General features: G+C 47.0%; 3 protein-coding genes across 3 annotated transcripts; 1 reads left to right on the top strand and 2 right to left on the bottom strand.

Moving 5' to 3' along the window:
• Positions 1-11,960: 11,960 nt before the first annotated feature.
• Positions 11,961-17,971, bottom strand: LOC142018544 (G-protein coupled receptor 35-like). The gene is made up of 2 exons (XM_075004442.1): positions 17,816-17,971; positions 11,961-13,818 (listed from the first exon to the last, which is right to left on the bottom strand). The coding sequence occupies exon 2, from the start codon at positions 13,801-13,803 to the stop codon at positions 12,850-12,852; it is 954 nt and encodes a 317-aa protein (XP_074860543.1). The 5' UTR covers positions 13,804-13,818; positions 17,816-17,971; the 3' UTR covers positions 11,961-12,849.
• Positions 17,972-24,740: 6,769 nt separating this feature from the next.
• On the bottom strand, positions 24,741-26,001 carry LOC142018611 (G-protein coupled receptor 35-like). The gene has a single exon (XM_075004568.1). It carries the CDS (start codon positions 25,999-26,001, stop codon positions 25,081-25,083), a length of 921 nt encoding a protein of 306 aa, XP_074860669.1. The 3' UTR covers positions 24,741-25,080.
• A 51,269-nt stretch (positions 26,002-77,270) lies between these two features.
• Positions 77,271-136,137, top strand: LOC142018639 (vertebrate ancient opsin-like). The gene is made up of 5 exons (XM_075004598.1): positions 77,271-77,631; positions 100,541-100,869; positions 131,555-131,788; positions 135,874-135,928; positions 136,019-136,137. The coding sequence occupies exons 1-5, from the start codon at positions 77,271-77,273 to the stop codon at positions 136,135-136,137; spliced, it is 1,098 nt and encodes a 365-aa protein (XP_074860699.1).
• Positions 136,138-144,179: the final 8,042 nt, after the last annotated feature.

Here is a 144,179-nt window from a genome sequence, read left to right as displayed (position 1 = left end):
TTTCCCATTAGCATGGCCATTTCCAAGTTTTGGCCAAGTGTGGCTTCAGCCTTTGAGATATTCTTAGCCATATGTCTCTGAGGTGGGATGGAGAGCTGCTTTCATCATGGGCACAAGCCACTGGACAGCTGCATAAAATGTAATTGCAGAAGACCTGACTTGACTTAACACACTGCTGCCATCCTCAGCCGGGGCAAAGGGACAGCTGAGAAACAGTAACTGCCAGCGTGGGAATCATAAAAATGTAGCCCCGGAGGCACTGAGACCATGTGTGAGGGAGAGTGAGGTCTCTGCCCTGCTGCATTGCTTAAGTGCTGGTGGTATTGCTCAGGGCTGTAGCTTCCCTTGTTACAGGTTCAAGCCTGACTACCAGCAACCTGGCTATGATGCTGCTGCAAAAGCAATAGTATTGTTTCACATTCAACTGAGACTCCTCCCCCAGCTCTGCATGCTCTGTAAAATGTACAGGGGTTAGAGGAGCAGTCCCCTGGCCTCACTTGTTCACTCAGTCTTTGTCTCTTCACAAGTAAGACACTCTAGTACTTAGATGTATTGGTATTGCACATCACAGATGCTCATTCAGTGGCATGGTTTTGTCTGACTACCAGCATTTATTGTGAGCTGGAGTTAAAGTTCTTGCTCACTGCACAGAGGCTTGTAGCTTAGTTTTACTGGGCATGAGTAAACTTGCATGCAACTTGATCTGAGTGCTAGATTAAACTACAAATGAGGGTGCGGCAGCGTGTAGAGCTGACATTTTTGTTAGAAAAATAGGAACACCCTGAACAGACAAGCTTGCAATGTAGTTGGGGTGAGATGTAACCATTTGATGCTTATATGATCTGCAAAAACAAAGAGGCGACCTGTGGCACCTTAAAGACTAACAGATTTATGTGGGCTGTTTTCATGGGCGAAAACCCACTTTGGCAGATGCAGATACTGGAAATTACAAACGCAGCAATACGCCTACTAGCACATGAAAAGAAGAGCATCACTTTATCAAGTGGAAGATCAGTGCTAATGAGGCCAGCTCAGTCAGCGTGGATGTGGCCCACTCCAACAGTTGAGGGGGAGGTGTGAATACCAGGAGTAGAAAGATTGCTTTTGCAGTGATCTAGCCATTCCCAGACCTATTCACACCCACATCAAGAGTCTCAAATGAATTACAGCTCTGTAGTTTCTCTTTGAGGTTTGTTTTTAAAGTTTTATTTTTAAAGGATGGCCCCTTTTAAAGCCACTATTAGGTTGTCTCCGACTGGTTTTGGATGTTACAATGCTTGAGGCCTGACTTGTGCTCATTTATTCTTCTGCAGAGACTGTCCAGTCTGGTCAGTGTACAAGGCAGAGGGGCGTTGCTGGCGCAGGATGGTGCATATCACTTTAACAGACCCCTCCCTCTGATAAATGGTTGGCAAATCATTTGATCCTCACCTGAGCCAGACGATGTCCAAGCAATTCATTCAAATAGTGCCTGTGACTATCATGATTTCTACCTACTTGAATTGAAATGTTTTGGCATTTTGGTATCACTTTCTCCCTAGAGCCCTGCACTTGGCTGGGGCCAGTGTTGGCATAGAGGCTGAGCTGTTACATGCCTAATCAAGCAACCTGAGAGCTGAGCTGCAGGCACACAGAGTGGTTGGATGACATGTTTTCCACAAATCAGCTGAGGTGCTCTACATATGCTAAGTGGAGAAGGTCCCAGAGCCTGAGTAGCTCACCTTGCAATTTAAAATATCCACATATCCCATTTTTAAAGGCACAGTCCTGCATTCAAGCTCTCTTGACGGAGTCTCACTTTTTTTTTAAAAAAAGGGCAAATAGTCCCATAGTTACCTCTGGTGGGTCCTGCTGCTGGCTGGATCCCTGGTCACCAGCTGCCTCTCTCACCAGTGATGAGTGAGGAGCCCAGTGGCTGATGCAGAGGCTGGGTATGCAAGGCTGGTGGTGGGGCAAAGATACAGTGCATGGGGATGGTCTGGCACAGGCCCAGCATGTGCCTGCTCCCAGCCAGCAGCCCCCCAGTCCCATTTCTGGCTGGCATGGGCTGCAAGCTACAGTAGCTGGTGAGTGCAGGCGGGCATCAGCTGGTTGCTGCTTATATGACACCTTTACTTGAATTGCTTCCTCTCTTGAGCTATGTCTACACGTGAAGCCTACTTCGAAGTAGCTTATTTCGATGTAGCGACATCGAAATAGTCTATTTCGATGAATAACGTCTACACGTCCTCCAGGGCCGGCAACGTCGATGTTCAACTTCGACGTTGCGCAGCACCACATCGAAATAGGCGCAGTGAGGGAACGTCTACACGCCAAAGTAGCACACATCGAAATAGGGATGCCAGGCACAGCTGCAGACAGGGTCACAGGGCGGACTAGTGCTTCCAGGGCAACAGCTAGCCGCTCCCTTAAAGGGCCCCTCCCAGACACACTCAGCCTGCACAGCACACGGTCTGAAGAGCCATAGGCACACAGACCCCGGGCGACGCAGGCATGGACCCCCAGCAGCAGCAGCAGCAGCAGCAGCAGCAGCAGCCAGAGGTCCACCCAGCCCTCCTGGCAGGAGCAGGGCTCGCCCTGATCCCTGCCATGCGGGAGGCAGCTGAGCACCTCCTTGCCACACCGGAGGAGGAGCGGCCCCCAGGGGAGCAGGGCTCAACCCCCAACCCTGCAGCACCCCGACCCCCCCCGCCTCACACGCCGCCGCCTGTGAAGCTAACCCACCAGCACCGACTGGTGGGAGCGGCTGGTGCTTGAGGAGTGGGACGACGACCGCTGGCTCAGGAACTTCAGGATGAGCCGGCAGACATTTATGGAGCTGTGCCAGTGGCTCACCTCTGCACTCAGGCACCAGGACACTGCCATGCGGCGTGCCCTCCCTGTGGAGAAATGGGTCGGCATCTCTGTCTGGAAGCTGGCCACTCCCGACAGCTACCGATCCGTGGGACAGCAGTTTGGCGTCGGCAAGGCCACCGTCGGGGCTGTCCTCATGGAGGTAAGAGGACCCATGGGGGGGGGCAGTGGGGCCCTGTCAGGGGAGGGGAGGGCAGGGCAGGGCAGGGGAGGGCAGGGCAGGGCAGGGCAGAGCAGGGCAGGGGAGGGCAGGGCAGGGCAGGGCAGGGCAGGGGAGGGGAGGGCAGGGCAGGGCAGGGCCACGCACACCCTGCTCACCCCTCATTGGTGCTCTCCTATGTGCTTTCCCTGCAGGTCATGCGTGCCATCAACGCCATGCTCCTGCACAGGCTCGTGAAGCTGGGGGACCCAGATGCCACCATCACGGGCTTTGCCACGCTGGGCTTCCCCAATTGCTTCGGGGTTCTGGATGGGACTCACATCCCCATCCGCGCCCCGCAACACAGTGGAGGACGGTACATCAACCGCAAGGGCTACCACTCAGTGGTCCTCCAGGCCTTGGTGGACAGCCGGGGCCGTTTCCAGGACGTTTATGTGGGCTGGCATGGCAGCACCCACGACGACCGGGTTTTCCGGAATTTGGGCCTGTGCCGCCGGCTGGAGGCGGGGACCTACATCCCCCAGCGGGAGATCCCTGTGGGGGACACCACCATGCCCCTCTGCGTCATCGCAGTTGCGGCCTACCCCCTCCGGCCCTGGCTCACGCACCTGTACACGGGGCATCTCTCTGCCAGCCAGGAGCGCTTCAACCAGCGCCTGAACCACGCATGCCAGGTGGTGGAGCGCACATTTGGGCGCCTCAAAGGACGCTGGAGATATCTCCTGACCCGCCTGGATGCGGGCCCCAACAACATCCCCCAGATTGTGGGTGCCTGCTGCGCCCTGCACAATTTGGTGGAGAGCAAGGGGGAGGCCTTTTTTCAGGGCTGGGCTGTGGAGGCCGGCAGGGGCAACGTGCAGCCACCCGCTGCCCCCAGTTGCCAGGTGGACCCCGAAGGGACCCAGGTCCGGGAGGCCCTGCGGGCCCACTATGAGGAGGCCGCGGGGTGAACTCTGCCAGGCTCCCCCACTGTGCCCCCCCCGCTTCCTCCACAACACTCCCTGCCCCTATGTCCACACCACGGAGCTCCCAACAGCACACCCCCCGCCCCCAACTTCTCCTGTACAAATGACAGAACGCACTTGTGGCTAAAATTAAACTGGTTTTTCTTTTAGAACTGTTTTTTTGTAACTATAATTAAAACAAGAACAAACTATATACAAGACGTCTTTAACAAAAGTAATCTGTACAAATAAAATAATAATAATAAATAAGTTTGCATATAATAATATGGGTCTGTTGTTCAATAAAAAGAAAACCAGGGATGATAAGGAAGGGAAGAACTATTTACATGGGGGGGGGACGGGGCAAAGGGGGGCACAAATATAAATGAAACTGTCCATCATAGTCCTTTTCTGCAAAGTAACTATATACAAGGGGGGGGCCACATCTCGCCGCCTAACGTCGATTTCAACTTCGAAATAGCGCCCAACACATGTAGCCGTGACGGGTGCTATTTCGAAGTTAGTGCCGCTACTTCGAAGTAGCGTGCACGTGTAGACACGGCTTTGCTGTCCTCTCTTTGGTTTGCTCCTTTTCCCCTCGTAGCCCCACTTCTCCTCCATATAATCCCCCATAGGGCATCTTGGTCCCAGCATTGTGCACAAAACAAGCCTCTTGTTGGCCAGCACCCTGTGAAGGCCCAAACCCTCAGGCTCAGGATGCTGGCCAGGAGGAACCAAGCCCTGCATGCTAAAGCCATGCACAGCACTGGCATGGGGAAGCCTCAGCTGCAATCTAGACTAGCAGGGCAGAAAGGGGAAGCAACTGCCAGCCAGTCATTGCCCCAAACCTGTGAGCTCCACAGGAGCCCCTAAGTCAGGGGCTCAGCACTCTGTTCACCTGTGCTGCCCCACTTCCCTCCCTCCACTCAGGGCCTGTCACAGAGATTGCAGGGCTGCTCCATTACACAGGCACCCTCTTCTGCTGTGCATCTCTCCAGCTGGGTTTGCTGAAGCCTCTGAAGTCAGGCGACCTGGACTCTGGTACTCAGTGTATCCTCAGGGCTTAACCTCCTCCTGCCCACGCTGTGGCCAGCGCACAGGAGGCAGCTGGGTTACGTCATGGACCAGAAGTAGCCTGGAGGTGTTAGCTGTCTTTCCACATTGTGCAGGCAGGACTGGACCATTTGTTTCAGCTGTGCTGGGGGAGGACAGAAAGGGAGGAAAGGGAAGAGCTCAGCAAACGCACAGGCCAGGTCATCTCATCTCTTCCTCTCCCCTGCAGCTGAAAGCAGCTCCTGTCCCTTCGTGTGAAAAGATTGCTGCTGGTCACAGTTTGGTGTGACGCTGAGTATTGGGCTTGTGAATATGAACATGCATAACTCAAAGATGCTTTAACCCAAAAAACCTAATAAGAGCTGTGGTGCCTCGGATGCCTAATGGCTAGGTGTTCAGCTCAATGACTTGGAAACAGCCTTGTTTATCTTGTAAGCTTACACAGTGATTGGTGATCATACCACCTGGTACTGAAATCCATTTTGAACCCAGTAGTTTTCCTTGGAATGAGGAAAATGTGTTTAAGAAATGTGAAGCAATCTCGCCTTTGTCTTCAGCTGGCCTTGGAAACTGCCTGGCACGCAGTCAGAGAAAAAAGTGGTCTGGACACCCAAGTCAAAGAGCTTGTCTCGATTTTGCCCTTATGCCTGAAATAAGACCAGCTGTTTAAGGTCTGAATTTTCACGTATAGGTTAAACGTCTTTACTCCAGCACTCTCTGGCCCAGCAACATCCATTGTTGAGTACAATTTTAGTTAGCTAGATGTCCACTTATGATAGATGTGGCTGTAGTCAGGCATCTCTACTGGAATGGTGCTCGGATGTCCAGTCTGCTCCCTTTGATGTTAATCACTTTGGCCTCATGTGTGTGCTGTCTTTGGACAACAGTGTAGACTCTGTGGTTAGCCAGCACTGCAGACCTCGGAGAGTCCCCAAGAATCACAAATCAAGCGAGGTGCGTAGGCACTGGAGCCAGGTTTATTTTCGTTGACGTATGGTCTCCAAAACCCTCATGAGTCTCCAATATGACTCAACAGTTTACATTGGTACATGCATACACCGTGACAATGGACGCGACTCAGTTGATGGCAAGGGGGCTCCGTCATCCCCTAGGTTGCTTGACACAGCCCCTGTTACACATACTTTTATACACAAGTTACATATCCGGGTACAATCCCCTCATTGTAATACATTGACACCCACTAATGTAAGTAGATCTACTTGGGGGATGATGGTGGTACCATCAAAACAAAATTATCCATCATACTGTCATTGTGACCTGTTCCTGAACTTGTGTCAGACCATACCTGGTGCTAAGCTGTTAGCTATGGGGAGGGTATGGGTAACTCATGGTACTAGGCAGGATGTGTTTGTGTGCATCACTAAGTGCCTGGCTCTGGGTGCTTTTAGGTGTTTTTACGTGCTTTTAGGCCCTGTGACGTATTAGCTCTGTCTCTTGCTGCATTTCTGTGGGCAGAATCTACCTAGCACAGTTTTCGCTTTAACCTACTGTTGTTCAGGCTTGAGGCCTTTAGCTTTGCTGTATGTTAACAAAGCATTGACTGTTGTCCTCGGCCTTTAGCCTTACACCAAGCCTGTCATTACTACAGTGGCCAAGTTTCCCAGGGTCCCATAAAGCTTGTTTGCAGACACCAGGCCTGGCTTTCAGTGTTCTGTGCTGTTATTTTGTGACAAAGTGGGGTTTGTAGGGGTTTAATTCCCTTGGATAGGTTGCATTTGTTTCCTACTGTCCTGTAGTAACTCCAGCTGGGTGTTTCAGTTTCCCTAGGAATACCACCAATATTTAGTAACAGGGCCAGATGAATACCCAGAAATCAGCTACTCCAAGATAGGCCCAAAACAGCAAAGAACAGAACACCACTGGTCATCACCTACAACCCCCAACTCAAACCACTGCAATGTGTTATTAAAGACCTACAACCTATCCTTATTCAAGATGCCACACGCCAGAAGGCCCTAGGTGACAGGCCTGTTCTCTCCTACAGACAACCTCCCAACCTTATGAGGATTCTCTCCCACAACCACAGTCTATACCACAAGAACACCAGTCCTGGAACTTTTCCTTGCAACAAAGCCCGCCGCCAGCTTTGTCCACATATCTATTCTGGAGATACCATCACTGGACCTAACCAGGTTGCTCACAGAATCATGGGCACATTCTCATGTTCCTCAGCTAACATCATATATGCCATCATGTGCCAACAATGCCCAGATGCTTTGTATATTGGACAGACTTCAAACTCTCTTAGACAGAGAGTTAATGGGCAAAAAACAGACATCAAAACACTCCTGAGCCACAAACCAGTTAGCCAGCATTTTAATGGAGTGGGCCATTTTGTTAATGACTTAAAAGTTTGTGTCTTACTGAAGAGGAATTTTCACAACACTCTTGAAAGAGAGGCTGCTGAACTCTCTTTTATATTCAAATTCGACACATTAACACATGGTTTGAACCGGGATGTGAATTTTCTGGGTCATTAGAGGGGCTCTTTTGCATACTTGGCTTAATCTAATTCTTGACTCCCTCCCCGCCGCTTTTGCCCCTCTACTCTCTGATTTACTCACCTTGATAATTTTTTTCTGATTTGTCAACCTTGATTACTATTTTTGGTTCTCTGTGCCTTAAATATTGAGTCTGTTCTGATACAGCTATGGTCTGAAGAAGTGGGTCTGTCCCACAAAAGTTCATCACCTAATAAATTCGTTTGTTAGTCTTTAAAGTGCTACTTGACTGCTCTTTTGTTTTCATCGATATTTAGTTGAAGGTGTGAGTTTTGGTGGAGGACTTCACATGTGCACAATGATCCTCGATGTCCTTTGTAACCTAGGCAACCAGGTGACTCCTTTTGCTGGGAAAACCAGGACAAAGCCAGAAGGAGGGGCCTGGCTGGTTTGCATCTGAACTGGGTAGTGAGGAAGTGGAGCAATCTTGTCTGGCTGGAGCAAGTGGAAGGAGGACCAGGGCCTCTCTGAGTATCTTCTACCAAGATGGATTGTACTGAATGCTCCTGGTTTCTTTGCTGACAAATCTGCTCTACACTGTGTCCCTGTTGCCTAATACTCCTCCTTTTCTATGTGCTAAATGAGAGTCACATCTGACTGTGGATGGGATGTAGGGGCTAGTGACTCTCACTCTGTGACATATTTATCTCTGTTATCCCTACATGTCTTCTAAGAGCCCAGTAAGCAGTGGAAGTGCTGGTAGTGCTGCTATACAATATTGACTTCCTGTCATTCAGCAAATTCTCTCATTCAGCACCAGTCAGGCCCTGAGGGTGCTGAATTACAGATGTTCAATCTGTAACAATTTTTTTGTGAATTAGAAGTCACTATGTTTTTCCAATTCATTTTAATTTAGTAACTTACTTTGATCCATCTGTTTTCACTTGCAACCACTTAAATCCTATTTTTTGTACTTAATCAAAACACTTTTGTTTACTATCAGGCCCAGTGTAAATAATTATACGTGGGGGGGGAACAACCACTGTGCATATCTCTTTCACTGATAAAGGGAGCTCACCTGCTGAGCTTTCACTGTGTAAAACTTTTACACAGAGAAAGACAGATTTTTTTGGGGCTTTGATCTCTTTTGGGGATTGATTTCCAGGGTGCTGTGCCCTTGAACTGCAGCCACCCAGAACTGAAGTGACTCAGTATCTGCACTGCTCTGCTTTGCTCTGCAGGGGGCAGTAACCCCAATTCTGTGCTTTGTCCATGGGCAACCTGAGGGTGTGGTCCACGGGACAGTACCATGGAGTCTGGTGTCTGTGGTGCCGAAAGGAAGCACACCCAGTCCCCCAACTCCCAGATACAAGGAGGGAGAGCCAGGACTGGGTGAACTGTGCCACAGACTTAAGACGCTGAGAGACAGCAAGGGTTGAGAGTTAAGGATGGACCTGTACTGGTGGGCCCATGTGGCTCAGCTTCCCGAGAAGCACTTGGGGCTATTCTGGTTATTGCAGAGGTGGGCACATGGACTTCACTCTACACCCAGAACCGAGGGTAGAGAGGCCAGTGCAGAGGCCAAAAAGTTGCTACACCTGTGTGTGTAAGAGACACGTGAAAAGGGACTGCCCCAACCGAGATGGAGCACGGCGGCCACAACCACAGAATGAAAGCTGCAGGAGAGCACCCCTGTGAGGGCTGCGGGGGTGGGCCTCAACATGCTGGGCCTGGACACACAAAGAAGTGCCCCAATGGGATCTGCAAGGCCCAGACTAGCCCTGAGGAAAGGACTGAGCCAAGATCAGACTATGTGAGGGCTACAGCAAAGGGAAGACACTGGAGGTGCTTCCTTTGGCACAGCAAGGGCCATACGAAGAAGCATTGTTCCCAGAGAGAGGCCAGGGGGAGAGAGTTTGCCAGGGAAACATGCCCAGGCTGGGGCTGTCCCGAAGGTTGGTGGGAGGGGGGGCCAGGGTGTGAAGCCTGGAATCCAAGCAGAAAGTGAGGCTGGGGCAGTGGAGCAGCAGCAATTAAAGGGCAGCGAAGGGTGGAGAACCTGCAGGTGAGCAGTAACATACAGACCCCTGATTTCAAACCAGCAGACTTCGACTCCCTGTGGCTACTGATGGGCGGAATCCCCTGGGAAATGAAGATGAAGGGAAAGGGGGTTCAGGAGAACCGGCAATGATTTAAAGAATTCTTGCTGAAGGCACAGGAACAAAAAATCCTGCTGGATAGTGAGGAATGCAAATATGTCAGGCAACCAGATTGTCTTAACAGGGAAATCCTTGGTCAGCTCAAAACTCAAAAAGGATGTGCATATAAGAAGTGGAAACTTGAACAGACGGCTAAGGAGGAGTATAAATATATGGCTGGAAAGTGCCAGGCAGTAATCAGGACAGCAAAGGCACAATTGGAACTGAAACTGGGAAGGGATGTGAAGGGTAACAAGAAGGGTTTCTACAGGCATGTTAACAGTAAGGGGGTTATCATTGAAGGTGTGGGACCATTATTGGATGAGAGAGGTAACCTAGTGACAGATGATGTAAGAAAAGCTGAAGTACTCAATGTTTTTTTTTCTCCTCAGTTTCCACGGACGAGGACGGCTCCCACACTACCCTGCGAGATTATGCAGTATGGGAAGGTGAAGGGCAGCCTCTGGTGGGGAAGGAACGAGTTAAGAGCTGCTTAGAAAGACTAGATGTATACAAATCCACGGGTCTGCAAAGAGTTGGCAGACATCATTGCTGAGTGTTTGGCCATTATCTTTGAAGGCTCTTGGAGATGGGGAGAAATCCTGGATGACTGGAAAAAAGGCAAACGTAGTGCCCATCTTTAAAAAAGGAAAGAAGGATAATCCAGGGAACTATAGACCGGTCAGCCTTACCTCAGTACCTGGGAAAATAATGGAAGGGATCCTCAAGGAATCCATTTTGGAGCCCTTGGAAGAGGGGGAAGTAGTCAAAAGTAGTCAACACGGATTCACCAAGGGAAAGTCCTGCCTGACCAATCTGATTAACTTCTATGATGAGGTAACTGGCTCTGTGAACATGGGGGAGTCAATGAATGTGATATACCTTGACTTCAGTAAAGCTTTCGATACAGTCTCTTACAACTTTCTTGCCCATAAGTTAAGGATGTATGGATTGAATACATGAACTAAGATGGCTAGAAAGCTGGCTTGAAAGTCAGCCCCAATGGGTAATGGTCAATGGCTCAATATCTGGATGGTGGTCAGTTTCAAGTGGAGTGCCACAAGCCTTGATTCTGGGGCCAGTGTTGTTCAACATCTTTATTTAATGACCTGGATTAGGGATTGGATTGCACCCTCAGCAAGTTTGTGGATGACACCAAGCTAGGGGGAGAGGTAGATACGTTGGAGGATAGAGATAGGATCCAGATTGACCTGGACAAATTGGAGGATTGCACCAAAAGAAATCTGATGTGGCTCAGCAAGGAGAAGTGTAGAGTCTTGAAGCTGGGACAGAAGAATCCCAAGAATTGTTTTAGGCTGGGGACGGACTGACTGGCTAAGCAGCAGTACAGTGGAAAGTGACTTAGGGATTATAGTGGATGAGAGGTTTGATATGAGTAAACAATGTGCCCTTGTAGCCAAGAAGGCCAATGGCATATTGGGGGTGCATTAGGAGAAGCATTTTGAGCAGATTTAGAGAAGCTGGTTGTTCCCCTGTATTCAGCACTGGTGAGGCCACATCTGAATGCTGTGTCCAGCTCTGGGCCCCCCAGTATAGAAAGGATGTGGATGTGCTGGAGCGGGTTCAGCTGAGGGCAATAAAAATGATTAAGGGGCTGGAGCACATAACCTATGAGGAGAGGCTGAGGGATTTGGGCTTATTTAGTTTGTAAAAGGGAAGACTGAGGAGTGATTTAATAGCAGCCTTCAACTTCCTGAAGGGGAGCTCTAAAGAGGAGGGTGAGAAACTGCTCTCAGTCGTGTCAGATGGTAGAAAAAGGGGCAATGGTCTGAAGTTACCGAAGGAGAGGAGTTGGTTGGATATTAGGAAAATCTACTTCACCAGGAGGGTGGTAAGGCACTGGAATGGGTTGCTTAGGGGGGTGGTGGAACCTCCAGTGATGGAGATTTTTAAGTCCCAGTTTGACACAGTCATGGCTGGGATGACTTAGTTGGGGTTGATCCTGCTTGGGGCTGGACTCGATGACCTCTTGAGGTCCCTTCCAGCTCTGTGATTCTATGATTCTATGCAAACAGAAACACAGGACAAACTGCACTGAGAGCACATAAGCAGAGTTCACATGGCCTAGAATTAACTCCTTCCTTCCTTTCCTCCCTCCCTCCTCACTTTCAACTTCCTCTCACCACTCCATGACCACATGCCACTATACAGGGGTATGTAACTGAGGTTTAAGTACGGTGAGTCCTTCACTCAGACAGTATTAAATACAGTTCTGATGCCTTTTAATGATACAATAAGAGGAACAGTTCATTAACCTGACATACAAAAACTGACATGAATTCTAACCAAACATTATTCAAGGTAAATATTGGTATAGTGGACGCCTCTTCTGCAAATGAGGCAAGTGCTGATCCCAGGTCATGAGAAGATGGCAACAGAGAATTCCGTACTCTCACGCTGCAAGGCTACATTTGTAATGTTGTTATTAAACTCCACAGAAACTCATTTATTAAGATCACAGTCTCATTTCTTCACATTGCTATATTACATCACAGTATTTTCCATATCACAGAACACACATTACTTTTCACATCTCCCTCACTGAATAAAAGAAGGTTAGACCTTCCAATTATTCTTCCAAACGGGGGCCGGGGTGAGGAAGGAGACGGGGAGCCTCCAGAATGTAACAATTCTAACTGCGGAATGCACCAGGTGAACAGCAAGCTTCTGTCAAAGAAACTGAACTTTATTCCCCTGTGACCAGTATTTGATTCGAGTTGGTGATAAATCTTCCAGCTGAGATAAGCTGAATTCTGATGGCAACTTCAGTTTTCAAATGTTAGCTAGCTGAAAGCAGCAGGAACCCACGTATTATAAATTATGCAATCCCAGTATAATGTGACAGATACACATGCCAGTTTTACATTCTGATACTGAAACTAACCAATCCTTGTACTGATGCAAGAAAGTCTCCTGTAGTTAGTTGGTAATGTTGTATATATGGAAAGGAAACCATGGCAATAACAAATACACATGTACATATCTTCAAAGAGGGACACTGACTGAAATTGCTTGAGTTGGAATGGTGTAAGATGCATACGAGATCAGAATCAGAACTTGAGGAAGTTTTTGTGTCTTTCAGCAAGGATCATTATAGCCGCTATGGCAAGGCCATGGAACTATGACAATTCATACCATCTGTGGCCTCCACCCTTGCTTCATACATTATTTTGTGATGACGTATGTGTTTGTAGTTGTGACTCTTTGCTTTGATTTGATCTAGACTTCATAGCTTTAAAAGGAGGTAACTCAGAAGACGCTTCCTGAAATTCCTTGGCTACAAAATAATAACAAAGTGCATCCAAACAGCAGTTAGAATTTGCTATGCATGCAGCCACACGAATAAAACTGCTTGCATTTTGGCGTACAGAGCAGGCAGCTCCAACTACATCCACTGCATATCTAATAAGTAGTCCAAGATTAAAAGGCAAAAAGCATGTGATAAACACACAGAGGTTCATAGAGACAATCCAGAGAGCCTTCCGGATTGAGGTTTCCTCATGTGAACTTGTGTCCTTCTTCTTCTTCAGACACCAGATGACTTGAATAGAACAAAAACTCAGTATTACTAGTGGTATAAAAAAACCCCAAATAGTTGACAACAATGAAGTTGTTAGAGGTTCAGCAGACCTTTTCCGAAAGCAAACTTTTTCTTTTTCACTAAATCGCGGGTTGAGACTTGCATAAATGATGATTGTTATCCAAAGAAATCCACAGATAACAGCTGCCTTTAATGGGGACCTGAAACTCTTTGCTTTCAGGGGGTACTTTATTGCCACGAATCGATCAACTGCTATAAGGGTGATGATATAGATGCTTACAGGCATGTTTGTAAAATATATCGTCTGTATGACATAGCACAGCTTATTTGTGGGATAGGAAGTATTGTGAAAATAAATAATGAAAGGCAAGGTGAAGAGAAGAAAACAGTCTGCGATGACCAAGTTGATCATGTACACTCTGGTTTCAGTCCATTTTTTCAGCTTGTGGCAGAATACCCAGAAGGCAATGACATTAAATATGACCCCCAAAAAGAAAACTGGGATGTAAACAGTCAGTTGGAAAAGGTTAAGATAGCTTTGATTTGTGAAGCTGATGTTGCTGCAATCCATCCTGATGCGTAGCTACTGTAATAGAAGAATTAAGATCTATGTAATACAACCAAACACACTGTAATTAATTTATAACATTTACTCTTCTAATAGGCACCCACCCCCTGATTTCCCACCCCCAAAGCGCTACAATGTGGAGATTCAGTCTTCTGTTCTGTCATGCAAAAAGCATATTTGAAAGGATTTTTCATTTCCCAAGGACCAAAAATATAAAAAGTTCATCCAAGCAGTATCCGAATGTTCAAAGGTAACTTTCTGAACTTTCATAGTTCCAGGTGACATACAGCCCTCTAGCTCTAAGCTCTTTGAGAACTTCGTACAACTTTCTTCCTTTCTTTCGAACTCCTGAAACTTTCAGTATGCCCCCCCCTTTCCTCTCTTTGACAATATACTTCGTCAAACCCTGTCTTTTGGTGACATCCAGTCAACCCATAGCCTACCTCTAAGGAGCAGGTCTATGAATGACCCATTCACTTGTCTTCCACACTGCAGAATAGGGGAGGATCCTCACTGGCATTTAGATGCTTAGCAAACCATTTATGAGCCACTGACATTTTCAAAACTACTGTTCAACTCCTATCTAACCCAGTAGGCTTCTAAGGGATTTAGGCACCTAAATTTCTGCAACAAAGCTGCCTTGAGCCCTGATGCCCCTGCACGACTAACAAGCCGCTCAGAGGCCTTTCTCATGTCAAAGTCCCAGAGGCCTTGAAGGAGGACTTTCAGCAGAGGAATGTGCTGTCCATCTGCAAGGCCCGTTCCTGTAGATGTGCTCTGAACATGCTCGAGAGCTGACACCTGTCAGACACCACAGGAAGAGGGCCAGATGTAGGCTACCAATGGCTGTGGAGGGAGCAGAAAGCGCATAACACAGCAGTGGCACGAAACTCCAGCTGGGGCCACAGGGGCACAGCATGCGGAGGGTGAGAGAGGTAATGAGCAATACCTGGAGGCAGAGAGTGAGACATTTTCAGCTGCTAAGACCTGGCTTACTGACGACGCTGATCTGGCCTAGATGCCTAACTCCTAACGTGTAGCTAGTGAGAGTTGCCTGCCTCTGGCTTGTCTCTGCCTGTCTCTCTGCTCCTTTCCTCAGCATTTTGTGCCTGGTTGGTTTCGAAGGTTCCCTTTCTTAGTGCCTAGTTCTGCCATCCAGACATTATCTGGACAGCTTGGGCACCCAGCTTGCAGCAGCCTAAGGGTTCTGCGTTGCAATGCTGAGAGGAGCAGTGGTTTAGTACCTTTGAGGATGTGGGCCTTAATACATCCTGCATCAGACCACTGTGATTGAACAACCTCAGCACACACGAAACTGGACTGGCCAAGCCTGCTGTGCTCCTAGTACAAGGAAGTGATGCCCTCTGACCCTTCCAGAGCATTGCACAATCTGTGTGGGTGTTTCACACCAACAAAGGGATAACACAGAGGGCAGGTCATAGAGAGGAATAATGATGGAGTGAAACCAAGACAACTAGCTAGTGAGACTGCCTTCAAACCAACTGCATTGCTACACTATTCATGTGATTCCAGCACTTCAAAGACAGGTAATTGTGGCCTATAAAAATTATAGATCACAGTTCCTTACTAAATTTACATTCATTTCCCAGGTAAAATTCCTAATTAAAATCACCAGGCTTGACTCTCAGTTACACTGAAGCTCCTTTACAGTGTTCTGGCAATCTAACGGGTCCTTTACATTGTAATTTGGGCCCTTTACACTTTGAGAGTGGTAAATCACAGCCAGGTCACAAATATTTTTTTCTGCTGCAGTATCTGGTGGAAGCAAAGATGGCCTTGTCTTTATCTGTATGCCAATAAAGATGCTTTTACAAAACAAAACAGAAAAAAAATGGAACAACCTGCACCATGTTAACCAACTTCTTGGTCTCCATGCACGGTTTTGCCCATGGAAGCTTACACCCAAACAGGCTTCTTGGAACTGTTTGTACAGTGGCAGCGCTGACAGCCACTGAAGCAAACTTTAACCCTTCTATATATTAGAAACCACTACAAACTCCCCACATGCCAACTTCCAGCCCCTATGTACCCAGATAAATCTGTTAGTCTTTAAGGGGCCACAGGACTCCTTGTTTTTGCAGATACAGACCAACATGGCTGCTCTTCTGACAGAGACGGACTTCATGTGATCCAGTAAATCACTCTGCGTTTCAGACACCTGCTTCTCAGAGTGGTGGTGGTGATGTGAAATTTGGAAAAGCTCCCGCTTCAGAAAAATACCCAGAGGGCAGACAGCAAGAACCCAGGAGTGCAGGTCCCACCCAAGCGAGCGGGTAGGTCTCAGAGCCTGGACTCCAGCCTGAGTGAGGATGTCTGCACTTCTATTTTTAACCCTGCAACCTCCCAAGCTCAAGGTAATTGGCCTAAATTCTGACATTCAGTGCTGTGGGTCTTCTACTGCACTTCCGACATAACTTAAGAACATCACTACTTAAACTTTGCCTGAGCAGATTCTCAGTAAAGACACAGGGATGTGCCCCCAAGTATTCAAGGGCAAGTGTCTGCCACCAGGACTCACATCAAGGAGGAGCTGGCTCGGGGAATACTTCTCTTCAGTAGAAGCATCATGGAGGAAAGCCCTACTCAGTTTGAGGGGGACACAATGTGGCCCCATGCGCATACCCTTGTGAAGAGGTGGATTGTATAGTCGTCACGCACCACGGTAAGCATTTTCATTAACACGAGTGGCATTACTTAGATAAGGGCTCACTGATGAATAATTGTAAGAAGCTAGTCCCTACATGTCTTGGTAAAGAAAAGCAAACTGTTCCGAAAACATTATACAAACACTGGCTTGAGCTGAATTTTAAAAAGAGAGAGAAAAATCCTGAGTGCTAACAGAAAATAACCACTCATGACTTTAGCTGTCTGTAATATTATGTTAAGAGCATGGCAAAGGAGAAATTCCCATGTGAGCATTAGAACAGTTTATTATGGTCTTCAAACTATTAGCTTAATAGCTAGGCTAGCTCACATTATACATCAGACTCAATTTGTGGTCCATTAGAAAGTATTTACAGTAATTTAGGGAAAGAAAAATATCTGTCTTCCATATATTGGTCTATGTACATTATTTTGAAGCTAACAGCTGTTAAGCATGAAAAATTAAGCCATCTGACATTGGTTAGAGCAAAACAATTCTTAATGGCCCCACAGCCTCTGACATCAGTCCAGAGACTCCCATTGGCTTCAAACCACTGCGGGACCAAGCACCACATAAAGGTAATAATACAGAAATTTGTTAACATTTACAATCCCAAATCTTAACCATTCATGATATTCCTAAAAATCAGCATTTTTAGTATTTTAAAGTGGGATTTTCAAAGGAGCCAAAGGCAATCAGATGGCATCCACTGAAAGTCAATCAATTTTGTATGTTTAACTCCTTTAGCTCTTTGAAAACCCCAGCCTGCATGATTATTGCTCATTATTTTCCTTGGGGTAGCATTGAGAAACCACAGCCCCATAGAGTTTGGTACTAAACACACACAAAAAAAGAGGTCCCTTGTGAACTAACAATCTCTACCTACACTTCTCCATCTATAAACTAAGGGTAGTCATCCTTACTCATGTCACTGGGCACTGCAAGACTAAATTAATTTATGGTTTCAGAGTGCTTTAAAGTCTCAATTCAGAAGATGCTATCAAAGTACAAAGTATCACAAAATTATGATTAATACTGAGAATTATGTGCTTTGTCTCTTAGTACAAACCATGAAATACAACCAAAAGCAATGATTCAGTGCAGGGGGAAACAAGAATACAAAGTATTAAAAGTCTGAATAAAAGTAGGTTGAAACAAGACAACATAAAAGACAGCAGTATTGAAAACAGGGACGACCAAGGTGTATGAAAGAATTTTAGCAACCCTAAATATAAAATTTTAGCAACTGTAAAAAAAATAAAAATTATTAATAATTGAGAAACTCATTTTGGCCCAAGTCTACATTCAAATGGCACAAGAATGATGATGAAAGAATTATAAGTTACTTGCCTCTCCGTCGTTCCCTGTACAACTAATTTAATCCACAATTAAATTTGGTTCAGTGCTGATTAGTTTATCTGAATGCCGGGGAGAACGTTTAATAAATTTTGTTCCTCTTAATGCTGCTTATTGTTCAGGGCACAAGCCCGATGATTCTTTCATCAGTTGTTCTGAAGCGAATAGGCACAGTGCATGCGTCTCCTGTTCCAGATCATCGTGAAACTTGCCTTCTAGCCACAGATGTTGATGCAATTCATCTTGATTCCATTAGTTCAGTTCAACTCTCTGTGGTATGGGTTCCCCCAGCAAGCAACTGATACTGAATATTCAGCTATCTCAAAGGGAAGTGTAATTTGTGAAAGAAAAATTATAATGTTCATTTGTTGCAGCAGCTGCAGCAAGTCATTCACTGACAGAAGCGAAAGTCCTTTTATTTAGTCACAGAAGAATCAGCCAGTCAGCAAGCAATTAAATCTCCACGAACATTCCTGAGCTGGATTATTATTGGCTGGACGCTTCAGAAACCCTGCACCAAAGGCAGAAAAATGTGGTTCCACATGGGGGAAGCAATGTCCTGTTTATCCTTCTTTCTGTTGTCAGTATGGGTATCTGTGGTTGGGGCACAAAACTCACCACTGGTCCATTGCCACCGCCTGGTTGCGCTCATCAGATTGCTGCCCATTGCCATGGCGCGTGCTACCACTCTGTCTCTCGCTCTCTCTGGTCTACAGCCCCACTATGACTCCAGGAACCACAGCGTCCTCTTCTTGACCAGCCTTCTAGGCTGTGTCTACACGGGCACAAATCTTCAAAACAGCTGTATTTCGAAGGTTACTAATGAGGCGCTGAATGAATATTCAGTGTCTCATTAGCATTAGGATGCTTCCGGCCACGGCGCGGGGCTCGGTGCAGCTACACGGGCTCCTTTTTGAAAGGACCCCGCACCTTTCAAAATCTCCTTATGCCAGTTGAAGCACCGCGGCCGGAATATTCAATTCAGTGCCTCATTAGTAATCTTCGAAATACGGCTATTTCGAAAATTTGTGCCCGTGTAGACACAGCCTTAGGGTATATCACAGTCTTTCCTTCAGCTGTCCCGGACAATCTTCCCAATCAGTGCCTCAGGTACCACTCTGTCAGTGGCTGGTGGGGAAACCAGGTCCCTCCTCTACTCCGAGGTCTGGTTCAAGGACCCTCAACCCAGCAGTTTTTAACTCATCCACCCACACCCTCAGTGCTTCTTCCATCAACTGCTTCTTACTCCTCCCAGCTAACCTCCTTGCCCTGGGTGTACCTGCTCAAAACCCTCCTCCCTCTCCCCAGAGGTCTCTGGCGCCTCCAAACACGTTACTCTCTTCCCAGGGTGTGCCCGAACTTTCCCAGCAGCAGCCCTGGTCTGTTGCCAACTTCCTGGTTTAATTCACCCTATTCCTGCACAGCTTATATTGTAATCAGTTCCCTGCTCCCTGGCTCTTCATTCAGATGCAGTCTGTGGAATTACTAGGCCTCCCTGTCCCCTTAATCCCTTTCAGGCCTTTTCAGGATAGACTCCTTTTCAGCATCAATTATGATAATGCTACTCTCATATATACGAGCTTCCTCCAGGCCTGGGGGAGCTCAACCCCTCTGCACCTCAGGCCTGTTCCCACCCATTATGCCAATACACCTAGCCACTTTTTCCTGTCTCTGTCTTCCCCAATATTTCTGCTCCATCCCAGTGCCAATCCCTCTCTCTCAGTGCTTCCTGAATGCTGCAAAACAGCTGAGGCAGAAGGCACTGTTGGAAGAGGGGCGTGGGCTGCTGGTGGAGCACCCAGGTAGTCAGTGTCTATAGCTACTTCTCTGATAAATGAGCTGACACGACCAACTCTGTCCACAAAGGACACTGAAAAGCTAACAGACAGAATGTTATGGTCGCTACCCATCTGAGGTGGTGTTGAGCCATGACATGAAGGTGGAGGCTGTTTCAATTACACCATGCCCATCTGATAAGCACAATTTCATTTCCCCATAAATCTTTTTAAAATGTTGCCAGTGTTAGTTTATATTATTTCCTATGCTCATCTGAAGGGATGCTAGTTAGTATTTCAGCTGTTCATGGCAGGTGAGAGGCACTAGGCAGAGGGGAGGAGAAGGGGGAGCTTGGCTGCCAGTGGGAGCCAAGAACCCCCTAATTTTTCTCCATGCGTGCTTCCATCCTGAAGCACCCATGGGGTCAGCACCTATAGTTGGTCAGATCCATCTAATGAGTTATAAAACTTCAAGTTTTGGAAGTGCATTCACAAATTAGTGAAACGTGCCCTCTTACTGCATGCACATTTGCACACCTACAGCTTTAACAAACAAACCAGCAGCCATGTAGCACTTTAAAGACCAGCAAAATAATTATTAGGTGTTGAGCTCTCATCATGCAGACCCAGTTCCTCAGATCTGGAGGCAGAACATTTCCAGTACAGAATAGATGGTTATATAACACAGGGATCAACAAAAAATTTCTTTTGAAATAAAAACTGACAGATCAGATACATAGAACTGACCCTGAGGGGTGCAAAATACTAAAGTGTCCTGTCTGAGCTCATTACGAATATCAGAGGAAGGGAAGCTGTCTTTGTAATGCGTGAGGAAATTGCTATTTCTATTAAGGCCAAGTGTCAATGTATTGAATCTGAGCATGAATTCCAGTTCACACGTCTCCCTTTGTAATCTACTGTTAAAATCTCTTAGTCGTAGGATGCATATTTTCAAGTCTTTAACACTGCACAGTTTTAACAGTAATAAATTTAGCTGGTGGCACTTGCATCACACCAATCAAGTCTATGGATTTTGCTGAAGACATGGCCCTAAAAGGTTTAATGGCCTGATCAATTCATGGAAGGTCCATCCATTGACATCCTCAGGCACTGGTTTGGAGCCAATTTTGTTCGTTTGTTCAAAAGAATAACATTGTCAGACATGTAAATGAATATAACTTGCTGGGGAGAAGAAGAGACCAGTGAGGATGAATTTGATAGCAGCCTTCAACTCTCTGAAGAATTCCAAAGTAGAGGGAGAGAGTCTGTTCTCAGTGGTGCCAGAACAAGAGCTTAGGTTGTGGGGGTGGTAGGGGCAGGGGGTCATAGACTGAATATTAGAAAAAAACTTTTTTCACGAGGCTAGTGGTGAAGCTCTGGAATGGGCTACCTAGAGAGGTGGTAGAATCTCCCATAGAGGTCTTTAAGTCCCTACTGGCCAAAGGCCTGTCTGAGGTGATTTAATTGAACTTGATCCTACTTTCATCAGGAGGCTGGATTCGATGACCTCTTGAGGTCTCTTCCAACCCTGTGAGTCTATAAGTCTAAATACTTTAGGAATATAAATTATTTGTAAGCTGCATCAAGCTGTCACAATGTGAACCATCACATTGCTGGCATGCTTTTAACTGGTATTTTATTACTGCTATCCTTGTCCTCACTATCATTGTTCTCTTGGTTGTTATACCTTATCTTAAATTAGATTGTAAAGACATTTGGGACAGGCCCGTGACATCCTATGCCATTGTTCAGCACCCTATGTAAGTGGGGTCTTTATGTCTGGTGATAATAATGAGTCTGCAGAAGAGAAGATTGAGGGGGAACTTGATAACAGTCTTCAACTTACTGAAGGGAGGCTGCAAAGAGGCTGGAGAGAGGCTGTTCACAGTGGTCACGGATGGCAGAACACAGAACAATGGTCTCAAGTTACGGTTGGAAAGGTCCAGGTTGAACATTAGGAAAAACTTTCTCACGAGGAGGGTGGTGAAGCACTGGAATGGTCTACCCAAGGAAACAGTGGAGTCTCCATCCCTGGAGGTGTTTAAGTCTCGCCTCGACTCAACAAAGCCCTGGCTGGGCTGATCTGATGGGTTTGGTCCTGCTTAGAGCAGGGGGCTGGACTCGATGGCTTTTTTAGGTCTCTTCCAGCTCTATTGTTCTATGATGATTCTATGATTAATTATGGCTGTGCACAATTATGTTCATTAATTATCACTAAGTTTCAAAAGGAATTGACCATTATTCGTGGCTTGGATCCATGACATAACTTCATCGTTGGTAAATCTGGCGTGTCTGAATTGCTCAGTTTGATATTCATAAAACTTATTCCTCAGGTTTAGGTGGTATATATCAGCTTAAAAGTTCCTTTTTGGTGACAGGTAATAGAGAGGTGGCCATGTTAGCCTGTATCTAACAAAACAAAACAGCAGTCATCTGAAGAAGTGAGTCTGCCCCAGAAAAGCTCATCAATTAATTAATTACTGTATTAGTTTTTAAAATGCTACATGACTGCTGGTTTGTTCTTTATTTGTTTTTTTTTTATTGCTGTTATTTTGTTGTTTTTTGGTGCCAAGTTTCTCTGGTGCCCTCTACTGACTCTACTGCATCATTATGATTTTTTGCATTTTGTTTAGCTCCCGGTCTGCATTTCACCAAGGAAAGAAGCTCTGACCTAGAATATGGCAAAGCAAAATACGGCCCAAGGGCTGCATCTGGCCCACCAAGCCTCTGGATTTGGCCCAGAGACACATTAGGGAGCCTTAAGCAGGCTCTGTGCCTGCCCTGCCTCCTGCTCAGAAATGCAGATGAGAAGCCCTGGCTTTGTTTGTTTGTAGCAGTTCTGAGCCTGGTGAAAGGAGGGAGAAAGTTCACATGCTGTCCCCACGCCTAGCACAATCCTATTGGCTAGTTTCCTGCTTGAAGCACCCCTCCCCCTGGCTATTCACAGAGCACATGGCCCCTGCCATGGCTGGGCAGGCAGGGAATCTGCCTTAGATGTGCTGGGCTGCTGGCCAGGAGTCACCCAGGTAAGTCTCCCAGCCAGAGACTTACTCCATCACTCCAGCACTAGCCCCCTGCCAACTCCTGCCCCTTTAGCCCACATAACCCAAAACCTCTTTCCCCTCCTGTTGCACCCATACCCCCTCCCAGACCCGGCAGCCCAGTTATGTGCCCAGGTCATAACCCCGCTCCTGCCCTCCATCACAGTCCAAACACCTGCACCCCAGCCCCCTGACCTGGTCACAACTGCCTCCTGCACCCAAACTCCCTCACAGACCCATCCAACCTCCTGCACCCAATGCCCTACCCAGAGCTCCCTTCTGCATCCAGCCTCCATCCCAGACCCTGCACTCCTCCATTAACATAATGGAAGAGCAATTTTAGAGACTCTGACAAGTCTTTCCCAGTCTACTCTCAGATGCTAACACCCTCACTTTCTCCTTTCTTTCCATTTTACACCCTCCCCCGTTCTTTCCTCTCTCACATTGTGTCACTTTCTCCCCTTCCTTGGTTTCTCTTAATCCCACCATGCAGCCTCCTCCCTCACTAATTCAACTCTTCTAATCCTTCATTCTATCTCCTTGATGTTCTGCAAACACACTATCATCCTTGTCAAAACAAAAAGCAGTCAAGTAGCACTTTAAAGCCTAGCCAAATGATTTATTAGGTGAGCTTTCGTGGGACAGACCCACTTCTTCAGACCATGGCCATGGTCTGAAGAAATGGGTCTGTCCCACAACAGCTCACTAAATAAATCATTTGGCTAGTCTTTGAAGTGCTACTTGACTGCTTTTTGTTTTGATAGTATCTAGACTAGCATGGCTCCCTCTCTGTTACTATCATCCTTGTATCAGCCCACTTTGCCTTGCACACACCTCTTGCAAACTATCACACTGGACCCTCCAAATGGGGACATATACATGTTGCATTGTTTCAGCAATAACCTTTTCTGCTTCTTCCTCAGAAACTAATGACCCTCCTGAAAGATGCCATGCCGTCTTGTGTGTTATGTGCACATCTCACAGCCCAAGTCATCCAACGAATTTGGATCACCACAAGCTCTGCTAACTCATGGTCCTTGATCTCTTAGGTGGGGATGTTCCATGGCACAGAACTGGGTGAACCATTTGGACATATGTGCCTAAAGTCTCACTGTCAGTGCACTAGTCACTATTCAGTCATCTCTTTAACTAGTGTTCTTCTTGCCACATGTTTATTACTCAAATGGCATAAAAAAAGACTTGAAAGTCATCGTCACTGGAGGGTGGGTGCCCAGAACCTCTGAAAAACAGGCCGTATGTCAAAAATTTATAGCAATTGCCTGAGAGTTGGTACCTCAGTTTCTGATACAGCCTAATTCTGCTCCTACCATCTTTTAACAAGAGAAATTCCAGCTTTAATTGACCAATTGATAAAAGCATAACACCAAAATATGGCTTAATACACCTACAAAGAGGGCTTGGTGTAAGCGACAGCTTGGCTGTCTTCCAAGCATGCAGGCTGTGTTCAATTCCCAGCCCACAGAGGTTTATTCCTTTCCTTTTATTATGTGGGGTAGGAGTGGTTAGAGCATTGGCCTGCTAAACCCAGCATTGTGAGCTCAATCTTTGAGTTAGACCGTTTAGGGAGGGGGGCAGGTAAATGTCAGGGATGGTGCCTGGCCTTGCCCAGAGGGCAGGGGATTGGACTGGATGACCTTACAAGGTCCCTTCCAGCTCTAGGAGATGTGTGTGCATGTGTATAAAACTAATCCATCATATACCACCTGCAAACCCATTTATTGCTCCACTCAGCGTGAGTACCCTTGCTCTCTAACAGGATGAGATGTTCAGATATTCACTCATCCAATAACTGATTCACTCTTCTGTAGCATTAGCTGGGCATCAATCGAACATCATACAAACTGACTCAGTAAGAAGCTTGGTTAGATTTACATCTGTTATTCCACATTGTTCTCATGCAATTTCTGATATATATATTTTCGTATCTAGGTAAATCTGCTTAGTTGAATATAGCTTTCTCCCACTTTCTTTGAATTTCTCTCAAAATTTCAACAAAAGAAAATGTATCTGTATCTTCTCTCAACTTAATACACTCTTGTTAAATGACAATGTCAGAAGGAAGCTGAATTCTTTTTATTTACAGTCACAAAAGAAAGAGAGCACATGTAAGATGCCAACATGGAAAAGTCCTTGCATCAATGCTCGCACTACGGTACAGTCATTTTTAGTGCAGAACTGGGATTTAACTGTCTCTTCTTGTTAATGGGAGAAGTTTTGCCTCATACCTTTTCCTTGTAGTTTGCATGTAGCAGTAACTTGTTTAATACTGTGTGTACACAGGAAACCATGTAAAAATTACAAGAGCATAGTCTGTGGTGATTTTACCTTAAGAAATGAAACAGAGCTGTGAATAATCCATACATGAAAGTCTGTCGCTTCTTTTATTTTTAGCTTTGGTGTTGTAATATTTTTATCCCAGCATTCAGACTGTGTTCAGCTCAGAAGCGTCAGTTTGACTTGTCTTTGAATGATGAGATTTGGGCTTAAACAAGACAGCAGCATCTTGAAATTCCTTGGCCACAAAATAGTAGCAAAGAGCGTCCATGCAGCAGTTAGAATTTGCTATACATGTGGTCACACTGTTAAAATCTCTAATCTTCTGGATTGCAAGGCACATGACTCCATTTTTTTCCATCACAAACCTAGCAAGCAACCCAACTTGGATAGGTAAAAAGCACAGTATAAACACAAACAAATTTGCAGAAACAATATAGATAGCTTTCTCTATTGGCTTTTTTTCCTGTGGATCTGTGATCATCTTATTTTTAAGACTCCTGATGATGTGCGTGGAACAAAAGGTCAAGATTATTAGTGGAATTAAAAAAACAAAGATGAAGAGATAAGGAACAGTGACTAATGGTGTTGTGGAAAGCTTTTGAAAGCACAAAAGTTCCTTTCCCCTTGGTTTTAAGTACTGAACAGTTATCACTGTTACCCAAAGACATCCACAGATTACAGCAGCTTTCCATGGTGACCTTACACTCTTTGCCCTTAGAGGATACTTAATAGCAATGCATCGATCCACTGAGATGGCAGTGATAATGTAGATGCTCATGCACATATTTATGAAATATATAGACTGTATAGTTAAGCATAGCGTGTCAGGTCTCCGGTTGTTCCACAGGAAATAAATTGTGAAAGGCAAGGTGCAAACTACCGAACAGTCTGCAATGACCAAGTTGATCATGTACACCCTCGTTTCTGTCCATGTTTTCATTTTGTAGCAGAACACCCACAAGGCAATGGCATTAAATATGGCTCCGAAAGGGAAAATTGTGGCATAAATAATGACTTGTATGAGTGGAGTATTGTAACTGATGTTGCAATTTGTTGAATTTGTCATTATGAAGAATCCCTGATTGAGTATGAGGGTTCAAAGACCTGAAATATAACAATACATGGTTTTTTTCATTGAAAACTAAAGCTCATCTCCTGTTTGACCCCCTCCCAACTAACCTGAGCATTTCCTGCAACTCTTTCCTCCCAATAAGGCAGCAATGGCCTCCTTTCCTTTCCTTGGTCCCTCAACAGCCGCATGATTGTGAATCAGAGTGCATAACAATCAGTAATTATATGGGTTGGGTTTTTTTTAAAAACGAACACTTTAAAGTTTAAATTATTTTTTAAATAAACCTATGTAAAATTAAATTTAAAATGACTAATGCTTAACATATGCCTAAATTTAGTATGATTTTATACTATCGTATATCATAGCCAGCTTATATTAGTATATTTTTACATTTTGTATTTAGTATACTTTTACATAGTACCACAGTAAATTTAAATAAAAATTATTTAAGTAGCACATGTTTGCTGCTGAAACTTTAAGAAAATCAAAGCTCCCCTGGAGCAGGTATGCTCTCAAATGCTGCTTGACCCAAATCACAAATAAAAAGTTGATCATCATCTAGTCAATAACAAATGAAGCATTCAAAATTTTAAAACATAAAAAGGCCAACAATAAACTTCAGAATTACGTTAAACAATATAATTGCTTGAGTAAATGTGTACAAATATCACGTATTTGCCTGTTTAGCAAAACAGAGTACCAAATTATATCCACAAGGAGAAAGCAGTCATGTAGTACTTTAAAGACTAACAAAATTATTCAGATCTGATGAAGTGGGTCTGTCCCACGAAAGCTCATCACCTAATACACAAAATCATTTTGTTAGTCTTTAAAGTGCTACATGACTGCTGTTTTGTTTGTGAGAATACAGACTAACATGGCTTCTTCTCTGTTTCTGTAAGAGCGTAACTAAGTGCAAATGCAAAACAAGATTAAAACTGATTATTTAAATCAAGGTTTGCTGTTTGCTGACTTAAATCATATTTAAAATCAATGAGCTAAATCACTTTGATTTAAATCATTTCATCCTGCTCCTAATACATTGGGTATTAGCAGATCTTTATTCTAAATCAGAGGTTCTCAAACTTTTCAGCATCACGCTCCCCTTTTGATGCTTGAGAAACCATCATGGCCCCCCACCTCTTCTTTACCATCATCCATCCCCCTTTTAACAAAAAAATTAATTCATAGTTTAAAATAAACACAACATTTATGTTATTTAAAAATAAAAATAAGCACAAATAGTTTTTCTTGGACTAAAATTTAATAAAAATGTAATTTAGTATCAGAAACAGTAGAAACAAAATGAATTTAATGTGAAGGATGATGCTACATTTTAATGTGAAGATTGATGAGCCCTGGTCAGGCGCCCAAGTCATGGGCTTGAGCCGCTGGAGCCCTGGCCAGCTGCCCTAGCCATGGGCCTGCCGCTGGAATCCCACCAGCCTGCTGCCTAAGCCCCGTGAGCCTCCAGCCTGAGCCCTGCGAGCCACAGACCAGCCACCGGAGCCCCGGCCAGCTGCTGGAGCCCCACCAGACGCAGGCTCACCACCTGAGCTCTGTGAGCCATGGGACAGCCACCAGAGCCCCGGCCAGCTGTCCGAGCTGCAGATCCACTGGCCTGAGCCACGCCAGCCATGGGGCAGCCGCCCGCCTTAGCCACAGGCCGCCCACTGCCAAGGCCAGCTGCCTGAGCTGCCCAAGCCAGAGCCACCCCCTGTGCATGCGTGCCAGCTGAGCCAGAGCTCCCCTGCCACATGCGAGCCCACCAGCCAGCCAGATCCATGGTCCAGCTGCCAGAGCCCCTACCCTCCCTCTCCCCAAGCCAGGCACCATCAGTGCCACCCCCAGCCAGACACCCCCAGCCCCCCATCCTCCTCTATCCCTCTCCCGCTTCCCCTTCCCCCCAACCCACACTCACTCACTCAGGTTTGCCGAGGGCACGCCACGTGGCTCTTCGCAGCCGCCTCCTTTTTATAGTGGCTGAAGGGTCACCCACGTAAAACAGCAGGCGCTGCTAACAGCGCCCCGTGTGCTGAAGGAAGAAGGATTAAATTGATAGTTAACCAACTGAGTCCGTGCTTGAGCGTGGGCTTGATCTTGAGGTGGGGGGGAATGAAGGGGAGAGGCTGAGTTGCCTCGCACCCCCCCTAGAATTTCTTCTCACCCCCCCACTTGGGAACCTGTGCTCCAAGTGTTGCATAGGGTCCCTCCCTGCCATTGAAGTGTTGCATGTTCTGTGCTTTACCGGAAGAGGACCCCTAAAGCTTAACTTATCACGCAAAGCAAGTGGTTTTAGAGCTGTTTATCTGATAACATCAGGAGGATTACCACAGGTTTGCAGTTGCATAGAGCAGTAGAACCTCACTTTTTTGTGCTGAGTGATACTAGATTGGTTGCAAATTAACAAGTAATGAATGTTGTGGGGAGGAATTAAGTACATGAGAGAGATGTGGTTCCCCCTAATTCCACCAATAGGGACTTTACGCTTGCAGCAGAGCATCTGAGGGTCTTCTTTCCTGCTGTGGGTGGTGGGCAGTGCTCGGGTCAGTGGTGCTGCTGTAGTCATTGCAGAGAAGAGAAAGGCAGTGAGATACCTTTTCACAGCAAAGTAAAACACACCCTTCGAAGTCTTAGCACCTGGGCTCCAGTCTTCGCCTGGAAGCCTGCATGGGAGTGAAACAGGCCTACAGCCCAAGACCCTAGAGTCTGAGCTGGCTGGCATTGTTTTTTCTTTGCTGCGGAGAAATACTCTGAGCACCTACGGAATAGGCCACATAGTGCAAACATCCTATTGACTGCCGGGGACAGGACTCATTGACATTTCAAGGTCCCTTCCAGTTCTATAAGATAGGTAAGTCAGACATAGGTAGCAGGTGAAGCTGTTGTTTGGGGAGGCAAGCTCTACAGCCTGTGGTCCTCTCCATATTTCCCCCGCGCTACCCTCCACTTTGTGTCTCTTCTGTCACACTCTCCGTTCACCTCTTCCAGCTAAATCCCTGAACCCAAATGTAGAAATGAAATTTGAAAAAACAAAACAAAACAAAACAAAACAAAACAACCCCCCCTCTAAAATTTCTTTCCAAAGAAAATGGAGCATGTTTTCCACTGTGTGCCCAATTGTGAATACTGGACTGTCCAGTTTTGGGACAACTGGCAGGCTCTATTAAACGGCTCTCCCCTCAGGGGCCAGCTGCCAAAGGTTGGCTGCCATGAGGCTGGCCTCCCTGCTGGGGCAGGCCACTCTGCCAAAGCCGGCTGCTGTGGGGCTGGCCCCCAGGGCTGGAGCTGGTGGACCAGCGCTGGCAGAGTGGGACCAGGAGTCCTGCCAGGGCCAGTGGCAGTGAACTCCTCCAGGATGCCACCTAAATTAAGCTTATTCTGTAATAAAAGCAAGTCAGTTATTCGTTCCAGATTACCACATATTTAGTCCATGAACAAAGACATTATTTTAAATTAATCACTTGAGCAGTTCAGTGTGTTCATAACAAACTTTATCGCTTTTAGAAAAAGTGAGTACTACTTTATTTGTGTGGCCTCCATAACAATAGGCCTGTTCGGAAATATATTTTTTACATATGGTGAAATATCATAAATATTTTAGGAATAAACAAGCACTTTATATCGTACTAAAGTACTGATTTAGGTGGAGCATTTTCTTAACACTAGTTTGTTAAATAATCAGAAGAAAAGAAAGGGAAAATTATTTGTCCAGCTCTCTGGAAGGAAAAGGCGTTGTCCTTTAAGGGCTTTCCTCCATAGGAGAAAGAGATTATAGGAGAAAGACTGTAGCAGTAGGGATGGACAGAAAAGACATGAAAACTTTGGAAACAAGTATTTGTAATACATTAATTAAAATTAAAATGTGCATTTCAGATAAGACTTTTTTTTTTTGAGGAATTTATTTTGAAAACTGTGACTCAAGAACCAAGTATTGGAGGCTCAAGTTAAATACTAAGAGTGTGCATCCAAAAATCTGTACAAGGATTTTTTAGAGATGTGATTTTATAACCTTCAGCAGCAAACTAATGAAATATTTAAAGCAAATTTTAAACTAAGGCCTCACAGACATATTACGCTATTGTACAAGTTTCAGAGAAGTAGCCATGTTAATCTTTTGCAGCTAATACAAGAAGTCCTATGCTATCTTAAAGACTTACACCAGGTGTGTCCAACCTGCGTCCCGCAGGCCGCATGTGGCCCTGGACAGCTAGTAATGCAGCCCCACAAGATCGTAAACTTTTAACATTATTATGTGATCTATATACATTAACTATATTATATATTTTGTACACGGCCCAAGACTATCTTCACTCAATGTGGCCCAGGCAAGCCAAAAGGTTGGACACCCATGACTTACATGTTTATTTGGGTCACAAAACCTTATGCATCCACATCCTTTCTGTAACAGGGAACCCAGAAGAGGAAGTGATACTCAAGATGTGGCCTCACCAATGCCGAATAACAGGAAATAATGATTTCCCCGGGTCTGCTGCCAATGCTCCTACTAATGTATCCCAATATGCCGCTAGCCTTCTTGGCTACAAGGGCACACTGGTGACTCATATCCCACTTCTCACCCACTGGAATCCCAGGTGAAAATGAAATAAAAATACTCACGAAAGAATGAAAGTTACCTGTTGACTTAACTTCCACAAAACAATTATCAATTCTCTCCAAAATAAAAGCTTCAACACACCAATTAATGGATTCAGACAGTTCCAGCTGACATCACCTGGTATGCAGAGTATGGAAAGAAATCTCTGGATTGCTCAGTGGCTCTGTCTTCTCTAGAATGAGAAAGCTACACTGGTTGCTCAGTATTTCTAAGTGCTTCGCCTCTTCCTCAAGTGTGTCACCTACGTTTGAATTTGAATCTTCCTGTTCCTTTTTGCAGTGTAGCCTTTGCTGGTGGCATAGCAGAAATTTGACTTATGTTTCAACCTGATTTACTGGACAAGGAAGCAGTGGATGGATGAGAATTTCAAAATCATCTCTTAGAAAAGCTCATTTTAGGAAGACCACAACTGCCAGGGTTCAAGACAATATGGACGGCTGTGGTTAGAGAAGAATTAATGCACTATTTACTTACCCAAGAAAACAGAAAGAGGACAGACAGAGACTTAGATGTTTGGTTACTTTAAATTCAGTATTTAGGTACATTCACCTGCAAAACAAACAAACAAACAAACAAATACAACACTCTTGTCCATTTTGTATTAACATCTGATAGACACAGTGCTTTCTTTGTGCCAGTACTTGCTGGTACTGAGTACTAGCACCTTGGCAGCCCCAGCCATAGCAGTGGCTGGGGGAGGGTGTGGGGGAAGGCGTGCAGAGCTGGCTGAATACTGGCTCCTCTTTTTTTTCAAAAAAGGCACTGGATAGACATACGTGGTCTGTTAAATGTGTGCATACAGAAATTAACTCAATTCAATAACATCATTAAAACCAACGGAGGTGTTACCGTATTACAAGCTGCATCTAGACTAGTAAGTTGTTTTAGAAAAGACAGGCCTTTTAAAAAAAAAATCTGTGAAACGTCTGCACACAAAATGTGCTCTTTTGATCAGAAATCGAAAGAACATGGCCCTTTTTCCAGTGGCCCTCTTCCTCACCCAGGTGAGGAAGAGCGCCTTTTTCTGAAAGATTCTTTAAAAAAAAAAAAGTGTATGTAGACACTCCATGGGACCCTCTTTCAAAAGAGCAGTCCTGATGGAACTGGATTTTTTGATCCCTGGCCCATACTTTCAAAAGAGCAGGGGCTGTGCGGGCGCTCTCTATCGAAAGAGTGGATCAATCTTTCAACCCGCTTTGTTGTGTGTGGGCATGCTCTTTCAAAAGAAGTTTTTTCAAGAGATCTCTTCCAGAAGAATTTCTTTTGAAGGATCGCTCTCGTGTAGACGCAGCCACAGAGTGAGCAACCTTACAACATCTTATTTAAAAAGAACAGCTACAGATTATATCCTTGTATAATGTCTCTTTAATTGTTGTAATGATCGCTTTGTTTCTGATATTTACATGACAAGTTAAAATGTTCTCAATAAATAGTGAAAGAAAGAAAGAAAGAAAGAAAGAAAAATACTTTCAATTTGATTTATCCTTTTAATTCATTAAGCTTTGAAAATCCCATCCTGTGTCCACAATCAATTAAACAAAATTTTGAAATGCAGTGATTTTTTTAAAGCTGACTCAGAGCTGGATCCATAAAGGCTGTGTCCAGCACTGAAGCCATTATCATTCAACTGCAGCTTCATTGGACTGGTCACGTGACTCAGATGTCTGATCAGTGCCTCCCAAAACAGATTCTGGTTTCTGAGGTGGAGGAAGGACAGAGGAGCTTTGGAGGCCAGTGGAAGTGATATAAGGACGTACTGAAGGCACATATGACAAAGTGCAGCATCGGTGTCAACACTTGGGAGAACCTTGCCCAAAACTGTCCCCAGTGGGGAACAGTAAGCTGTAAGGGGGTGGCACAATTTGAGAGACCCACCCCAGCGCAGATGAGGAGAGGCGGAGAAGAAGAAAAGAGCATCAAAAATTGCCCTGCGCCCCTCCATCAGTACCAACACCTGCCCCTTCTGTAATAAGAAGATCAGCCATCAATGGTCTCACAAACAGGAGGATGACATGAAGATGTCCTACTTATTATTGAGTGACCGCCAAGAAAGAGATTAACATAAAAAAGGTTCATCATTCAAATGAACTAAGGAACATTAGATTATCCCAGATGCAGTGTCTGGTCTTCCAGGCAAAAGATAAGAAAAAAAAAAGATGGGCTAAGGACAGTTTAGTGATGTACTTTAGAGGCAGAGTTTGACAGGCATCACAGAAAATTAGTAGAAAGAGATTAGTCAATGGGACACGGTAATACCAAGGTATGAAATCTATTGGAAGCACAGAACAGGTCATGTTGGTGGGGAGGGTGGCACTATATGTGAAAGAAAGCATACAATAAAATGAAGTAAATATCAAAAATGAAAGAAGTGCACCAAAATCTCTATGGATAGTAGTTCCATGTGCCAATAATAAGAACATAGAGGTAGAGATGTCTTACCAACTTGACAAGGATGGTGATAATGACTATGAAATGCTAAGAGAAAATAGAGACTATAAAAATAAAAAATCCTCACTAACAATGGTGGATTTTAATTATCTGCATGTTGAGTAGGTACCTGTGACCTCAGGACGGGCTGCTGAGATAAAGTTACAGGACACCTTAAATGGCTGCTTCTTGGAGAAGCTGATTCTAGAATCCACAAGTGGAGACAGAATTCTTGATTTAGTCCACAGTGGAGCACAGGGTCAGGTTCAGGAAATGACTGCTTGGAAATAGTGAATTAATTAAATTTAATATCCCTGTGGTGTGAAAAAAACCACAGCAGCCTAAAACCATGACATTTAACTTCAGAAAGATGAACTACACTAAATGAGGAGGTTAGTTAAATAGAAATTCAAAAGTACAGTGTCAAAAGCAGAATCCCTGCAAGCTTCATGGAAACTTACCAAAGACAAAAGCTTCAAAAGGTAATAGCAACATTTTTAAGTACTTCAGACAAGGGAAGCCTGTAAACAACCTCCTTCCCAGAGCCTTAAGGTGGTCAGGGGTGAGGGACAGTTTGGATGGAGAAGGGTCTTGGACTCTGGGCAGTCTAGGAACCACAGAAGTTTCTGCAAACCTGCTGCCCCAAGCTCAAGTAAACCTATTCAAGTGCTCGAGCCTAAATGACTTACGCATTGGAAAATTGCCAAGTCTTAGTGGAACTGTCCTTTAAGAGAACTTGTTTATAGTTTGTGGCTACAAAGAAGTGTGCCTCTAGGGAGTACTAAGATCATTATCAAGCATCAGTTCCTTTCTTCCCTGTCAGCGAGCACAAAGCCTCAAATCTTCGGGCTATTTTAGTGCTTTTTTTATTTTTTTCTGAGACTGGTGTCGCTTTTGCCCCTCTCCTTTGCAGCATAATGACGCAATTAAGAGGTTGGCTTGGTAACTCTGAAATGTCAGAGTTGGGGTGGCAGGCGGCATGTAGTCGTATCCGGATATATCAGAACTGTTTTCTCATACACCTCTGGGCCACTTTTCCCTGGGAGCATTTGCAGGGTGGAGAGGAAACGTAGTGCTCCAGCCATGGTGATACACATGCTGGCTGTGGTGGGATGTACAGTGCAGAGCCATCCCATCCATAGGGTGAACTGGGACAGCTGCCTGAGGCCGTGTGCTTTTGGTGGCCCCACAGCAGCTACCCCAACCGTCCTATGGACAGGAGGAATGGCAGTCACCTGGGCCAAGGGCCGGAAGCAATGGAGACAGCAGGGTTCACCTTCCTTTCCTCCTGCATTCTTCCTGTGTGTGTGGCAGGAATGGCAGCTGGCTGCACCACGCCACCTCACCCTCCCAGCTCTCTGCACACTTCTGCAGTGGTTCCTGCTGCCTAGGTCAGAAAAGAACAACCCCTTCAGGATACATTTTTATACCTATATATATGGCCTCTTTCATCTCAAGAGATGGTGGTTAGGAGTGGTGGTGAGGATCTATGGCCAGTGTTTGAGTGTGCCACTTCTCTCATGGCTTATCCATCTATTATTGGATTTGCATGGTTGATTGCAATCACTGCATGTCAGTCTATTTCCAAATTCTTGAATCTAAGAGTTTTTCCTTCTAAGACAAAGTACTTTTACTTGGCTTTCACACACTTGTTGAAGGATGATGTGCCCTGTCGTAGCAATCGTCACCAGGTATTTTGATCTGACGATGTAGATTCCCAGGATTTCAGGTCGATGTTGAATTTTTTCACGGCATTTTTGCATGTGTTGTTGAATCTTTGCTTTGGTCTTCCTCTTGTTCTCAACCCACATGACAGTTCACCAGAAAGGATTTCTTAGGGAAGATGTTTATCACCCATTCTTCTCATATGACCAAGCCATCATAGTCTTCTGCTGTTGAGGATCACCGTGAGGGTGGTATGACAGATCTAGACAGGACATCTGCATTTGAAACTTTATCTTGCCACTTGATATTCATAATTCTGTGGAGGCATTGAAGATGGAAGCTGTTCAATTTTTTCTTCTGGTTCGAGTAGGTGGTCCATGCCTCAGACCCATATAGCAGGATACTCAATACACGTGCCTGGTAGATTAGCATCTTTGTTTTCACTGTCTGCTTAGGATTGTTCCATGCTCATTTTGTAAGTCTGCCAAAAATGGTAGCTGCCTTCCTGATTCTGATGTTCAGTTCTTCATCCATGGGTAGGTTTGTGATGACTGTAGATCCAAGGTAACCGAACTGTTGAAACACATCTAATGGGCTGTTGTCCAGAATGACATTGGGTCACTAAGGTATACCTTGAGCGAACACAACAGTTTTATTCATGCTTCTGTCAAGGGAAAACAACCTGCAGGCTCTGAGAGACAGAGAATTCATCAGTGACTGTACCGTGTCTTCATTATGAGTGACGAGAGCTGCATGTGAAGAGGAGTTCTCTAATGAGGACTTTCTTGACCTTAGTTTTGGCCTTGAGTCTTGCCAGGTTCTAGACAGCCATCTAATCTTGTGTGGAGAAATACATCGCTGCGTGAGTTTTGAAACGTGCAATTTATTAGAACAGAGAAGAATATGCTGAAGAGGGTAGGGGCAAGAACACATACTTGTTTGACTCAGCTGTTCATTGTACACAGTTCTGATATAGATCCTTCATATTGCACTGTTGCTTTCATGTTATCATTAAAGAATATTATGACCTTGAGTAGGGTCGGTGGGCAGCCAATCTTGGTTAATACTCTGTATAGTCCTGATCTGCTAACTGTGTCAAATGCTTTTTTTAAGTCCAAAAATGCTATGAATAACAGCTTTCTTTGTTTTCTGCATTTTTCCTGTAGCTGTTGAACTAAGAAAATCATGTCCATTGTTGATCTGCCAGCCTTGAAGACACATTGGCTACGTCTACACGTGCAGCCAACATCGAAATAGTCTATTTCGATGAATAACGTCTACACGTCCTCCAGGGCCGGCAACGTCGATGTTCAACTTCGACATTGCTCAGCCCAACATCGAAATAGGTGCAGCGAGGGAACGTCTACACGTCAAAGTAGCACACATCGAAATAGGGATGCCAGGCACAGCTGCAGACAGGGTCACAGGGCGGACTCAACAGCCAGCCGCTCCCTTAAAGGGCCCCTCCCAGACACAGTTGCACTAAACAACACAAGATACACAGAGCTGACAACTGGTTGCAGACCCTGTGCCTGCAGCATAGATCCCCAGCTGCTGCAGAAGCAGCCAGAAGCCCTGGGCTAAGGGCTGCTGCCCACGGTGACCATAGAGCCCCGCAGGGGCTGGAGAGAGAGCATCTCTCAACCCCCCAGCTGATGGCCGCCATGGAGGACCCGGCAATTTCGACATTGCGGGACGCGGATCGTCTACACGGTCCCTACTTCGACGTTGAACGTCGAAGTAGGGCGCTATTCCTATCTCCTCATGAGGTTAGCGACTTCGACGTCTCGCCGCCTAACGTCGAAGTTAACTTCAAAATAGCGCCCGACGCGTGTAGACGCGACGGGCGCTATTTCGAAGTTGGTGCCGCTACTTCGAAGTAGCGTGCACGTGTAGACGCAGCTATTGTGTTTCTGGGTAGACTCAATCTGCAAGTTTTTGCAGGTATTTGAGAATTACAAGGGCAAATGCTGTGATGCTCAGCAACAAGATTCCTCTGTAGTTGTTGCAGTCACGCTTGTCGTCTTTGTTTTTATGGAGAGTGATGATGTTTGCAGCCTTCATGTCGTGTGAGACATCTCCTGCTCTCCAAATTTGAGGAGTAAATCATAGAGGAAGGGGAGGAGCACAGCCTTGTTTGACTTCAGGACTTCAGCTGGAATTCTGTCATTGCCTGGTGCTTTTCTATTGGCGGGAGCATCAAGACCTTGAGAAAGTTCCTCCTCCATAGGCTCTGCATCTTGCTCTGACATTTCTGGATGAGTTGGGATGAGGTTATCAAGTTCATGTTGTATTGTATGCTTATGGAAATAAAGACTTGAGTAGTGCTCCATCCATCTGGACATCTGCAGCTTTTTGTCTGTGATCACCTGTCCATTTTCATGCTTCAGTGGGGCGACTTTGGTAATGTTTGGTCTGAGTGCTTTCTTCAATCCATAATACATGGTTTTCATGTTGCCCAAATCAGATGCCTTTTGAATATTAGAACATAGATTGGCCCAATATTTGTTCACACACCACCTGGATTCTCTCTGAAGAACAGATCTTGCAAGTCCAAGTTGATCTCTTGTGCTTTGAGATGGGTTCTTTATGTTATTAAGATGTGCCTTGTGTTTTAATTCAAGAAGAGGCCAAAGAATGTCAGCATTTTCATCGATCCAGTTTTTGTTAGAGAATATACATGTTCCAAAGGCAGATTTGGCACATTTATATATAGCAATGAAGGTCCTGTGGCACCTTATAGACTAACAGAAAAGTTTTGAGCATGAGCTTTCGTGAGCACAGACTCTCACCATGGACCATGTTCTATCAGCAGTTTGTTGGTCAGGTTTGTGTACCATTTTGTGAGTGAAGTTCTGTGAAGACAGAACATTTCAGCACATTTTTGGTATTGAGGATATTAATCTTTGGCTTACTGCATTCTTTTGTCATATAGAGTTTTTTTTGGGATGATTTTTCACTCTGCTGATGATCAAGGAGTGATCAGTGTCACAATCTGTGCTGTGAAACGTGCATGTAATTTTGATGGCATTGAGATGTTTCCTGTGTACCAGTACAAGGTCAAGTTGATGCAGACCTAGGGTGGTGCCATGAAACCTTGTAACACTCTTTCAAGTTAAAGGAAGTATTAGTGATGCAGCAAATCCAACTCCACAGAGGCAGTGTTCCTCTGAACTCAAGCCCTTCCAGAAGAAAGTTTAGTTGGTTTCTTTCACCGACCCAGCACCTGCTAGCCTGATTTCCCAGAGAGCAGTGATGTTGATGTTCTGTTTGTGTAGCTGTTGATCCAAGACCGCTGTTTTGTGTATTGGTCAGCGTTCATAAGGTTATGGGCAGATTCAAGTCCCGGACACGTGGTCCACACATTCCAGCTACAGAGCCAGCGGCAAGTTGATTTATTATTTTGTTTTTGGCAGATACGTCATTTACAACTACTTTTCAATTTTTGGCTTATTCCCATGCATCCAATCAGGAAGGTGGTGGTGGGTTAGCACCTTATTGACCGGGGGCTGCCCAGCTTGAGGCAGGCAGTAGCTGACCAGTGGAGTGTGGTGACTCCTCCCACCTACGAAAGTGACCTGTGGTGCCCTCCTCTTTGCTGGTTAACTGCCAGTTCCGTGTTGTTTCCATGCTATTAGCAAGGATGGAGTTTCCTCTCCACGTGGCACCCTCTTACACGCTGCATTGCCTGGGCTAGTGTTTGGAGCAAGTGCATTGCACAAGCGACACTGTCCCCCTCTCGGTCGCCCCAGTTGCATCCAAAGGAAAGTCGGAAGTCAATACGTTTGGAACTGAGGGGACTGTGAGGAGATGCTGAAAGCAGGTTTGATGAATTCTGCCTGCTAACCGCCTTAGGGTCTCCACTCCGGATTTTCTGTCTGGGTTTGCTCCCACAGCTTTTGGATCTCCTGAACCTTCCCTCAAGGCAGTGGGGAATTTTCTGACAGGGCTTTCTTCCCTGGGGTGACGTAAGGAGTCACACTCCTTTGGTTGTCGGTGAGCAAATCATAGCTCATACGCCATTTGGATTAACCAAGCATCCCAGACCCTCATCTCATGCAGAATGAGGGGGAAGAAATCACTCAGTCCACCCACCCACTCAGGTGTCCGCACTGCCCAGGCCAGCTTGATCCTCCCCACCACCACCCACTCCCCTGTTGCTGAGCTCCCCACGCCCGCAGCACCCCCTCTACCTCCTGCGCCTTCTGACCTGGCCTGGCACGCTCCCAATGCCCCCCTACCCATGTCTCCCACCTGCACCCCCCAGCCCGCAGCACTCCGACATCCCCCATCCTGCCCCTCTCCCAACATCCACCTGGCCTGGTACCTGAACTCCCCCCTTCAGGTAAGTTAGGGACTTACTGCTGGTACAGCCTGGAGGAGCCGTCACCTCTTCCACCGGAGCCACCGATACCTCCAGCTGCACACAGCAAAGTGGCTCCTGCCACGTCAGGGCAGCCATGGCCACATGTTACAAAGCGCCTCTGGCCATGCAGTGAGGTGCCCACAGCCATATGGTCAGGTGCCTCCAGCCACACTCCACAGACTCTCCAGCCTGGTGCAGCCCCTTCCTAACACCCCTCCGGCCCCCCACTCTCCACCCCACCCCCCAGAAAAGTTAAGGACTTACAGCTGGTGCAGCCTGGAGGAGCCACCACCTCTTCCACTGGAGCCACCGGTACCTCCAGCTGTATATGGCAAAGCAGCTCCTGCCATGTGGCAGGGCAGCTGTGGCCGCATTCTGTGGTGGGGTGCCTACAGCAATGGGGTCAGGTACCTCCAGCCACACTGCTCTGCTCCCCCCTGCCCCCTTTGGGCCAGCCCACTCCTAACACCGCCCCCAGCTTGCAGCTCCCCCCTCACCCTCCAACCCAGCCTGCTCCCAAAACCCACAGCTCCCCCTGCACCTCCCAGCCTGGCCCGCTCCCAACATCCACTGGCCCAGTCCCTGAACACCCCGCTATCTGCACCCCCCGGTACCACTGGTGCAGCCCAGAGGAATGACCTGCCACCTCCTCCGCCGGAGCTGCCATCTTAATTACACATCACCCCTGAGCTACACCTATACTACAGCAATCCTTCAAAGCAGTTCTTCCAGATTGCTTCCAAAGAAACCTTCCATCTAAAGGGCTTGGTCACACACAAAAAAGTAGACCAAGAGTGGCCATGCTTTCAAAAGAATAGGCCAGAAGGCTGCTCTTTGCAGAAAAGGGCCCCCAGGGCACCTACACAGGGTTTTTTTTCGAAAGAATCTTTCAGAAAAAGGCACTTTTCCTGATCTGGGAGCAGAAGACAGCCCCCAGAAGAGCCACATTCTTTCAATTTCAGGATCGAAAGAGCACATTTTGTGTTTTGATGTGCCATGTGTTCTTTTGAAAAAGAACTTGCTAGTGTAGAACTATCCCTGATGTCTCAGGTTGCAACCGTCTGATGGTACCTAGATACAACCCATTACTTTCTATGTGGTGGTTTGATCAAAACATTTCTATCATGCTGTCATTTTAGACTCTGTCCTGAACCTGGGTCAGTATGTCCCTGTTAGCTGCAGGGACTGTGTTGGTACCAAGTTGCTTCTTAAGAAGTTGTTCTGTTACCATCCCTCTGCAATATACTTGTGGCCTGTGCCTAGTACCAATCAATGTTTCTGCCAAGTGTTTCCCTCTTCCTAATAAGTTCTGTGAACAGGGGCCTTCCTTTTGCTCACTGCTTAACTTTGCTTTATATTAGCTTGATCATGGTTTGCCAGGCCTTAGACCTCATACCAGGCCTCTGATCCATGGGCTTATGTTTCAGGCCCTGTTCTTACTACAGCTATATATTGAATCTTTAAATAACAAAGGCAGCTAATTTTGTCATTTAGTCATTTAGTTCACAGCAAAGAGTCATACTGACTCACCAAGTTCCCTTGCTTTCGGGTTCTATAATTTCTCTTCATCCATTTTCCTTAATCTGAAGTAAAAAAAATGACTAGGCTCAAAGCACGTTTTCCCTTTGTGTGCACAACAACACTGTAAAAAGTTATATAAATTTTGGCAGGGTGAAGATCAGAAATTGTCCAATTGACATGGTGCTTTTCAGACATATGGTGAAGCCGAGGCTCATGGGTTAAGGAATGTACAATTATAGACTTTCAGACAGGGGAGGGTCAGGCAAAGGGAAAAGGTATAAATGATTTTGTAGGAGGATTTGCCATGGTGCTGCATATGTACAATAGTTAGGGTGTTTTCCTCACAATACGGTCACAGAGCAGGGAGCAAAGGGAGACCATCATCGTAAACAATGCTGGGGTTGGTCATTAAAGGGGTAGCCATGTTTGTTGTGCAAAGCCTTCACCTAATACAGTACAATGGGAATATAAATTTGCAACTTTCAACTTACTGACACTGCCTTTCAAGTTCTGTAAATTTCTGTAAGGTTTGTTATTGTTATTGTCTATATAACCTTTGAGCTTTGTAACATTCCATAATATAGAAACTTTTGTATTGTTCTTAGAGGGTGTGTCTGCACTTGTATTCCTCTTTCGAAAGAGGCATGCAAATGAGATACATCAAAATGCAAATGAGGCATACATTTGCATATTTGGCACCTCATTCGCATGTTCTAATTTCAAAAGAGCTTCTTTCGGAAGAACAAGGACAGTGTAGACGCTGCTCTTTCAAAAGTAAACCCATCTTTGAAAGAATTTTTCTTCCCCTTATTTAATGGGAAGAAGGATTCTTTCGAAGATGGGTTTACTTTTGAAAGAGCAGTGTCTACACTGGCTTTCTTCTTTTGAAAGAAGCTCTTTCACAATTAGAATATGCAAATGAGGTGCCAACTATGCAACTTTACACCTCATTTGCATTTTCTATTCACCTCATTTGCATATCTCTTTCAAAAGAGGAGTGCAAGTGCAGACACACCCTTAAAGAAACTATGTATTAATCTTATAATGTGATGCTTTGTTAGTAGCCTGCAAGACTGTTACTGAAACTCCTTTTAGAAAGTTTGGTGTTTCTGCAATTTCATTTAGAGGTATGAATGTGGATGTGTGTCTGCAATGGAATCCGGCCCCAAAGCCAGCCTGTCTGGACAACCAGCTGCCAGCAGCACGTTGATGGGCAGAGAATAATGGGAGATGAGCCCTTCAAAAGAACCCACCCAGGAAAGAGGTCCCATCAATAGAAGATCAAAGTCTCAGCTGCTGTTAGCTGATGGCTCACAGTCACACAGCATTCTGGGACAGTGGTGATGACTCATGGGGCAGTGGGAAAGGACAAGACCTATGGACTGAAACATAAAAAGATGGGTGCAAAGCTATAGGGTTGGGTTCTTCTTGCCATCACCACTCTGCAGAAATCTCCATCTGGGCCAAACAGAACCTGGTTCCTTCCAGGACCTTCCATGCCTACGTACCCCTGAAATATAATTTAAAATAATCTGGACAAACTGCAGAAATAGCCTGAAGTAAATTGGATGAAATTCAATACAGGCAAACGCACAATATTCTACTTAGGAAGGTTGCATACAAGCTAAGTCATCCTTTCTCCCACCCCCTCCATTTCTCCCCTCACTGCTAGAAGCACCTCCTGTCTCTTCTCTCCCCTACAGTGCCAAAAAGGCTGCTGCTGTCCACGTTCTGATAGAATCTGGAGCAGGAAGCATGTGACTGTGTGACCACAACACATGTTCCCTCAGGAATATGCAGTGTCAGGTACCAGGACAGATGGGTCTGTCATTGGAGCCCAGTCACTCATGGAGGGAGGAGAGCGCCAAGGAGGGAAGGTTGGGTGACAGTCAGTCACTCCCCCACACCATGTAACAGAGGTGTATAGGGGAGAGAGAAAGCAAGAGAGAGTATGAGCTCTCCCTAGCTGTGTCTACACGTGCACGCTACTTCGAAGTAGCGGCACTAACTTCGAAATAGCGCCCGTCGCGGCTACACGCGTCGGGCGCTATTTCGAAGTTAACTTCGACTTTAGGCGGTGAGACGTCGAAGTCGCTAACCCCATGAGGGGATCGGAATAGCGCCCTACTTCGACGTTCAACGTCGAAGTAGGGACCGTGTAGACGATCCGCGTCCCGCAACGTCGAAATTGGCAGGTCCTCCATGGCGGCCATCAGCTGGGGGGTTGAGAGATGCTCTCTCTCCAGCCCCTGCGGGGCTCTATGGTCACCGTGGGCAGCAGCCCTTAGCCCAGGGCTTCAGGCTGCTGCTGCAGCAGCTGGGGATCCATGCTGCAGGCACAGGGTCTGCAACCAGTTGTAGGCTCTGTGTATCTTGTGTTGTTTAGTGCAACTGTGTCTGGGAGGGGCCCTTTAAGGGAGCGGCTTGCTGTTGAGTCCGCCCTGTGATCCTGTCTGCAGCTGTGCCTGGCACCCTTATTTCGATGTGTGCTACTTTGGCGTGGGCTGCGTCTACACGTGCACGCTACTTCGAAGTAGCGGCAGTAACTTCGAAATAGCGCCCGTCACGTCTACACGTGTTGGGCGCTATTTCGAAGTTGAAATCGACGTTAGGCGGCGAGACGTCGAAGTCGCTAACCCCATGAGCGGATGGGAATAGCGCCCTACTTCGACGTTCAACATCGAAGTAGGGACGTGTAGACGATCCGCGTCCCGCAACATCGAAATAGCGGGGTCCTCCATGGCGGCCATCAGCTGGGGGGTTGAGAGATACTCTCTCTCCAGCCCTTGCGGGGCTCTGTGGTCACCGTGGGCAGCAGCCCTTAGCCCAGGGCTTCTGGCTGCTGCTGCTGCAGCTGGGGGTCCGTGCTGCATATACAGGGTCTGCAACTAGTTGTTGGCTCTGTGTATCTTGCACTGTTTAATGAAAGTGTGTCTGGGAGGGGCCCTTTAAGGGACCGGCTTGCTGTTGAGTCCGCCCCGTGACCCTGTCTGCAGCTGTGCCTGGCTCCCTTATTTCGATGTGTGCTACTTTGCCGTGTAGACGTTCCCTCGTTGTGCCTATTTCGATGTTGGGCTGAGCAACGTCGAAGTTGAACATCGACGTTGCCAGCCCTGGAGGACGTGTAGACGTTATTCATCGAAATAGCCTATTTCGATGTCGCAACATCGAAATAAGCTATTTCGAAGTTGGGTGCACGTGTAGACGTAGCCGTGTAGACGTACCCTCGCAGCGCCTATTTCGATGTGGTGCCGCGCAACGTCGAAGTTGAACGTCGACGTTGCCAGCCCTGGAGGACGTGTAGACGTTATTCATCGAAATAGCCTATTTCGATGTCGCAACATCGAAATAAGCTATTTCGAAGTTGGCTTCACGTGTAGACGTAGCCCCTGTGTGCAGGGGAGAGGGAGTGGAGGGTGTGGATATGTGTCTGGCCCTCCCAGTGTGAACCCTAAATCCTTAAAGATAAGAAGGCAAATAAAAATAATCCAACCACACAGTATTTTATTTTAACCAGGGATCAGTGATCCTGATGTTAATTTGAACATTCACATTATCAGTTGCCATCAAACTCAGTTGAATACAAGTGATTTTTCCTGATGGTCTTCTATTCAGTATAGGAGAATAGGGTTACCCAAGGCACGAAGAAGAACAGCTTTCCCTGTCCTCCCACTACATGGCCAACATTTACAACATTTATGATATGCTGTCTGCTCCCTGAATTGCTAACTGCTGAGATCCTTGTGCACACCAGTCATCAGGTAAGTACAGAAGGGAACGTGGTATTTTTAGCCCAATATGAAATCATAATTTTACCAGATTCCATGTTTGTCTTCAAAAGGCAAATTCAATATCAAGTAGAATTTTTTCCTGTAATGAGGAGTATTCAATTTTTTATACCTAAGTACATACACAGGCATATTAAACACAAAAACTGCATCAAAATAGCATTTAGCCTGAGAAACAAGCCAATAATAGGAAGCATATTCCTTGTTATAGATGGCTCCAGTTTTCACCTGGGTTTCCCTTAGTATATTAAGAAAATACTCTACAGTAATGGCCCACATCAGTTTAGCACTGCTTTTTTGGTCCTTAACTGTGGCATACAGGTTTAGTTGTGAAGCCAAAACAGTAATGTGATACTGAAGAGTAAAGGAAGTGAGAAGTAAACTCAAGTGTTAAAAACAAAAGATACATTAGGCCGGATGCTCTGCTGATGCAAACTGGAGTTGTACCAGCATCATAACCTCTTTCCAGTCTGCATAGTGGAAGGGTGTCGTTTATATAGCAGTGCAAATATATCAATCCATACACAAAATTATTAATGTGATTTAAGAAAAAAACAGTTTTAGAGGATTAAAAAAAACTTGTCTCGCTTGCTTTTTACTAACAGTCTGCTCTGTGCAATTTGCCTGAATTCATTGTTACATGGACAATTTCTGGAAGATGCTGAGCACCTGAAGCAGTTGGTATACAGAATAGTTGAGGGGGTGAACGCCTTTGGGACTGAACAGCAGAAAGAATTTAAAGCACTTTAAAGACTAACAAAATGATTTATTTGGTGATGAGCTTGCATGGGACTGACCCACTTCACCAGATCAATCTCATTTCCAATACAGACTGACATTTATAAATACAGAGGACCAAAAAAATTGCAATAAAAAATGATTTTGTTTTGTTGGAGTACAGACTAACATGGCTACCTCTCAGTTACCTTTAGGACTGGTCTCTGATGGAGGATCAGCAACCATTTTAACCTCTACCAAGCAATACATCCTTCATTATTTAATTCACTAAAGTAGACAATCATAAGCATTTCAGAAAACACAGAAAAATTTAACTGAGGAACGGTCAAGATGAAGTACATAAGGAGGCCTTTCTTCAGTGTGAAGGACTCATGTAGTCAAAGGGATGCTAAGGTTGCAGCCTTGAGAGGCTATTTGTGTGTGCCTTAGATACTCACAATCTTTCTTTCTTTGACACTTACCTCACATAAAATCTGGGGTTATGGATAAATGTAAGAGTTTTATGGCATTTTTGTTACATGTCTCTGCAGAGATCTTCTCTTTCCTCCCTTCTGTGACCTGGTGCAACTGAAAGCAGCTTGTTCCTTCCTGCCTGCAAAATGTTGAAAGGCAGTGAACACCTCCAGGCTGCTGATGGCCACTGACGTGTCCTAGCTGCTTCCTGTCCCCGGGGTGCAGCAGTCAGAAAAAGATTATCAAGATAGAACATACACACGTGGGATTTACAATTATCATGGTCTGCACTGAATACTTTTCTGGAAAAGCTATTTCAGAAAGCTGAAACATAGCACATGCTGTCAGTTCTGTGGGTGGCTCTAAACAGTGGCTCCGTCAGTGGCTCCGTCTACACTACAGTGATCTGTCAACAGAAGTTACTGTTGGAAGATATCTTCTGACAAAACCTCTGTTGACAGATTGTGTCTACCCGTAAAAGCAGCACAAAAGAGTAATCCGCTCTGTCAACAGAGAGCGGACAGACAGGACGGCCAACCAGAAGCTCTGCAAACAGGACTGCCTGGTGAACCGGAAGCCCTCTCTGTTGACAGTGGGCCCCTGAGAGCTTCTACACTATAGTTTTGTTGAGAGATTCTGTCGACAGAAGCGTTCTGCCTTGTACGGTAGTGACGGAACTCTTCCGAGAAAACTGCTGTGTTCTGTTAACCGTTTCTCGACAGAATGCATTTTAAGTGTAGATGATCCACAAGTTTTGTTGACAAAACCCCAGTTTTGTTGAGAAAACTCTATAGCACAGATGCAGCTTCTGAAGGACATCAGTCCCCTGAGAGGGAATGGGGGAAATAATTGTGAAGCAAAGTGCAATTTTTGATATACTTCAACTCCTCTCCAGAAATTTCAATTGCTCTGTCTTTAAAAAAAGTATTGCAATTTAAGCCTTTTGAAAAATCAGGTCTCTCTGTTAATACGTGTAATGCAAACAGTTTTTCCTTCACTATCCTTTTATGTCCAGATGAAAGGAGTTCTTACAGGCAGGAAGCTAACTTCCTGTGAAAATCTGTGAGTGAAAGTTTTGACCAGATATTTAGCTGATTTAGTATGTGACACTGTCATGGTCATTTACAGCCAAATGTTACTCTTAGTAGGTTACTCTCTGTAGTTTCAGGGAAAGCCCAGGACCTTCCATTTCTGAAGTACCCCTATAATACTCCTGCTCTGGGTGGTATGGGAAAGCATTAGCTGTCCACTGAACTATGCTCAGATCTGTACTGACTGCTGATTGCAAATCAGCAGATTCCTACAGGAGCAAGACTGCACCGGAGAGAGTCCAGAAGAGGGAATCAAAAATGATTAGGGGGCTGGAGCACATGACTTATGAGGAGAGGCTGAGGAGTTTAGGCTTATTTAGTGTACAGAAGAGAAGGGGGATTTCATAGCAGCCTTCAACTTCCTGAAGGGTTATTTCAAAGAGGATGGAGAGAGGCTGTTTTCAGATGACAGTACAAGGACCAATGGTCTCAAGTTGCAGAGGGAGAGGTCTAGGTTGAATATTAGGAAAATCTATTTCACTAGGAGGGAGATGAAGCACTGTAATGCATTACCTAGAGAGGTGGTGGAACCTGCATCCCTAGAGGTGTAAAGTCCCAGCTTGACTGGGATGATTTAAGTGGGGTTGGACTTGATGACCTACCGAAGGTCTCTTCTAGCCCTATGATTCTATGCTTTCTGTGTGCCTTTACAGGCCATTGGGCTCGTGACACACCGCCCTCAAAGAACGGGCTCAAAGCAAAACAGTGAAAACAGTTACAATAAAAGGTGAAACACCTGGCCTGCAACAATTTGGTACATAGAGTCAGTCCTGTCTGCTAAGACTTATCAGCTCTTTCCATTACTCTGCTCTCACCTGCCTCTTGTTACCACGTTGGACTCTCTCTTAGGCTACGTCTATACTAGAAGCATCTGTTGACAGAGAAATCTCGACAGAAAGGGTGCGTCTACACTACAGCTCCGTTTCGAAAGGACGGCTTTTAAAATAGAATCTCAAAAGATGGCCTTTCAAAATGGAGCATCCACATGTGATCACCGAGTGTGATGTAGTGGGGGATACGTGTGTGTATTATGTGTAGTGGGGGATACGTGTAGTGGGAGATACGTATGTGTGGCTCACAGAGGGCATGGGGCTCCTTCTGAGGGTAACCTAGGCAACCAGGTGACACCTCTGGACTGCAGACAAAGGGGGAGGTGGAGCCTGAGGGGGTTGAATTGGAACTGGGAGTTGGAAAGCAGTTAGTCTGGGCTGGAGAGAGAGAGAGAGACAAAGGAAGGGGCAAGGCCCTGGCTCCAGGGGTCACTCAGGGCCTCCTCTCCCCAACATGGATTGGACTGACTGTCTCTGCCTGCTGTATTGACTCCTCAGTACAATGCCGTGTCCTGTCAGCTAATAAACTCGCTGTTCTACTGCTGAGTGAGAGTCACTCCTGCCTGCGGATGGGGTGCAGAGCTTGGGAACCCCTGGACCCCATTACACTGGTGTGAGCAGTGGGATGTACTGCATCCTGAGGATGGAGCATCCACCAGTAAGTGATGGGGGTCCAGGAGGAAGAAGGGGGCCAGTGAGACACAGGTGTGCTGATGGGCAGTGAGGTGCAGTTTCCCAAGGCGGAGGGGCCTGTGGCTGAACCCGAGCAACTGCTGTCGTGGTCCTTGAGAGGGACTGTCACACCTGAGGAGGGGTTACTCCTGGTAGTCCATTGGAATCAGTCCCAGAAGGCAGAGGTGCCGAAGGCCTAACCCCCAGGAAGGAGTGACCCACGAGGAGACTGACACAATGAAGGAGTTTTTCTCAAGAGACTGTGGTTGTGGTCCTTGAGAGTGGATGTCACACCTGAAGAGGGGCTATTCTTGCGAGTCTGATGGAATCCAGTTGGCAGAGGGGCCTACGGCCTAACCCCAGGGAACGTGTGACCCACAAGGAGCGTGGCACACTGAAGGGATTCTTCCAGGAATCATGGGGTGCAGCAGGAATGAACTGTGAGTCTGCAACCACGGTCAGCAACTCTGCTGGGAAGCAGCAGCACCTGGAGACTGAATTGAGATTAAAGGAGCTGGACAAGGCAGCATGAATGTACGATGGCAGAGCTGAGGGTTAAGAATCTCCTGCAAGGGTGAGCCCAGATTGGGGCTGCGAACCCTGGACTGCATGGAGCTCTGAACAAAGTGGCCTGCCACAGCTCAAGGAGGGAAGGAGCAATTCCAACCCATCATCTACTAGTGGCCAAGACAGACCTGTGAAGAGTTTTCCAGGCCTGGGCCAGGGCCAGGGAAGGGTGCCTGTGTGTCTGTGCAGGAAAGCAGCTTGTCCACTGGGAATGGCAACTTGTCTGTGAGAGAAGCTGCCTCACCTTCTGGACATGTGTCTGAGACCAGCCAGGGGGCTGGGACAAAGGAGAGAGTCTCTCTGATTGTCTGTGTTGAACAGCAGCAGCATGCCTGGGGAGACAGCAGAGCCTGCATTTGAAAAAGGTGCCAACGAAGAAACTAGTCCATTGTCTGAGGAAGATTCCCCCAGCCTGAGGTGGCTGGAGAGGGAAAGGACCCCGTGAACTCCCCCTCCTTCCTCCACCCCATCCCGGGGGCCCTGCAGGGACCACATCCCGGGGTTCCCCATCTTGGTGCTGGAAGCGCAAGCTCTCAGCCTCCCTCAGTCCCTCCGGGACCAGGTGGCCCGTCGTGCTGTCCAAGCCACATGGTGCTGAGCACCTCGAGTCGGCCCTCTGAGGCTGGAGCACTGGGGCCGTCTGGCCTGCCTGTGCCCTGGGGCCGATGGCTGTGTGGGTGGGCTGCGGCCACCCTAGGCAGGACCACGTGCCCCCTCCCCGAGCCCTGGAGCCACTGGCATGCATGGCACATACCTCTGGGTCCCTCCAGGAACTCGTGTGAGGCACGATTGGAGGGGGGCAGGCTGGATGGGCCAGACAGGACATTGATGACGAGGGCCCCCTTGCTTGAGCCCTCATCACCGCTTATGGCCTGGAGTCTCTGCAGGCTCCTGGTGCCGGCTGATGGTCCCAGGTGGTCCTCCCCCTCAGTCCCCGTCTTGGGCTCCGACTTGGTTCCGGGGTTCACCGTGTCAAGGATCTCGGCCAGGGGTCCTGCCTCCTTGGGCCCAAGGAGGAGGTCCAGTTCTTTAAACTAGGGGCAGCTGGTGGGCACTGCCCCTGACCGCCTGGCCGTGTCCTGGGCCCTGCAGTAGCACTGGCAGAGCTCCTTCACCTTGAACCGCACCTGGTCCAGGGTGGGGGTGGGGTGACCCTGGCCAGTGTGGCCCTTGTCCAGGTGCTCGAATGCCGTCACATTCCAGCGCCAGACCCCCTGTCTGATGCAGGACCTCCTTGTCTTCCCAGAGTGTGAGGAGGTCCCACAGCTTGTCATCAGTCCACGAGGGGGCCCAGTGCTTCAGTGCCTGGCTCCCCTCCTGGGGGGACTCCCCAGCATCCTTGGCTGGCCTCTGGTGTGGGCGGGGGTCTGGGATGCTGGCCATGGTGCTGGGGAGGGTGCTGTTGTGCCTGGGGTGTCGCAGCTGGCAGCGAGCTGTGTGGCAGTGTGGGTTACCTGCTGCCTGTCTGCTCTCAGCTTCTTGCCTGGGGCTTTGTGGGAGCCTGCGTCTTTAAGCACGGCCAGACGCTGGAGGACGCTTATTTCAAAACAGTGGGCCACAGAGTGTCTACGCTTACTTTCTTTCAGAATCATCTTCTGAAAGGGGGTGCTCTTCGCACTGCAGGATCAGAGGACCAACTTCACAGGAACAGCCCCGTTCTTTCAAAGTTTCTTTCAAATGTTCACGGAGCGTGTGTAGACGCTCTGCAGGTTATTTTGACAGACAAACATCTTTCAACCTCACTTTCAAATGTACTTGCTCATATAGACACACCCAAACTCTGTTGACAGACTGCTGCTACACACAACTTGCTCTGTTGACAGAGAACTGCCAAACTGCACTGCTCTCTGGTGACAGAGAACAGAATGGCAGCTCTGAGAACAGGACTGCCTGGCAACCAGACATTTACACGGCATTTCTGTTCACAGCACTCTGTCGACAAAGTGTTATGTCTCAAGTTTTTAGGGATAACTCGGTCGAGGCAAGAGCAGAGGTCTGTGAAGACTCTGTCGACAGAAGGCTTTATGCGCGTATGCTCTCCCTGCATTATGTCGACAGAAGGCCCCTTCTGTCAACAAAACTCTCTAGTGTCTAGTGTAGCCATGGACACTGTGTTTTTGCTATTATAAAACTAAAGCATACTGTGCAGTAGCATTCCTCCTGGGTAAATAAAACAATGTTAATAAACAATGAAAAGTGAAATCAAGCCTCAGACGAACATTTCTGAAATCTGAGTGCACTTAAAGAACACTAAACAAAATGTGAACAAAACTAAAGAGACCATTTTAAAATATGCATTTCAACCCTCTTTCTATTACATTGTCGATTTTTCAGGCAGTTACCATTTTTACATTTGGCTGACTGGTAGCTTAAAATCTATCTATGGAGTGACTGCAAGTCACAAATAAAAGACTAAAACAGAGTTTTAAACTTTTAAGTTATTAATAGCCAGAGCAGGGCAGAACTTCTGGTTTAGGCTTAACAAGAATGCTAAGGAAGGGAATTAAAATCATTTGAACCTCAATGTTTTCTGAAGCTCCAAACAGGTATTTGATTCTACCAGAAGAGAAGCTAATGAAGCCGAGAATACTCATTACTGTTGAACTATGCAGTAATTTAGGGCTCTGCATCAGCACTGCCTCCACACTGCTGCTTACCTTTTCTCTAGAGGCCAGGGTCCTTGCTTATTGTGCCATTCTCATTATTGGTACAGTCCAAGTATTGCAGTGATGAGACCCTGTCCATAATCTTGCCCCCACTTTCCAGGAGCAGACTTTTTGTAGTATGGGAGAGATGGGGGAAACCCAGGAACCCTACATCCAATCCCTGCATCCAAACCCTACATCCACACGGGGCTATCCTCATAGTCCCAGTACAGCAGCTTTTTCCCTTTGCCACTTCCCCATATGCTCTCTTAGTACATTTTCCCTGGGACCTGAGCAAATTTTTTCTTCAGCACAAGTACTTTTCCTCAGCTCTCCAGTAACACACTTCCTCGTCTCTGTCCTTCCCTCTTCTCCTGCTCTCTCTTACTTGAGGGGAAACCTTTTCAAGTAGCCCCACAGGCTTTAATAGTCTGTTTGGTGAGCCATGTTACTAGCATGACACCTGAGGCAAAATAATTTGGGTTATATTTTATGTGATACACAATGTGGGGAATACACACAACATTGTCCTCAAATTTCAGGAAGAAGCAGTGTCTTAAAGTCACAAAATTCCTCCAAACATAATTTAGATGTTTTTCTTCAGAAAATTTCAAAAAATAAATTCACTATTCACGCTGCTCTGCTATTTACTGACATGGTTTTAAATATCTGAGGCACCATCTGGGACTCTAGAACTGCTATTTTATTAAGCGCACACATATTTGCAACATATTCCACTTAGGACGGAACAATCAGTTGCACATACAAAATGGAAAATGACTGTCTAGGAAAGAATACAACAGAAAGGCAGTGCTGAGTCAGCAGATTACCATAGGCCTGAGTGACTTTGACCTTGATTTCCACATGGATGATCTGTTTTTGAACACTTTCCTTCTGAGTACTAGGCTTTCCTTTAACATTAGTCATGCAACAATGAGAAGTCATGAGCAATCCCATCACCGAGGTCCATGCAAAAGCAGAGGACCTAAGGGCAGCAGTAATGTAAAGGGGCAGCATCAGAGGCATCTATATGAGCCAATGTGATGAGGAACTTGTTCGCTCTGTCCAGTACGGCCAAAGAATCCAAGCAGCTCTAATGCAGTCTCAACCTTTTTTCTAAAGAAGCCCTTTCAAAAAATTATAAGTGCCCCCAGTATTATAATTTTCAGACACACAATTTTTTTCTGACATTGCAACATATTTGTGCTAGTGTATCCGAGCCAGTAGCATTACTAGCATGTTTAGTGTTCTAGAACAGGAGTCAGCAACCCCAGGCATGGGTGCCAAGTGTCATGTGAGCCAATTTTTCATAAGCACACAAGGGGGAAGCTCAACTCCACCATCCTCCCCTATGCAGCTGGGAGCTTGCTCAAAGCCTGGCCACCTGTGGATTAACAAAACACCAGCTAATGCCACCAAACACCACCTAAGCAGTAAAGCTCTGCTCTTCATTTATTAATTAATGGAGCTGCTGTAAGTAGGACTGCAAGTGACTTTAACAGTATCACCAGCACTTGGACCGTATGTAGAGGTCAAAAGGTCAAATTTTGGCAATCTGCTTTGGAAATGTTGATGAACCCCATTCTAGAACATCTGAAAACATTTTTGGAAAAATTGCCTGACTGTTACAGAGCAGTAGTTCTCAACCTTTCCAGATAAGTGTAGCCCTTCAGGAGTCCCATGGGCGCATGCAAAACTAAAGTTTCACCTCACTTTTAAAAACCACTTGTGTCCAAAATCAGACCTTAAAATACAGAAGTGTTGCAACACACTATCACTGACAAATTGCCTCCCTTCTCATGTGCACCATAACATTATCAAATAAATGAATTAGAATATATTGTATTTATATCTGGGGAGTGTAGAACACAGAGATGTACCAACAAGTCATTGTATGAAATTTGTTTGCATGGTCTTCAATAATGGTTTTTATGTAAACCTATTGTAAAACTAGGCAAACAGCTAAATGAGTCGATGTACTCCCTGGAAGACCTCTGAGTACCCCATGGAGTACAGGTACCCTGGTTGAGAACCACTGCTGTAATGCACCATATGGTGGGATCTGCCTCTGGTGGGGGTATACAGCATAAACTGCATGTATATGCCCCCACTCCTTGCAGAATCAGGACAGAGAATTCCCCAACATCACACAGGAAATTCACACTTTGGGAATGTTTAGACTGTGAAAAAAGATGTGGTCTTAATTCTGGTTAAATTATTCTCTTCAGCCCTACAATTGTTGTCTAGAAATTGAATTGCACCTTTGGCTAAGAAGTAACACAAAGGGCCAAATCTTCAAGCCATGTAAATTTGTTCAGTCAAGTGAGCTATGCTAATTTACCTAGCTGAGGATCAAGCTCTAGAACCAGAGCCAACCAAATTCATTACAGAGGTTGTTGGTTACAAACTTAGTCCCTTTCTTTATTCTGTTGAATTAGGTTATTGTTATGAACCAGTCCTGATGCCAAGGACTTGTTTATTCATAAATACATACCAAATAGCTTGGATGAATAGTTTCCAGGCGCCTAATTGCTTCCTCTGACTATTTGCTATTCGGTTGTGTTTCCAGTTCCGAGTGGATGACATTGCAAAAATAAGAGGATGTTAACGTCTGGCAAGTAGAAAGCAACGCACATGAACACACACAAACATATTCTGATTATCACTGTTCTGGTGTTAGCTATTTGACGAATGATAATTTGTGTCGCAATACATGAAATATATGAATGTGCAGCAACTGTCCAACGTTCCCTGATGACCCTGCATTATAAGGGGACCAGATATCCCATTTTTAAAGGGACAGTCTTGCATTTAAGACTTCCTGACAGTGTCTTGACTTTCTTAAAAACACACAAATTGGCCCATTTTCCTCCCTCCCCCATCAGTACTGCTGGGTCTTGCTAGTGGCTGGAGCCCCGGTCACCAGTTGCCCATCCACAAGTGGTGAGTGAGAGGGTCGTGTCTGACAATGAGAGTGGTTGTGCAAGGTTGGGGGTGGAGCAAAGATGCAGTGTGTGGCGATGGCCATTCCCCTTGCTGGTCTGTTGGCACAGCCCCCAATGGCCACTTGCTCCTGACCAGCTGGCCCCACTCTCCCATTTCTGGCCAGCACCAGCTGCGGTCAGAGGTGACTGGTAAGTGCAGGCAGGCACCCAGGGGTGGCTGGTTATAAGTCACCTTTCTGCACACCCATCACCTCTTTACATGCTCCTCTTCTCCCTGTCCTATCCCTGCTCTGCCCCTTACAGCCCCAGTGCTCTTCCATATCCTTCCCTGCCCCACAATGGGATATCCACTCCCAGTGTTTTGCAGACCCCCAGCCCCTGGTCGGAGGACTCATCTCACCCTCCTTCCTTCTTCTCCCACTGTCACTGGCTGGGCCAGCACCCTGTGAGGACCCAAACCCTTTACCTAGAATGCTGGCCATGAGGAGCCAAGCCCTGCACACCAAAGCCCTGCACCGGGTTGGCCTGCGGAAGCCTCTCTGTCTTTCAGCTAAGCTCTGGCGTAGCTGGGGTTGGGTGGGGAAGGGGAAGCAATGTCCAGTCAGGTCATGCCCTGAAACTGCAAGCTCCAAAACAGCTCCTAAGTCAGGGGTTTAGCAACCTCTTCACCCGTGTCTCCTCCCCACTCACTTCACATCCCCAGAGAGCACAGGGCTGCCCCAGTGCCTAGGCACCTCCTCTGCTGAGCCACCTCTCCAGCCAGGTTTGCTGAAGCCTGTGCAGTCAGGTTCCCTCAACTGGTGCACAATGCATCCTTGGCACTTAACTTCCTTCTGCCTGTGGTATGGCCAGGGGATAGGAGGCAGCTGGATTATGTCACTGGCCAGCAGCAGCCTGGAAGTGTTTTCCCACCTTGTGCGGGCAGAAAGGGAGAAACGTTTTTACACACAGCCGTTCATCTCTCCTGCAGCTGGAAGCAGCTCCTGTCCCTGCCACCCCTTACAGCGCTGAAAGGCAGCTGCTGGCCACAAACTGGTGTGAACCCTGGTAGAATCTGGGCAGCGGAGCAGGTACCAGGAAGGTCAGGTCCATCATCGGGGTCAAGCTATGAATGGAGGAAGGACAGTACCTGGCAGGGAGGTTTGGGTCAGTCACCACATTCTCCTTCCGTGTGATAGAGATGCATAGATGTGTGGGTGAGTAAATGAGCTCTCCCCATGTCTGTGTGGGGGAAGGTGTGTGTGTGTGTGTGTGTCTGTGTCTGTGTGCGCGTGTGTGTGTGTGTCTGTGTGTGTAATCCCTCCTTGTGTGAATCCTAAATCCTTAAAGATAAGAAGGTAAATAAAAAGAAACCAATTACACGGTATTTCTTTTTAATGGGTGCTCTGTCATCTTGATGTGAATTTGAACATCTGTACAAACAATGGACACTGAACTCACTTGAAGACAAGTAATTTTACCAGGCATCCCATATTCAGTAGAGAGAAATATGGTCATACTATGCATTTGTATTCATGAAAATACTAAAAGCTGTATTGAATGAGTTCATTTTGGTTACTTGAGAACTGGTGTGAAATTTAGATGAGAGGTCAGCAGAATATGGATCTTATTCACCTCTCATACAGAGTAATGTTAAGGCAGTTTAATTTACAGTGCAATAACACATGTTTAAACATGGAACTCTTTTAAAAGTTTCTTTTTTAACTTGCCAGTAATAGTGTGAAAGTAACATTTGTCTGCCATTCTCTTCTCTTCAGCCTCAAACCCCAGGAAGGCATGATAGATTTGGTTTGATGATTGATTCCAAATAAATGAACACAATCATTTGGTCTCCAGTAGACCATGACTGTACTTCAGTACCCTGATTTTCCGTAAGACAGTCTGTTTGCAGTGATTTTGAGTGGTCTCTCTAGTCAGAGAAACATTCAGCCATCTCAGAACTAGATGCTAACATTTTCAAATCCCCTCACACTCATTTTTAACTTCATACATTCTCCATTGGAAGAGGGGAGAGAAAGTGGATTTCCATCCAACAGATTTACAGTACTTGTTGACACTGAAAAGGTTACCAAAAAAGTGTTTTGATTAGAAATATATGTACAGGAGAAACAGTAAAGTTACCAAAAAATTCCCCTCACTTGGGTCTGAGGAGCAGAAAAAGCAGTGTTTTCCCACCACCCAAAATGAAAATTCCTAAAGGTTTTCAAAGTTGTTTGTATTTTACATTTTGAAATTTTGTCCAAAACCATTTTTACGAAAGTGATGTTCCTGTGAGAAGTGGTATTATCAGTAAAGCCCGATTTTTTATCAGAGCTGCAGTTTGTGTTTTTAGCCCTTTGGGTAGTACAGAGAGCCATGACGTAAGTGTAACTGATGCCTGCTTGAGCCTGCAGACTCTTTGACTATCCACTGGCCCACTTGTCTTAAGCCACTATTCAGAAAGGTAGGACAAAAGGTCTACATCTACAGTAAAGAGTTTCGTAGACAAAATGGCGGTTTTGTAGACAAAACTCACGGAGCACCTACACACAAAATGCATTTTGTTGACAGAAACTGTCAACAAAAAAGCTGTGTAGGTGCTCCAGGGGGGCCTTTTGTCACCACAGCAGATCAAAGGCTCGATCCACTTTTATGTGTAGATGCGATCTGTCGACAGAAATTTTGTAGAAACATCTCTTCCACCAGTAACTTCTGTAGACAGATGCTTCTAGTTTAGACGTAGCCCTGTTTGGGTGGGGATGGGAGGAGAGAACATGGGATGCCTGTGTGCAGTTTTCCTAGTCCATTTCCTAGGTTATACAGGCTCATTTATTGCACAAAGATAAAGTACATGCCCAGGTGGTGACTGCAAGGTTGGGCACAGTGATCTGTATTTTCACACCCAATAGGTAAAGTACATGTTAGCCCACAGGGCCCTTGTGCCGTTTTAGCGCACAAGTAAAGAAGGGCTGAACTTTTCCTTTCTTTAAAGTCAGAGTATGATGTATTGGTTCTTTTTGTATGAATCATGGAAGAGCTTCCTAAGTGTCCTCATTTTAAGAAGGCATTGATATTTTCTGACATAACTGCTTCACCCGCTGCAGCACCACTGTGATTCAGCTTGGATGGGAACATGCAGTACTAATAACCATCTTTGTCACAAAATATGTCCATTAGCAATGTGGGCTCTGGGAATCAACACCCATTTATTCTGAGCTAACAGCTTATATGTGATGTCTAAAGAAACCTAGAACATAAAAGAATATCAGCTGCTTCTCCCCATCCCCGTACCTATTCTTTTGTTTTCAGCCTGTGTAATTGCAAGAAGAGCTCTTCCTATCCTTTTCTAATGTCTTATCTACACAGGGACATTCAGAAATCTCAAGCCAAATTAATTAAAGGTGTGAATGTAAATCAGATTAGTTAAACACACATTCAGAATCAGCATGGTGTGAATTTAGTTTCACTTAATTCATTTTGGAAATGAATTAACACCAGTTTATATTTGAATGAGAAGGTACTCACTGAGATTCCTTGTCAATTAACTAGTCTCAGAGGGGGAGCTGTGTTAGTCTGTAATTTTAAAAACAGTAAGCTGAGAGACTATTAGGTCATGAGCTTTCATGGGTAAAACCAACTTCATCAGATAAACTGGAGTGGAAGTTACAGAATCCATGGTATATCTACCAGCAAAATACATTAGTCAGACCAGTTTTTAATGAAGCAAATTACTGTTTAACTAGTTAATTCAAGTATGAGAGGGGTAGCCATGTTAGTCTGTATCCACAAAAACAATGAGAAGTCCTGTGGCACCTTGTAGACTAACATATTTTGGAGCATAAACTTTTGTCGGCAAAGACCTGCTTTGCCAGATGCAGTCTCATTGCATCTGACAAAGTGGGTCTTTGGTCACGAAAACTTACGCTCCAAAATATCTGTTAGTCTACAAGGTGCCACAGGACTTCTCATTGTTTTCTTCTTTCCTCAGTGTTCCCATCCGTATAAGCCCTTTGGCTACATCAACACGGGAAGCCTCTGCCAAGTGACATCACTGCTGGAAGAGATTTTCTGGTAAAACATCTTTCAACAGGTTGCAGCTAAGTGTAAAAGCGGATCGCTGTATTGATCTGATCTTCTGACAGAGAGTGTCTACCCGCGTGGGCTGCTCTGTCGAAACAACTGGCCCCGTAACCTCAGAAGTGTGGCTTATGTGGAGGGTGTCAAGGCTCTGTCCCCAGTCTGGCACTCTGATTGCAAAAGGTGGGGGCCCGCAAACACTTACACACCTAACCTATACACAGGCTTTAGTTGACACTTCCCATGGTCACAGATCCCCTGGACCCTGGGAAGTATGCTGCCAACATCCACGTAAAACAAAAACCCTCTTAACCCAGGAAGCTTCACCAGGGATTATCTTCCTAGGGGCACTCCAAGCTCTTAACCCTCCCTCTGGAAATAGCTCAGACATAAAAACTGTAATTTTGTAACTGACCTATTCATGTGAGGCACAGACTCTTTTCAGGACGTACAATCAGAACAATTGCCTAAAAACACTGATGTATTCAAAAACAAGAGAAAATAAATCATAGGCTGCAAGCAGAGAAAAATATTTCCCTGGGATTCAGCTTAAAAATTACAGGGGGGAATCTCAAATCAAACAAGAACAACAGCAACAAAGGAACAAAGTAGCAAGCAAACAGCACTAGCCAGTCCACCCACATTCCTAATAACTATAACCTGATCATGTCTAGCTATACATTTCTCTTTTACTTACATCTCTATGGCTGATCTTGACAGGGTCAGGATGTTTGTGATTTTCATTCCAGTTGCCTGGGAGACATCTCCCTGCATTTTCTCTCTGCCATCCCAGCAGAAAGAAGCCCCATAAAACTGCAATTGTTCCCAGGTCAAAAAAGTCACTCCACTCTCGTTGGCTCACCTGGGCTCAAGTTACTTCAGGAAGAAATAAACCCCTTCCCTACTCATTCACGACAGAGGGCAAGCCCTTCCTGGACCACTGGCTCTGCCCACCCTTAAAGGCCCCCCCGATCCATGCTCCCTGCCCATGCCAAGGCTTGCATACTTCGTGGAGGTACAGCAAAGCCGTTGCAGGGCTCCTAGACATTTGAGTGAGAACTCATTCTTGCTGGACTGCTACCATACCGCAGCAGCCCCCTGGTTTGCCCTCGACTGGCAGCCAGCTGCACCTGGCCATGCCCCACCTCCTGATCAGTCCTCCCCACTGAATCTGGGGGGACAACCCTGAGAGGCAGCCCATGGAGCGTGCCCAAGACGCTCCACTGCCCTGTCTGACCTCATTCTCTTGGGGGCTCAGGTGGGTCTGGCGGTACCTCACCAATGCTGATTCTTGGGACCGGCTGGTCATGGGGCACTGGTACAACCTGCAGTGGACACAGAACTTCCAAATGAGAAAGGCAATCTTCCTCAAGCTGTGCACCTACCTTGCTCCTGACCTCCACAGACAGGACACCAACATGCAGCCTGCCCTTCCCCTCAAGAAGTAGGTTGCTGTCACCCTGTGGAAGCTGGCCACCCCTGACAGCTGCCAGTCCATGGGCCATCAGTTCTGTGCTGGGAGGTCCACCATCAGGGCTGTACTTATGCATGCCAGGCCACGTGCCCTGCAAAGGGAGAAGGGGTTGAGTGGGAAGAGAGGAGGGAGTACAGGGAGGTGGAGAGGGAAGGGAGCTGTGAAGTTCACCAGGCTCAGGGACTCTATCCTCCCCAATCACTCATGTCCAGTCTCCTCCCCTCGCAGATGGTGCATGCCATCAATGCGGTCCTGCTGAGGAGGCTCATCTGCTTCACCAACATGGCCACCCTCATAGCTGGCTTCAACACCCATGGGTTCCCCAATTGTTTTGCAGCGCTGGACGGGACCCACATCCTCATCCAGGCCCCAGAACACAGGACTGCATGATTCATGAACAGGAAGGGCTACCACTCTGGGGTCATGCAGACCCTGGTGGACCACCAAGGACAATTCCTGGATGTCTATGTCAAGTGATCGGACTGGAACCATGATGCCAAGGCCTTCTGGAACTCCAGCCTGGTCTGGAGGATGGAGGCAGGAACCAGCATCCTCTGCTTGGAGATGACAGTTAGGATGTGCAGATGCCACTCTGCATCATGGGGGGTGCAGCTGACCCACTCCTCCCATGGCTGATGAGCCCTACACCAAGCACCTAGACTCCACCCAGGAGCTATTCAACGCCCGCTTCACCCAGGCCAGGAATCCAGTGTAGTGTACTTTTGGGCACTTGAATGGGAGGTTCCTCTGCCTCCTAACGTGGCTAGATGTGGGGGGCAGCAGAATGTCCCTGATGTCAAGGCCACCTGTTGTGCCCTCCACAACCTGGTGGAGTAGAAGGAGGAGGACTTCCTCTGGGGGGGGGTGATGGAGGATGAGGACCCCTACAAACAGCTGGACGTGGGCCCCAACTAGCAAGAGCACGTGGACTGGGTGTGCATCCAGGAGGTCCTGAAACAGAGCTTTGCCCACAGCCCCCTTGGGAGCACCCCAAGCCCATACCCTACCCCACACCTGTCTTCAACTACCCTGACCCCCTCAACCCACAAGGAGGGATACAGGAGTGGTGCTTATAAATAAACATTTACTTAACAAAACAGAACTTGTGGGAAAATAAACCTGTGTTAAACAGCTGTTTACAAATGGCAAATGGGGTTTCGGATGTGGGGGCCATTCAACTGGGAGGAGGACCTCTGAACTGGGAGGAAGCCTTAATCCATTGGAGGAGTAAAGGGCCGTGAGCCACAGTGATCCAGGCCAGCCAGGCCTCCACAAGGTCCAACAAGTGGTCAGCCTGGGCCAGCCACTGGTCACAGGCCCATGCCTGGTCCCAGTGCCACTCCCCGTCCCACCACAGACACTGCCCTGCAATGTCATTTTGCTACCAGAGGGTGGCCATGTAAGCCTATTGGGTGTTGTCCTCCAGGCAGTGACATCCCTTCCGGGAAACTGGACTGAAGATTTTGGGATGCTAGATTCCCCAGCTTTGGACCATCCAGCCCGTGCATATAAATATGCAAACTGCTAGATATGTAAACTATAACTATGTACGTTCAAACGCTTGTCTCTCTCACCAACACCAGTTGTTCCAATAAAATATATTACCTCATCTACCTTGACCTAAAATAGAAGATATTTTGTATACAGTATAATAATTTCCCATGGGGCAAGCAAGACAGACTTCACCATGGTGATAGTCAACCCAGACACAGCATGTGCTTGGGAAAAAAACATTCATTTGAGTACGCTCAGCCTATTTTCAAAAAGCACTCAGTGAGAGTCTAGCTGCTCCCCCTGGAGTCATTAGTAAGACACTCACTGACTCTGGTGGTAGCAGATTTATCTCAGTGTTAAGCCCCTTTGAAAATCCTACACATAATCAAGACAATGACCTAAACTCAGTGTTTATGTACCAGCGTTGAAATAAGCAGACACACAAGGAAAAATTTGGATTTCTGACCTTGAAAGTATAAAACACAGATATACTTTCTTAAGTCTAAGTACATTTTAATAGAAGTGGAGAGGACTCAGCAGTAAGGTCAAAAAAGCATAACAAAAATGGCTTTTGGAATTAAGAACATATTTTCCAAGAAAGTTATAATTTTGCTTTGCTTAACTCTGAGTTTTGTTTTGAGCTATTCCATCAAAAAACATGAAGACTTCAAAAAAACAAAGTTTTTTCCATGAAAACGTATTCTCATTTTTCAATCAGCAGTACCAGTTATTCTTCTGTGGTGCATTTATTTGATACTATAGCAACTGCCTTGTTTCATCCACGTAGTTGTTACTGGCATATTTAGCACACTGGATGAGGTAGCATCCCATGTTGTGATAGGCATATGTAGGACCAATGGCTCCTGACAGGTGAATAGTGGGGGTTACTGATCATCATAGCAATGGAGTTCTGGCTGCAGGTTATGCATCAATTGTTCTCACAAGGTCTGGTGCCAAGGTCTGGGTTGCTTGAAAGCCAGAAGTTTGGAGATGTTTTTTTCTGGATCTGGTCCCCATGGAAGATGGATTGTAATTGTTTGATGTTATCTCATATGGCTACCAGTGGTGGGTGGCAGATGACAAACTGGGGTATGCAGTTGAAGAGGGATTTTTTTCCACACTAAAACAACTTTTCTCCTAGAACAGGCACCCAAATGCCCTGATAAAATCTGCTTTGATGGGGGGGAGGAAGAGGCACTCCAACTGCACTCCTCTAATCCAGTAAAAGATATTGCCTCATACACTTCATTTCTCCAAGGGTTAGAGATGTAATCCTAGAGCACTTTAAACCACCACTCTGGATGGTATATATTTCTATTCCTGATCTGTGAGTAGTTCCAAAGGGTCTTAATAGAAAGATACTGATGTGCTGATTAAAATGCATCTGGAAAATTGGAGTTTTGGCCATGAAAACTTTATTCCAAATACATTTATTAGTCTTTAAGGTGCCATTGGACTCGTTGTTTTAAATAAAATATGCAGTGACCATAGGACAGCACATGCTGGTGCTTGTGTGATACTTGGAATCAATAATTAAATACAGTACTGTTGGCAAAGGTGGCATGAACATGCTCATAATTAATAGCCCTCAACTCTTATCCTGGACACAAGCAGCCATGAAAGGCAGATACATCTTACAAATGGTTGGTCGAAGCTCTGTAGCTTTTCCTAACTCAGGGTAAGCAAACCAGCAGAACAGTTGCTTCTTCCCTTTAACTTCAAACCTTTCCCGAGGAACTGGTTTATTTAGCTCAAATCCAAATCCTTCTTTCCCCTTCACCCCACTAAAACGAATACCAACAATAAATCTAAACATCCGTCATGCTGAAGAGGAGTCAGGGCATTTATGTGCAATACAATACATACAGCAGGCATTAAGAAAAAGTGATGCTGTGTTAAGCTTGTGCATAAGAGTTTGCTGGCTCAGGACTGACTTTGTACAACACTCTCTGCTACACAAAGAGATGACATATGCCCTATTACTTTGCTCCCTAATCTGATTCATTCTAATGAGAAATGCACAGAATAGTTTAATTACTAGAAATCACTTTGAATATTAGCATTCTTTGTGACTGATGGTCCAACAAGACTGAATGCCATTCATTGGAAGAGAACAATGAACCATATCTTTAAAAATAGTTAGAAGCCTAATTCCCACCGATTTCAATAGGAGTTAAGTATCTAAATACCTTTACAATCTGGACTCCAAACAAACCAGACCTGCCTCCTGGCAAAATCCCCATATTCCTTTTAACAAGGAATTTATTTGTCCCTGGTTACTTATTCTCAGATTTTCTGATATAAAAATAAATGGAATAAGATAAAACCACGTAAAAGCCATTATCAGTAGACATACTTTTTCCTATTAAATTTTCTTAAAAACTTGAACTCATAGATTTTAAGACCGTATTTTCATATGCTTTAACCAGTGGCTGATTAACATAAAGGCAAAAGGGCAGCTACCCAAGGGCCCCCAGGTGTGAGGGGCCCCAAGGCTTCGTAACTCCACTTTGTTTAAACTAGTCACTTCAATGGAACAAAAGAAACATGTCAGATAATTGTTATTTTAAAATTAAAGTGTAATTTTATTATGCATGATGAGTAATAATAAGCATGAATAGATTTGGAAGCTTAATGATGTTACATTAATATTTTAATATATTGAGGTCAGGGTCCCACTTGTGACTGTTGTCCCAGGGCCCTACCTACACCTAAACCACTGCTAGCTTTGATTATTACAGTAAGGGGCTCATTGCCAGTTAATGAGAGAGAAAGGACAATTACAACTGCCATTGCCTTTCATTTTCTGCTGCTCTTTGACATGCTGAAGTTTATGAACATTGCTGTTATTTCATTTACTACCCTGTTTTGTGGACAGTGTTACCAATGGGAGGAAGCATGGTAAGCCAGTAAAACCAAAATAGCATCATGAGTGATAACAAATCTAGCCAAACCAATGCATGGGGCCTGTTTCTTCTACATGTGAGTAGAACTGGAGTGAGCAAACAAGTACTCAGCCACACGAGAAATGTGTGGCTGAGGGGGATGGTAATTGGACACAATTTTACAGTAGGAGCTAGAACCTTTGCTGATGCCAACATGCCTTAGCACAGTTGAGGTTTGCAGGGAAAGATGAGTCCAAGAAAACTTGGCATTTAATCAAATCCGGAGCCAGATGTGTCCTTCTCAGAGCCCAGTCTAGAGAAGATATGAGTCTGTTACAGATCTCAACACGAGAGCCTGGCTCTTTAGCTCAACCTACAGAGATTCATGCTTTCAATTCCAGAAATCCAAGCTTGAATCCTGTGTCAGCTAGGTTGGTTGTCTCTCACGCACACACACACTCCTGTGGACTTGCCACAATATTCAGGAGAAGAACCTGATACCATTTACTAGGGAATAATAAATTCTCCCGTACAGTCTCTCATCCAGCACTGCAACATTATTCTCCTAACAATGCCATACTAAATAATAATAAAGTTAAATTACAGACTTGCAAGCTTGATTTATACAAACTCACAACACTAACATTTCCCCAAACACATAGCACCAAACAGTTCAATCTTTCCTACAATAAATCAGTCATTCTACTCCACCAGCACATTATCCTGGGAACTCAGCCACAACTTGTGCACCCTGAAGCTTCATTTCTTTCCGAATATTCATGGCATATTTCATAAATGCCACGGGAAGTCAGCAGTATGCATCTACGATCATATTTCCAATAAGGAAGAGAATTAAGCTTAGGTGGGTAGTAAAATAGGAGAGAAGCGAAGAATAATGACAGCAGGGAACCAGCTGAACCCCTTCACTGTTCACTTCCAGACATTCTAACCGGGTGATTTTTAAAGCATCATTAGGGCTGGGTCTACATGAGCCCCTTCGTTTCAGAAGGGACATGTTAATGAGCAGGTTCGAAAAATGTTAATGAGGCACTGCAATGAATATGCAGCGCCTGATTAGCATAATGGTGGCCACAGCAATTTGAAATACTAGCTAGGAAGAAGGGCTTTTGAAAACTGGGGTGGGGGGTCCTTTCGGAAGGTCCCGTCTCCACGGGCAGCGTGAGATTCGAAAAGCCACACTTTCGAATCACTGCAGCCGCCATTATGCTAATCAGCTGCTGCATATTCATTGCAGTGCCTCATTAGCATCTTTCGAACCCGCTCATTAACATGCCCCTGGGCTCAGGTAGACACAGGGTAAATGTTTATATGGAAGATGTAATTTTTTTGATCTTAGCAGTAACAAACACTTTCATTTTCACTGGCAGCACGGCAGTAGCCCCACTGCGTTATGTGCCCTAAAGAATGTACAACCTAAAGAGACAAAGGACGGGTGGGAAAGCGATACATCTCTGAATGAGCCAGGAGCAGATCCCAGATCTCTTCAGAAGCCATAGCACAGGATTTCACCACTGGCCTACACTGCCTTTCACTTGCAGTCTTCCTCGGCTGCTCGCAGTTCAGCTTTCTGTGAAGCAAGTACCTCGGTCATCCATCTGATCGTTAAGAAATCATAAAGCTTGCTTTCTGCTCCGGCCCTCAGCACTCCTCCATCTCTCTGCCCCTCTTCCTCAGGAGATTTAATATACCCTATTACCTTGACCTGTTAAGATTACATATGAAAGCTGCTGCAGGGCTATCGTGTATCTTGGAACTGGCATCTGTTGCTCAATACCCAAGCAAATGCTGACCAAGACATCTATGCAACCCAGTTTGCAAAAATAAATACAAGAAAAATTTCTCTCCATTTCGTGGTACAAATATTTACAAGCAACTTCAAGCTATTAAATCTATGGCTATATCTACACTGGAGGCATTTTGTTGACATAACCCACACAGCATCCACATTCCTAAGGTGTTCTGTTAACAGTGAATCAACAACACGGAACTTCTGTCGACAGCATTTGTTGCTCCCCCATGAGAGGAACTGTTGACAGAAAGCCAGTCATGGGTGACAGTCTTTAGGAAAGAACAGGTCTGTCACCCAGGGCCTGTGAAAGTGAGGAATCATGTTCCAGTGCAGGTTGTTGATTGTCAATAATGCACTGAGAGCTTTTGAGTTGGGGCTATAGGTGAGAACAAGTGGTGTTATTCTGTTGTTTATCTTTTTGGGTCTATCATGAAGTAGCTGGCTTCTGGGTATTCATCTGGCCCTGCTTCTTTACTTTGCCTGGTGGGTAAAGTTTTACAAATGCCTGGTAGAAATCTTGTAGTTTTTTTGTCTCTGTCAGCGGGATTGGAGCAGGTAGGGTTGTTATCTTAGGGAGTGACTGTAAAGAATGGATTGTGTGATGTGTCTGGATGGAAGCTGGAGGCATGGAGGTAAGAGTAGCGGTTGGTGGGTTTCTGGTATAGGCTATGTCTACACTAGCCCCAAACTTCGAAATGGCCATGCAAATGGCCATTTCAAAGTTTACTAACGAAGCGCTGAAATACATATTCAGCGTTTCATTAGCATGCGGGCGGCCGCGGCGCTTCAAAATTGATGCGGCTCGCAGCCGTGTGGCTCGTCCCGACGGAGCTCTTTTTGAAAGCACCCCGCCTACTTCGAAGTCCCCTTATTCCCATGAGCAGATGGGAATAAGGAGACTTCGAAGTAGGCGGGGTCCTTTCGAAAAGGAGCCCCGTCTGGATGAGCCGCGTGGCAGCGAGCCACGTCAATTTCAAAGCGCCACGGCCGCCCGCATGCTAATGAAGCGCTGAATATGCATTTCAGCGCTTCATTAGTAAACTTCGAAATGGCCATTTGTATGGCCATTTCGAAGTTTGGGGTAGTGTAGACATGGCCATAGAGTGGTATTAATCTGACCATCATTGATTTGTACTGTAGTGTCCAGGAAATGGTATAGCCCCGACAGGTTTTACTTATAAGAAGAAGCAATGCTAATCATGTCTCCAGGAGGGCAATTCTTTCTATTTTAGATATTTATGTTTGATTGCAGTCCAAATTGCAACCTGTATCCACTCCTCACTTCTGCCTCCCGCAAACCTAGATGTTCTATCACACATTAGCCAAACACAGCCCTTTACTCTCGGCTTCAAATCTACCATTTCTATCTGCGTACAGAGTAAAGTACTTCAAGGAATATTACTACCGGATTATGAAATCAAGGGAGACTGCCCAGTTTCAGACAATGTTATCAGGAGGTGAAATAACTGTCTAACATACGCTGCTGTATCTTCCTACCTAAACCTCAAACAGTGCAGCAATAGGTGAACTCCCTCGACTATCAGCCTGGCATCATCGCTCATTCTTTTGGTTGCACAGCCGCTAGAGGTGTGTGACAAAACTCAGCGTTCCCTGCAACCTCAGCGCTTGGGTGGCTGCCCAAGAGAGATTCACATGCGGCCCAGCTGATTAGCAGAGCACCCACAGACATTCCTGGGGGGGCATCATGTGTTTCTGTTGGTGGTACACATCCACTTACGCCTTCATGAACAGAACAAAATTTATTTATTCCGCCCGTGAATGGAAAAAAAAAAATCGAGGGAACACTGCACACAATATTGAATGCGCAATACTCGGGATTACAAATATACACAAATAATATAATACAGGAACCAGAGTTATCATAACAAGCATATAAGATTGTTTAAATATTAAATATTTAAACCTATTGGTTAGAAAAGAAAATAATAAACAAAGGGAAATTAAGTGCCTGTTATTTCTACTCAAGTTGTCATTTTTTGCATTTATGTTGGCTGTTTAGTTCGGTTACCTATTCCAACACATAGTGGGTAGTGAACATCTGCCTCTATGGAAGGCCTGTATACTAGGAGGATAAAACTCACACTGGCTTCAAACACTGGTATTAAGGGATAACCTTAACTTTGCTGCCCAAGATTCTTAATTAAGGAAGACACAAAAATGCAGGGCAATCCACTTGCTTGCCTGATTGTCTCTACGCCAGCTCCTGTGTTATATCCTCTGTGGTTTTCAGATGAACAAACATAGAAATCTTGTTGGGCTGTGGACTCCATGAAAAGGAAAAAAATTGGTATTAAACATCTGATCATTTTCTCAAGTGGTCCTAAATACTGGATTTGGTGCAGAGCTCAGCCCTTAGTCTTATTTGAAACAATCCACTGCAGTGACACAAAGTCATAAACGTGGAGGTGGGACCTACACTCAACCTGATGCCATCAGTGCAAAACTTGGGGAAATGTATTGACAATGGATTAGGAGAAACTGAAGGGTTCAGGTTTTTTTTGGGAGCATATTAGCCGATGGTCTGGTGAGATACCACGTGTGCCCTTACTTCATCTGAGTCTTTAACTGCTAGGACAGACAGTCCCTTCACAGCGGGCAGCCAGGGAGGCTGACGGGTGCCCCAAAGGTTGTGCTGAGAGCCTCCTTCACCCGAGTTTTTGACTGCTAGGACAGGAAAAGTCCCTTCACAGCGGGCAGCCAGGGAGGCTGATGGGTGCCCCAAGAGTCTGCCCTGTGGAGGTAGCACAACCCAGCGCTCAGCTCTCAGTATGCCTCACCAGTGACCACATTAATACAGCCAAAAACTGGCTGGGGTTCTTTATTTGTGTTCGGTTTGCACAGTAACAGGAGGAGTCAGGCTAAAACGTGAACAGTTACTATTTATTTGATAAGAAAACTTAACTCTTATGGTTACAAGGCTTATATTTTCACTTCTTAGTTACAAGTGCCTAGCATATAACAAAGTACTTTAATTCATAGGTCTATTATTAAATGCGCGCAAAAGCAAAACACATAGCAGGTCTTATTCTGACCCCTGCATTACCTGGCTTGGCGTGGCCAGCGTCTGTCACTCAATCCCTTGGGAAGAAGAGTACGAGGAGGGCATCTCCTGGGACCTCAGGAGGCAAAGACCGTCCTGACCAGCAGGTAGAGGTAATTGGAGGTCAGTTAGAGGGGGCTGCCGGACCCTTCTTTGTACCCCTTGGGTCATGTACATTCTTCCTTATCTTAAAGATGCCAGTTGTGTTAGATCGTCTTGTGATGCTAGTTCTCACAGAGAGTTTCAGGGACTTAAGTCACATCTGCGAGGTGGAGATAATTTAGACATTCTTTTTTTATGGGCATGAGATTCCTCTCCTGGGACGATGTGTAGGCGTATCAATCACTGGTACTAGCCAAGGGCAGCCTGAGGCCTGGTCGTCTGCTAGCCTGTTTGTCTTTCGTTGTCTGGTTTTGGCACGTTCAGGGTCATGATGAGGCAGTACATCTGTGCTCTGAGGCGTCAAAGACTGTGCTTGAGATTAGCACATCTGTGCTCTCAGGCATTCCAAGACTGGGCTGTTTCCTTTGGTCCTTTGTGCTCTGAAGCACCTAAGAGGGGCAAGATGGAGTAGAGCAGTGGGGAGTGTCCTTTTAAAACTGCTCCACCCTTCCTTGTGCATCTGTAGGGAGGTGCAGGAGAGTGCCCCATCAGCCCATACACCTCTCTTGTAACTCCAGTATTCCAGTACTGTAGTAATAGTGCCTCTAGTCTAGTAATATGATTCAATAGTAGCTCAAAAACTTAACATGTGGGCCCTGAATAACAAACTCACTCCCCTCAGCAAAACACACACGGGCACAAGGAATAGCTGTATATGATGTTGTCCGTTGGATATTGCAATGGCATGATGGGAACTGAGTAATTTCCTGGGCTGTCTGCTCTTCCTGCCTTAGGGAAACTGCACATCAGCAGCACCCCCAGTGGAAGGAAGTGTCCGCCTTTAAAATTTCAGTTGGTTTACCTTGTGCTCACAGCAGTCATGTTGGAAATGCCATCTTAGCCCACACACCAATAGACCATGAGATAACATAGCCACATGACTGGACTGACCAGTACTACATTACAGCTCATAGGAAATGGGGAATATTTTGGTCCATATCCTTCAGCAAATATTTATAAATAATGCATAGAACAGGGTGATTTTTTCCAGCAAATAATAAGTTTGCCCAAATATGCATTTGGAGGCTGACTCCGAAACAATATGCAAATTCAGTAAAGAGTTTTGGCTGAAAATAAAACACTGACAAGTATTTTGGGGAAGTGTCAGAACATTTTGAAACGTGGAATGACCATATACGCTTTTTTCCATTTTGATGAGAAAAACCAAGAAAATTCAGTTTGGAACACTTTTCTCTCTGCCCCTTATTTTTTGTTTTGGCCAATGAATGTGACAAATCAATTATTCACTCAGTTCTAATAATATACTTTGAAAAATCCAACTCAGATTAAGAATGATTTGCAAAAAGAAAAGAAATCACAAAGAACATACTTCACAGTGAAAAATGTGACCAGCTCTAATCCACAGCAAACTTTTGATGCCTCCTATTTTCATTTGTTTTAGGAAGCTTCCTGAACCCTTAATCCTGTGCATATAAGTAACTCATGGAACTGACTAGCCCCAGTGGCCTAAATGGGGCTACTCATATGGGTATCTGTGTGGGTAATGTTTGATGGATCAGTGCCAGATCGAGGTGCAACCAACTTTTAATAGGTATTGTACCCCTATGATATGGAAACATCAACAGAAATGGAAATGCTACAGAGGCCAGGGGAGAAGGGGGCAGAAGCTCATAGTCTTTGAGCTGTTTGCAGCGTCCTTCCGTTCATAGCATGAAGAAGTGGATCTTAGCCATGAAAACACGTTACCTAATAAATGTATTTGTTAGTCTTTAAGGTGCTACAGGACTGCTTGCTTTTTGCGAAGCTACAGGCTAACACGGCTGTCCCTCAGAGTATTCATCGCATGAAGGGCTCTAAAGGAAACAGCATAAAGGGGAATCCAAGTGAAAGAGAAAGAAGATGGCCTGCAGTTTAGGCAGTCTTTCAGGATTGAGCTCTTCATGACTGGCCTATCGGCAAATCGTTTATTGGAGTCTTCCTCCAGCCTCTTCTGAGACATCCTGCTTTGCAGCTGGTCAATGCAGTTCAAGGGGCAGTAAGCAGACCTGCCTGGGAGATGGAGTAGCCCTGCTTCTATTTACTTTTCCTTCGTGTGGCCAGTTTTAACCACACCTCCTGGCAAAATAGATGTTCCTTGGTCATGCTGAACAGGCCCAGGAGAGCTTGTTAGTTTTCTCTCCACAAGAGTGAGGGAGTGCCTCTTCACTCCCTGGGAGTTGTAGGACCTGGCTGGAAACTAAAGTTGGTTGAGCTTGTGTAACCCATGCTCTCCCTGAGTGACATTGATACCGCTTCCAGAAGGAATAGAGAGCCTGCTCTACAGCATTAGTTATTAACCAGCTGGCTTTTAGTTCATTCAGTAGAGGTGCACACACTGAGGCTATGTCTACACTAGAGAGTTTTGTTGACAAAACTGGTGTTTTGTCATCAAAACCTGTGGAGCAGCCACATTCCCAAGGCATTCTGTTGACAGTAAATTGACAGACTGTGGTACTTCTGTTGACAGCATTCTGCCGCTCCCCCACGAGGCAGAACACTTCTGTCAACATATTCTGCCGATAGAAAGCCAGTCTGGATGTTCCGTGGAGGGCCCTCTGTTGATGGACTGGGCTTCCAGGACACTGGGCAGCCCTATCTGCTGTGCCCTTTTGATCTGCTTGGCGGTCTGGCCACAATCTGTCACCAGAAGATTTGTCTGAAGATATCTTCTGACAGAAACTTCTGACAACAGATCACTCCAGCATAGACATAGCCTAAGATCCAGTGGTCCCATATCCATATACCAAGGGTCTGTTGGTATTACAGTTGCATGCACATTTGACCACAGAAGTTGTATCTGGATCTCACATGTTCTATTTCCAGCACACTTCACAAATACAAGTTCACGGTAATAAATTAAACTTAACAGACATTTACACGGCCACCGTTTATCCCACCCCTAAGTGTACACTCCTCTGGATTTCAGAGTCCCAATCACTTGGTTGGGCACACATGAAGACCTGCAGCTGACGTGAAGACAGCACCATGCATGTTCTCTATGTCAGTCCACCCAAGACAACAAGCTGCCCAACGCCTGTGAAACCTGGAGCTAGTCCCACCAAATGCCAGATCACTCTGTCTTTCCACAGACCCAGACTCGGATGCTCTTCTGTGCTCCTTCCTGTGCAAGCACCTTCCCCAAACAGTCAGAGTTACTCACAGTTCCTCCCCTGCAGGCCCACCTCAGTCAGCTCTAGGCACAGCAAGGTCCCTCCCCTTCAGGGAAAGCCACCAACAGCCTCTGAAGCTCCCTGATCAATCAGAGCTCCAGCAGGCTCCTAGCAGCTCCTGATCTAGAGTGCCACCCCAGCAATCTGGCTCCTCTCACCAAACTGCAGCCCACCACCTGCTCACTCTGCACTGCCTGGAGGAGAAGCAGGTTTCTCCTTTTCCCCATGGTATCATGGGACTTGTGGTCTCCGAGTCTAAGCCCAGATAGCCATACATAGGATCTTCCCAACAAGGGTCAGAAGCTCCTGTAGTAAAGGAGGTCTGTATTTGCTTTTAGAGGTTACACAAACTAGTGCTTCCTGAATGTCCGTTTTGGAGGGTAACGGGGCAAAGTGATTGCTCATGTAGATTATCTGTTTCAGTGTGATGGGCAATTCATCACAGCAGTGACAACATAAGCTGTCTTGGCCTTATACAGACATCAGAAAGCAGAATAAATATGAGTCAGTTTCAACCACTGATTTGATTTAAGTGTGTGGATATCACACTGAGCCCTCCACACTTGCGAAAACTAAACTGCAGGCTTCTGTCAGGAGAACAGAGGTCTCTCGGCAGAAGTCTGCCATGTTGGGAGGATTCTGCCAACATCCCTGTCTTCCTTGTTCCACAAGGCAGAATGGATGTATTGGCAGAGGGAGTCTTCCCAACATTTGGCCCCATCTGGATGGGCCAAATGTCAGGAAAGCCTCTTCTGACAGAAGTGTCAGCAGGAGATATGCAAATAAGGTGCACAATTTGTGTATCTTTTGCCTACAGTTCTTGGCAACCTAAACACAACCAGACAGAGGGTTTGGGGGAAAGTAGCAAACAAGCGATAGGAGCTAGCAGAAAAATTAAAATCTGAAACTGAATCACAGCAGCATTGCCTTTGTTAGAAACAGAGGCAGAGAAGAGATGGGGATGTATCCAGGGATAGAGGGGAAGAAATGAGCAGAACAGATCTAGAACAGAACAGATTCCCCTCGGATCATCTGAATGTGTAAGCAGGGAAAAGTTTAAGTAAGTCATGTAACATTTATTGTTTTCATTGACTGGGGATTTGGAAGTCATGTCTGAGCTGGTTATTTGTTCCTTTTGTTCTCTCTTGTAACCAAGTATCTGATCCAGGGAAAAATCCCTGTGCTGCTTCAATTCATACTTTTTAAACACCAAGCCATTTACAATGCTTGCAAAGATAGTCTTGTTTTAATAATAAAAAGTTTTTTTTTCTGCATTAAAAAAGTACTGGTTGATTCTTTTATGTCCTACAGGGGTTTGAAACTACATGCCTGGCCACAGACACATTACCACAGAGCTCATAGCTCCCTGAATGTTTTTTGTGGGGTGCTCTTGTTATTTTCTTCTAACTCTTATTTCTTTCCAACGCCTTCCTTTCCATCGCCCTCAGGGAAGAGATTCGAGGGGATTTTGTATACTTGCTGGCAGCAGCTACTGACTGATTTCAGAGCAAGCTGAAATCAAGAAAACTTTTTTGTCTCTGGGAACTACAGAGAAAGGGTCTAGCAGTGTCAGCCCCCATTACCTGCACTTGAAATGCCAGGATAGGGAATCAGCCATGATGTCATCTATCAAAAAAAATTCCAATGATGTAGGCATCAAAAGAAGTGTTTGCATGCTCCTCCTCTTTCCCATTGGTAGCTATAGTGCTGTGACCCAGAGGCTTTTCATTTTTCTGATTTTTTTTCTTATGCCTGTCGGTGATGCTTCCCTCCTAATGGTCTTTTACTACTGATTGCTGAAGTCTCCTTGACTTGCATTCATGAAATAAATCATTCAAATGGCTCACCAGATGTTTTCTGGATTAATGGGTAAAGAACAACCCTTGCCAGGCTGCTGCTTTCTTATCTGCCCTTCCATCTAATTATTAGCAGCTAATGATACTGTGAAACAAAATGCTTGTTCATGGATCCCAAATAGTCCACACGGCAGCATTGTAAGTATTTTGAGAAGGAACTCTAGCTTACCTGAAAAAAGACGGAAAAACACGACACCAACATGGTTCTCACATGGAAGCTTCCAATAAAATAATATTTTGCCCACCTTTCAACCAGGCAACAGTATTACTCCTCTCAAATAAACATAAAATTCATTACTGGAAACATATTGAAAACTGCCTTTGACAGTGTCCTTACAACACCAATTGCTTGTATGCCAGAATCTGCAAGAACCGTTTTAATGCCTGAAGAATACTCACTCCTGAGTAAAATAAAAACAGTTGCACAAGCTTGATATAAATCATTTGACTTAGGATAGCATGCTAAGCAATAAGCACAGCCACATCCTTGCCTTTTGGATGCATATGGATATGATAACCTGGGAATCATTAGCAAATGCCTCTTTGTACTTTCAGAAATCAAAACTGATAGTGAAAACATTTGTTGTATTTGTGACAACCGTTTCATACTTTTACCTCTTGACAACATTTATACTAGTGAGATCATTCGGAAAAAGCTGGTGCTCTTTTGAAAGATCCCATGGAGTGTCTACACACAAAATATGTTCTTTTGACAGAAAATCGAAAGAATGCAGTGCTTCTTTTGGAGGCGCTCTTCTGCTCCGGAATCACGAAGAGCAACTTCTTTCAAAAGAGTATTTAGAAAAAAAGCATCTGTAGACACTCTAGGGCCCAGATGGCTTGCGAAGGGGCGGCGGCCAGGGCCATGCGGCCCACCACTGCCTGGGTCAGGGCATCGAGGTTTGTTGCAACCTGGTCCCAGACCTGCTGCTTCATGGCAAGCTACTCCCACAGCATGCTGGTAAGGTCCTGCAGGGCAGGGGCGTGGGCAGCGTCCCCCGCCTCCTCCTCCCCACCCCAGTGGGGCCAGCAGATGGCCCGGTGGATGTCCCGGCAGCGGCCCTGCACAGCCCCCGCTTGGGGTCCAGGCCGCTCCCCCTCATGCTCAGTGGTGGGGCTGGTCTGGCTGCTGACTGCAGGAGCTGTGGAGACAGAAGGGGAGAGGGGAATGGGCTATTAGTCCCAGGTGCAGGACCCGGTGTCCCTGCCCACGCCCTCACCCGTCCTGGGGTCTCTGCAGTACCCATGTCCCAGGGTGCCCTGCATGGGCTCCCCCCACTGCCCACTGGTCCCTCCACAACTGGCCAGCACATGATGCTGTCCTGGCCGCGTGGTGCTGTGTGCTGCACGTTGTCCTCCCGGGCCCAGGGAGCGTAGCCATCCAGGGTCAACGTGCCCCAGGGCTGGTGGCCGTATGGGATACCTGCAGCCACCCTGGGCAGGATCTGATGCCCCCTCCTGGGGCCATGAGGCACCTGGCATGCACACCACCTACCTAGGGGTCCCTGTCCCTCCAGCAGGTGGGGCTAGGCACAGGCAGATGTGGCCTGGCTGGATGGCCCAGATGGGATGTTGATGATGAGGGCCCCCCCACTTCAGCCCTCATCATCGCTGGTGAGGCTGAGTCGCCATGCTGTCCGCGGGTGCCTCGTGCTGGCTGCCAGTCCCGGGTTCTCCTCACCGTCTGTCGCCATCTCCGGCTTGGTGTTGGCCACCGCCGTGTTGAGTACGACAAGGGGGGTCCAGCCTCCTTCAGCCCCAGGAGGCGGTGGAGCTCCTTGTAACAGGGGCAGCTTGTGAGGGCTGCCCCCGACCACCTGGCTGCATCCCAGGCCCTGCAATATCCCTGCCGCACCTGGTTCAGGTTGTGGGTGGGGTGGCCCCAGCTGATCAGCCCCTTCACAAGCTGCTTGAAAGCCACGGCATTGTGGTGCCAGACTCCCATAGGGAGAGGAGGTCCTAGAGCTCAGCCTCCATCCAGGAGTGGACACTGCGCTTTGGGGCCTGGCTCACCTCCTGGGAGGGCTCCCCGCTGTCCTCAGAGGGCCCCTGGGGTGGCCGGGGGTCCGGGTGGCTGCCCATGGGTCCAAGAAGGGCAAGAGAATGGCTGGTCGTCATGGGGACTAGTGAGCTAGAGAGCAGTGTGGGCTCCCTGCCGCCTACATACTCTCAGCTTCCTGCCTGAGGCTTGTGGGAGCCTGCATCTTTAAACGCGCTAGACGCTGGGGCCATAGAGCTCCACTCCTGCTTGGAGTGGCACCGCTGTGGCCTGCCAGCTGACTGCTGCCATGGCGGACTCCCTTTCAAAATCGCCATTTGCGGAGTGTCTACACTTGCTCTCTTTTGAAATACTCTTTCCAAGTGGGCTGCTCTTCCCACCGCGGGAACGGAGGACCAACTTCGAAGGAACTCCCCCATTCCTTCACTGTTACTTTGAAGGACTGCGGAGTGGGTGTAGGCGCTCTCCTGGTTATTTCAAAAGAGGGCCATCTTCTGACCTCAATTCTGAATGTACTTACTAATGTAGACATGGCCATATACACACACAACGGGAGAGGAATAAAATAGACACCTCATTCACTCCCTCATTTTTGCATGGCACCTCGTCTCTTGTTCTCCTGTTTAGGCTCAGCCCCTTTCTGTGTACGTTTTCCTGACCTACATTTTATTATCAGGTAGCTGCAGTTACATTTTTTTTATTTCATATTGTACAACAGTCACAAATGAGGCAGGCAGAGAGGTAGCTCCTAATGGCCACATGGTGGAGCATTGGAGAAAGAAATGAATGATCAGTACATTTAACTCACTGCTGTTACAGGCTACCGAAGTAGAAACTAGTATGTATTTTTACACAGGAGTGAGGGCTTCTTAGTGGGCAGTGGGTGTCAGTGTGTGCATGAGAGATTTTACTCTGCTGATATTGTAATGTGTAGTCAAGCCGCTGGAGCAGATCTGAGACACCTATTGAGATGATTGTGCCTAACATCACCTACAGCTGCAGTGGTTCTAACAGTGTGTGGTGCGGCAGCAGCAGTAACCAACGACGTGGACAAGAACAGAACTTGAGTCCCACTGGCCACCTGGTCACAGCCATCTGCCTTGGCATCATTGGGAGCCTGGGCTTCCTCAATAATCTTTTAGTCCTGATACTCTTCTGCCGGAATAAAGTGCTCCGGTCTCCAATTAACCTCCTGCTGGTGAACATCTCCGTGAGCGATATGATGGTGTGCATCGTGGGCACCCCTTTCAGCTTTGCTGCCAGCACTCGTCGACACTGGCTCATCGGTCCAGTTGGCTGCATCTGGTACGGCTTCGTCAATACCCTCTTTGGTAAGTGCCACCCTATTGTGCCGGTGTGCGCCCACCATGCCGCCCTCCACTCCTGCATGGTTTAGAGACTCTCCCAGGCCTGTGTAGATAGGGGGGTGCTAGGACACCTCACCACACAATTCACACCCCACAGCCCCTCCTCTAAAGCTCCCAGCACGAGAAAGTCCTGCGCTTCTCACTCCCCTACAGACGGAGGAGCTGAATGGCGTCCCTCAGCTATCCTCCCACACAAGGGAACAGTGAACTCATTCATTACCCATGCCCTGCCTCACTGCTTTCCTGGAAGACGTTCTGCCCCTCACTGCAGTGTGGAAAAGCAAGCAACAGAGATCCACCACAGACCTCCCTTCCCCACAACATGACAGGCCTCTATTAGGGTGGTGTGTAGGGGGACTGTGGGGAAGGGGTGTCAGGCTGTATGTATGTAGGGGAGGTTAAAGTCTCTAAGTCTGTACCACACTCTAAGCTGGGCTTTTACTCTGGTTTGAGCCCAAGCCTCCCTTCTAGCCACACACAAATCAACCTGGTTTGGGTCATCAAGCCTGAACTTTGCTAGAGGGTGGAGTCCTGCTCCAACCCTGATCCCACTGCAGTGAGAACACACTTCAAGCTCCAGATCTGAGTCACAAAGTCAGTACAATGCAGTATGGCCATAGTAGCACAGCTGTGAGACCCCTGTCACACAGCTGTAAACTCAATGTGGATTCTCAAGCCTGGCTTGGAAACTCAGACCGCAGGTCCAGATCCCACAGACCAGGTTTTTCAATGCAGCAAGGAGATTGTGTGTCTAGAAGGGAGAAGGAGGGTTGTGGGTCTGTATATGTCTATATGAAGGACATGAAAAATGCTGTGGGACTGTGATTGTGTGAAGAAAGGGGTCAACAGCTGTGGGACTGTATGTATGTGTGAGCATGAACAGCTGTGGGACAGTCTATGTGAGATAAGTGAACTAGAGGGCTTTGGGACCATCTGCACAGAGTACAAGAGCTGTGAGACTGTGTATGGCTTTGCAGAAGTTATCTGAAAAGCTCTGGGAGTTAGTGTGTGTGAAGACAGAGAGCTGCAGGGATTGTATGCACATTGTGGGGGGTGATAAAAAGCTTGGGACATTATGTGTGAGTGACTAAAGGAAAGGCTGTGGCACTGTATGGATGAGAGGGGATGCAGTTTTCCCCATTCACAATTTCATCATGATTGACTTTTTCTTAAATTTCCAGATCTTGAAGTCATGTGATTAAGTAAAAATTTCAACTTTCAATTTTTCCTAAAAATGGAATGTTTCTAGCCCTCATGGTTGTGGAGAAAACTTAATCTTCAGGGGATCAAAAAGGAGAAGGCACAAACTTAAAATGTGTTACATTGTTTAAACCTTGTGATTTTTGAGGACCTGAAACCTGATTTTCTTTACTTTGATGTTTGACAATACTGAATCACAGGGCTGGAAGGGACCTCAGGAGGTCATCTAGTCCAGCCCCCTGCTTCAAGCAGGATCAACTCCCACTAAGTCATCCCAGCCAGGACCTTGTCAAGCCGGGACTTAAAAGTCTCTAGGGATGGAGGATCCACCACCTCTCTAGGCAATGCATTCCAATGCTTCACCACCCGCCTTGTGAAGTAGTTTGTCCTAATATCTAACCTACACCCCTCCCTCTTCAACTTCAGACCATTACTCCTTGTTCTGCCATCTGACACCACTGAAAACAGTTTCTTACCCTCCTCTTTAGAGCTTCCCTTCAGGAAGTTGAAGGCTGCTATTAAATCACCTCTAAGTCTTCTCTTCTGTAAACTAAACAAGCTCAAATCCCTCAGCCTTTCCTCATAGCTCTTGTGCTCCAGACCCTTTATCATTTTTGTTGCCCATCGCTGTACCTGCTCCAGCAAATCCACATCCTTTTTATACTCGGGGCCCAAAACTGGACACAATATTCCAGATGTGGCCTCACCCCAGTGCTGAATAAAGAGGAATAACTACTTCCCTAGATCTGCTTGAAATGCTTCTACTAATGCACCCTAGTATGCTGTTAGCTTTCTTGGCTACAAGGGCACACTGTTTACTCATATCCAGACTTTCATCCACCATAACCCCTAGGTCCCTTTCCATCGTACTGCTGCTGAGCCAGTTGGTCCCCAGCCTGTAACAATGTTTGGGATTCTTCCGCCACAGATGCAGGACTCTACTGGAAGAAGCAGAGTGTGTATGAGGCAGGGGAGGAATGGGGGCATGAGTAAAAGAAGACAAGAAGGAAGGGGGGTTGTGTGAGGGGATTAAGAGAGGAGAGTGAGGTGTGGCAGAATGATGGCACATGTGTGGCGAGTGAAGCGCACGCACCTGAGGTGAGCATGATGGTTTTGTGTGTGTTTGAGGAAAGGCAGAAGGAGTTCAAGGCATTTTGGGTGTCGAGGGGCAACAAAAAGCTGCATTCTAGAGAGTGTCAAGACACTGAGGGGCACCTGGGGTACACTGGTAAGAGTGGACAGAAGGGTGTCTTGGGGGCCTGTCATCTGGGCTGCCAAAGTGAAGGGTATACCAAAGTGCTGGTGGAGCAGTGAGGTGGAAGTAAGGACTTGCTGTTGTAGGGAGGAGCCAAAGTCTGTGAGATCTTAAGGGGTTAGAGGACCAAGAAACAGGGATGTAAGTGTAAGACCTACAACATAGGAAATGGGACTCAAGAGAGCTATGTAATCTCCTCCCACACTGAGAGGGAAACACTCAGGCTGCATCTACACTTGTACTCCTCTTTCGAAAGAGGCATGCAAATGAGTGAAATCAAAAAACGTAAATGAGGTGCAGATTTACATTTACATCTGGCACCTCATTTGCCTATTCTTCCTTCGAAAGGAGGAAAGCAGTGTAGCCGCAGCTCTTTCGAAAGTAAGCCCCAGCTTCAAAAACACCCTTCCTCCCTTCTTATGGGTTCTTCTGAAGGGTTCTTTTGAAGATGGGGTTTACCTTCAAAAGAGCTGCATCTATATTTTTTTTCTTCTTTCAAAAGAAGCTCTTTGTAAGTGTAGGCGCAGCCTCAGAGAAATCCCAATTCATCAGATCAGGGGAAGTCAGGGGGACTGTGGAGAGAGAAGAGGAGAGAAAGGCTACGTTTAAACTTACAAAAAACTTTGAAATGGCCATGCTAATGGCCAAATTGAAGAATAGTAATGAGGTGCTGAAATGAATATTCATCGCCTCATTAGCATGCTGCCACAGATGTCGAAATCCCCTTAATCCTATCAGCTGATAGGAGTAAGGGGATTTCGATACTGGCAGGGTCCTTTTGAAAAGGACCCCAGTGTAGATGAGCCGTGGGTGAACAAACCGCAGCACCTTCGAAGTACCATACCCAGTGGCATGGTAATGAGGCGCTGAATATTCATTTCAGCACCTCATTAGTATTCTTTGATTTGGCCATTAGCATGGCCATTTCAAAGTTTTTTGTAAGTGTAAAGAGAGAAGGGCACAGACCTGCAAAAATTAAAGGGATGGGAGGAAAGAGACCCGATGGGGAAGAGGCTCCCCAAAAGTATGCAATGGGATAGGTGTGGCAATTTCCTGCAATGCCCTGGACAATCCTTACTCAATTAAGTTTAAAGTATCTTTTCAGTTCATTGCATTAAAATGCAAATGTTTATGTATTATTGTGAGATCAAACATCATGTCCCTAGGGAGGGGACCTGGCTAATGTAAATCTTGGGAAGAGTAATGAGCCTCATAAGCAATGTAGTTAAAGTTAAGTGAGTTTACTAGGAAGTCTTGTTGGGGAGGGGTATGTGAATATAACCCCTCCAATCATGCAAGATGTCAACCCTGTGAAGCCTTGTGCTGAAGGGGAGGCCTTTGTTTATGAACTACCTATTTTCAGATCAAAGACCTAGAGGACATCAAAGAGGGATTAAGAGTTTTGGAGATAAGGCAGTTATGAATTTATGACCACCATCCACTGTAGGATATACAGGACTTTTCAACTGACAGAGTCCTTGTCAAAGTTAGGGTGATCTCTGCTAAGCATATTGGAATGTGTGAAGACTTTCTCATTGTTCTTTTTAATCTGTATTCTTCTGTTCCACAGATGCTTTTACTTTAAGAATAACCATGCTTGCTTGGAAAGAATTGTGTAGTAACTTAAGTGCAATCAATTTTACTATTGGTAGCCTCCAACAGAGGAGGGCAAGTGGGCCCGACGAGGAAGTCTGTCTTGCTGGGGGATTCACAATGTAGGCAGGGAACTCTGCAGTCTGGAATCAATCTGGTCCAGTGGGAAAGACACCCAAGTCTTCGTACAAGATAGGTGAAAGCTGGGAGATGGAAACTGAAGGGAACGTGGCCTTGCTTGGCCACAGAGACGGAATATAGTTGCAGTTTCCCTGAACTGAGACAAACTTCTGCTTGATGCCCACACATTACATCTGACCCCAGCTCTGTACTCATGTAGCAAGCCAGAGCCACCACCTGTACTACAACATCCATGCTGCTATTTTTAGCACAGTGACTCAAACAGAACTAGCATGTCTGTCTACCCGGGCTCTGAGACTTGCTCCCAGTTAAAAAAACATCGGTACACTCAAAAGTGATTCCAAGCTGTGTTGCAGCCTATAGGGCAGCCAAGGTCAGCATGCCTAATTTAGGCACGTAGGGTTTTCTGTGGTATTCCAGAGGATGCTCAGGGCAGGCCAAGGTTTGGAAGCTGGAAATAAAACTTGAAGCTGTCTTAGCATGCCCCTGGAATGAGAAGCCTGTGCTGGACAACTAAGACTACGTCGCTGCTTCAGTCACAGGATGGAATTGCAGCTCATGTGTATATACCTAAACTAGACTTACTCTAGCTAGCTTGGGTGCCAGAGCTGGAGTCAGCTGCCCCACCTGATAAAGCTTGGCCCATCTTGGGCCTTGGCTAGTTACTCACATAACACTCCAGCTTCCCTATTCTGGTACTCGAGCTAGCTAGCTCATGTGCAGACAAATGTTTACCAGGTGCACAATTCAACTAAGTTATGTGTTCCCAAACATCATTCTAATAATAATAAATGTACCACTCAAACAAATGTTTTCATGGATTTGTAACTACTGTCAAAATTCCTGTTAGACATTAAAATCCATGTCGCTCTCCTCTTGTATTAAGCCCTAGCTCAAGTTAAAATATTCATACCCTTCAAGTAAGAAAATATTTGGTTAGATATTTACGTTTGGACGAAGGGGAATTTTGCAATCCAATAATCAAAAAAGAATCCTAGGGCTGGAAGGGACCTCAGAAGGTCATCAAGTTCACAGAATCACAAAATCACAGGGCTGGAAGGGACCTCAGGAGGTCATCTAGTCCAGCCCCCTGCTTCAAGCAGGATCAACCCCCACTAAGTCATCCCAGCCAGGACCTTGTCCAGCTGGGACTTAAAAACCTCAAGGGATGGAGAATCCACCACCTCTCCAGCCAACACATTCCAACGTTTCACCACCCGCTCAACCCCAGCTAAATCATCCCAGCCAGGATTTCGTCAAGATGGGACTTAAAAACCTGTAGGAACAGAGACTTCACCACCTCTCTAGGTAATGCATTCCAGTGCTTCACCAGCCTCCTGGTGAAAACTTTTTTTGCTAATATCCAACATACACCTCCCACTCTGTAACTTGAAGCCATTTGTCCTTGTTTTCCAGTCCATCACTACTGAGAACAGCCTCTCTCCATCCTCTTTAGAACTTAGGAAGCTGAAAGATGATATCAAATCCACCCTCGCTCTTCTCTTCGGAAAACTAAATAAGCTCCAATCCCTCAGCATGTCCTCATATGTCATGTGTTCCAGCCCCTTAATCATTTTCATTGCCTTACGCTTGACCCTCTCCAAAGCATCCACATCCTTTCCATTCGGGGGTCGCGGGGGCAGAACTGGATGCAATACTCCAGATGTGGCCTAGGCGGTGCCAAATAGAGGGAATAACTACTTCTCTAGATCTGCTGAAAATGCTCCTCTAATGCACCGTTAGCCTTCTTGTCTACAAGGGCACACTGTTGACTCATATCCAGACTCTCATCTGCTGTAATACTCAGGTCCTTTTCTGCTGCACTGCTACTTAGCCAGTTGATTCCCAGCCTGTAACAATACTTGGGATTCTTCTGTCCTAAGTGCAGGACTCTGTTGAATCACATCATATTCCTTTTTGGCCCAATCCTCCAATTTATGTAGGTCACTCTGGACCTTATCCCTACCTTCTAACGTATCTATCTGTACCCCTATCTAGTGTCAGCCACAAATTTGCTAGGGTGCAATCCATTCCCTCACCCAGGTCATTAATAAAGCTGTTGAATGATACCGGCTCTAGAACCGTTCCTTGGGACATGCTACTTGAAACCAATCACCAACCAGATGTCGAGGCACTGATCACTACCCGCTCGGTACAACCATCTACATAGATTTCTATCCACCTTATGGTCCATGTGTCCAGAGATTATATTTTAAACAAATCTAATGGTGCCACTATGCTATATGAGTCTGCAAAATAACCCACAGATCATTGTTTGTCTATGATTGACATTGAGCTAGACTGTCCCCTGCCACAAAGGAAAGAAAGGTGGGCAGACAAGTCTAAGGGAATGGATTATTCAAGATATCATCCTTTGAGATAGGATTGGTGTAAAAAGGGTGGGAGGATGTGGCTTTTAGCCCAGAGGATCCCAGGAATCCGCATAGAAGAGAAAGGTGAGAACCAGAGAGACAGTGGAGTTTGTGGCTCCCCTCTGCCAGCATGACTTATTCAGGCATCTTTTTCCTTCGACAAAATCTCACATGGGTATGCAGGAGCAGTTGTCAAGAATTAGTGCTGCTTCAAGCAGTATTGACTCCAGAGGGATTTTTGAACTGAAATCCATTGACACAGCACTATAGCACCTCGCAGGCATCTTACCCTCTTGCACTACCTTTTAGCACAGTCAGCACTCAGAAACCCAACAGAGATAGCGTCCTATAGAGTGCCAACTGAATAGTTCCTACAAGGCATGGGAGAATGGGGGCACAATACATCAGAGCCATAGCTCCATCCTCCATGCTGCTCACCCAGACATCTAATAGATGTTGTGTCCTATGGTGTTAAAAATTATGTAGAGCACCGGTTCCCAACTTGGGGCCTGAGGATATTGCCAGGGGTCTGAGGGAAAATAGAAGATAAATAAAAATGATAAAATAAAAAAGTTTTAAATAAATTGTGTTACAATCAATTGCTGTCTGAAGATCTATGTTGTGGTGCCTTTGTATGATGAAATGAACACAACATCCAACAGACGCATGCATTGCTTAAAATGTGAATTATTTATGTTTCCTTTTTCATTAATGAAGCATACATGGTGGCTAGAATTAGCTTCAATGGAGGTCGGCAAACAGTTTGGGAGGTGATTGGGGCTCTGCACTTGTGAAAAGGTTGGGAATCACTGCCGTAGAGCATGGGAATTAGCTGCACACTATGTTCTTTAGTATTCTTGGAGGATGAGCCTGGCACAAAGTACAATCTGCACAAATACCAAGATGCATTGAATCAGGAATCAGTTTACATTTCCAGACAATATGTTAGCAGCTATCATAGAGGATGTTAAGGAACAGCTGATTTACTCTCTGAACATTCCCCATTCTGACAACTACTATTTATTGAAAGTGTTAAGAACAAGCAGGATTGTTCTGTGTTTAGACAGAGACAGACAAGTGATTTATAAAAGGGTACTCAAAAGACAAACAATGACCTGCTGGTCTTGAACCTGTGCAGTGAAGAATGTAAGAACCCAAAGTGCTTCACAAGTTAGCTAGCCACAGGCTCACTGACGTGCAGCTACTGCTGATGTGGAGGGTAGGAAGCAACTGGTGTTCAATGCACTGCATAAAAGTGCTAGAGAGAAGGAATTTTGGCCTAGTATGACGAGAGAAAATCTATAACATTACGAAACAGTCAGGGAACATTTATTATACATATAGACAGTTTTTAAAGTCTTACCTTAAATATATTTATAAATGAAAATAAATTTGTCTACTTAGGAAAGAGAAAAAAGTTTCTGCTGATGTCGGAATCTGTGCTTCTAGTGGGTCTCAGTTCCAGAAACTTGTGGTCCAACTGTGTTCTCATTCAAGCCAATGGCAAACCTTCCATTTCAGGAGAAAAATCTGACCCCCAAGAGCTTGGCTGTCCTGAATGTGGAGCTTACTTTATCCTCATGACAAGCTGAGCTCACCCCTGGTGAGGCAAGACAGATTTGACCCATTATCTGAAAGCTTAGCGGTTGTCCTTATGGACAGACTAACACTGCAGATAAGGTTGTAGCTGGAAAGATGATTTTGTGATTAAGGCATTGGCTTGTGAATCAAGAGATCTTGGTTGAATTCCTTGCTTCTCCATAGATTTCCTAAACCTTCAAGTCAATAAGCCTTTCTGCTGTTCAGTTTCTCCTCTGAGAAATGGGGATTAAAATTGTGACCATGATATCCACACCAACTCTCTGGTCAACAAAGCAGAGGATGGCCCAAAGTATAAGCACCTGTGTCCTGCCTACAAGTCATCACATGCCTAGTTGGCACCATGAACATGTACACATCCAGCTTCATCAGAATTTGAAAAATGTTCTATTAGCATTTTTCCCCCATCAGATCTTCAGTTTAAAAGCAGCATGGCCTAGAAACTTCAGATTTGCAGGGATGAGGACCTCACAGCCTTCTGATGAGGGGGATTCGGGGGGTGGGGGGGGGGCTCCACAACCTCCCAGCAGGAGGGCACCAGGGAATGAAGAGGCCGCCCTTTGGCAGAGCTCACCAGCAGTAGGGGCTGCCTCTGTAAGGTGCCAGGAAATGGGGCAGCTGCCCAGCACAGGAGCTCCTCGGCAGTGGGAGCTGTTCCAGGGTGCCAGGGGACAGGATCCCCACAAAATACTGGACAATTTGCCCATTTTCTTAAAAAAGTTGGGACACCTGTGAAACAACTTAAATAAGGGACTGTCCTGGGAAAAACAGGATGGATGGTCACCCGAAGTCAAGGCCACAAAAAAAGCTCTGTCACCAAAGCTCAGTTGGAGACTTTAGCGTTTTAGTTGACCACAACTGGAGGGCAGATCCTCATCGGGGCATAAATAAGCATAGCTCCAGCAAGGTAAATCGTGGCAGTGCTGGTTTGAAAAACATGGAGAGGGAAATCCAATTTGCTTTTGCCCAGCACTTCCTTTCTCTCTCCGTACTGTTTTGCCTGAAGCTCTCTTAGCCAGTGGCAGTCAAAGCTCCCAGTTCTGGGTTATGTTGTAACATGTACTGTGCACCCGTTAAGAAGTGAATAAAGTTCCCCGCTTTCCTGAAAGTCAATCAAAACTAAGCATTGGGAGGTTCAACCTTTAATCACTAGGCAGCTAGTGGAGACTCAATCCATAATAAAGATGATCCCGGAATAACTTTTTATAAATTGCCCTCACTGTGAAAACTGCTCTGTGCTTGAGTGTGGAGAAACCCACAAACATATGTCACATCTGGAATACTTAAATATTTTCTGTGGTAAGAAAAGGATGCCAGAAAAATCATGAGCTTCTTGTAGAGTTCAAAACAAAAACTAAGTATCCCAAAGATTTTTTTAAAAATCTAGTCTCAAATGCTCTGAAAAATATTTAAACTGCACACAGAAGGTTAGATAAGGGTAAAAAGTAAGGTTTACAATGGAAGCTTGTACACATCCTTAACTGGGAAACACACTATGGTCAGTAATAATGAGCTGAGATAACACTGAAACCAATGAGCAGTAGAGACCACAGGCAAATGAAAGGGGCCAGGGAACTGTCTAAAAAGAGCTAAGTTGAGAGATGCATTGGTGTTGTGCGCTGGAGGGATAAATATCCATTGTCTGTCTGATGTGACCATTTGTTTGACTGGAGCTAGTCACAGGGATTATTTAACCACGAGTTTGCTGGAAAACTGTGACTTTGATCCTGTCTGGGAAAAACGACGTAGTTGAAAAACAAAAATCAGGACAGGTTAGACTGTTCAGTAAATACCCAGTGTCACATCTCAGTTTGGAAGCTTGGGTAGTTCTTTAAGTTTCTATGCATATCCAGAGTTTATATTAATAATGTTAACGTCCCTAAGTATATTAGAAGGGCCAAAAACTTATTTTAACAAAAAAATCCCTCAAGCTTTTAGCATAGCTCTCATTGTTGGCCCACCTCTACTCCCATTGAAGGCAACATGCAACCATAAACTATATTGTCCTTTCTTTGCTACCAAACCACATCACGTATAGTTTATCTTGTGTTTCTTTCAGCATTACTGCCTGCTGGGTATCTCCCACCTCTGAGAGTACTCAAAGATAGCTCTATGGTGACAGAACTACCAGAGAGTTCCAGCAAGCAAAGATCTGCTTTGATTAAAAAAAAGCTCTCAGAGGTGCCCTTGGCAGAGGTGTTACAGCTCTCAGGAGTAAATGAAGGGTTTGGAAAATCCATGTCTATAGTATAACACATTCTATCAGTTTGCATCTCTTTGCTTTGAGGTCCATGTTTATTTTCCTGCTATTTAAGGATCACACCATGTTTTTGTAAGCTCTCCCTTATGCATGTTAGAGATATTAAAGTTCTATCTAACTAAAGCTGTATTTATAAACTGTGTTGTCCAAGAGCATTAGGGTAAATTTGGACTGAGATGCTGGAAAAATTACCTTGACTGCAGAGGAAAATGTGCTGAGTATTACTATTTATTGAACCTATATATCAATCACATTGCAGTTACTGTCTAAACTTTTGGAGATCTTTGAATATTGGAATATTTATCAATGTGCAGGCTAAGTGACAGGTGAACTTCTACTGCATATGAGAATACTCAGCTAGCCTAGTGGGTTTGACAATAATGGCATCAGACAACACAGCTTGTAATAATGTTCATTTAGGATCGGGAGCAAGACCTCTGGAGTTCTCTTTTTTCCCCCCCCTACACTATAAGGCGTGAGGCTAGGAGGCATACGACAACAGTATAAAAGGTATAACGTCAATTAACTGGTTCTCTGTGGAAGGTCTCAGAAAGCATGGACTTCCTAAGGAGTTATTAGAGGCCTGATGCCCCAGCTCAAAGAAGATGGTGAGTATGCAGATGGAACAGTGCGTGTGCGTAGTGTGGAGAGTAGAGCTAAAGCTGCTTGTGACTGCATGCAAAGTGGGAAGTGGGGAAGTTGTTAACTCAAAATTCTCTGCTCTGCTGCACAGGGGAGTCTCAGGCCTGGAGAGAATTGCCAAACACACACATCCTTGCCATGGCTACATTAGCCGCCACCTTTTGAAAGGGATCTGATGATGAGCCACTTTGGCAGATGCTAATGGGGCGCTGCATGAATATGCAGCACCTCATTAGCATAATGGCAGCCATGCACATTTCAGAAGCGCCGCTTTCGAAAAGCACGCTGCTCATGCAGACAGGGACCTTTTGAAAGTCTCCCCCCTCCATGGATTTTGAAAGCCCCTTCTTCTCAAAACCAAATGGGAAACGGGGGCTTTCGAAGTCTGGTGCTCCTTTTGAAAGGCCTCTGTCTACACGAGCAGTGTAGTGTCCATTATGCTAATGAGGCACTGCATATTCATGGATGTGCCTCATTAGCATCTGCTGAAGGGGCTCTTTAGCATCCCCCTTTCAAAAGGAAGGGGCTAGTGTAGCCACAGCCTTTGTGTTTCCCTTTCTCATCCCAAGTTGGTGGAGTTTATATAAAGCAGAAGAGAGAAGAGGAAAGTTTTCAGACTGATATTTTACAAATTCAGAGGGTAGTTTTCTGTTGCTGTGGTGAGATGCAGGTGGGATCACCCATGCACTTTGTTTTACCTCCCCAAAAAGATATATTTAAATCAAAGTCACATCTGCTCCACCTGCTTGCTCAATCAGGCATCAAGGCATGGTTATATAAAAATGTCCTTGTGCTTATTTGAATCAGAGCACAGCTATTACGCGCATTAGCTGGACAGAAGCTTTAACCACCCACCTCTCTCACTTTGTGTTTTGTTGACTAGCTAGATCAGTGGCGTCCAAAAGAAATTGCACAATCACCACAGTCCCCCAGCACCTGCAAGCGAGACGCTGCCCTCCCTCCCCCCCACCCCAAGCCAGGCACTGCCTCCCAGAGATTATTCACCAGAGCCTGACACATGGAAGCAAGCAGTACCTGGAGACACCACCGTTCCAGAGTAAGCAGTGCCTGTAGCACAGTTCAGAGCCACAGGAGTCATCATGCATTTGTGCCATCAAGTGGCGGGTGCATGCACAGAGCGGGCAAAGGACACTCCATTTCACCACATAGATACACGTACACTTAGAGAAAACTTCCTGCAGGTAGGAAAAAGGGGATTTAAAAGTCAGCGAGGTCTTTTCGAAAAGGACCCTCGTCTGGACGAGCCGCACGGGAGCGAAAAGCGGCAATTTTGAAGAGGTGCACCTGGCGGCATGCTAATGAGGCGCTGAATATGCATTTCAGCGTCTCATTAGTATTCTTTGATTTGGCCATTAGCGTGGCCATTTCAAAGTTTTCTCTAAGTGTAGTGTGACAAAGTCCCTTGTCAGCCTCTGTGGGTCCCTGCGCTTCCTGGCGGATCTGTGCTGCCTCAGAGACTCACGGAGGCCTCCCATTTGCCCAGGCCCTTCCAAAGGCAGGAGTCTCTGCTTAGTGAGCCATCCTCATCATAGGCAGGACCAGTCCGGGGAGAATAATACCAGTCCCCTTGCAGGCCCGCACCTGCTCCAGTAAAGTGATCCCTCGGGGGAAGGGTGGGGGGAGTCCAGACCCACCCTCTACCCTGGACTCCAGCCCAGGGTCCCTATGAGAACAAGAGGCAACCGGCAGGACCTTTACCCCTGCCCCAACGTAGTAGCCTCACCCTGGGCCACTTCGCCCACCACTTCCCCGTGGTACCGTTTCGCTCTGCTCCTGCTCGTGCTCTTCTGGTGCACCTCCCAAAACCTTCCCCCCGCTACCAGATGGGGACCCTTTTATAGAGAGCACAGGGCCTATCTGACCAATGAAGGTCTGGGCCTAGAGAGGGAACAGGAGCGCTCTGTCCTCCAGGCTGCGGGGATCCCACCTGGGAGGTGAGTACTGGGGGACAGGCAGCCTTTGGCTGCTTCAGCCCCCTCTGGGACTGTCTTTTGGCCCCTTTCTTGGGCCAGCTCCCCTTTCCCTGCCTTGGGCAGGTTGCTTCTTTCCTCCCCCCACCCCACCCTTCCTGGCTAGTTTCCTCTGGAGCTGCTGGCTGGGTGGTGTGTGGGGGACTGTTGCTGCCCTGCCTCTTGGCAGGGAAGGGGGTACCCTTTCCCCCCCTTTTTTCCATCTTCTGGGTGGGAATTTTCTGGCCGTCCATTTGGGCCCACTCTTTCCATCTACTGGCTGCTGCATCCTCGCTGCTTCGGAGGAGGTAAGGGGCTTTCTTGGGCGGTGGCCGGGCTTTCCCTCCATAGCTTGCGGTGGAGTGGCTGGAGGGGGGTGAGTTTAGGTGGGCTCCCTCTCCACTGGGGCTCCAGAGGGGTGGCTGTGTACTTGGGGGTGGGGTGTTAGGGTGTGGTCCCTGCCCCACCCCTGCAGCCACTGCCTCCTTTGCTGCCACCCCCCACACCCAGCTGCCGCTGGGGCCCTCTCCATCTGGGCCCCACCCTGACCATCTGCCCCTTCCTCTGTTTCTGTGAGGCTCTGCAGCAGCTGCTGTGGGCCCACCCCTCAGGCACCCGTGGGCACATCCCTCCCTTTATACCCCTGCCCCCCTCTTTCTGGTTGGCTCTGCCACCACCTTTCTTCCCCCTCTTCTCCCTCCCCTTTGTGCCCGCGAATCTCCCCCCTTCTTTTGTTAGGTGCCTGAGCCCCTTCCCCTTCCTGGCACTCACCTCCCCACACACACACCTTGAATTCCCCCCACATCCCAGTGCAGAAGCAGGAGCCATCTTATCATCTTGTGTTGGGAGTTGTGGCCTTTTTGTGTTCCCCTTCCTTTGTCTTTTTTTTTTTTTTTTAACCCTCCTGCCCCACCCCTGCCTGTCCAGGGCCTCAGCCTGGCTGGTAGGGGAGGGGCAGCCATTTTCGTTTTCTCTGTCTTTTCCCCTCTCCCCTCCCCCACTAGTTAAAGGCCCCACTCCCATTTTTTCACGAATCCTCATACCTTATAAAATGGCCTCCCCACCCACTGGGGGGTTGTCCATAGATGCCCCCCTCCCCCTCCACTGTCACTCCTTACACCTCTGCAGCAGCGGCCGACTCGTCCAGGGCTGCCGGGAACTCTGTGACGGTGGAGGGCGCAGGCATGGGCTCCGGGGCTCCTGCTACCCCCACCGCGGCATCCTCCTCTGGTGACCCCGCCCCAATCCACCCCCCCCAAAAGGGCAGGAAGGGCCAGGGGACCAAAAAGGGCAAGAGCCCTGCCTGGAAGGCCAAACCTCCCATGGCTGGGCCCTCCACCCCAGCTGCCGATGCCCTGCTGTAGCCCCTCTTTCCCTCCCCCCTGCTCCCACCACTGATCCTGAGGGCTCGGATCCCCCGGCCCCCAAGTCGTACGCCCAGGTGGCGGTGGCCACCTTGCACCCTGCTGCTTCCGCCTCCACTTGGAATACCATCCCCGACGGTCGCGGCCCCTTCCCCGCCCTCACCAGGAGGCACGAAGTCTGTGCCTCATGGTGTCGGCCTCGCCCCACGTGGAGACCTACGTGCGGGCGTTGGCGCGGGTGGTGGGGCCCGCAGCCATGGTGGCGGCCTCTCGAATGTTCGGGAAGATCATCTTCTTCCTGGCATTGGAGGCCGCCGCGCAGGAGGTGGTGGAGAGGGGGTTGGTGGTCGGGGGTGTCTATGTGCCCCTGGAGCCGCTTGAGGACCTGGGTGTGCGGCTGGTTTTCTCCTCTGTCCCTCCCTTCCTTCCCAGTTCCGCCCTTCTGCCTTTCCTCACCTCCCTGGGCCGAATCTTGTCGGTCCTGAGTCCCCTCCCTCTTCGCTGCAAAGACCCCACCCTATGGCACGTGCTCTCCGCTGGCAGGCGCGAATCCAACTGCCACCGGCGGCAGCACAGGGCGGGGTGGCCCAGAAGGGGACTATACTGGTGCCTCATCAAGGGGCCCAGTACCGGGTCTTTTACACCTTGGGGGAGGCCCGGGGCTTCGTGTGTCGGGCGGCGGGGCATGTCTGGAGGTATTGCCCCCTGGCCTGGCATGAAAGAGAAGAGCCCGGGACCTCCTCTGACCTGGGGGGTGCCAGCCACACAACCGGTGACACCCTGACCATGACAGGCCCTGGGACCACCCCTGTCGCAGGGTGCCCAGAGGAGATGAGCCTCGGCCTCACCCTCCTCTCGCAGGAGGTCGAGGCCCTAGGCCTTATGCCGGCTGCTCTGGACGTAGGAGGTCTGCTGCTAGAGGCCTGTGGGCCAGCCACCCACACCCAGCCGCCCCCCTCACCTTCTCTCTCCCCACCTGCCAGCGATCCCCAAACCATTATCCTCCCTTGTTCTGGGACGTCACAGGGTGCGACCACCCCCCCAGCTGAGGATCACCTCCTGGCTGTAGCTGTCTTGCCCCCGGATATCCCGGAGGGATTTGTGTTCCCCTTGTACCCTGCCCCACCCAGTATCGAAAACCCCAACGCCAACCCCTCCACCTCACTGGTGCCTGCTGTTAGACGCAATGGCACCTCGCCCTTATCCCCCCTCCCTTCTTGTCACCTGGAGAAGCCCCCCCCCAACCCCTCTTATTCATACCCCGACTTCCACCCCCTCTTCCAGTCAAAGTCCCATCCTAGAAACTGTGCCCCAACCCCCTCCAGACCCTCTTCCTCCTCCTCTCTCTCCCTCACCCCCTCTCCGTCTGCTTTCCCCTTCTCTCCACGACACTCACCCTCCCCCCAATACATTCATCACCTTTGCCCCCATCCCCATTCTTCCTGCACCTCCCCTCGACCCTTGTCTGCTCATAACTGCCCCCGAGGCCGCAATCCCTCAGGAGGCCTCCTTTGTCTTGCCCTCTCTGAGCACCTCTGGGGCTGCTCTCCCTCCGACACCCCTAGTCCTCCTAAAACCAAGCCCCAGCCACTGCATGACCTTCCCTGCTGGCCACGGAGCCCAAAAGGATACGAGGCCGAGGGGCGCTCAGGACCCCAAGGCCTCGGCACCCCATGCGCTGGCGGACTAGATGCGCGAGTTCTTGGAGGACGTTCGCGGCTCCAAGAATAAAATAGTTCTCGCCCTCCAGCGCTGGGATGACTTCCATCTCATCCTTGAGTCCGTGAGGGCCCTTCTGAAGGAGGGCAAGGGGACCGGGAGGAGGGACGCCACGGCCTACCAACGGGCCTGCGGCTTCCATGATGCCCTAATCACCTATGGTGTCGGCCACAGCTTGCTGCATGGCCCCATGGGGACTGCTGGTGTTCCCTCCAGTGAGGATCCTCCCCAGCCCTCTAAATGCCACCGATCATCTTTGCCACCTTGAACACCAGGGGCTGGGGGTTGGGTCTCTGCAGGTGCTGGGTGCTCTCCTTCCTCCGAGAGGGTGGGTACTCGGTCACCTTTCTCCAGGAGACCCACACTACTCTGGCTGCCGAAGCCAGCTGGCGGCTGGAGTGGGGAGACGGGATCCACCTTAGTCACCTCTCAGCCCATCGGGCCAGGGTGGCGACCCTGTTGTCCCCAGACCTGCAGCCTGAGGTGCTGGGGAGTGTCGAGGTCGTGCCAGGCCGCCTGCTGTATCTCCGGGTACGGGTGGAGGGGCTGCCCCTCCACCTCGTCAACGTCTACACCCCAACATCCGGCCCGGAGAGAACATTCTTCTTCCGGCAGGCGGCGGCCTTCCTTGACTCCGTCGATCCTTGTGAGTGCCTGGTCCTCGGCGAGGATTTCAGCTGCACCCTCGAGGAACGGGACCGTACGGGGACGGAGCAGTGCCCGGCCGCTGCGGACTTCCTCAGGGAGCTTATCAATCATCGCTCCCTGGTGGATGTCTGGCGCAGCCACCACCCGGATGAGGACACCGTCTTTACCTACGCCTGGGTGGTGGACCACAAATCCATGCACTCCCAGTTGGACCACATCTACATCTCTCGCCACCATCTCTCGCGGGCCCACTCCTCCAGTGTGCGGCCGTCCCCCTTCTCAGACCACCACTTAGTGGCTGTGAAGGCTTCCCTCTCACTGGGGAAGCGTGGGTCGGCCTACTGGCATTTTAATACCAAGCTGCTGGAGGACGTGTACTCATTCAGCTGCCACAAGGCAAGCTTTAGATGCCTCCTCACCCGCCTGGACGTGGGAGGGCACAGTATCCCCCAAGTTGTGGTGGCATGTTGTGCCCTCCACAACATTGTGGAGGGAACGGGGAGGCCTTCCTCCTGTGGTGGGGGCAGATGCCGGCTGTGGCTACATACAGCCAGGTGACACTCTGATCCACCAAGCCCATAGGGATGGGGCATGGATCCAGGGGCCCTAAGGGAGACCTTCTCCTGTGACCCCCAATAACCCTCCCCAGGGTACTCCCAGCAGGGGCCTTGGACCCACAGCCCTTCCCTATCCTCACCACAACCCTTCCCTTCATCCCCCCTCCTCCCCAGCTGCTCCCCAATAAAGAGGGAGGCAGAGGTGGTGAATAAATAACTTTTTGCTTAAACATAGATAAATGTGTTTAAAATAAATGTTGTGATAAAAACTATTTATAAAATACAATAATGGTGGGGGGTTGGGACATGGAGAAGGGACATCTGAACTTGCACTTGTCTCAGTCCATGGAGGAGGTGGGGGGGAGGCTGTGACCCCACAGGGGAGTGGGACCCCGAGCAGCATAAGCCTTGGATCCTCTCCTGCCATGGGTTCAGGGCCCCCTTTGGGACAGGGTGGGGGCTAGGAGTACAGGCTGGTGTGAAGGTGGTGGGGCTGCAGCACAGTCAGGCTCAGCAGGGGAGCAGGGGTTGCAGCCATGGCCATCTCCCATTGGAGCAAGTCTGGCACGCCCTGCAGGATGGCTGGTGGGGGCAGACCAGTGAGGGCAGGAACAGCGGGAGCGGCAGCTGCAGGTGGCTGCGCCAACAGGTTCCATCAGATGCTGGTGGTGGCATCAAAGTGGGCCATCAGTTGGTCCCAGGCCTGCATCCGCCTTTCCCATTCCCATCCCTGCCACTCCCGCTTATCCCACAGCTGCTGTTCCAGGAGGTCGCTAGCCTCCAGAGGGTGTCAGTGTGGGCCCTCTGGAAGTTCTTCTCTGGCTGGAGACGTCTCATCCGGCTGCAAGCCCACCCTTTTGGTTGGGGGCAGGAGAGGATTGTGCTGGCTCACTCTGGGGCTGGTTCTGGGCTGGCTCACTTCAGTGCTGGGGTGGAGCTGGGCCGCCCTCGCGGGAAGGTGGGGCTGGCTCAACCCGTGCTCGGATCACATCCAGATGTGAGGAAGATAAAGAGGAGAGACCATGAGTCATTCATGCAACGGAGCTTCTAAGGCCCTGCCACCCGACCATAAGCATCAACCAACACTCCCCCAGGCCAAGGTATGAGGATATTACAGGAGCACTGGCATGTCATGTCTCCATGGTGCCTCTGGGACCAGGCTGACCACTGTGTTCCCCCACTCCCCATGCCCACTCAACAGGCTAGTGGTCAAGGTGGGTGTCGGGCCATAGAGGTCCTCACATGGGTGGCGAGTGAGCTGGAAGCAGCCTGGCCCTCTTCGGGGCCATCCCACACACATGCAGCTGGCACTCTGTCTGTGGGAGCGGGTGCTGACTCTCGACTGTGGGCATGCCCGCAAGATGGAAGCCGCACTCCTTGGTGGTATGTCTGGGGTCAGGCTGCTGTCTGTGTGGCGCCCCATTTCCAATCATGGCAGAGGCTGGCAGGGCCCCTCCTCCCACAGGAGTGGGGCTTATCCGGCCTCCCATGAGGCTGGCAGCAGGGCTTCCTGCTGGGTACAGCTGGGACACACTGCCTTGCACATGGTACCACATGCCAGGATTACAGCACAAGGTCCCACCCAAGCTGGCCTAGTGAGACTCGCAGCACACCCCACGCGCCTGCCCCCCATGGCCTGGGTGTGTGGCAGGTGGGATACATACCAGAAGGACCCTCACCCCAGTCTGGGAATGCCCTGGAGGTGGCCTGGCAGGAAGAGCCAAGTTCAGGGCATTGACCAGGGTGCTGCCACTGGCCTCAGAGCCTGTGTCTGCCTCCAGCTCTTGTGGGGGTTGAGTCCTGGCATACTCCTGGTCCTCCTCCTCCTCCTTGGGCTCTAGCTGTAGGGGGACCTCCTCTGCAGTGTCCACACGGGCCAGCATGGGCAGGTGTCATCCCCCCCAGGAGGCAGTGGAGCTCCTGATAGTAGTGGCAGGTGGCTGGTCCGGCCCCCGACCTCCACTTTGTGTCATGGGCCCAGATGTACCCCCGCCTTAGTTCTTTTACTTTGCCCTGTGCCTGCTCCATGCTCTGGGTGGGGTGGCCCTGTGCTGCCAGGGTGGTGGCCAGCTGGGTATGGTGGGGATGTTCCTCTGTTTTGCAGAGGGGTCTAGGATGGTGTGCTCCTTGCCCCACATGGCCAGGAGATCCTGGATCTTGGGCCCAGGCCAGGAGGGAGCCTCATATTTTGGATCCCTGGGGGGATGCCTGGGACCCTTCTAGCTGCATCCTGGAAGGGTCAAGGGGGGTTACCAGGGACCTGGCTCTCTGCCATCTCATGTGGCTCCGGAGTCTGGTGTGGGTACAGACAGTATGCTGCTGGGCTGCTTCCACACTCTCAGCTTCCTGCCACAGGGTTTCTGGGGCTCTCTGTAGCTTTAAGAATGGCCAGAGGCAGGGACCATAGAACTATGATGGCTGCGAACAGAGAGTGGCCCCGGCGCAGCTGGCAGGAGCCATGGAAGACTCTTCTGTCGACAGAAGGCCCCCCAGAGCATCCAGACTGGGTTTCTGTCAACAGAGGTCTGTCAGGACAGGTGTTCTGCCTCATGGGGAAGTGTCAATTTACTGCTGACAGAATGTCTTTGTAATGTCGATGGTCTACAGGTTTCATCAGAAAACCACCAGTGTCATCGACAAACCCTCCGGCATAGATGTAGCCCTGCCATGGCCAGTTCAGAAGTTACTTGGGGGAGGGGCAGGTATCTGTCCTTCGCCCCATGCCACTGTGGAGGGACCAGTGTTAAAAAGGTCTCAGGCAGCCATGAAATGGAATCAGCTGATGCTAGTTATTCCAAGGTAGTCTTGTCTCAGATTCTAGATTCTGAATTTATCTGAGACAACCCCTTTTAACTGATCCTGATTGACCCATAGTAACCCACTTCTAGTTAACACAGGAGTGGGCTTTTCACCTTTCTAGGGCTTTTACCCTTTTCCACTCTATCACAGCCATCTGGCCTGACTTTATGACAGATCTTAAACACTGTTGTTAAAGGACTTATCCAAAGTCCATTGAAGTTAATAGAAAATGATCTATTTGACCTCGATGGGCTTTGGATTAGGCACCATGGATCACAGACCTGGCAAAGTCCCGCTAGTGGCAGGTTGCAAGGCTGTTATGATTGAACCCAACCCTGCAGCCCAAGGGCTTTCAAGCCATCTTTATCTGAGCAAAGGCCAGACTACTACTGTCTGTGCGGCTCCTTCTGGGGTCAGATCACTTGATGTGAAAAGGGGCTCAGCTGTGTTTAGCTCTGTCATGGGGTTGCGTGTCCATCCCGCTCAGAGGCAGGGCATTGGCCCTCCACCCCATGTGCATGCCAGTTTCAGTCTGGCCTAATGGCCATGATCAAGAAGCAGCAAGGCCTAGCAGCCAAAGTCAGTAGCAATGTGCCCCTCCCTCAGGACAGTAAGGCTTAGTGGCTAGAATCAGTAGTCACATTCCCTCATGCACAGTAGCATGACTTAGCCTGTATCAACAGCAGCAGCTATAACACCCCCTAGGGGAACTGGGCCCTCCTTCTCTGTCAGGTCCCAGCCCAGAGCCCTTTCAGCACTGGAGTGGTTCACTACAAGCCTTGCAGAGAATCCACCTGCAATGCACCGAGCTCTCAGGGACAATAGCTCCTGCCCTGGACTACTTCCGACCAGATTCACAGTAGCAGTCTCCTTTGCCAATTTTTTCTGAACAAAGGTCTTCTCCAGCCATATTTTGCTGGCTGGCCTCAACGGACCTTACTGTCTGTAGCTCTTGTTCAGGAGCTTCTCCAGCACCTCCTTCCCCAGCAGCAGTCAGCCCAGACTATGTAGTGGGCCTCCAGCTTGACCATGCCCACCAGGGCTATGGGGGCAGAGCTTCCTCCACCAGCTAACTGGGGTTAACCCCTGCAGGCTCACTGGAAAGTCGGCACATCTTGCCATAAACTCCAAAGCTGGTACTGAGACCTCCCAAGCCTCTGATTTACCCTCTTCCAGACACCCACTGTGGTCACTCTGGTTTAGAGCTGAATCCCTCCAGGACTGTTTAAAACAAGGAGCAGGCTTTTTCCCAAGAACCACTTAAACAGATGTTAATGTTTTGACTGCACAGCAGAGATGTCTATGCAACGTAACCAACTGCCCAATGTAGTTCTCCCCATCAGAGCACTGTACATTACTGGGAGTATTTTGAGTTTGATAAATGTCCACAAGGGAGCCCCTCCTGCCCTACTTCTCCTGTGGGGCTTCTTCAGGCAGGGGAACTTCAAATTTAAAACCCATCTCCACCTTTTCTGTTTTTCTTCTTCCTCTGGCCATTCTCCTTTCTCCAATCCCCAACAGCTGTTTTGTGAATGTCCTGAAGGTGAGGTTCATGTGAGAGGAATGGGGTTAGCATTTCACATGCTGCGGGTACCCAGACAACACCCCTTCCTTTATCTGTTTTCTTTTGCTCACTTGCAGCAAATTCCCTTGTCTTCAATAATACCAGATAAATGCAGGATGTAATTTTCAAGTCATCAATCTGACAATCTGCACATGCCTTAAGCATTCCTTGAGAAGGGGAGAGGCAGCCTCATAGGGGCACATGTATGTTGAATTTTTGGCCATGTTAGCATATTAGTGATTGCCAATCTTTCTGTTCTAAAGCTGTCAATAATCTGGCATTTTATAAGGTTCTTTCCACTCTGAGAGGTGATTTATTACCTCGTTCAGAACTTCACCCATGATGGAGGTAGGATGCATCTCAAAAATGCCATGAAAAACAAAGGCAGGCATCTCAAGGATTAAACGCCATCTCTTGTTAAGGCCCTGCTCGTACAGTTTTAGGGATCATTATTCACTTTTTGTGATTTTGAAGAGGGGTGGATATTATTAATGTCTTGGCACTATAAACTTTCATGGGGGTCCAGTAAAAAGCTTGCAGTGACATCAGTGCAGTTGTTTTTTGCCCCTTCGAATTGCATGAGTGAAAATCCTCATATCTTACACACACATCAGGTTGTCTCTTAAGTATCATGGCTTTACTCTGCAGGTATAAACTACAATTTAAAGTGCAGACTCTGTTGCGGGAGTGTACAAATGGTGGTCAAGAGCTTAAACTTCAGATGTTAGGGATCTGATCATTCCTCCACTGCAGTTAATGACCAATTTTTATCTATATTTTTTATCACTCCTCATAATGGCTTCTGAGTACTTATTGTCGTACATGGGACCAGGATTTAAACCCTAGTGGGTATATAAAATTGAAAAATAGACATTTTATAGCCTTGGTTCTTGCGCAGACTGAACATTTTTAGAATCCTTATTTATAAACAAAAAGTACCTTTCGATACATTAATTAGTCAGATACTTGTTTAAAACACCCTCAGATTATGGGGATCTGGATTCAAACTCCACAGCTGGATCTTAGTTACAGTTATCCAAATTAAATCAGAATACTCCCAGCTCTTGGAGAACCTTGTTGCAGAAAACATTACGATTCAATCTCCCCTTTAATTTAGTTGATTATTTCTGATTTAATACTTTTTTGAGGCAATATATATCAATAATAAAAATACATTTATTTTGTTTCAGGTACTGTTTCACTTACATCTTTGGCTATACTCTCTTATGAAAGGTATTGTACAATGATACGAACTACAGAAGCAGATGCCACAAACTATAGGAAAATATGGATGGGAATTTTCGTGTCATGGATGTACTCTTTATTCTGGACTTTACCACCTCTTTTTGGATGGAGTAGCTATGGACTGGAAGGAGCAGGGACAACTTGTTCAGTAAACTGGCATTCGAGAGATGTTAACAACATATCATACATCATATGTCTCTTCATTTTCTGCCTTGTAATCCCTTTTTTTGTTATTGTTTACTCTTATGGGAAGCTGCTATGTGCTATAAAGCAGGTAAGTACATTTTTATCCTTGTATTTTTCTATAAACATGAGCAGAAGCCAACATATGTTGTTTAAATTTCATGGCTAATCTTCATTGGTTGGTAGGACTTGACCAAAAAAGATATCAGGTACTACAGTGGTGGGCATCACAAACTTATGAAGGGTGCTGCACTAGTCCAATTTAACTGTTTTTTTTTTTGATAGGGAGATCATTAGTGACAATGCTGTACCAGGGCCTAAGCACATGGTTAAATGTAAGCACTCGAATAATCCCATGGAAGTATGCCCTTTGTAGCTGAGAAGGATCAGAGACAGCAAAATTTGCTCTCTTGAATATTTGGTTTTGTCAAGCAAAGCACTTAAGGACCTGTTTCTCTTTAGTAGCTGAGCAGTCTCACTGACAATGAAATTTCTGGCTTGTAAACATCATTGGTATGGTGAATGCAAACCAAATAGCAACATGTAAATTCCTATTATCATTATGTTATCACTCAATCAGGAGATAAAACAGAGTCTTAGAGGAAAAAGAAAATGGAGCTTTTGTGTTCAAAAATCTGTCATGAATCCATCTACCTATCCCCCGTACAAGAATGAAATTATCTTTAAAGTAGGCTAAAGTTTGACAGAAAGTCATATCTTTTAAAAAGAGAGGTTAACCCTGAAACCCTTTTCAGGTATGAGTCTGAGCACTACTAAAAATAAAATTCAGCTTACTGTGCTCATGAAATAGACTCTTTCACTTTAAGTCCTTTATCACAGAGGTAATCAAGTTCAGCCCCCTGCCTAAAGCAGGATCAACCCGAACTAAATCATCCCAGTCAGGACTTTGTCAAGCGAGGACTTAAAAACCTTCTCATCCCCTGTTACACCTCCTCTACTTAAGATGCACTGATGACATCTTTACAATTTGGACCCATGGTATAGAGACTCTAGAAGAATTTCACAGAGACTTTAACAATCTGCATCCCACCATCAACTTATACCTCAATTACTCCACGCGAGAGATACCTTTCTTGGACACTACAGTACAAATCAAGGATGGGCTGATCAGTAACACACTCTACCAGAAACCCACTGATCGCTATACTTACGTACACGTTTCTAGCTTCCATCCTGCACACATAACTAGATCCATTGTTTACAGTCAAGCCCTTAGGTACGATCGCATTTGCTCTGATCCTACTGACAGAGACTGAAAACTACAAGATCTTTACCAAATAAATATTCATAAACCTGAATTACGCACCAAGAGAAATAAAAAAAACAAACGACAGGGCCAGACGAATACCCAGGGACCAGCTACTCCAAGATAGGCCCAAAACAGCAAAGAACAGAACACCACTGGTCATCACCTACAGCCCCCAACTCAAACCACTGCAACGAATTATTAAAGACCTATAACTTAATCTTAATCAGGATGCCACACTCCAGAAGGCCTTAGGTGACAGGCCTGTTCTCTCCTACAGACAACCTCCCAACCTTATGAGGATTCTCACCAACAGCCACAGTCTATACCGCAGGAACACCAGTCCTGGAACTTTTCCTTGCACCAAAGGCCGCTGCCAGCTTTGTCTACATATCTATTCTGGAGATACCATCACTGTACCTAACCAGGTTATTCACAGAATCACGGGCACATTGTCATGTTCTTCAACTAACATCATATATGCCATCAAGTGCCAACAATGCCCAGATGCTTTGTATATTGGACAGACTTCAAACTCTCTTAGACAAAGAGTTAATGGGCACAAAAGAGACATAAAAACACTCCTAATCCACAAACCTGTTAGCCAGCATTTTAATGGAGTGGGCCATTCTGTTACTGACTGAAGAGTTTGTGTGTTACTCAAGAGGAATTTTCACAACACTCTTGAAAGAGAGGCTGCTGAACTCTCTTTTATATTCACATTCAACACATTAACACATGGTTTGAACAAGGATGGGAATTTTCTGGGTCACTATTGGGGCTCGTTTGCATACTTGGCTTAATCCAATTCTTGACTTCCTCGCTTTCTGCCCCTCTGCTCTCTGATTTGCTCACCTTGATAATTTTTTTTTCTGATCTGTCCACCTAGATTACTCTTTTTGGTTCTCTGCACCTTAAATGTTGAGTCTGTTCTGGTATGGCTATGGTCTGAAGAAGTGGGTCTGTCCCACGAAAACTCATGTAATTATTTTGTTCATCTTTAAAGTGCTACTTGACTGCTTTTTTGTTTTGATAGTATATAGACTAGCGCGGCTTTCTCACTGTTACCTTCAAGGATGGAGATGCTACCACCTCTCTAGATAACACATTCCAGTGCTTCAGCCTTCCTAGTAAAATAGTTTTTCCTAATATGCAACCTGCACCTTCCGCTCTGTAACTTGAGACCATTGCTCATTGTTCTGCCATCTGTCACTACTGAGAACAGCCTCTGTCCATCCTCTTTAGAGTCCCCTTTCAGGAAGTTGAAGGCTGCTATTAAATCACCCCTCAGTCTTCTCTTTTGCAAACTAAATGAGCCCAAATCCCCCAGCCTCTCCTCGTAGGTCATATACTCCAGCCCCTTAATCATTTTGGTTGCCCTCCGCTGGACCCTCTCCAGTCATCCAATTCTTTTCTATACTGGGGGCCCAGAGCTGGGACGCAGTACTCCAGATGTGGCCTCACCAGTGCCAAGTAGAAGGGAATAGTAACTTCCCAAGATCTACTGGAAATGCTCCTCCTAATGTAGCTCAATATGCTATTAGCATTCTTGGCTACAAGGGCACACTGGTAACTCCTATCCAGCTTTTCATCCACTATAATCCCCGGCTCCTTTTCTGATACACTGCTACTTAGCCAGTTGTCCCCTAGCCTGTAACATTGCTTGGGCTTCTTCTGTCCCAAGTGCAGGACTCTGCACTTGTCCTTGTTGAACCTCATCAGATTCCTTTTGGCCTAATCCTCCAATTTATCTAGGTCACGCTGGACCCTATCCCTACCCTCCAACATATTTTGTGCTCCTAGCTTAATGTCATTTGGAAATTTGCTGAGGGCATAATTCAACTCTTTATCCGGGTCACTAATAAAGATGTTGAACAATACCAGCCCTAAAAGTGATCCTTGAGGCACTCCACTGGAAATTGAGTGCCAACAAGACATAGAGCTGTTGATCACTACCCATTGGGCCTAATTGTCTAGCCAGCTTTCTATCCACCTTACAGTCTATTTATCCTATGCATACTTCCTTAACTTATGGGCAGGAATATTGTGGGAGACTGTATCAAAAGCTTTGCAAAATCAAGCTATATTCATTCACATCCATTGACCGCCCCATGTCCACAGAGACAGTTACCTGTTCATAGAAGCTAATCAGATTGGTCAGGTGTGATTTGCCCTGGGTGAATCCATTTTGACTGTTCCTCATCATTTCACCCTCTTCCAAGGAACATCACCATGATTTTTCAGGGGATTGAGGTAAGGCTGGCTAGTCTATAGTTCCCTGGATTGTTTGTCTTTCCTTTTTTAAAGATGGGGATTATATCTGCCCTTTTCCAATCATCTGGAACCTCTCCCAATCTCCACACATTTTCAAAGGTAATGCCCAAAGGCTCTGAAATGACGTTTGCCAATTTCCTCGGTACCCTTGGATGCATTAAATCCGGATTTGTGTGTCAAGGTTTTCTAAAGAGCACTTAACCTGTTCCTTCTCCACCGAGGACTGCCCCCTTCCTTCCCAAAGTGCATTGCTCTGTGCAGTAATCTGGGAGCTGACCTTGTGTGTGACGACAGAGACAAAAAAAACATTGAGTACTTCAGCTTTCTCCACATCATCTGGCACAAGGTTACCTCCCTCATCCAGTAAGGGCCCCACATGCTCCCTCATCACCCTTTTATTGTTAACCTGCCTGTGGAAACTTTTTTTGTTTCCCTTCAGATTCCTCACATTAATCTGCTAGATCTTCAAAAAGCAAACACTTGTGTGACAAGGGAAGCATGAGCCCCTCTACAACAATTAACCTGCCTCCAACTTTTGTTCCCTAGGCAAAAGCTATTTATATTTTAACTTACTTACATATTGATATAATTTTACTGTGTTGGGGAACCCCATTCCCCTGGGGTACAGTGTCCCCCCCAGGTCCGAGGCTGGAGGTCAAAGCAGTGAGGCAAGAGTGAGATCTAAAAGGAAGCTTTATTATGCATGCATGCAGCCTGCCAGCTTCCAAAGAAGTGGGAGCCCTGAGGACCAGTTCCATGGACTCTTTATACAGTTTGTTTAGACAGTTTTGTCATGAATTGTCTTCTTTAACATAAGAAAGTCTCAGCAGAATTGCCCTGAGACGTGTCTGTAAGCACCAGCTGTGCTTGAGGCCAGTTTACACTACAAAGGTACAGGATAACCCAGACAGAGGAGGCTACAGGATAAATCCTCTCTAGGTGACAAGATAGGGACTTCAAAGAAGTGTAGATGACCGCCTAGTATCCCCTTACAGAGTGAGGCCTGATTAGGGTGGAAAAAAACTCTTTTAACCCTTAGAGCAGTTTTGCCCCCACAACTGAAACTGGCATGCAGTTCCATAATGGTGCAAAATTCGGAATACTGAAGGTTCTGACAGTGTTGGCCAAATACTACGCCCCACACCGCTGACATTCTTCTCTGAGGAGAATATTTGTGTTTCAAAAAGCAACTAGAGACTGTGGGCGAACTGGTCAGCTGGAGGAAGCAAACAAAGGAGGGAACTTGCTGCCATGGCCACAACTAGCAGAAGGAGGCACCGGGGGAATCAACTAGGGAAGTGGCCCAGGGAGAAGATCTGTGGGGGCAAGGGCAACAGGAGTCAGCCCTCGCTGCTAGCAGCCATCCAGGGTCCCTGGGCCGGAACCTGGAACAGGTGGGTGGGGACTGGGTTCCCCCCAGGCCATCCCCTGCCCCAGCAAGGGTAATGGGGTTTGTATGGTGGGACCAATGGATTGATCAGAGGACCTGGGGCCCAGGAACGAGACTGACCCTGCCACAATACAGAGACACAAAAACAATAATGTATTTCAATATTTTTAATGAGATGGATAAGCCTGAGACCCAGCAGCCAAACATGCTATGCGCCCCTTATGAAATTTCACATCCCTCACTTTGTGCACCCTGTTCTAGTTCTTGGTGCAGTTAAAGCTCAGGCCCTGAATGGAAAAAAGCCTGAGTGTGGACGAAGAAAAAACCCAGAAGCCCTCAGGTTTATGCTCAGAGTGAAGTAGTCTCCTTGCACATATGCAATAGTTTACTGTAAATTTAAGTACAATTGGAAGTGAAAATTGCACATATCCCTCCTTTCTCTAGCATACCAGGGTTCACTTCAACTTCTGGAAGGTGGGGCTCTAAAGAGGATGGAGAGAGGCTCTTGTCCATAGTGATGGATGGCAAAACAAAGACCAATGGCCTCAAGTTACTGCATGGGAGGTCTAGGTTGCTTATTAGGAAAAACTATTTCACCAGGGCTGCATCTACACTAGCCCGCTCCTTTTGGAAGGGGCATTATAATGATCAAGTGGGGAAGATGCTAATGAGGCACTACCATGAATATGCAGTGCCTCATTAGCATAATGGTGGCCACACATGATTTGAAAGTGCCGCTTTCAAATCGCATGCCACCCGTGTAGACGGGGGCCTTTCGAAAGGACCCCCTGGGCTTCGAAAGCTCCTTCTTCCTAAAACCAAACAGGAAACAGGAAGAAGGGGCTTTTGAAGTCTGGAGGGTCCTTTTGAAAGGCCTCCATCTACACAGGTGATGTGCAAATCACTTTTGAATTGTGTGTGGATGCCATTATGCTAATTAAGCACTGCATATCCATGGCAGTGCCTCATTCGCATTTTCCCAACTTGCTCATTACCATGCCCCTTCCGAAAAGAAGGGGTTAGTGTAGACATAGCCCAGGAAAGTGGTGAAGCACTGGAATGCTTTACTGGGAGAGATGGTGAAATTTCCGTCCCTAGAGGTTTTCAAGTCCTGGCTTGACAAAGTCCTGGCTGGGATGATTTAGTTGGAGCTGATCCTGCTTTGGGCAGGGGGCTGGACTCAATGACCTCCTAAGGTCCCTTCCAGCCCTAGGATTCTATTATTCTGTAGGGTCATTTAAAAAGACACAGCAACTGCTGGGTCATCAGGTCCTCAAAGTGTTTCTCAAATTTACTGCTCACATTGCAGCAACACCTGGTGTAAAATGAAACTGCTTCATGTTGCTAGTGAGCTTCCAATCAACAACTTATTTAGGGAAACAGGAAACTTACATGTGGATAAGTGGCCAACTTTTTTCTGTCACCTGGAACTGCCTCTCCAGTTTTGCTCTGCTTTACTACCAGTTTTCTCTAGCAAGCTGATAGCTGGTCCCCTAGCCAATCTGGAAAAATCCCATGTAGTAGTTGGAAGTAACCATATGTTGTCCTGGAAGGTCTCCTGCTTCATCAGTGATGATAATTTCTTGGCCACCTTGGCTATGCCCCCACTGTATATCACATTAGCCCTGGACAAATGGCTAATAAGGTAGACTCCAAGAGAGCCCCCAAAGACCACAGAATCAGATAAGGATTGAATGAACCAGGCCAGAGTTATTGAAAATAAAGCAGAGTCTTTGTTTCCCTGGACCAGAGATCTGTGTTTAGGCTAACACTTGTATGCCTGTTACAATGGACTTGACTCACTCAGTAACATGGGATCCACCACTGCCCCCGCAGCTGTGCAAAGACAACTCTTTGGGTACACTTTTATAGATGCATACAAACAAGTTACACATCAGTCCTGAAGTATCAGGTAACCACGCTCTGACGTTACCTACTTACCACCCATTGCCTTGTATATGAGGATTTCGACACTATCTATCATGCTGTCAGGTCAGACCTGGGTCAGTATGTTCCTGTTATCTCTGGGGTGTGTGTTGGTTCTGAGATATTTCTTAACAAATGTTCTGTTATGATCCCTATGGAACAGGTTTACAGACTGTGCATAGTACCTCTTAGGCTAGATCTACACTAGGGTAGAAAGTCAATCTCTGACACACAAGTCTAGCTATGCCATTAGTGTCTCTAGAATCAATGTATCAGAATCAACATTCTTACGTAAAAAAACAGGAAGTCCTGTGGCACCTTATAGACTAACAGATATTTTGGAGCACAAGCTTTTGTGGGCAAAGATCCACTTCAGCAAATGCATGGAGGTGACCACTGGTCAGCTTTGGCCCTCCCCTTTACTGAGACCCGCCCCCTTTAAATCCTTCTCTGAAGCCCCTGCCCCCACTCATGCATCTGACAAAGCGGATCTTTGCCCACGAAAGCTTATACTCAAAACTATCTGTTAGTCTATAAGGTGCCACAGGACTTCTTTTTGTTTTTGAAGATACAGACTAACACGGCTCCATCTCTGATACTAGTCACCATTCTTATGTAGTGTAGATCAGGGATCTTCAGGCTCATGCTGACATCCCTTACTCCACACGATAACTTGAAGTACCAGGGTCGATGGCCAAGCCCAGAAAGATCAATTTTGCCACCCCTTAACACATGCAGCAAAATTGAACTCCAGTAGATCAACCATGGTGTGGTCGATCATCAGGTAAGTGTAGATTCACCTTTAGTGTTTTATACCATTAAACGTGTTTGAGACAGATTCTTTTAGCAAGTCCTCTCTCTTGGTCACAGCTTAGCATTAGCAGAGTCCTGCCCATTGTGGCTTAGGCCTTAAGCCTCATAGTAGGCATGTCATACATGAGCTTATGTTTCAGGCCCTCATCTTACTACAGTCTTCTCCTTCCAGGGTTAATAAGAGTTCTTGAAATTAATTAGTACTTTGGGTATTTCTGTAGCCAAGACCCAGGGAAAAAAGAGAGGGTGTCCCATTCCATCCAGTCCCACAAAAATAAATGGCAGTAAAAGAGACTGACTAGTCATCCGAGCTCCTTCTCATCCAGGGGCTACTGCTAGTCAGGTCCTGCATTATGATCTTCTTCTGCCCTCTTATTATCCCTTCAGAGAAACTTCCTTCCCTCCTCAATCAAAGAAAACACTCAGCCTCTATGTTATGGATGATAATTTGCTATAGCTAATGCAATTCCTGTCTCTTCCTGGCCTGAATTAGCCCATTTCTACTCCCCATCTGCATGGGATTTCTACACCTCCAGCCTACTTTCACTCTGGTAAACATCGGTTTCTTCCCCTCTTCTTGTTCACTAGGAAATCTGCACAGTGGGGCTGTCACAGGGTCAGCCTGCTCTCAGATGTTCATCTGTGGTGCAGGGCACTCTGTGCAATCTTGACCACTGCCTTCTGAGTCCTGAAGGTGGGATCTGATGAACCCTGTCCACCCCCTGGACCTGGGCCTTATCCAGGTCAAAATTCAGCCCTTCACTTGGAGCTGTCCAGCTGCTGCTGGGCTCGCAGGCAGCATGGGCATCTGCCTGGGTCAAGCTCCTGAATGGAACTGCCTGGTCCTAACCCAGTGGTTTTTTTTGTTTTTTTTTAATATTGGTCTGCTGGGCCCTGATTGGCTGCCACTAAGGTAGCTGCTCTATCCTCCCTGGAAGACCTCTTGTCTGCTCCTTGCTGAGTTTGGCAAGGCCTCTGTCCTACTCTAGAGGGTGTCAGGGCTTAGTCCACCCCATCACAGGTGCCAAGAGTCTCACTAGACCCATAGAACAACAAGAAGTCTTGTGGCACCTTATAGACCTACAGATATTTTGGAGCATAAGCTTTCATGGGCCATGACCCCCTTCAAGTGGGTCTTGGCCCATGAAAGCTTATGCTTCAAAATATCTGTTTGTGTGTAAGGTGTCACGGGACTTCTTCTTGTTCTCGAAGATACAGACTAACACGACTATCTCTCTGATACCAGGCCCATAGGTAAGGCAGTGGGGTGGATGTTTTCTGTGCCCCCAGAAGGGATGGGCCTGAGCAGAAGAGGCAGGGCTAGGGGCAGAGCCTGGAGAGGTATCTGCCTGGAGTAGTTACTCTCCCCACCCCCAAGACCCCTTGGTGGTGTCCACAGTACACTGTGCAGCGCTCTGGCAGTGATTTAATGGGTCTGGGGCTCCTGCTGCTGCTGTGGCAGCATCTGGGAACCCTGGGACCTTTTGTATTGCCAGGCCCCAGGGCAGTTGCCTCTTGTCTTTCCCTACCCCAGTGAGCTGACCTGAATCAGAATCTGTTATTCCTTAGTACAAGTAGGTGAAATATTTTTGAGCAAATATTTATACACCAAAAGTGCAGCTTTGATACCCAAAAAACTATTCATGAATCTGACTCAATAGTTTTGACTTGGGAATTGATTCTCAGGGCCAGCAAACTCTCTGTATGCATGTGTAACCTTCCCCTCATAGTCTTAACCTCTGATTTTAGGGAAAGCCAGGTCTGAATCCCCACCTTGGAGAAAAAAATGGAACTTTAATCTGACATTATCCAAGGGAAACACCTACACCAAATTATTCTGATCAGGGTTTTTCTCACTCTTTGTTGAAGCGGTTCCACATCATAAAATACTTAAATATTCCTTGGGCCAAAACTTGAGCATGAGAATGATGCTACACACTGGTGGTTAAGGCTCTCATCTAGGATGTAGGGTTTGTGGGTGTAAATCCCTCTTTAGAGGAGGCAAATAAAAGATTTTAGTCCACATCTCCAACTTGCTAGGTAAGTGCCTTCAACATTAGGCTACATAGGGCCGTTCTTCTCATGACCCAATGAATGGCAAAGTCTGTATACAAAATGGAACTGTGACTGAGAGCAACCCACCCCTAGATAGCCTAAACTATTGCTTAGGGTGTTCACATGGAAGAGGAAAAGTAGAGTTCAAATCCCTGCTCCGGGGTGTATCTCTCACAACCCAGGTATGTGCCCTAATCATGGGGGTAGAGGTTATAAATGTGGAATAGGACTTGGAAGAGAGCTGAAAGACTGTTTTTGTTGTGCTTTGTTTGTTCAGAAAAAACGCCAAAATCAGGGAAGATAGACAGACAGACAGACAAAAAGAAAGACTCTTCCCTGATTTTGGGAGCTATTGACTGAACAAACAAAACACAACAAAAGTATTCACCCAGCTCTATTCACCTCCAAAAAACCAGACAGCAGGTCTAAACGCACAATTATCTCTCCTTTCTCCACCATATAACTCCAGAAGCTTCTATGTCTTAGGCATCTGAGGGTCTCACACATGCTGAATTGGAGATTTTTAAATGTGAAGCATCAGTAAATGACTTCACCGGTACTCAATATTTATATCAGCCATCCCTGCAGCATACTTGTCCAGCAGAATATGGGGGAAGGGGCTGCCTCCGGCATATGAAGTAACTCTCCAGAAACTGCAAACCTGTGTCTAATTTTGCTGTTAGCTTCTCATGAGATGAATTTGTATTACATACATGGCTTAACATGAAATTTACAGACAAATGTGAGCTGGGATATTGCTGAACAAAACTGAGGCAGTCGAAACCCAGTTATGACTCCGAAGAGGGACCCAAATTCCAAACAAAGAGTAAACATCCCTTATATACATTTTTTACCTTGTGTCAGCAGCAAAATGTATTTGTGCTGATGGAAAGAGGGTCTAGGACAGTATATGGTAATACCATATGAAACTGGTTCTGCCAAGTTCTCACTTGTTCAGGTATCAATCTTGAATAATGCCACTTAAATAATGGAGCTCTGCCATGCTGTCAGCAGTGTAAATGACAGCAGATTGTGGCTCTCTATGCTTATCTCCAGACCCTTCTCTGGCTCACTTTGAAATCAGAATTCCAAGAGCAGGAACAGAGCTACTGGTAAAGCAACGAAAGACTGTTCCTCTTCCTTGTTCCACTGTACCAATGCCCAGGCAGTTTTGCCTCCCTCACTCCTATAAAACATAGCATGTCCTAAACATACCATTTACCAGTATCTAGCTACGTTTTAAATCATGCTCCTCACCCTTGTACTTGAATTTTAAAGAACACTCCATTTATTGTAAAAGGAGAGAGCTGATCATTGTTTTCCCTGTTCACATTTCTATAACTGAACTCTATTGCTCTTCAAATGGGGGCTCCCAGCTCAGTAATAGCCCAAGAAAGGACCATGGTGCTAGAAGCAAGGATTTGAATTGTTTGGGACCCAGGGTGCTGGTGCAAAGCAAAATGTTGGGAGGTTCAGAGGGAAGGGGCGACCACAAGCAAGCCTGTTTTTAGTGACATTGTGATCCCATGTATCATATCATTACCACTCACTGAACTTTGGCTCAGGTCCCCTGCTATAATGCCTGCAGGGAGGAGTTTGGCCAGTACACCACTCAAGCCTGGTCATGGCTCAAGAGGTGTCTCAGGCCTCTGACTATCCCTATTGTTACAACCCTACTGAGTTCAAGTAACAGAGAGGTAGCCGTGTTAGTCTGTATCTTCAAAACCAACAAGAAGTCCTGTGGTACTGTCTGAAGAAGTGGGTCTGTCCCACGAAAGCTCACCCAATAAACTATTTTGCTAGTCTTTAAAGTGCTACTTGACTGCTTTTTGTTTTGATAGTGTATAGACTAGCACAGCTCCCTCTCTGTTACTACTAACAGATATAGTGGAGCATAAGCTTTCGTGGGCAAAGACCCGCTTCATCAGATGTATGAGTGGCAAGGGTGGTTTCAGTGGAGGATTTAAAGATGAGGGGGGAGGGGTCTCAGTAAAGGGGAAGGCCAGAGCTGACAAGGTCTATTCAGTCAGGGTGGAAATGGCCCATTATCGGGCAGTTAATGTGGAGGTGTGAACATCAAGAGAGGAGAAAACAAGCCAGTTCAGTCTGGGGGATGTGGCTCATTGTCAGATGCTAATGTGGAGGTGTGAACATCAAGAGCAGAGAAATTACTTTTGTAATGGGCCAACCACTCTCAGTCTCTGTTTAATCCTGGGCCAGTGGAGTCAAATTTGCAACTGAATGGCAGCTCTGAAATTTCTCTCTCCATTTTATTTTTGAAATTTTTTTTATTGTAGGACTGCTTCTTTTAAATCTGTTACTGAGTGTCCAGGGAGATTGAAATGTTCTCCTACAGGTTTTTGCCTGTTGCCATTCCCAATGTCTGATTTATGTCCATTTATTCTTTTACACAGAGACTGTCCTGTTTGGCCAATGTAAATTGCAGTGGGGCATTGCTGGCATATAGTGGCATATCTTATATTAGTAGATGTGCAGATGAAAGAGCCCCTGTGAATATATTGCTGGTGTAGATATGTGAGCAGAGTTGCCAGTGAGGTTTGGAGCTACTCTGTTGTGGTCTATAGTTGCTGGTGAGGATTTGTTTAAGGTTGGCAGGCTGTCTGTAGGCGAGGACAGGCCTGCCTCCCAAGGTCTGTGAGAGTGAAGGATCATTGTCCAGGATGGGTTGCAGATCCCTGATGATGCTTTGAAGAGGCTTTAGCTGGGGGCTGTATGTGATGGCCAGTGGTGTCCTCCTGTTTTTCTTGTGAGGCCTGTCTTGCAGCAGGTGGCTTCTGGGTAGACATCTGGCTCTGTCAATCTGTTTCTTTACTTCCTTAGGTGGTCATTGTAGTTTCAGAAAAGCTTGGTAAAGGTCCGAGTTCCGGTTCTCAGGTTCAGGTTCTATGATCCCCTGTCAAAAAGTGAGTTGACATTACCTTTTACCCGTTCCCCATCTTTGTTGCCTGTAATCCAGGAATGACTACAGTCAGTCACACCTCCTTCACCCAGCACACAACTGAAGCACCTTGGGGTATCTCTATGTGGAAGAAGCCACTCCAGTTCAAAGTTTTTTTTCATTGTTCTTGATTAAAGTAATGGAACAATATGGCCCTTAAATTGATTTTTCATCAAGTTCTATTGCCTGTATGCTTACCTGGAAAAGACTTTTCCCATCTAAATCTAAATGAAACTTGTAACATAAGTCAGACTGTTCTGAGACTTTGGGAAAAAAAGCTTTTTTCAAACTATAGCTCTAGCCTTGAATTTTTTTCCAGGAACTTATAGTCAAATATTTTTCTGTTAATATCCACTGAGACATTTAAATTAATTCAGCTTCTTTATGGTCCAGTCTAGCAAACCCTTACTGATATGTATATAGTCAGTTACTCCTGCAACAATTTCAATTGAGTCCTGAGGGACACCACGTGGGAATCAATACAGGACATGAATCAACACTAAGTCAATGGGTTCTTTCCATTGACTTTAACAGACATTGGAGACAACTGTTACATATTCATGTTTGCAAAACCAACCCCAGAGTCTACAGTGGAATGCAAAGACTGCAGGACTTCTCAGACAAGTAACGGTTCCTTTGGTCACTTAGAATGCAAAGAAATTATATTCTGGCACAACCTGAAAATGAACCTCTCAGGCACAATGTTGTTTTAAGAATTATGCAAATCCCCATTGATTTGAATTGCAGAGTTAGTACAAACCAGTTTGCTTTCATTTCACATTTGTGATTGCTGCTGTTTCTTTGGGTTCCAATGAATTTGAAAGAAAAAAATCTATGTGCTAAATTTCAGTTGGTATCGAAACAATAAGCTGGCCCAGGCTGACTCCAAACTTAGCCAAGGATTACTGACAGTACTAGCAAATCTTTCCATGGATCTGAGCTGAGGTTATAATTTGTAACACAACCAAAATAGGCAGATGTCATGAATCCCAAATCATGCAGACATTCTGATAGGTGCTAGTTTAACACAACAAGACATATGACCTTTTCCAGACCTCCCATGATAAGCATCATCAGTTTCAAAAGACTCTTAATGCTTTTGACACAGCAATTTGGACATAAATTAGATTGTGAAGATATACAGATTCTCAACTCAAGCGCGATGAGTTATATCATTTAAATTGAAAGAACACAGCACTCCTTTCGAAATTCCTCTTCCGCTCCCATTTCAGGAAGAGCTCCTCCTTTCGAAGGGTTTTTTCAAAGGCTTCTTTCAAAAGAAAATGTGCTTAGACACTGTGGGCCCTTTCTTATGAAACAGCAGTCCTCATAGTGCCTGATTTTTCAATCCCTGATTGCCGCCATGGAGGACTCCTTCTTTTGAAATAGCAGGCTGCAGAGCATCTACACTAGCTTTCTTTCAAAATAATCTTTCAAAAGGGGTTGTTCTCCCCCCCACATGAACGAAGGACCAACTTCAAAGTTACTTTTGAAAGTTTGGGAAATGTGTGTAGACTCTCCACAGGTTACTTCGAAAGAAGGCCATCTTTTGACCTCACTTTTGAATGTACTTGCTAGAGATGACTCACCCAATGACTTGTAAACAACCCTGTTTGTCCTGTAAATCTGAATGATGGCTGGTCCTAGGAAGACGTGTGACCGTACCACCTGGTATTGGATTCCATTTTGATCTGGTGATTTTTATGGGAATGTGGGGGGTGCCAAATTAAAGATTCCCCAGCTGGGAGAGAGTTTATATAAACAATGGGAAGCTATAAGCTGTTTGTCTTCTGCTGGCTTTTGAAATTGCCTGGCACACCTCTGTGAGGAACGGAAGAACTTTGGAGGGCTGGAGACCTAAATCAGAATAAAAGATCATCTTTGACTTGAAGATTATGCCTGAAATAAGAATCGCTCTTTAGGTTAAGATTCTACATATAATACACTTGTTAATGAGATAGAACTCACTACAGGTGCATCTACACTAGCCCTGTGTTTTGAAAGCAATTTTGAAAGGGGGCCCAATTTTGAAAGAGGCCACAGAGCGTCCACACGTGTAATGGCCTCCTTCAAAATTGTTTCCAGTGAAAAGGAGTGCGCTTTTCAAAACTGCTCTTCCCATCCGATTTCAGGAAGAGCAGCCCCTTTCTAAACTGATTTTCGAAACAGGGTATGTGTAGACGCTCTGGGGCCACTCTTTCGAAATAGCAGGTCTGCCATGGTGGCGGCTGCAGGGAGCACAGAGGTGCTCTAGCAAGCCCCAGCGGGGGCTGTATGGTGTCCAGGGCCAGTCTCTTAAAGCTGCAAGGACCCAGAAACCCGGTGCAGGAAGCTGAGAGCATGGCCAGAGCCTCAGGAGCACGAACTCTGAGAGGCACACCCTCCAGCACCACAGTCCCTGCAGCCACACAGCCCACCAGCCAGATGGTGAGCCTCCCACACTCCTGGGACCCCCAGGAGGCCCCCTCCAACCAACATGAGGAGTCACTGGAGGCGAGCCAGGGCCAGAAGAGTAGGACCCACTCCTGGACAGAGGCCGAGATTAAAGACTTCCTCGGCCTCTGGGCAGACAAGGATGTGCTATTGCACAGCACCGGGCAGCCCCAAAATGCAGCAGCCTTTGATTAGGGCCACCTCCCAACACACAGCCAATTAAGTCCAATCAAAGGTGAAGAAGCTCAGGCAGGCCTACAGCTGGGCCACGTATGTCTGCAGGCAACTGGGGTCAGGGACTGCCCTGAGGTTCCCTCACTATTGGGAGGCAGACCGGCTCCTTGGCCCCAAGGAGGCCCCCAAACCAGTAGTCATGATCAACATGACCAGCCCTGTGTTGGACCCTGGGTCAGAGGTGCATGACCGGCCAAGACCAGCAGGCTGGACAGGGGTGGTGGAGCCAGGGAGCGGCTCAGAGGATGAAGAGCCCCTCTCCATTACCATCAGTTCCGGCTCTTGAGGCAGGTGTCCCCGGATCCATTCTTTGGAGCCCCAGGTAGGTAATGGGCAAAGCAGGCAGCCTGGGGTAAGGGGGAGCCCGGTCCTGCATTCCTTGGCCATGTCCCAGACCCAGGCAAGGCAGCATCCAGCACTTGCGCCTGTGGACAGTGCAGCAACCCCCCCGACAAGGAAGGGTCACAGGGGCCAGACCGCATCCAAGTGGGCTCCCCACAGATGCAGCCCCAGGGGCTCCCCAGGGCTCCCTGGGGGGGTCAGGTGAATATCAGGAGATGGTTGGTGGGATCATGGAGGGGGGCAAGTGGGGCCCCCAGGGCTGGGTGGCAACACTGAAAGGTGGCCCCTCTCCCTCTTGTGTCTCCACAGCATCAATCCCCAAGGGCCAGGCCAGTCCCATCCTGGGTGCCAGCACTTCAGGCTCGCCATCTGATGGGGCTGGGGAACCCCGTCCCCCCACCCAGGCTGCTGCCCGCCCAGCCCTGGAGGGCCCACTGCTACTGCCGCTACAACCTGGAGGATGCCACAGCAGCCCACACCACTGCCATCTGGGAGCGGACAGTTGTCTGCCAGGAGTGGCTTCTTATGAAACGGGAAGACAGTCGTGGCAGCAGGAGGTCTGGGGCGAGGCAGCCACAGCCCTCAGACACCTTGGCCCCCTGCCTGCCCCCCCACCTGCTGCCCCACCCACTGCCCTCACACTACTCCACCTGCTGCCCCCCCACTGCTCCACCCACTGTCCCCGCCCACCTCTGCAGCTCCCAACCCCACCACCTCCATCCCAGCCACCCTCTCCCTGGCTGCCCGGCTCGCACTGGCTCGCTGGCTCATAGCCAGCGCAGGCCAGGGGGAGTCTTCCCTCTGCTTCTCCCAGCCCCCTAACACCCCGTAACCCTCCCAGACCCCCTGACTGCCCCCCCCGGGGTGGTGCCCCTGGCTCCTGCCTGGCCCTACCTCCCCATCGTCCCAGCCTCATCCCAGCCCCAATGGGTCCCCTGCAGGAGTCCCCACTGGAGTCCCCACACCTGCCAAGGGTCCCACCCCTGAACCCTGGTGGAGGACTAGGCCTGCCCGCATCCATGCCTCTGTCTACAGGGGTGGGCCCCCCATGTACATAATTCTTCCCTGTTTGCTCCTGTACCTAGCTCCTGGTTTAGAGGTCCTCAAACCACATTTTGTTCAAGTGCAGTTTATTTACGTTTGGTTAGTTCCTGTTCAGCACAGTGTTCTGTTGTGCATCCCAGTGTCCCCTGTGCATGTGCAGGCTGTGGTGCAGGGTGGGTGCATGGGGGTGAGTGATGTGGGGTGGGTGCATGGAGGGGTGGTGATGCAGGGTGGGTAGGGGCTGGAGGGTTGCAGGGAGAGGGTCAGTGAGGCTCCCAGTTGAAGGCCTCCCAGACCCTCACCCCAGCCCTGTGCACCTGGCGGCACAGAGCCATGGGCGGCTGCTTTTACCCAGGGCCGCCGTCCACAGCCCAGACCTGCACAAAACACTCATGCTTGCCCTCCACTATGTTGTGCAGTGCACAACAGGCTGCATCCACGGCAGGGACATTGGAGAGGCTGATGTCTGGCCGTGCAATAAGGCATCAGAAGCGCCCCTTTAGGCGTTCAGAGGCCCACTCCATGGCATTGCAGGCGTGGTTGAGACAGTGAGTAAACGCATCCTGGCTGGCGGTGGTGTGCCCTGTGTAGGGGAGCATCAGTCATGGCTGCAGTGGGTACATCCCTTTGGCCACTATGGATGGTGGCATTTTGGTGGCCCCCATGGGGCGCTCCTGGGCGGTGTCAAAGTTTGACTCAGACTCACAATTTATCAGACCACTCTGTTTTATTAGCAAAGCCGCTCTGCTAATACATTTAGAAGTGAGCCCCCCCCCCCCCCGAGTGGGGCTTGTGTCTCTTAATTTATACAGTTTTTTTGGAGAACCAAGTTACAGACAAGTTACAGACAAAAGAAGAAAAAGAGTTTAGTCACCACCCTTCGAGATCCCTGAGACCAGTCACGTATCTTTAATTACCTGCCACCCTTAACAATCTCCTTTAACAGCTTCCAGTTAACTTAACTAATTGCCCTTCACACCTTCCATTCTGATGCCTGCTTCTTAGACGTGCTGGCTCCATCTTAATTGCTTCTCCATTCAAAAGCTAACTGTCCCTACGTGTGCTCCCTCAGATACTTGGTACCATGTTTTGGCATGCCCTCTCATATACAATGTATCCAGCATGTCCCCTTATACAACGTTATACTTATACAATGTTATACTTCCACAATCCCCCCTTTTGGTCAAGGCTACGTCCATGACCAACGACTTACTGGATTCCATACATCAATCGTTCTTTTTCATTACTTTCACTGGTGACATTTAACAACATTAGATTAGCACTCTGGTTAGGGGTAACCTGATGGATGGTGTGTCTTGTGCAGTTTTGGATACAACAAGAAATCAATTGAAAACACACAAAGATTATTAGAATTCCAAATAGGATAGTCAGGATTCCTTGAAACAACCAGTTTCCCAGACTAGAGAAATTGAATAAGTTACTCATCCATTTCCACAAGGAACTTGGTTCTTCGTGGGGAAGGTATGCAATTTGCTCCAGATGGCTAGCACGATTTATTACCTCATTAGTATTATCAGGTATGTATACACAGCATTCTGTTCCAATTAGAGCACAGGTCCCTCCTTTGGCTGCCAGTATTATATCTAATGCCCGACGGTTTTGGAGGGCCACTTGTCGGACCGCTCCTGCTTCTTTGGCTAGAGCTTTTAAGCTCTCTCCTGTTTCATTGGCCATGATCTCAACCACCACTTGTAACCTTAAAAGCCTTTTTGCATGGTGAATTACGCCCCCTACTGGGATTAAAGAAATGCCAACAGCTTCTTCCCAAATTAGGGGGCTTATGTTATCTACATACCATTTAGCATCTGGCAAGTCCCTCCTTTTTCGCCTGAAATTACGGAGGCGATTTCGTGGGAGGGATTGAAGCACCCGGAATTGTGGGAAAAGCTGGGCAGGATAACAGATACCTGACCAATTTGCTGGTAACACAGTGTAAGCATTTTCCCCACAAACCCAATGATGTCCCATTAAAGCTGGGAAGGGTTGACTGCAACCCTTTGACATGTAAGAATTTATGAAGGAGGAATAGTATCCCCCAAAGGGCACAGGATGATTTTCACTGGGAGAAGAGGTAGCATTTACATGACATTTGTAGATGGTGCTGTTTTTCTCAGGGAGGCTGTAGGGGGAGCAAGAGATTGAATCTCTGGTTTGATCCCAGGTTGAGAGGAAGTTTATCTTTCCATACCCGGTTCGCCATTCTCCAGCCTTGTTTGAATAGTCCCATACACCATGGGACACGATGTATTGGAGACAGCTGCTCCTCCCTAGATTCAGCCCTGTCCCATTACACACCCAGCACCAGTGGCCCTTTCCTTTCACCACACTTATAAGTTTAGGAACATATGTTTTTCCCAGCCCCCAAGTGTCATTTTCCTTCCATGTCCTTTTAAGTGGATAGGGTTCTCCAGCAAGCTCTGAGGAATTCAAAGGGATTGCCATGGTGGGGATACTAGCTTGTGAGTGAGCTGGGCTGTGGCTGCAGACCCAGCAATTTGAAATATTCAGGATCTGGGCTATCTGCACCTGTTGTTGGATGAAAGAATTGTCACTGTCACTCTGGATTCCCCAGACCCTCAGGACACAGTAGCTGAGGATTAAGCTTCTCAAAGGACTCATGTTGGAAGCAGGACCCTTTCTGGTTCCGACAACCCCTTTCGAGGGAACCGCAGTCACGGTTTTACGTCCACCAGGCAGCAGGCGCTAGGCTCACTACTGCTTCTTGTTTGTTGGGTCCTGCTGTCTGCTTACCCTCTGCTTCTGGCAACCCTTACGAGAGCGCAGATTGTAAGGTATTGCAGGCTGTTCCTCTTTGTCTTCTGGGGTTGAAGCTGGTTCTGCGTGGTCTTGCAGAGGTGCTTGGTCCCCTGGAGGTGGCGCTGGCTTACACTGTGAGGCGTGGATCCATGCAGCGATGCCGGATAATTTCACTGCTGTCTGGGTGGTGAGCAGTACTTGGTATGGACCCTTCCACCGGGGTTCCAAGGCGTGCTTCCGAAGGTGGTGCCGCAGGTAGACCCAATCACCAGGCTCAAGAGTGTGACAGGCAGCAGAGGTGGGTTCCGTCGGCCAAGCTGCTCGCACCTGCAAATGGAAGGAGCTCACAGCTTGCATTAACCCTTTGCAGTACTGGAGGAGCGTGCTGTGAGTTAGGTTTAGGTCTGGGGTAATAGTAGCCATTGTTCGCATAGGGCATCCCATGATGATTTCAAATGGACTCAATTTGTGTCTCTGGGATGGGGATGACTGAATTTCCATAAGGGCCAGTGGTAAAGCAGCTGGCCAGTTTAACCCTGTGGAATTACAGATTTTTGCCAGCTTATTTTTAAGCACACCATTTCGCCTTTCAACTGCCCCTGCACTCTGTGGATGGTAAGGGCAGTGCAACAGGTGGGTGACATGTAATATCTGGTTTAGATGTTGAACAATTTTTCCAGTAAAATGTGTTCCCCGGTCACTAGACAAAGTGGCAGGAATTCCCTTGGTAGGGATAATGTGGTTTAACAGACATTTTGCAACAGACAATGAATCAGCTTTGCGACAGGGAAAGGCTTCAATCCAACCCGAAAATAGACATATTATAACTAAAATGAATTCGTATTTCTGACACTTTTTGGCATTTGTACAAAATCAAGTTGCCAGTGTAGGAAAGGTGCTTGAGGCAAACCCCGGAACCCTTGTGTTACTTTTACAGATTTGCCTACATTGTGGCTTTGACAAGTAACACAAGCGGCACAGTGGCGGGTTGCAAAGGAGCTGAAATGGGGAGTCCACCACCCCGCCTTACTCATAGCAGAGACCATCCCCTCCTTGCCGACATGCGAAACACCATGTAGCAGTGCGGCTAGAGACGGGTAGATTGAGAGGGGGGCTACAAAAGTACCGGTGGGCGATCGCCAAAGGGAATCAGAATGCAAAGAGCAACCCAAAGCACTCCAGGAGTCTCTCTCTGTTTCTGGGGCAGAATCCTGGAGCTGAGCGAGATGAGACAGGGATGGTGGCGTTACAGAGACAGAGAGGGGACCAAGAAACGCTTCTGGTGAAGGTTTTATAGTGGCGGCATGTTTTGCAGCAGCATCAGCAAGTGCATTACCTTTTGCCACCTCCGTGTCTGCCGCTGAGTGGCCAGTACACTTAACAATTGCCAAGGCAGACGGTAGTAAAACTGCATACAGGAGGGCGGCAATGTAGGGGCCATTCTTGATAGGTGTACCAGTAGAGGTAAGAAAACCTCGAGCCTGCCAGAGGGTGCCAAAGTCGTGCACAACCCCAAAGGCATACCGAGAATCAGTAAAAATAGTGGTAGAGAGCCCCTCGGCTAGAAAGCAGGCACGGGTTAGGGCAATCAGTTCAGCCACCTGGGCAGAGGTCACAGAGGGTAAAGGCGCAGCTTCTATGGTTTCAGAGAGAGAGACCACAGCGTACCCTGCAAGAAGGTGGCCTTGGTCATTTCTATAACAGGACCCATCAGTGAATAATACCAAGTCAGGGTTAGGGAGAGGTACATCTGAAAGGTCGGGGCGCGGGACAGTGATAGCAGAGACAGTTGCAAGGCAGTCATGGGGTTCACCATCACTAGGTAAAGGAAGGAGGGTAGCAGGGTTTAACCGGGAGCAGCGCTTAATAGTGATATGTGAGGCTGAAAGCAGCAAAAGTTCATACCTAGTGAGGCGAGCAGAGGAGAGGTGAGCAGTGTTGCGTTGCAGAAGGAGAGTTTCCACACAATGGGGAACCATGAGAGTGAGAGGAGAGCGGAGGACAAGGGACTCAGACATCTCGACCAGGCGCGCTGCAGCAGCTACAGCGCGTAGGCAAGGGGGTAAACCCTGGGCTACAGGGTCCAAGGTTGCAGAGAAATAAGCCACCGGGCGATTTCTGTCACCGTGCTCCTGAGTAAGAACCCCAAGGGCACAAGCAGATTGTTCGTGACAGAAAAGGGTAAAAGGCTTGTCATAGTTAGGTAACCCTAAGGCAGGGGCAGAGGCTAAATTCTGCTTAAGGGAGATGAAAGCAGCATTTGCTTCAAGTGGCCATGGCATGGGGTTAGGTACAGAGGATCGAGTGAGTTCTTGGAGTGGTTTAGCCAGAGAAGCATATTGGGGAATCCATTGCCTACAGAACCCTGTCATGCCTAAGAACTTTCTGACCTGGCGTGGAGAGCAAGGCTGGGGAAAGCTAGGGATGGCTTGTACCCGGGCTGGAGAGAGTGTACGGGAGCCCTGGGAGAGAAGGAAGCCGAGGTATGTGACAGGTTTGGCAGAGCTGCAATTTTGTGCGAGAAGCCTTATGACCCTTGTTCGCTAAAGCTGTGAGAAGTGTTAGTGAATCAGTTTCTGAGGCAGACAGAGAGGGGGAGCACAGGAGTAAGTCGTCCACATATTGGATCAGTATCAGAGGGGTAGCCGTGTTAGTCTGGATCTGTAGAGCAACGAAGGGTCCTGTGGCACCTCATGCTCTAAACTTTTCTGTTAGTCTATAAGGTGCCACAGGACCCTTCGTTGCTATATTGGATCAGTGTGGATCCTGATGGGAAAACCAGATCAGCGAGATCCCTGGCTAGGGCTTGAGAAAAATAGGATGGACTCTCTGTATACCCCTGGGGAAGGGTAGTCCATGTATATTGCTGACCCTTGTAGGAGAAGGCAAAGAGATACTGGGATTCAGAGTGAACTGGGACAGAGAAGAAAGCGGAGCACAAATCTACAACAGTAAAGTGGGTTGCATTTGGAGGAATAGACGCTAGTATTGTAGCGGGGTTAGGGACCACTGGAAAAGAAGGTGTGACAATACGGTTAATAGCTCGAAGGTCTTGAACAAATCGCCACGATTTGCCATCAGCCTTTTGAACTGGGAGGATAGGGGTGTTACAGGGGCTGGAACAAGGGACAATAATTCCTTGTTCTTTTAATGCAGATATAACTGGAGCAATCCCAGCCTCTGCCTCAGGATTCAAAGGATACTGAGACAGGCGAGGCAGAGGTTTGGAATTGTCTACAGTAATCCGAACTGGGTCAGTATTTAATCGGCCCACTTCAGATGGGTGAGATGGCCATAGGGAGGAAGGAACCTGAGAGATTAGGTGCTCTAGGGACGGAGTTAAGGGACAGCAAGGGACCGGAGTGGAGAGGGAAGTTTCAGACAGCAGGGAGGCTACAGAATCACATAAGGAAGACTGAGGGATTTGCAGATAGACACCATCTGGGGAGCAGTAAATAGAACAGCCAAGTTTGCATAGCAAGTCCCGTCCCAGAAGGTTTGCAGGGGTGGAATCAGAGAGGAGGAATGCATGTTCCTCAGAGAGGGGACCGACCTGAATAGACAAAGGTTTTGAGAGGGGAAAAGAGGTAGGGATCCCTGTAATGCCAACAGCAGACACAGATTTTCCAGATCGGGGAACCACAGGCAAGTCAGTGGTGCGGATTGTAGAAAGAGAAGCTCCAGTATCAACAAGGAAAGGGGGAGAGAGATCATTTACAGTCAGGACACATTCTCCAGTAAGGGACAGAGGTAATAAGGGAGCTAAAACTTTCTGAGGTTCCCCAGCATCCCGTCATTGTTGGGGTGAAAAATAGGGTTGGGGATCAGCTGGAGGAACCAGCGGGGGGTTCACTTGATTTCCCATACAATTATTTGGTCGTCTTGGACACTCTCTTTTCCAGTGTCCAGGCTGTTTACAGTAGTTACAAACCCCAGTTAATCCAGCCCCCCGCCCCCTTCCGCAACCCCGTCCCTGTCCCCGGTGTGGTCTGCTTAGCCCTGAATAATGCTGTATCTGCAAAGCCATTAACTTTTGGGAGGACTGTTCCTCCTTTCCTTTTAAAGTGCAGTGGCAATGCTCTGCTACTGCCAGCAATTTGTCCATGGTTTCAGTCTCCCATCCCACTCTTATTCGTTTTAATATGCTGCCTGTGGCAGGGAGAAGACCATCAACAAATGCATGTGCCAAGGCCCCCTACCCATTTACATCGGGCTCTTGTATTCCTGAATGTTGTAGGAAAATATCAGTTAGCCGGGACCTATAGTCGCATGGGCTTTCTCCTTGCCCTTGCTTACAGCAACGTATTGCTGTCCAGTTTGTTTTAGGAGACCACACTTTGGGAATGGCTTGATGCAGGCGCTTCCAAAGAGCCATACACTGGTCTCTGTACGCCGAATCTGGGCCAGTACTTTTTATGGTTGAGTGGCGTGCCTCAGCTGGCCAGTCTGCGGCAGCCAACCATTTTTCATAATAACTGGCAGGAGCTAACAATTTGCACAGTTGGAGGAGATCTGTCTCAGAGGGTTCATAGGTTTCACAGATTAACAGAAACTCCTCAGCAAATTTGATAGAGTTTTCCTGTGGTTTGGGAAAACCTTTAACTATAGATAAAAGTTCCGTACGAGTCCAGGGCTTATAATCCCATATGGACTCACTTTCTCCCATCTTAAGGACTCGTAAGGGTGCCACAACAGTTTGATCAGAGTCTCTCATTAACTTCCCATCAGGTTCTCTTTTCCAAGAAGAGATGTCAAGAGAATCTTTGCAGTCTGCTTTGGATTTCTTCTTCATAATATTTTGTAGAGCTGCGAGGCCAATGAGGGTATCTTCTTCACTTTCATTATCTGTAGTCACTGAAGATTTTTCTTTTTCTGATTTCTTATTTGTGCAGGAGTATGGTGGGGGTCGGGTTTGATCCGGATCATTGCACAGGACTGGGCAAAGGGGAGCGCTTGGACTAGTGGTGGGAGAGACTGCATCCAACTGAACTTTTAGTTTTTTGCTAGAATTTTTAAGAGAGGTGAGTTTTGACTCAGTCCATCTATGATTTGCCTCTTCCCACCACTGCATGAAGCAGTCTACTTCTCCTCTCTCCAATTTGGTTTTTGGAAGGACGAGTTTGCTTTTTAAAGCGTCCACTCGATCCTTGTCCCAGGAACCTAACAGTGGCCACTGTAATTTGGGGTTCTCTAGAGCTAATTTGGACCATTTTTCAAGAAACCTACAAGAGTCTGGACCCCTCCTAAAATACATAAAATAAGCCAGAGTTCCCTTAGGGAACTGTTCTACCTTAGACTTCTGATTACCCATCAAGGAGGACTTCACACAGCACTCACACAAGAAGGAAATTCGGGCTCGGCAGAGCGGTACCCGGTGCAACACACAGAAAGGAGCCCACAGGCTACTGCCTCAACTGCCCTTGCTTTCACACCAGGGGTTATACCCAAGGCGTGGTGCGGCTGCAGCTGTGCAAATTCCACTTATTCAGACCGTGGGGACAGGGACCCCTTGGTCAGCCAGTCTCCGGACAGAGATGGCTCCCAGATTCACACACACACCACAGGGAAGACGGATAGACACAAAGACAAGACAGTCCTCAAACCGGTTAAAGCACAAAAATAATAATTACCTGAGACGTCTGATTCCAGAAGCTGGATCCAAAGACCCCTACCCGAACAGAGTGGGAACCAACAAGTTCAATGGCGTAGACTGCGCTGCTGCTGTGTACCTTTCTGTCTTGTGGAGGATCGCTTGGACTAAGTATCCAGGTGCCGGCTGCCACGATCATCCTGCAAGGCAGTCAGGGATCATACAGCCTCAGTGAAGCCGCTTGCCATCTCAGTGGGACCTCCAAATTGTCAAAGTTTGACTCAGACTCACAATTTATCAGACCACTCTGTTTTATTAGCAAAGCCGCTCTGCTAATACATTTAGAAGTGAGCCCCCCCGCCCCCCGAGTGGGGCTTGTGTCTCTTAATTTATACAGTTTTTTTGGAGAACAAGTTACAGACAAGTTACAGACAAAAGAAGAAAAAGAGTTTAGTCACCACCCTTCGAGATCCCTGAGACCAGTCACGTATCTTTAATTACCTGCCACCCTTAACAATCTCCTTTAACAGCTTCCAGTTAACTTAACTAATTGCCCTTCACACCTTCCATTCTGATGCCTGCTTCTTAGACGTGCTGGCTCCATCTTAATTGCTTCTCCATTCAAAAGCTAACTGTCCCTACGTGTGCTCCCTCAGATACTTTGTACCATGTTTTGGCATGCCCTCTCATATACAATGTATCCAGCATGTCTCCTTATACAACGTTATACTTATACAATGTTATACTTCCACAGCGGGGACGTACATGCCCTCCTCCATGCAGTGCCCCAGCCAGGAGTTCCACAGTATCCGGGTGTTGTGGGCTGGCTCACACAGATGTTGCTGAACTGGCCCCAGGTGTCGAGAAGGGCCTGCAGCACTACTGAGTGGTACCCCTTGTGGTTTATGTAGCGGCCCGTGCTGTGGTCCAGAGCACAGATCGCTATGTGGAGGCCATCGAGGGTGCCGAAGCAGATGGGAAACCCAATCACCTCAAATCTTGCTATGGCGTCATCCAGGTCTCCAAGGCAGGTGACCCTCCGCAGGATCATGCTGTTCATTGCCTGGACCACCTGTGCCAGGGGGGTGGAGGGGTGGAACTGATGTGTGGGCCTGCACTGCAGGGAGCCCCATGGCCCTCCATGGGCCCCCCCGCCCCCTCCCACACTTCCCCACGTCCCAGTGTGGATGTGAAGCCCTGGCCAGGCTTACCTCCAGCAGGATGGCTCCAACAGTGGCCTTGCCCACCCCGAATTGGTGTCCGACCGAACAGTGGCTATCTGGGGTGGTCAGCTTCCACAGCACAATCCCCGTGTGTTTCTCGACCAGGAGTGCAGGCCACATACGGGTGTCCATGTGCTGCAGGATGGGTGTGAGCCACTGGTACAGCTTCATGAATGTCTGCCTCGATATTCGGAAGTTCTGGAGCCACCTTTCATCGTCCCACTGGCCCAGTACTAGCCTCTCCCACCAGTCCCCACTGCTGGGGTGGCTCCAGAGGTGCTGTAGGGACGGGGAATAGAGTACAGAGGTTGCCCTGTGGCCAGGACCTGCAGGACCCCAGCTGTGGGGTTCGTGGGCTGCAGGGCTTCCTCCATGGCCAGGATGGCCATGGCCATCTGGGCCCTGGTGTGAGTGGTGGAAACGTCAGCCTCAGGCAGCTGCTGGTGTACCATGTGCTGCACAGTTCCCAGAGCATGGGCTTCACAGTGCTGTCTGCGGCTCTGCAGTGCTCTGTGTGTGCAGGGTGGGTGTGTTTGGGAGGGGCACTTTCAGGGGGCCACTGGTTGCAAGATGCGGAAGCACTTGTCGGTCTTGCAACTCCGTGTTTGGTGTTTCCTGGCTTGTTCTTTCGAAAGGGATCGTGTTGCTATGCGGAAGCTGCCTTTCGAAAGACCGGGGGCCTCTTTTGAAATAGGGGTCTGGTACAGCGATCTGCTTTGTGTGTGCAGCCACGTTCTTTCGAAATCCCTTGTTTCGATTTCGGTTTCCAACCTTTCAAAATTTGTGTGTAGTATGGACACGGCCTGCGTAGTTTCTTGTCATTTGAATTTAATAACTTCCGTCAATCTGCTTTCACTTGCAATTGCTTAAATCCTACTGTTTACATGTAATAGAAACACTTTTGTTTACTATCAGTCCCAGTGTATGTAATTGTTTTCTGGGGGAACAACCATCTCCTCCATGTCCCTCTCCATCATTGATAAACAGAGTCTTACGGGATAGAATTTTTCACTGTAAAACCTTCACACAAAAGAAGATGGATTTATTTGCATTTTGATCTCTTCTGGGGGATTGGTGTCCTGGGTGCTGTGCCCTGGAACTGCTCCTCCCAAAGCCAAAGTCGCTCAGTGCCTGTATTACTCTGAGAGGGCAGCCAGTTTACCCCAATTCTGTGCCATCTTTAAGGAAGACCAGAGGATCTGGCCCAACAGGACACGGCAGTGGTGAGCCCCCAAGAGCAAGAAGGCAGGTGTTAGTGGCATGACGAGCACAGAGAGGAAAAATCCCAAAGGGTGAAGTCACAGAAGCCCCTGTCACACCTTTATATTAATGTGAGCCCCTGAGAATAACAGTGTGTCTTTCAGGCTTTGCTGGTGCAAAGCTTAGCCGTTCCTTACTACGTTCTAGTGCACTCAGTGTCTAGAACTAAAGTACTATACGTTGCAAATATTGTCATCTACGAATTATAACCTGTCTGCATAACCAGAATGAGCCACTCCAACTACTAAATAGACTGCAAACCACAGCAGTTGTAACCCACACACCTAAGGGGTGTAGTTTATTGTTCCATGTAGTGGCACCTCGACCTCTTACAGAGAAAAAGAATGAGTCCCCTTTACAGCCTGAGCTGTGAATCAGCTGGCTTTTAGCTCAAACTCTAGATGTTCATGCTCTAAACTCCAGGGCCGCATCTACACTACAGCAGTCCTTCAAAAGACAACCTTCCAGAAGATTTTCTTTCAAAAGATCGTGTCCACACTCGAAAAAGCAGATTGAAACATCGATCCATTCTTTCGCTAGAGAGAGTCCACACAGCTCCTACTGTTTCAAAAGAACAGACCAAGTCCAGTGCACGAGGACTGCTCTTTCGAGAAAAGGGCCCACAGAGCATATACACATGCTTTTTTTTTCAAAAGTAGCTTTCAAAAGGAGGTGCTCTTCCTGATCTGGGAGTGGAAGAGGGCTTCAGGAAAAAGAGGCACATTCTTCCAATTTTGGATCAAAAGAGTGCACTTTGTGTGTGGACACTCCACATGTTCTTTCTAAAAAGGGCCAGATCTTCTGGACAATTTGCTAATGTAGACACCGTCCTGAGGTTCCAGGTTCAAAGGCTACCTGTTCAAAGTTACATAGTGACTGCTCCTTGACTTTATAGTGGATATGAATGAATTTTAGACTGATATATTTTATCAGCAATCTAATTGTCAGTACAAAAAACCTACTGAACTCTGGGGTAAATTCTGATGACAGGTGTGTCCTGAAATTATGTAACGTTTTGAAGGAACAAAAGTTGAAACAATTGCAACTCTCAGTTTACCCCTACACTAAAATCATCTGTCTACAGAAGTTAGTGTCGGAAGAGATGTTCCAGCAAAACTTCTGTCAACAGATCACAACACCACATAAAAGCGGATCATCTTTTGACCCACTCTGTCAATAAAAGGGCACCCTGGAGTGTCTACATGGCTTTTTTGTCAACAGTTTCTGTAGACAAAACGCATTTTGTACGTAGATGCTCCGCTAGTTTTGTCGACAAAACCCCACGTCCAGGCATGTCAGCAGGCACTGAAAATGTACCTTGAGGTGCCTGAAATCACACTCCACCTGGTTCCATGAGAAGTTGAGGCAAGCATTAAACATGTCGTGGGTGGGGGTCCAGGTGTCTGGTGTAGGGGCTCATGTGCCAGGGCAGGAGGAGATAGGCAGCATCCCCCACGATGCAGAGCGGCATGTCCACATCCCTGATAGCCAGCTCCTGGTGGAGGATGAAGGCGCCTGTCTCCATTCTCCAGAACCAGCTGGCGTTGTGGAACATACAGGTATCAAGTGCCCAGCCTGCCCACCTTTCAAACATGTCTATGAAGTGTCTCCGGTGATCAACCAGGGCCTGTAGCATGATAGAGTGATACCCCTTCCTGGAGTTGAACCATGCTGCACTGTGGGCCAGGGTGCAGATAGGGATGTGGGTCCCATCGATGGCCCCAAAATAACTGGGAACCACAGGGTGTTGAATCCGGAGACAACTGCATTAACATTGGCCAGATGGAAAAGCCTCCAGAGCAGGAGTGAATTGATGGCCCTCATGACCTGCAAGGGGAGGAGGCAGCACACATGGGTGAGGAACTGGGGGATGTTAAACCCTTGGCCCCGGGGGGTTCCCTGTCCCCCCTCCTGTCCCCCACAAGCTCTCCGGGGCTCCCCCAAGAAGCCCACCCCCCCGGTGGCAGGGCTGTTCGGGGGTGGGATGGCACAGTCCCCCAGGGACAGGGTTTCCGCATCCCCCCACCTCCCCTCGCATCCCTGACCCTGCTCCCTGAAGATCTCCCCCTCAGGCAGGACCCCCTTCACCCTGGGTGGGGTCTGTAGCCCGGAAGTGCCGTACCTGCATGAGGATGGCCCTGATGGTGAACCTGCCCATGCCAAACTGGTTTCCCATTGAGCAGTAGCTGTCAGGGACGGCGAGTTTCCAGAAGGCAATGGTGACCTTCAAAAAGATGAGAGGCCTCAGGTGAGTGTCCTGCCATTGAAGGGCAAGGGTGAACCAGGCACACAGCTCCAGGAAGGTCTCTTTTCTTATGCGGAAGTTCTGACGCCACTGCTGATCACCTCACTGTCCCACGACAAGCAGGTCCCACCAGTCAGCACTGGTGGAGATGTCCAGACCCAACTGCTCACCTGAGGGCATGGGCACTGGTGGTGTCCTGAGGCAGCAAGGGCATAGTCCTCATGGGTGATGTAAGCCTCACTCCTCCAGAGCAAGAGTCAGAGGGCTGGGATGAGATGCGGAAGCAACTGCAGCAGCTGTGTGTGCAACCAGCATCAGCCTAGGGCATGCTCTGGCAGCAGAAAGACCTCTCGCGCTCAGCAAGCATGGCAGCCCTGCATGAGCGTTGCTGTCCCTGCAGGAGGTATCCAAGCTTTAGCATGGGCAGGGAACGTAGGTGAGGCGGGCGCTTTTCAGGGCGTGCTGGGCCGGGACTCCAGGAAGGGCTTGGCTTCCATGCGAGTCTGTCTTCTGGGTTGCCGGCCCAGTCTGTCAAGAAAGAAGCCGGAGCATATGGCCGCTGTCTGTCAACAGAACATGTCGACACAGTGAGCCGCTTTTATGTGTCGCCACAATCTGTCAACAGGAGTTTTGTGGGAAGATCTCTTCTGTCAGTAACTCCTGTTGAAAGATTGCTGTAGTGTAGCTGTAGCCTATGTGTTTGACAGGAAGGAAAGAGGTAATATCAAAGTTCTATTCCAATGCTTAGCTGTCCACTAGGCTACAAGAGATTCGGTAACACTACCACCATTCTGTGCAAATACAGGACTATACATGAACCATTGTGCTCTGTATTGCTATTGCAATTATTCACGTAACTCAGACACATTTTCCATCATATTCACTATCAATAATATAACACCCTGTTAATATTTCTTTCACATGCCTGTTTTCTTTATTTCAGGTGAGTGGTATTACTAAAGGAATGGGCCAGACAAGAGACCAACGTGTACTGATCATGGTGGTTGCGATGGTAATTTGTTTTCTTCTTTGCTGGCTGCCATATGGGATCATGGCCCTGATAGCTACTTTTGGAAGACCAGGTTTAATTACACCATCAGCCAGCATCATTCCATCAGTACTCGCCAAAAGTAGTACCGTCTACAACCCAGTCATCTACATATTTTTGAACAAACAAGTAAGTAAAATGATATCCCCACAGTTTGCTCTGATTCACTGTGTATTGTGTCATTGTGGAAATGATGTTTTTCTTTTTAACAGGGATATTTTAGAATAACAATATAATGGAAAAGACTATGAAACAGTGGGTGTAGCTCCACATAAGTCTGCTGAGTGACATTTTACACCAACTAGAAAATCTGGCTCAACAATGCAAAATATACCAAATGTAAAAGAAAGTAATGGAACTCTAACCGCTCCACCTGGCTTTGTAGGTGAAGATAAGATCCCCTGAAAGAGGGGTATGAGTTAAAGAAGAAAAGCAAATGGTGAAACTCACAAAGGGAATAAGGAGGAGGCTTCAGACATAACTAATGTGTGGCAGAAAGCAATGAGCCCGAAGATCGGCTTCCCAAATACAGAAGTTTGGCAAGTTTGGAACGTGGAAGATAAAGCAAGCCCCAAACAGCCAACTAAAGTTGCCTTTCTCTTAGTCAAGTAGATTTTGTCATCTAAATAAAGAGCGAAGAGTTAGACACTGATGAGAGAAAGTTCTGTGCTCAGCAAGCCTGGCACCACATTCCTCAGAAACCTACATCAGCCTGAAGGTTTTCTCAAGTACAGGAGATCTCAGCAAAACTAGACTTTTTCACATCACATTCTTGGGGAAGAGAAATGTCAGGTGTCAGCAAGTTGGGTCCAATGTTTTGATCATCGTGTAGCCCCTGTATTGAAATCTATGAGTCATTTCCTGCAGAACATGAACCTGTTTTTGACTAATCTGATATTTTGCTTTGGGAGGGTGGTACAGCTTGTGTGTAAAATAGTGCCTGGAGCTTTATGTGTTATATGTAGTCCGCCTTTCTCAACTGCAAATTTAAAGAAAGTTTGTTGAAACCATTGTGGTGTTAGATAATTGAGACCCTGTTGGTGCTGTCACCCAGTGTGCTACTCATCCTACCTGATTTCTAGAGTGCTCCATCAACATGTTCTCTTGGGCCTGAAGTTCTGGTCTCCCCCGAGCCAGGGGACAGAGGAAGCTCATAAGGCTCACTCTCTTTATCAATGAAAGAGAGAGATGCACAGCTGTGGTCTCCCACCCCTCAGAAATAGTTATTTATATTAGTCTGATAATAAGTAAAAGTGTTTTATTAAGTATAAAAAGTAGGTTTCAGTGATTACAAGTGCAAACAGACAGATCAAAGAGAGTTAAGCCAAAATAAACAAAACATGCCAATTAAACCTAGTACAGAAGGGATTTTTCAGAGTGGGTTTGACCAAATAGGGCAGGTTCTAGTATGGGGTGACCCACCCAAAAGAGGGGCTCATGACCCCTCTAAGAGTTCCCCCATCACCCTTGACCAATCAGAATGTAACATTCCCCCAGAAGTTACAGTGCCACATAAAGAGATGCCATTTTGTTCCAAGAACGCATGTCTCAGAAATCATGGAAAAGCTGACAGAAGCATGAACTCTTTCACCGCCCTTGTTAGAACTTGGAACTTCATTTTAGCACCAAGGGCCTTCGACTGCCCACAGAAAAAGGACTACATCAGTGATAGTTCCGAGGAGGCAGTAGCTGAGAGGAGCCCTTTGACCCAGTAGTTGAATACACCAGAATCCGATGCCCAGACCCAATGACTCTCAAGGCCGCCCAATGAGCTAGATGGCAGGCATATTCCTTTGTCCTGGCACAACCAAACCCTTACCTTGGTTTAAGTTATAAGAAGAAGCTGCATACCAACTTTGGCGGTCCTATCTTTTATTATTTAGGGACATACTAAAGGCAACAGACAGACAGACAGACAGACACACTAAGGATCTAAAATATATGGTAGATTTAATCTTAATATTAAGGGTGCTAGATTTCAATGGATCTAAAGGCTGCACCTAACCTGCACTCTGAAATGCTGTGAAATGCTCGTTCACAAATTAAACGGGGACTTTTGCCGAGGGAAACAGTTACACTTATAAACAATACAACAACGCTTAAAATAACCTTTAAAAATGTTTTTCTTATCCTGCTTCTGTGAAAATCAAAGCCCAGGTGTAAGCAGAAATAGGCTTGAAGACAGCTTCAGACACAAGTCTCTTTGGCTGCATCTACACCATGAGATAAAATCGATTTTATTAAAATCTATTTCTTGACTCTGGGTTTTATCCATTCAGTTTTGAGTATCTTCACCTTACCACTTTCCCCAAAAGGGTGACTTACTGCTGCCACACACACATTGAACTTAAACTGAGTGCTGCAGCAGTGTATTGTGGGAACCTACTCCACTCTGAGCCCCATTGCATGCTGGCCCCATGAACAGAGGCGAGTATATGACAACATCTTCCCACATTTCATTCCCCTCTTTCCCCTGCCATGTTAAATATGTTTAAGTAGACAAGGGTGCTACACTGAAACTTGAATGGTTCATCAGTAATGGCTCGTGGCAGCTAAAAGACAGTACACTTTTGACAGCCACAAAAATCGTGACCACCCACAGGAACAATTTTCAGGAACATGGATTTGGATTTAGGCGCCCTGAGAAAGAAAACCTTATGCTTAAGTAGACACAGTTGCGACACTGAAACTTGAATGGTTCATCAGGCTGAAAGACCCCAGACTACATCCAGGTTTGGACCTAGGAAAAAAGACCCTGAAGACAAGAATATTCTCCAGTGCAAGCCTCACTTCGACAACTGTAGTAATTGTGTAGATAATACAGTGCGCACTGACACATGTATGGCTTGGGGTGGTTACAAGAACCCTGGCTACAGCCAGCCCCCAAAATCATGATTGTAACTCTGGCAGCCTTGGAGACTTTGGTTGAATTAATGCATTTTTCTTATGGATACATCATTATAATAAAGCCTACATAGCTGTTAGCTATGAGCTCTCCCATCTGAGGTGAATGAAATAAATGAGATTGTAACCAGCAAATGTACAGTATAGAAACTTCTATGTACCTTTCAATTGTTATACTGTACAGATCTATTATCTCACTCGACCTGACCACTCCTCCTCAGACTTGTCATTAAAGAGACAGTGAACATTTCTGAAAAAAGGAAGGATTTCCAGCTAACAAAACCTTAATGGGACAATAGGACATTGTAATTTAAAGGTCTTTCTGGAGCACAACAGAATATGCTGTACACGCAGCATAAGGATGAATTGGAATAAACTCCTTCTGTTCTTCTTCCCCTCAACTGTGGCAACTACAGCCTTGATGCCCCTTTCCATGTCTTCCCCTGAACTGTTTCCCGTGCTTAGGTGGTGGCCTCTTCAGTTATGTCTATGTAGGTGACTTATTTCAACATAACACACAATATTGAGTGGGGTCTAAACCACACACACTATTTTGAAATAAATTCCTAATACTGGGCATGTCATTTTGATTCTGATAAACCTCAGGCTTTCAGGAACGGCATTTATTTTGAAATAAGTGCCATTTAGAAAGGGGAAAAAGGCCATTTTGAAATAAATAGGCTCCAGCCCCTCTCCACATGGCCAGCTGACCACGCTGGCATGGACTGGGAAGACTGTGTGGTCTCCCGCAGCCCATGAAGAGGATGGAATGCTCCCAGGCTGGCAGTAATCCACGGCAGCCCCCAGGACTCTCCAGCCACATGCTGACAGCTCAGCTACCACAGGGCTACATGAGTCAAAGCAAGGGTGGACAGCTGCCCCCCTCAGCTCCCTGCAGGGAGACCCCAGTCTCCCAGGAGCCTGCCCTGGGCAGGAGAAGATGGGCAACTTGCTGGTCAGCTGTGCCAATATAACCTGCCACAGAAGACTGAAGCCTTGGTCTATACTGAGAGAACCCCTGGTCCCCTCACATTTAACCTGCTTGACTGCCAGGCTAAGGTGAGCAACAGACTGGTAGCTATAAACTTCAACTGGCAGGATGTGTGTGTGCACGTCCATTTGTCTGGTAGGCATATGATAGCTGTTCTTCCATTGTATCCTTAATAAATGCAGCATATTGCCTTGTTCCCCCTATAAAGATCCCCTTTGCTCCTTATAAGCAGAACACCTACATGCTGATATTTTTGCCCCAGCATACAAAATCAGATGATGTGAGTAAATAATATTCTCACTCATGTTTTATGTCTTAGTTTTCCAGGTGCTTCTGTGCACTTCTGAAATGTGAGAAGACCTCTGCTACCCCCAGTAATAAGTGTTGTTCTAAGTCTACTCGAGTGTGCCACACTACACCACGGGTGCAGGAAAATAACTTCACTTTTGCTGCTGCATCCGCAGGACCACCCTGCTCAGAACAGCAGGAGGCCACCGTTTGCTTGCAGAATCCAAACCCAACCATGTACAACAGCCCAAAGGTGAAACAAGAAGTGTTGCTTGTAGCTCACTACAGCGCTTAACCAAGGCAACATTGACTTACACTGCTTGATTTGGGGAGTGCTGGGAGACAGGAGAAGTAAATATCAATTGGATTTTTGAGTTTGAGTCCAAAGGTAATGACGGACAAGCATCTTCATGTCATAAGCTGAGGTCACAGTGCTGCACCTGCTGAAAATTTGCCTCCCACTCATAGCTGCTTGTGGCGCTTCTAAAGAGTGGTGCAAATGGACTTTCAGAACTCGTGAGTTTTTCTTGTTTAGTTAAAGAAGGGTGTCCTCTTAAAATGGGTTTTTAAAGTTAGATTCAGAATACTTAAACACGTTCTAAAGATATTCAGTATGCTAAAAAGAAGATCGATGCCTGTTTTTGTGCCCATCACAAGCCAGGCATTGTAGCCTGGAATTTGTCAGCACTTTTCCTCACTAACTAGAAGCCCAGTAAATGATTCAATTATTATTCTGCACAGGTATGCAACATTGGCAGTACTCCAGAGCCCACCTTTTTTTTTTTTTTTTTTTTTTAAAATAAGTGAGTATGTGCTTTGGATTATATTAACCTGGAGGTCTCTGGTTTTGCATAGGGTGTCCAGTGAACTTCTTTTGGGACACTTAAGGCTTGTCTACACTACCTCCCTACTTCAAACAAAGGATAGTAAGTAGGGTGTTGGGAGTTTATTAATGAAGTTCTGCGCTGCATATGCAGCACTTTGTTAAGTAGATTCCTACCTGCGGCAACTCCGGAATGTTAAACTTTCATGTGCCAGCTCGCATCTAGCCACGGCTCACCCGCCGGTACTTTGAAGTTCCCAGGGTACTTTGAAGCCCCTTTACTCCACAAAATTTTGTGCCCAGGCACTTCAGAGTACTGGTGGGTGAGCCGCAGCTAGACATGAGCCAGCACTTCAAAGTTTAACACTTCACAGTTGCTGCAGGGAGGAATTTGCTTAAAGCATATGCACCACAGCACTTCATTAATAAACTTCCAGCACCCTACTTACCACGCTCCCTTTGAAGTAGGGAGGTAGTGTAGACAACCCTTAAATGTCCAGTCATGAAGGTTTAAAATTTTAGGATTTTTGTAAGTTGAAAGCGTTTCAAACACATTGCAACAGAAAGAGAAGTTTGTTCATAATTTATCGGGATCACACAGTCTAATGGTCACTGTAACATGAAAAGCTGAGTGCAGACATTCAAAAATGTTCCGTTGCTCAAAGTGAAAATTAATTGCTCTCAATGATCTAAATGAGTTTCAGGAAATACCTATGCTACTGGGAAAATTTCTTGACTTTGAAGAATGTGCACATGTCACTGCTAAGTTAAAGATGAGCTTTAATTCCACCAATACACTTTTTCATATTCTGTATGAATATTTCAAGACACATGGCTAGAGCATCAGGTAGTGTAAAATAATGGTTGTGGGCTAGGTATTTCCAATCCCATACTTAGGCATCAATGTTGCACTATAAACCTGGGTTTACAATTCCCAGAACCTGTCCAGCTCTATTCAAGAAAGTTCAGGGTTCGTTTTGGAAAGAAACCTAAAGACCTGGTCGTCGCATTAGTTGCTCACAGTAAAATCATTGCGAGATGTATCACTGGCCTTGGGATGTGCTCTCTGAATTCTATCCAGGCACAGCTAAACTTACTGCACTTGCAAAACTTGTCTGAAACTTTCCACAGAAGTCTCTATCTCCTAGTACTTCAGCAATCCCTTTGAGCACCCCAGACAGAGCCAGGATGTATGGAGAAAGAGAGAAATAAGCAGTACTAGGAAAGAATTGGAACATTTCTGATCTTTGCTGTGAGCCTATCATTCGCCTGGGTACACACAGCTTGTTTTAGTTTAGGGCTGGTGTATGTGTGTGGAGGGGGCGTTGTTTGGGTTTTTTGTTTTCTTTTTTGCCCTACATACATTACAGAAGCCTGCTTTCTCCTCACTGTTGGTGCAGCATTAATACATCTGAGAGCTAAAGAGTCAGCTTCAAATTTCCCCTTCTTTCACTACCCTCTAGGCCAGGGGTCAGCAACCCTTGGCATGGGTGCCTAACATGGCATCCAGACTGATTTTTATCACCGAGCAATGTGGGAGCTCAGCCTCGCCACTCCTCCCGAATTCAGCCACAGTCCCAGAGCCCCGGGGAAGCGGCGGATGTGGGAGCTCCTGGCCCTAGAACCCCAGGGAAGCATTGGCCGTGGGAGCTCCTGGTCCCAGAGCCCCAGGGAAGCGGCGGCTGCGGGAGCTCCCCGCCCTAGAACCCCAGGGAAGCAGTGGCTGCTGGAGCTCCTGGCCCCAGAGAACCGAGGAAGCAGCAGCCACAGGCGCTCCCAGCCCAGAACCCCAGGGAAGCAGTGACCACAGGTGCTCCTGGCCTCCTCCCCAACCCCCGAGGGCCTAAATATGGGACAATTAGTGCCTTTTCTAAAATAAGTCAGGATGCCTTTTTAGTATCTCAAATAAGGGACCATTCTGCCCAATATACCTAACCAGCCACCACCTAAATGGTAAAGCTCTACATCTTCATTTATTTACTAATGAAGCTGTGATAAATAGGATTATTAGTGACTTGGAAAAGCATCACATAGATGTCAAAAGATTAAATTTCTGCTGCCAACTTGGAAAGGTTGCTGACCCCTGCTCTAGGCTGACATATTCCTCAATGTATGTTTATCTTTTCAAGCTATAAGAGAAGTGTTACTCTTGATTTCCTCAGTCCTCTGCCATATACAATGCAGAGGACTCTCATTTGTAACTAGTAATAGAGAGGTGGCTGTGTCTGTACTCTAGCAAAAAAAAAAAAGGCAGCAGAAATGTAGCACTTAAAAAAAGATTTATTCAGAGATGAGCTTTTGTGGGTGTCGGAGAAGCCACTTTCCCCTGGGGTACAGTGTCCCCCAAAGGTCCGAGGCTGGAGGTCAAAGCAGTGAGGCAAGAGTGAGATCTAAAAGGAAACTTTATTTGCATGCATATACGCTACCAGCTTCCAAAGAAGTGGGAGCCCTGAGAATCAGTTCTCAGGACTCTTTATACAGTTTGTTTAGACATTTTAGTCGTTACTCGTACTCTTTAACATATGAAACTCTCAGCAGAATTGTCCTGAGATGTGTCTGCAAACACCAGATGTGCTTGAGGCCAATTTACACTACAAAGGTACATGATAACCCAGACAGAGGAGCCTACAGGATAAATTGTCTCTCGGTGACAAGGTAGGGACTTCAAAGAAGTGCAGATGACCCCCTAGTATCCCCTTACAGAGTGAGGTCTGGTTAGTGTGGGGAAAAAAAAACTCTTTTAACCCTTAGAGCAGTTTTTCCTCCACAGATCCCCCCTTTTATACTCCTCAGGAGAATCACTCTAATTCTATTTTGGACATTCTCAGGTATTCTTCTGCTAAGATGCTTAACCCATCTTTATCTTCCAAATCTACCATCATCTGACTCCAACCATACTCTATGACCACATCTATTTTCTGGGACCCACCCCAGATCCTTACCAGTGCCAATTTCATTTTCAAAACACAATGGATACACAGTCCCGGATGGATGTAGTGCTTGAGTTAGGGGTATCCCTGAGGCAATCAGATTTTTATGCCAGATCTGCCTGTTTCCCCAAGGCCTATGTACTCCTTGCTGTGTAGTTTCATTTTGGGCATTCACCCACTCCCCTTTAGAATACTGATTACCAGTAATTCTGAAATTTAGGGGTATTGCCCAAAAGGAGGCAGGAATTGGGACAAACTGTAATGATAGGAGGCCTTCTGAGCCTCTAATAAGCTGTTCACATATCCAACAGTCACTTGCGTTGGTGAAGGACACCATTTGCTGCAGGGCATCCCGATAAAGGTGAGGAAAGTTATATGCTAAGGCTAGTCTTACTATTAGGAGAAGGACAACAATCCCCATCTTATTATAGTATCTTAAATCTCTAAAATAGAAAGGATACTAATAGCGCAGTAACCAGTAAGCAAATAGCACAACGGTCTGCTTAGTTAAGCTCAGTCATTTAGTATTGTTTGGCTTGCCTCTGCAGGCACTCTTCAAGATTTCGTAGTCTCTTAATTCACTCAATACTGCAGGGAGTTTCCTTTTTGTGAGAGTTACAGGGCACTAGGCTCACCTGTAGGTCTTTGGTGGCACAGTCCTACTTCTCAGGTTATATCTTGAAGCTCCCGGTGGAGGCCTGTCTGGTAGCAGTCTGGCTTGGGAGTCTGCCTCCTCAGTCTGCTGAACCTCGTCCTCAGGTGATTCCTCCAGGGAGGGATCCTGGGTGATGGGGTCAATCAGCTCTGCTGGGTCTAAAGTTCGGCGTATGTGACTCGCGTGGATCCATGAGGGGCGCTCCTTCACCTTCACTGCTGTGTGGGTGATGAGCAGCACTTGGAATGGTCCTTCCCACAGGGCTGCCAGGCAGTTCTTTCTGCGATGTTCCTTCATGAGCACGTAGTCACCTGGTTGGATGTTGTGGCACGGTACGTCAGTAGGTACTGGGAGGGCTTCTTTCACCTGCAAATGTAAGCTGGAAGCAAGCTTAGTTAGTTGGATAACAAATTCAGTCAGAGAGTCAAACTCCTCACTTAAACTTTTTACAACTCTAGGGGGTGATAGTCCCACTGCCATGGGTCGTCCAAAGATGATTTCATGGGGTGTGAGGTTGTGTTTTCTATGAGGTGTATTTCTAAGATACATTAGCACTAAGGGTAGGGCTTCTGGCCACTTCAGTCCGGTGTCAGCACAGATCTTTCCTAACCGTCGTTTTATGTCAAGGTTGCTTCTTTCCGTGTGGCTGCTGGCCTGTAGGTGGTATGGGGTATGGAACTACTGAGAGACATTCAAAGCCTTGCAGATGGCAGTCATAAGGGATGCAGTGAAGTGGCTCCCTCGGTCAGAATCAATTCATAAGGGCACACCGAATCTAGGAATGATCTGTCAATAACTTCTTAGCTACAGTCACAGCCTCTACTTTTCTGAAAGGGAAACATTCAATCCAGCCACTAAACAAACACACTATAACAAGACAATACTGATAGTTCATACATTTCGGAAGCTCAATAAAGTCTACTTGCAAATACTGAAATGGTCCTTCTGGCGACGGGGTGGCGCTTGGAGCTGTAGTTTCTCCTCCTGCAACATTAAACTGCTTACAAATCATACATGAATTAGATATCCTTGCAGCTTCTATGTGCACGCCTGGGGCGTACCATTGTTTTAGGATCTGTGAGGCCACCCCACTTTTGCTCATGTGCGTCATCTGATGAGACACCTGAGCAAGCTGTCGTGTAAGAGATCTCGGGGTGACAGGGAGGCCATCAGGTGCAACCATGAGCCCTGCTGGGGATAAGGAGCAGCCTGCTTTCTCCCAAAGATTTCTCTCTGCAGGTTGAGCGGCCCTCTGTAGCTCTATCAGGTCCCGCAAGGAAACAGGGAGAGAAAGACAGACCAGAATGTGAAAGGGAGCTGGAGGTCCATGTGCTGCTGCATGTCTGGCTGCAGCATCAGCACTTGCATTACGCATAGAAACAGGATCAGTGGCACCTGTGTGAGCCGGGCAATGGGTAATAGAGAGGGATGGGGGGAGCTGAATGGCATCGAGGAGTTGGGAGATAAGGGGACCATGGGAGATAGCAGAGCCGGAAGAGTTAAGGAAACCTCGTTGTTTCCAAATTTGTCCTGTAGCATGACAGACAGAGAAAGCATATTTTGAGTCAGTATAAATAGCAGCAGACTGTCTGGAAGCCAAGAGACATGCACGGGTTAAAGCGATAAATTCAGCTGCTTGAGCTGATCTGATACCTGGAAGAGAAAAGGCTTCTGAAACATCATTATCTGAAACCACTGCATATCCAGCCTCTAGTTCACCAAATGAGTTTCTTTTACATGACCTATCAGTGTACAATACCAGATCTGCATTTTCCAGGGTTTGATCAGACAAATCTTGGTGAGGCTTAACACAGTGTTCAAGCAATTCTTCACAGTCATAGGTATGAGGTTCACCATCAGCTGGTAAAGGAAAAAGAGTCGCTGGGTTAAGTACATTACATCTCTGAATGACAACATTCAGGGAAGAAAGGATAACATTCTCATGCCGGGTCTGTCTCTGAACAGACAGATGCTGGGTATGGTGTCGCTGCAAGAGAGCAGAGATAGCATTGGGGATCTGTAAGATAACACTGTGCCCTAATGTGATAGGTTGAGCTTCCACCCTGCCAACTGCTCGTAGGCAGGGTGGAAACCCATGGGCTACTGAGTCCAGGGTTGCTGAAAAATAAGCTACTGGGCGGGGTGTGGGCCCAAAGGGTCAACACAGAACCCCTGATGCAATTCCATCCTGCTCATGACAAAATAGGGTAAAGGGTTTACTATAGTCAGGTAAACCAAGAGCTGGGGGCTGCGAGAGAAGGGTTTTAAGGGAAAGGAAAGCAGATGCACAATCTGGAGACCAGTTCACAGGATCAGGTGCTGAGTCTAAGAGTAGCACAGTAAGGGGTCTGGTGAGTCCAGAGAAATTAGGAATCCATTGTCTGCAATATCCTGCAGCACCCAGAAATGTGCATACCTGACATTTGGTTAATGGGCAAGGAATGGAGAGTACTTGTGAGATCCGCTCAGGTGTTAACTGGCGGCCATCTCCTGAAAGTAAATGTCCCAAGTACTGAATCTGTCATTTTACAAATTGCAATTTGACTTTGGAGGCCTTGTGACCCCTTTCAGCTAGGCATTTTAACACATGCAGAGTATCAGTTTTACATCCTTCCTCAGTCTCACTGGCAATCAACACATCATTAACATATTGAACCAGTACAGATCCACAGGGGAGAGATATGGAATCAAGATCAGCTTTCAGAAACTGAGAAAGCAAAGTAGGGCTTTCACAATAACCTTGGGGAAGAGGTGTTCAGGTTAATTGATGACACTGAAAAGAAAAGGCAAAGAGGAATGTTTTTTTTGCCTCAGTCTTCACAGACAAAGTCAACTTCCCCATGACGGTCCTGGATGCAGTATGGGAAGGTGGAGGGCAGCCATCTGTGGGGAAGGAACAAGTTTTGAGCTATCTAGAAAAACTAGATGTGCACAAGTCCATGGGTCTGGATGTAATGCACCCCAGGGTACTGAAGAAATTGGCAGAGGTCATTGCTGAACCTTTGGCCATTATCCTTGAAGACTCTTGGCGATCAGGGGAGATACCGGATGACTGGAAGAAGGCACACGTAGTGCCCATCTTTAAAGAAGGACAATCCAGGGAACTATAGACCCATCAGCCTTACCTCAATCCCTGGGAAAATAATGGAGGGAATCCTCAAGGAATCCATTTTGGAGCACTTGGAAGAGGGGAAAGTGATCGAAAGTATCCAGCATGGATTCACCAGGGGCAAGTCCTGCCTGATTAATCTGATTAGCTTCTATGACGAGGTAAGAAGCTCTGTGGACATGGGGAAGTCAGTGGATGTGATATACCTTGACTTCAGCAAGGCTTTTGATACGGTCTCCCACAACATTCTTGTCCATAAGTTAAGGAAATATGGATTGGATCCTTGGACTATAAGATGGATAGAAAGCTGGCTTGATGGTCGGGCCCAGCGGGTAGTGGTCAATGTCTCAATATCTGGATGGCGGTCTGTTTCAAGCGGAGTGCCGCAAGACTCGGTTCTGGGGCTGGTGTTATTCAACATCTTTATTAATGACCTGGATGAGGGACTGGATTGCACCCTCAGCAAGTTTGCAGATGACACAAAACGAGGGGGAGAGGTAGATTCGTTGGAGGATAGAGAGAGAATCCAGAGGGACCTGGATAAATTGGAGGACTGGGCCAAAAGAAATCTGATGCAGTTCAATAAGGAGAAGTGTAGAATCCTGCACCTGGGGCGGAAGAATCCCAAACACTGTTACAGGCTGGGGACCGACTGGCTCAGCAGCAGTACGATGGAAAGGGACCTAGGGGTTATGGTGGATGAAAGGCTGGATATGAGTAAACAGTGTGCCCTTGTAGACAAGAAGGCTAACGGCATATGAGGGTGCATTAAGAGGAGCATTTTGAGCAGATCTAGCGAAGTAATTATTCTTCTTTATTT

The sequence above is a fragment of the Carettochelys insculpta genome, chromosome 10, assembly GCF_033958435.1.
Source record: "Carettochelys insculpta isolate YL-2023 chromosome 10, ASM3395843v1, whole genome shotgun sequence".
In the NCBI taxonomy this organism is placed as follows: Eukaryota; Metazoa; Chordata; order Testudines; family Carettochelyidae; genus Carettochelys; species Carettochelys insculpta.
The sequence above is the reverse complement of the archived record's forward strand: the minus strand, read 5'-3'. Positions and strand labels throughout refer to the sequence as shown.

Coding starts and splice junctions, on each gene's coding strand:
- LOC142018544 (XM_075004442.1), bottom strand. CDS start 13,803: ATGGATTGCAGCAACATCAGCTTCACAAATCAAAGCTATCTTAACCTT.
- LOC142018611 (XM_075004568.1), bottom strand. CDS start 26,001: ATGACAAATTCAACAAATTGCAACATCAGTTACAATACTCCACTCATA.
- LOC142018639 (XM_075004598.1), top strand. CDS start 77,271: ATGATTGTGCCTAACATCACCTACAGCTGCAGTGGTTCTAACAGTGTG. Junction 100,870..131,554: donor TGCTATGTGCTATAAAGCAG/GTAAGTACATTT, acceptor TCTTTATTTCAG/GTGAGTGGTATTACTAAAGG. Junction 131,789..135,873: donor ACATATTTTTGAACAAACAA/GTAAGTAAAATG, acceptor TTTATGTCTTAG/TTTTCCAGGTGCTTCTGTGC.